This window comes from Meles meles, chromosome 8 (genome assembly GCF_922984935.1).
Source record: "Meles meles chromosome 8, mMelMel3.1 paternal haplotype, whole genome shotgun sequence".
In the NCBI taxonomy this organism is placed as follows: domain Eukaryota; kingdom Metazoa; phylum Chordata; class Mammalia; order Carnivora; family Mustelidae; genus Meles; species Meles meles.
In genome coordinates this window covers 79,379,542-79,522,889 of record NC_060073.1, presented here as the reverse complement: position 1 = coordinate 79,522,889, position 143,348 = coordinate 79,379,542, and the positions used below count along the sequence as shown (strand labels likewise).

The 143,348-nt window shown below is 46.3% G+C and overlaps 2 protein-coding genes across 8 annotated transcripts; both read left to right on the top strand.

The window, feature by feature from the left end:
* Positions 1-29,851: 29,851 nt before the first annotated feature.
* Positions 29,852-31,312, top strand: LOC123948803 (BUD13 homolog). Its single transcript, XM_046015947.1, has one exon. It carries the CDS (start codon positions 29,852-29,854, stop codon positions 31,067-31,069), a length of 1,218 nt encoding a protein of 405 aa, XP_045871903.1. The 3' UTR covers positions 31,070-31,312.
* A 30,716-nt stretch (positions 31,313-62,028) lies between these two features.
* SMCO4 (single-pass membrane protein with coiled-coil domains 4) lies at positions 62,029-120,997 on the top strand. Of its 7 annotated transcripts, XM_046016971.1 has the most exons (4): positions 75,221-75,279; positions 77,519-77,565; positions 101,039-101,115; positions 120,223-120,997. In XM_046016971.1, exons 1-4 carry the CDS (start codon positions 75,236-75,238, stop codon positions 120,484-120,486), a joined length of 432 nt encoding a protein of 143 aa, XP_045872927.1. In that variant the 5' UTR covers positions 75,221-75,235; the 3' UTR covers positions 120,487-120,997. The 7 variants fall into 7 exon arrangements, with proteins under 7 accessions (XP_045872932.1, XP_045872931.1, XP_045872933.1 ...); XM_046016976.1 differs by lacking the exons at positions 75,221-75,279; positions 77,519-77,565 and adding an exon at positions 62,029-62,181; XM_046016975.1 differs by lacking the exons at positions 75,221-75,279; positions 77,519-77,565 and adding an exon at positions 62,029-62,208.
* The last annotated feature ends 22,351 nt before the right edge of the window (positions 120,998-143,348 follow it).

Sequence of the window (143,348 nt, the reverse complement as noted above, 5' to 3'; positions counted from 1 at the left end):
GTGATCGCCATCCCTAGGTGGACCATACCCCTCTCAGGGAACCCATTCTTCTTCAAAGCTCCCAAGTCATAAAACCATCACCCTTTGGGAAATCCTACTCTCTCCCCTTACGGAATACATTGCTTTGCTAGACTCCCATAGCCAGGTACTACACCAGGGTGGCTTACGTAGCAGACGTTTCCATTCTGTAATTCTGGAATCAAGTGTCAGCAAGGTTGTTTTTTTTGTTTGTTTGTTTTTTGTTTTTCCCTGAGACCTCTCTCCTTGCCTGTACATGGCGGTCTTCTCCCTGTGTCTTCATATGGTCTTCCTTCCATATCTGTGTCCTAATTTCTTCTCACAAAGACAGCAGCCATATTGGATCATTTGAATGACGTCGTTTTAACTTATCTCTTTAAAGACCCCATCTCCAGATACAGTCGCATTCTGAGGTTCTGGGGGTTAGGACTTCAACGTATAAATTCTGGGGTGTGGGAGGAGACACAATTTTGCTCCTACCAGGGGACAGTATTAAATTCTTGAGTTGGATATTTTTCCGGGTGCCTCTGAAATCAGCAGCAGGAGGTTGTCATCCCGGTCCTGGTGACCCCCCAGGGCAGAGAGGGATGAGAAAGGGGGCAGAATCGCTCTGGTGTCTTCGCGAACAGCCAGTTCATCCTACCCAGGGCCAGTGAGGGGGACTAATCCTTATTCTCACCGGCGACATATTGCCGAATGCCCGTTCTCCAAGAATGCCAGAAGATTCCCCGTGACCTCTAACATCAATTTCAACTTGGATAATGAGTTTTCCTCCCCCTGTCTTTCTCGCTGAAACAATGTTCTGCATACAATGACTCCTTAATGGCAAGCCTTGAGTAGAACATATCGTGATAAGGCTTTGGAATCAAGGGGACCGGAACTGGTGTGGAGGTCCCACCCCTTACTACCTGTGTACCTGTGGGCAATCAGCTCAGTCCATTCCATAAACATTTAGCAAGCGCAGACCATAGACCAGGCACTGTGCTAAATTTGAGATGCGGAGATGAGTAAGATCAAATTCCTCTCTCCAGGAGTGTAGTAGAGGCTGGCAGAGATGTAAACAAATAATTACCACAGAGCGAATAATAAGGGCTTTAATAGTGTTAAATGCAGGCTGCTGTAGAGTTCAGAGCCTAGGGGAGGGGACGTGGTGGAGGAGATGGTAATGGTTGAGCCCGTCCTAAAGGATGAATATAACCAGTTGAAGGGAACTTGGCTGATTAAGGACAAGGGTGTTTCTGGTCAAAGGGAGGTCACCACTCCCAGCATGGGGGCTAGGAACACCTAACTCCCAGGGCTGTTGTAAAAATCCATGGCGAAGGGTATGAGTTTAAAGGGTCTAGCACAGACCATAACAGGTGCTGCCAAATACAGCAGTGGGGGCCCCTCCCCCAACTCGTCCCTGCCACTCTCTGCTACTTTCCTCTCTGGCAACTCTGAGCTTGGGATTTAGCAAGCCTCCCCACGTCCGTGTGAGGTTCAGGTCTGGCAAAGATCCTACTTTCTTCGCTACTGTCAAAACTGCTTGTATTCTGTGCATCTTAATTTAGAGGTTGCAGGGGTATTTGGCCACCTTCGCAACTTCTCCCCGCAGCACATAAATTAAAGGTCCAGAAATGCAAATAGAAGCACAATGGGAAGGTTTGAGTGTGCTGGTGCATGCACCAAATTATTCTCCGCATGATAATTTCTATCACTGCAATTAGACTCTGTAATTAAGAATCATTGATGTTTCATGACAGCCTGCAATTGGATTTGGGGCAGAAAGGAGAGGGTTGGGGTGTGCTGGTTATGGGTGAGGACACTGCACACAGGGTTTAATCGGGGCTGGGAAGGGCGGCATTCGTCGTCCTTTAGGGCCATTCACTAATAAAAGGTGTTCTCATTTATATATGGAAATAATGAGGCAAAGGAGCAGATTTAAAACAAAGAAGAAAAGAAGAAGAAGAAGAAGAAGAAGAAGAAGAAGAAGAAGAAGAAGAAGAAGAAGAAGAAGAAGAAGAAGAGGAAGAAGAAGAAGAAGAAGAAGAAGAAGAAGAAGAAGAAGAAGAGGAAGAGGAAGAAGAAGAAGAAGAAGAAGAAGAAGAAGAAGAAGAAGAAGAAGAAGAAGAAGAAGAAGAAGAAGAAGAAGGCGGCAGAAAGAGAAGATAAGCAACAAACATACAGATCACTTAGAAAGCCACAGTAATTTACCTGCTTGCTTTCCTTTTCTGGAAGATTTTTATCTCTGGCTGGCATTGTCATAAATTACTTAGTAAAGCTGAAGTCAAAATTGGTTTTCAGTGAGTTCCACCTCCATTTGACCCCTGTGTAAACAAGAAACCACACTGGATTTTCTCACATGTTTAGCTGTGTAACAGCTCCCAAGAAACCAGGATTTCTGTTTCCAGTTGACCACGACTCCAGGACTCACAGGTCAAGGATGGCAGAGAATCAAATGTAGGCTCCTGGCCTCTGGGTGGTGGTGGGGGATCCTCCCTGCCACCTGCTGGGGGTTAAACAGGGCCTGTCCTTGGCATCCCTCCCACGTGCAGAGGAGACAGAAGGAAGGGAACCTCTGAGGAAATCTAGCTCCCTTCTCACCCTGGTCGGGAAGGGATTTTTTTCCTCCGGCCTCTGAGAAGGTCTTCGTCCTGTGAAAGTAAATTAGGTAGAAAATTACTTTTTGACAAACTTGACTGAAGCTGTGAAAGTCATTCTGCCTAAGTTTGAAAAGTGATTGGAACTGAAGGTTTTTTTTTTTTTGTTTTTTTTTTAAAGATTCGCTCTTCTTTTCTTTTTAAAAAAGCAGATCGCCCTCGGGTAATGAATAGGAATTCAGACAGATGGTGAACACTTTTCTTCTCCTTTGCCTGATTCTGATGGGGAGCTCTTGTCTCCATTAGCATGTCAATACCGAGTGCCTCTTGAATTTTCTAGTCGTTCCGGGTCAGTCTGTAGAATTTTCTATTCTTTCTCATTCTGAAGTGGGTCCTGTTTCAGGATTAAATGGGTTTTCTGGCTAGTTTGGGGGGGAATACAATGGCGTATTTAAGTGGTTGTGTCTATGATTGTTTGTTGTCTAAGGCTGGGTAACAAAACATCCCAAACCTTCGTGTTTTAAGACAACAGTGATTCCTTATTTTCCTTCTGTGGGCTGCCTGGGCTGTTCTTCCGGCCAGCCGGCAGAAGAACGAAGCTAGAGGGTCCACACAGGCCCCTCTCACATGCCTGGGGTTTGGGTGTTGTCAGCCAGGGTGCCTCTGTTCTCCGTGTAGGCGGTCTCTCCACACACCCCAAAGATGGGCCCAGAAATATCATTTCTACCACAGGCTGTTGGCCAAAACAAGAGACAAAGCCACTCAAGGATGTGGGGACACTGAAGGGAAAAGGAGACTGACTCCACCTCTTGGTGTGAGAAGCAGTTTGCACAGTTAGGGTGGGAAAGGAGTGCTGGTAGCCATCTTTGGAGACAACGGCTGCCATGGTAAAATTCATAGTCAGCTGATGCTTGAAAACTTCTTCCAGGAAATGGAGGATTGTCAGTCTTACTGAGTGGACCCTGGATAAGCTGATGAGAATGAAGAAGGATGACAAGTGTCGTTATTATGCCTTGCACACCTCCGTAATGTGCCCTGAGCATGGTGTAAAGTGCTTTGCCTTCACCTTCTAGAAAACAGCTCTGAAGGGGTAGTGTTGTTATACCTGCTTTACGTATGGGGAAACTGAGGCTTGGAGACCCTGTAATACAGGGGTTCATTGCAGTCAGCTGTGAAGGATGCTGAAGGGGAGCTTGCTGCCTCTCTATGCCCCCTGCTTCCCGGAGTGTCCCCAGCTCTCCACAGTACCCCACCTCAGCTCTACACCTGTCTGGGCCGTGCCAGCCAGACCCCTGTCACCATTCCCCATCTGAAGTCCTCCTACACCGAGACTTTTTCTAAGCCTGTTTTTTGTTCAGTGACAAGAAGTACTGATAGGTTTTTAGTTAAACTTATCCCATCAAATATGTTATCCTTTAAGTTATCAGCCTTGGCTCACCCAGTTAAAATTTTTTCTTTCTTTTCTGTCTTTTTTTAAAAAAATATTTTATTTATTTACTTGACAGAGAGAGACACAGTGAGAGAAGGAACACAAGCAGGGGGAGTTGGAGAGGGAGAAGCAGGCTTCTTGCTAAGCAGGGAGCCCAGTGTGTGTCTCGATCCCAGGATCCTGGAATCCTGACCTGAGCTGAAGGCAGATAGATGTGTAATGATTGAGCCACCCAGGTGCCCCTAAAATTTTTTCTTAAGAAGCATTTGGCTGGGAGCCTGGGTGGCATAGTTGGTTAAGCTTCAGTCTCTTTTTTTCTTTTTTTAATTATTTTTATTAACATATAATGTATTATTTGCCCCAGGGGTACAGGACTGTGAATCATCAGGCTTACACATTTCATAGCACTCCCATAGCACATAACCTCCCCAGTGGCCATAACCCAATCACCCTCTCCCTATCACCCCCACTCCCAAGCAACCCTCAGTTTGTTTTGTGAGATTAAGTCTCTTATGGTTCCCTCCCGATCCCATTTTGTTTCATTTTTTCCTTCCCTACCCCCTGCAACACCCCTGCCCCTATCCTACCTCTCAAATTCCTCAAATCAGAGAGATCACATGATAATTGTCTTTCTCTGATTGACTTATTTCGCTAGCATAATACCCTCTAGTTCTATCTGCATCTTTGCAAATGGTGAGATTTCATTTCTTTTGATAAGCCTCCGACTCTTGATTTTTGGCTCAGGTCATGGTCTCAGGGTCATGAAATCGAGCCACATGTTGGGCTCTCTGCTGAGTGTGGAGTCTAAGATTCTCTCTCTCTGCCTTTCCTTCCCTCTATCCCTGCTCCCGCAACACACTCTCTCTCAAAAAAAAAAAAAAAAAAAAAACAAAAAAAAAAACAGAAAAGAAAAGGCATTTGGCCCAGACATCCAAGAGAATATTGAAAAATTTAGAAGGGAACTGGTTATGTAGCTATTAAGACTTATTATAAAGCTACATTAATTTGAAAATGTTGTATTAATGCCAGGGAAGACAAGTGGAAGAGAGTAAGGAACTCAAGGTTAGTTCCACCCATACAGAAGAATGGTTACACACAGGATAAAGTACAAATCCCTGGAGGGAGAACGGAAACTTCCAAGAATGGCTCTGGACAGCCAGTCATTCATATGGAAAAGTACAAAATGAGATTTTTGACTCCCTATCGAACACAAAAATAAATTCCAAGTGGATTAGTGGCCTAAATGGAAACAGGGGGCAAAAACAGATGATTATTTCCAAGACTGTAAGTATTGAGGAGGATGTCTTAAATAAGACACTAAAGTTCAAACCTTCCTAAGGAAAATGATTAATTTAAGTGGCCTTAACAGTCCACGTCTGTGAGGTTTAAGACACACATACTTATAACCCAGCAATTTGGGTTACGGGCAGGTCTTGAGAAACTCTCATGCATAGGCATGAGGAGGAACGCAAAGTTTGCTCACTGACACATTGGTTATGATATAAAAGATTAGAAACAGCTCATTGTTCCTCAGCAGGGGAGTAGGAAAAATAAACCCTGGAATACAATAATATTTAGCAGTTGATAGGAGCAAAGTAGACTTCTGTGTGGCAACACGGATAAATCTCAAAATCATGGGGAGTTAAAAAAAAAGTGCAGGACAGTTCATACAGGAGGATGCTTTTTATGTTTTTTTTTCTTTTTAAAGATTTTATTTATTTATTTGACACAGAGAGATCACAAGTAGACAGAGAGGCAGGCAGAGAGAGAGAGGGAAGCAGGCTCGCCGCTGAGCAGAGAGCCCGATGTGGAACTCGATCCTAGGACCCTGAGATCATGACCTGAGCTGAAGGCAGCGGCCCAACCCACTGAGCCACCCAAGCGCCCCTTTTTATGGTTTTTAATGTAGAAATGACACTGAACTTTTTTTTTAAGATTTCATTTTTAAGTAATCTCTATACCCCATGTGGGGCTCTAACGACAGCCCTGAGATCAAGAGTCACTTGCTTGGGGCCCCTGGGTGGCTCAGTTAAGCATCCCTGATTTTGATTCAGGTCATAGTCTCGGGGTCCTGAGACTGAGTTCAGCGCTGGGTATGGGCCCTGTTTAAGACTCTCTTCTTCTCCCTCTGCCCCTCCCCCCTTGTGCATGTGCTTTCTCTCATAAATTAATTAATTAAAGTGTTGCATGTTCTACCGAATAAGTCAGCCAGCTGCCCTGACACAACATTTTTTTTTTTTTTAAATATAGCTATCTACATTTCGAGGAAAGCTTCAAAACATGCAAGGAGGATACACACAATCTTCAAAATAATGGCAAGGAGGAAGGAAAATGCAATTTCATATATGTAGGGAGCTTCAATTGAAATTTTTTTTGCAGTGTTTCTTAAAAACAATCAGGATTGGGATGCCTGGGTGACTCAGTCCGTGAAGTGTCTGCCTTCCGCTCAGGTCATGATCCCAGGGTCTTGGGACTGAGTTCTGCATCGGCTCCTTGCTCATCAGGGAGCATGCTTTTCCCTCTGCCTATTTCTCCCTCTGCCTGCCCCTCCCTCTCTCTCTGATAAAGAAATAAATAAAATCTTTAAAAAAAATCTTAATTAAAGAGAGCGAAATATTAATGTGTGCTAAATTTGGGTAGAGACAGCATGTGCTTTTATTAAATTACTTACAATATGTTTCTTTCTTCTTTCTTTTTTTTTTTTACAGAGGGAGGGACAGAGGCAGAGGGAGAGAATCTCAAGCAGGCTGCACTCCCAGCACAGAGCCTGACTTGGGGCTCGATCTCAAGACCCTGAGATCATGACCTGAGCTGAAATCAAGAGTTGGGATGCTTAACCGACTGAGCCACCCAGGAACCCCAGTATATTTTTTTATATTTTAAAAAGATAATGCTCTTAGAATCTCTAAAGAATGATGGCATGGCCGTGAGGTCCTGGTCAGTATGAAAGATAGAGTACGGAGGATGCAGATTGCCTTCAAAGTCACAGTTTAACGTGCCTGGGAGCATACCTGGTGGCCTGTCAGCCTTCCAACACAGGACCCTTTCTCTCAGGCTCAGCTCTGGTCCAGCTGCTCTCTCCCTTTCTCCTGACCTGCTCTGCTTCTGGGGACAACTCCAAGCAGAAAAGCTGTTAAGCCCCTGCTTGTCTCGACTTCCTGATTCCAGCTACCCAAGCTCATTCCTAGTCTCCCTTTCATCCTCAGACACTGGAAAGCCAGAGATGAATGATTGAATGATGATGATGCTGTGGAAGAAGGAGAGGAAGTCTGGGAGGCCCTACTCCTTGGAAATCTTTGTTTTTCAAGGCTGTGTCATCTTGTCATCTCCATTATCTCAGCAGCTTTTCCTTTTTTTTTTTTTTAGCAGCTTTTCTTATCAAGTTTGCAGAAAGAGGTGTTTTATGATAAAGAAACGGAGTCACTGAAGAGCTAAATGACTTGGCAAGGGCACCCAAATGATTAGTGAGATGTCTGAAATTAGAGCCTGGTCCAAAGTCCCAGTTTAAAGCTCCTTCTAAAATAATGAGTTGAGGGCCCTATGTGGTACAGTAATACTGTGGGCCCCAGGGGGAGCAAGAGGAGGGAGTCTATTACTGTACTGGGTTGAACTGTGTTTCCTATGAATGCAACCCTATCTGGAAATAGGGTCTTCGCAGATGTGAAGGGTGGGCCCTATATCCAAGGACTGGTCTCCTTATAGGAAGAGGAGAAGAGACAGAGAAGCACACACAGGAAAGAAGAGCATGTGAACACAGGCAGAGATTAGAGCCATCCAGTCATAGCTAAGGAACACCGAGGATTGCTGGGGAATAGCCAGAAGTTACGAGAAGCACACAAGGGATAGTTCCTCCTTCAGAGCCTCTTGAAAAATCAATCAGCTCCATTGACACTTTGTGGACTTCAGGCCTCTAGAACGAAGAGAGAATAAATTTACATGGGTTTAAGCCAGTCTGTGGCCATTTGTTTTGGCTGCCCCAGGAAACAAAACTATTCACCAGGCTTGGTGGTGATTCCAAAGGATATGTTGCCTTAGTTGAGGACACTTAGCTGAGGCTAGTGTAGAGAGAGTGCTGGCAATGAGTTCAGCCACAAATAACAGAAAACCCATTCAACTTGGCTTAAACAAATAGGGTTCGTTTATTTTCATATAACAAAAGATCCAAAGATCAGCAGTCCCTGGCTTGTGTAGTTGCTCAATGCCATGAGTGACCCAGGCCCTTCCCATATTTCTACTCTGCAGGTCTCTAGCGTGTCGGCATCTTTGTTCTCATGCTTGTGGCCCTGTGATCTCCAGATGGGTACTGAGCCACTGGGCCACACATCTGCATTCCAGGCAGAAAGAGGAAGGAAGCAAAAGGGAGAGCCTTTTTCAAAAAATTACCAGCAGACTTATTGGATTTCAATGACCAGCACTAGCCTACATTTCATATGGCTTTCCTAGCTGCAAGGAAGGCAGGTAGGTATTTATATCTTTAGGTTTCAAGCCTTTGCAATACAAGGACACAAATAAGAAGCTGATCACAGGGGTTGAGTAAGTCATTCTACAATATTTCTAAAATACTGTCATTTTAGATCAAGTTTTAGGTCTGGCAGCATGTAATGAGAAAACCATAAGATTCTGGATGTAGACGATCTAAGGTTGATACAGAGGATCTCCAATCATCAAGAGAGCAGATTCTTTCTTTCTCTTCCTTCATCCTTAGTGTTAGTTACCATTCTCATTGTGGAGCCATAAGCCAAAGTGGCTGCTGAAGTCCCAGACATCACAGTTTCATTCCAGAAAGCAGGAAGGATGAAGGTGGAAGGCAAAATAGCACCCCCCAGCAGATGTCCTTCTGAGGAGTCTTCCAATCACTATCTCCCATTATATTTCATTGACTATTGTTGATCTAGTATTGACTAGTATTGATGGAGAAGGTGAAAAATGTTGCTTTATTGAATAAAAGCATGGCTGATGCAGGAAGAAAGAAGACAGTTAGATATTGCATAGGCAATAAACAGCTTTTTCCTCACAGGGCAAGTAAATTTCATCTCAAGTGGCAATTTTGAGTTATTTGGAGTAATTTCCTAGAGCACTGTGTTAAAAAAGATCCCGGGGCAGTAATCTGGGCTCAGTGGGTAGAGAGCAACCATTGATTAGGGATCTTGGTCATGGTCATGAGAGTCAGGGTGTAATGATACGTATGGGTTCCTCTTCCCTTGGAAAGAATGGGAGAAACTTGTTTGCTGGTGGAAGACATATCTGTTTGCTAGGGCTTCCATAATGAAGTACCACACACGGGGTGGCTTCCTAGGAGAAATGTATCTTCTCGTGGTTCTGGGGGCTCAAAGTCTGAGATCAAGATGTCAGTAAGGTTGGTTCCTATTGAGGGCCGTGAAGGAAGGATCCATTCCAGGCTTTTCTCCTTGGCCTGTGTCCAAATTCTCCTCTTCTAATAAGGACACTGGTCGGATTAGAATAGGACCTATCCTAGTGAACTGATTTAAACTGAATGACCTCCTCAAAGGCCCTGTCTCCTCAGATAAGCACATTCTGAGGTACGGGGGTCAGGGTGTTGTCAAGAAGATGTTTATTTCCTCTGACTGAGTCCTGCTCTATCTGAGGTCAAAGACCACTGCAGAATAGGAATGTCTGCAGCGGGGTGGCCACAGTGTGTGTGTGTGTGTGTGTGTGTGTGTGTGTGTGTATGTGTGTACGGAGGGAAGGCAATGGATACAACCTGGGGGACTGGGGTGGGGGGTAATACCTCACAATTTCTTTAATGGTTGAGGCCGTGGCTACAGCGATGTCATCCTCCTTCACCATGACTTATTTACTTGTTGTTAAATAAACAGACCTTCCCCTACTAATCACGGGAATATTATGAGCTATAGCAGTTATAATCTACCATTATAATCATTATAATATCTGTTATAATCTACCATTCCCCTGTTCACTTAGATTGATCCAGACATAGTCACGGAGCTCAAACCAAGCCCTTTCCTGGAAGTTTTCAACAACATCCAGGAGAGAGAGAAATTCTCCTTCCTTTAGGGTCATTAACCTAGGGCATTAGGCCCAGGGCAACCTGGGTCTTGTCCCTTGCCTTGTGGAGAAATTCCACGGGCAATAAAAATGAATGAAGCCAAAATGCAGAAAGGAGCAGAGACAGGGAGTAGAGATGGAGTCCCCAGGGCGTCTGAGTTCCTGAACATGGGCATCCCTAAGATCAGCTCCATCCCTATCCTCTTCATGACTATGTAATCCAAAACATCCCCTAGCTTGGGTGGTGAAGTTGTGAACCCGTCACTGGCGACCAGAGAATCCAGATAATTCTGCAATCGATGTATTATAAACACTTTCACCGTGGGAAAATTTCTGTCTCATCTGTGGGATCATAAGCCACAGACCAGAAGCTTAAATATCTACGTTTGTTTCTTGGGAATCCTTTTTTTTTTTAAGATTTTATTTATTTATTTGACAGAGAGAGGGACAGAGAGAGAGGGAACACAAGCAGGGAAAGTGGGAGAGGGAGAAGCAGGCTTCCTGCTGAGCAGAGAGCCTGATGTGGGGCTCAATCCCAGGACTCCAGTATCAGGACCTGAGCTGAAGGCAGATGCTTAATGACTGAGCCACCCAGGTGGCCCTTGGGAACCCTTTTAATAAATTTGTGGTTCCCTAATTTTTAGTGAGCTTGTCTCCAGCAGTAGCTAGCTTATAGATGTGGGCAGGCAGTTCTCATAGGAAAATACTATACCTTTCATTGGAAAGATGTTTTAGGGAACAGAAAATGGGGTCGTATCAATATTAATTCACACGGGAAAATTATGTGAGTGCCATTTAAATATTTCTCTTTAAAGTAACCTGATAGCTTGGAACCTTTCTTCTTTACAGATGCAGAATTTCTTTAATGGGCGCTTTTAATGGTGTCCAGCTCATAACTTCATAATTTCCTTTGTTGTTGTTGTTGTTGTTTTTTCCAACTCTACGATGTTTAATACAATTAAAAAAGCATTTCCATTTGAGTGCTGGTTATTAGAGATGACGGCCAAATTATAATTTAGACGAAGCATCCAGCCTAATCAGCGCACTTACATCTCTGCTCCCAAAAATATTTATAAGAAAACTTCATATTGTGGCCAAACATGCAGATTCCATTCCGGGGAGGAATGACATCGCTAATAGCAGAGAACAGCGGCCTGACAAGTCTCTTTTCTCACAGGAGCTCTGCAGAAACACTTGCCATTGAAGTTTAGTTTGCCCTTTAAGTTAATGAATTGCATGGTCTAATAATAACTAACTGTACCTTTCCACTGTCATAAAGCCCTTAAAGCATTTCACAATCAATTAGCAGTTCAGGGACGTCATTATTATTGGCCATTTTGCAATATGGCTGTATTCAGAGTTAATACAGAGCGGATTTTACTTCTCGGCCGCTCTCTGCTCATGGTGGAATGAGGTGGCGAGCGGAACGAGTTGGCTTTGAAAGGCTTTGAAACTTTCTAAAGAAAGTTTTCAAAGTCTCACCAGCTTCCTGACCAGGTTTTTCGGTTCCTTGCCTTTATTTTTCATGTATCGCCTTTCTCAGTACTAATGCCCTGTCCATTAAACTCAACGCTGAGCTCCGGTGTTCTTTTCCAAGCATGCCTTGCTGCAGGGCTGCTCCTGATTGAGTAAGCTCAATGTGTGCACCCAGCCGGTGCAAAGGCCAACACTGCGTCGTTATCCAGATCTGGTTGGCCCAGGCCAGCGAGTGAGCAGGGTGAATTAAGTCAGAATGGATTTTAGGTTGAGGGCGTGCTAGACTCCATTCAAGACTCGGGGACCCCATATAAGCATAAAAATGCCACGAGCCTTTTGAACAAGCCCCTCGAAAGTCTGTTGAATTCCCATACAGTTAACCATTTGCTCATAACAAGGGGTTGCCTGAAAGATGATGGAAGGATGTGGTCTGCTTTCCCTCGAATCTTCCGATGCGGACACTGCCTGGGAGAGTGACACGGTTTGTCTGTTTGAATCAAACTTAGGCAGAATTCAAATAGCTCTTTATGGATCCACCTGAAGGGGGCTTTAAGGGAGCTTGAGAAAACTTCCTGTAATTTACTTCTTTTATTTAGAAGCTCTCAACCTGACAGGAAGCTGAGTATCTTGTCTTCTTGGACTGTTTAAATCAGAAACGGCCCTGGGAGCATGAAATGTTCTATGAAGTGTCTCAAGCTGGGATATTCAACTCAGCTTTCTTCTCTTGGCCAATCCCTGCCTTTAAGTGACAGTAAGGTCATGTTTTAGCAATCAGGAACAGTGTGGTAGGCCGAGGAATAGCCCCCCAAAAGATAATATTATCAATAGTAGACCTTATGAATGTTTCTTATATGGCAAAAAATTTTAAAAAAAAATTAAAAAGTGAAGATGGGGTTAGATGAAGAATCCTGAGAGGGGGAGATCCCGGATTATTTGAGCGGGCATTAAATGCAATCATCTGCATCCTTGTAGGAGGGAGGTAGAGGGAGATTGGACACAAATAAGACTAGAAGGCAAGGTGGCCACAGGGCCAGAGCTTATGGTGATACATACACAAGCCACGGAAGGCCAGCAGCCTCTAGAAGCTGGAGAGGCAAGGACCAGATCCTTCCTGAGCCTCTGGAGGGAGCATGGGCCCTGCCAGCACCTTGATTTTGGACACCTAGCCTCTAGAACGGCAAGTGAATGAATTTCTGATGTTTTGAGTTGCCTTTTGTGGTAATTGGGGGTAGCAGCCCTAGGAAACTAATACAAACTGGGCAGTGAAATGATGTGAGGGGACAGAGAAGGGACCCACAGCTGGGCTAGGATCAGACTCATCGGCCGTCCACAGCTGGGCTCCACAAGACCATCCCAGACCAACTGCTTGGTTAATTGCTGAAGAACTTAAGTTCGAGACTAATGGTAGAAGTTTTGGGACTCCCTCAAACCCTGAATTATGCCCAGTGGGCAGACGGTATCATCTCTCAGATCTGCTGTTGCGCGTGTACAAAAATGTTGGATGCTAAGGGTCTGGGGAGGCATATGGATTTTATTCGACTTTCTTTTATCTCTGCATTGCCTTTAACTTCATTCTGGGCATTGTTTTCTCGGTTTCACTTAGCTCTCTTTTTGGTAGGAGACTTTTTTTTTTCTTTTTTTGCACGATGGCTTCTCGCATGGTGCAGGTGAATCAGGTAAGCCTTTGTTGAGACCCAGCGTCTTGGTGGTCCTTTGAGGCAAAGAGGGAAGTCTAGTATTCTAGGGGCTCTGCGAGCTGGGAGTGGACGGTGTCCCTGTCGTCCGGGAGGTGTCGGTGCCGGTGAGGCAGCTGGAAGGGTGAGTCGGGGCTGCGGTGAGAAGCACTGCTTGGCTCTCCCAGGGCTACGCAAGTTTTGATGTGAAATAACACGTCTATGGCGCAGGGGCTCTCACTTCCGACAAGAAGCCCCCAGGGGCCGTGTCAGATGTGCCGCTCACTGTTAGGGGCTGGAGGAAATTCAGCCAAACAGAACAAAGTGATTCTGAGGACAAAATGGCTCAATCAAGCGAAAAGTGATTTCAGAACTGACATCAGCCTGACATTAGCAACCAGGTTCTTCTCTCTTATCTGCCTTTGAACCTCAGGAGGAGAACTTGTCTACCTTTGATACTGTAAGCACGATGCTTCCTGGTTAAAGATGAAAGCAGCTTTCTGGCTTGTTAGGAAAAAATCACATGGGAATGGGTTTCGCAGTCAGAAGCTGGCCTCCCTCAAAAGGATGTCACCCTGAAGGGACGCCATCGCCCCTTCCGTGAATATTAAAAAATCCCGCGATTAATTCTTTCCATTAGGAGCCCCATTTCCCACTACTGTTATGCATAGGTTTGAAACAACATAGTCTGAATACCATTGTGTCCCTTGAGGCTTAGATTATAAGTGCAAAATGTGAGATGTAAGAGGGTTGTGGTTTTTTTTTTTTGCCTTTTTTTTTTTTTTAAACATCTTGTCACTCCAGATGAGAATATACCTTGGAATTAGAAACAATGCACCGGTAATTAAAGACTGGCGTCTTCTCTGAGACCAAAACACAGCCCACGGTGCCAAGCTTTTGATTGGCAGTATGTAATTAAAAGTTGCTTTAAATGGTTGCTAAATATAACTAGTCACAGAAGGGTGGCAGAGATGAACAGTTTCGATACAGGAAGTTTTTAAACGCGAGACACATTTGGAGTATGTGTAAAACATCTGATTAAACATTTAAAGTTAAATCCCCAGGGTGCGCTGAAAGGGTTATACTTCACAGTGTTTGCTTTTTTTGTTTACATAAAGCAATAATTCACTGTACGCTGTATTTACCAAAAGTTACTGGTGAATATGTATAAATTTTGAGGGACGAGGGGGAGCCCGGAGACCACTATGATTTCTCAGAAGATAAAATCTGAGACGCCTGGATTTATCCCTTTTGTTGTTGTATTTCTTTAATAGAATTAAACTAATTTAAAAACATCAATTATTGGGACATCTGGGTGGCTCAGCTGTTAAGCGTCTGCCTATGGCTCAGGTCGATGATCTCAGGGTCCTGGGATGGAGCCCAGCATAGGGCTCCCTGCTCAGCAGGAAGGCTGCTTCTCCCTCTTCCACGCTCCCTGCTTGTGTTCCCTCTCTTGCTGGGTCTCTCTCTGTCAAATAAATAATAAAACAAAATAAATCTTTTTTAAAAAGTCAATTATTGGGCGCCTGGGTGGCTCAGTAGGTTAAACCCTCTGCCTTCATCTCAGGTCATGATCCCAGGGTCCTGGGATTGAGTCCCGCATCGGGCTTTCTGCTCAGCAGGGAGCTTGCTTTCCCCCCTCTCTCTCTCTGCCTGCCTCTCTGCCTACTTGTGACCTCTGTCTGTCAAATAAATAAATAAAATCTTTAAAAAAAAAGTCAATTATTGGTTTTGCTGTATATAAATTATACCTCAAGGAAAAATTTTAATTGTTGGTCAACTTGAGGATGATATTTTGGTGGGCAGGAGGAAGCAGCTAAGAGAGGGCAAAATGCTTCTCATCCTCCCTGGGCAACAGTTACGAGAAGGCCCATTTATTTACAAAAGCATGCCAGGTGCTAAAATTAACAAGTCAGGAAATGACAGATGCTGGCGAGGATGCGGAGAAAGGGGAACCCTCCTCCACTGTTGGTGGGAATACAAGCTGGTGCAACCACTCTGGAAAACAGCATGGAGGTTCCTCAAAATGTTGAAAATAGAACTACCCTATGACCCAGCAATTGCACTACTGGGTATTTACCCTAAAGATACAAACATAGTGATCCGAAGGGGCACGTGTACCCGAATGTTTATAGCAGCAATGTCTACAATAGCCAAACTATGGAAAGAACCTAGATGTCCATCAACAGATGAATGGATAAAGAAGACGTGGAATATATACACAATGGAATACTATGCAGCCATCAAAAGAAATGAAATCTTGCCATTTGTGACGACGTGGATGGAACTAGAGCGTATCATGCTTAGTGAAATAAGTCAATCGGAGAAAGACAACTCTCATATGATCTCCCTGATATGAGGACATGGAGAAGCAACATGGAGGGTTAGGGGGATAGGAGAAGAATAAATGAAACAAGATGGGATTGGAAGGGAGACAAACCATAAATGACTCTTAATCTCACAAAACAAACTGGGGGTTGCTGGGGGGAGGTGGGATTGGGAGAGGGGGAGAGGGCTATGGACATTGGGGAGGGTATGTGCTATCATGAGTGCTGTGAAGTGTGTAAACTTGGCGATTCACAGACCTGTACCCCTGGGGATAAAAATACATTATATGTTTATTAAAAAAAAAAATTTGGAAGGGGAGGCGAACCATAAGAGACTATGGACTCTGAAAAACAACCTGAGGGTTTTGAAGGGTCAGGGGTGGGAGGTTGGGGGAACAGGTGGTGGGTAATAGAGAGGGCACGTTTTGCATGGAGCACTGGGTGTTGTGCAAAAACAATGAATACTGTTACGCTGAAAAAATAAATAAAATGGAAAAAAAAAGCATGCCAGGTGCAATGTCACTAGGGAGTTACCAAAATGCAGAGGAAAGCATTTTAAAAATTGAAAACAAGTTAGTTAATTTAATATATGTATTTACGAGTTTAGAATAGTTCACATGCTATGTTAATGGGAGTTTGTTTTTTTTTCCCTGGAAATCCTAGCCTTGATGGTCAAGTGTAAGGCCCCCTGGGTGCCCATATCCAGGCCCACAAACTGGACAAAGCACTGTTGGCATCAGAGAGCCCTTTCCTGTCCCCCGGGCACCGGTGGTCTTACAAGGACACTTACAGCACAGCAGACTCCGTTAGTTATTCAGGTAACCAACTCTGAGCTTTCTTCTTTGTGACTTCTAGAACTTACCATAGAAATGGGACTGAACTAACATCAGGTAAGCAGGCATAGACACTCCTGATGGGCATGTTAGTCTTCTCTCAAAAGAAACACCACAGGAACCTTTAAAATATCAGGCTGAGAGTGTGGCAAATCTGAACAGCCCAAGAGAAAAACGTTACTTAATGAATCCACGGCCAGCCCCTCACACTCCCTTTCTGTTATAAATTGCTTTGTGACAACAGGGAGAGGTGAAGATCTTTGTTCCCACTGGAGCAACGGAGGCTCTTTGTCAGGACTTGGTTCCCTCTTGACTCTCAGATCAACTATGGTGACAATTCAGATTATCATCTGAGAGGGACTCGCTGTCTTTTTCAGCATTACCAATACATTCTGTTGTCTCATCAAGCAGCACACTTGCCCATGAAAAGGTTAGTACCTCCTGCAGGTGTGATGGGAGGCAAAAGGAGTGATTTGGGGCTCGATGGTGGGGCTCAATGGTGGGGCTCAATGGTGGGCTCAAACCGGGGGCCCAATGGCGGACTTGGGGATCATGACCTGAGCCCAAGGCAGATGCTTAACCGACTGAGCCACCCAGGCATCCCTGAATTCTTAGCATTTTAAGAACCAACATTTAGGGGCACCTGGGTGGCTCAGGGGGTTAAGCCTCTGCCTTCGGCTCAGGTCATGATCTCAGAGTCCTGGGATCGAGCCCCACATTGGGCTCTCTGCTCCGTGGGGAGCCTGCTTCCCCCCCCCTTCTCTGTCTGCCTCTCTGCCTACTTGTGATCTCTCTTTGTCAAAGAAATAAATAAAATATTTTTTAAAAAAAGAACCAACATTTAGGGGCACCTGGGTGGCTCAGTGGGTTAAAGCCTCTGCCTTCAGCTCAGGTCATGATCTCAGGGTCCTGGGATCGAGCCCTACATTGGGCTCTCTGCTCGGCAGGGAGACTGCTTCCTCCTCTCTCTGCCTGCCTCTCTGCCTACTTGTGATCTCTGTCAAATAAATAAATAAAATCTTAAAAAAATTATTAAAAAAAAGAACCAACATTTAATACCTAGTAATGAGGATTCAGAACATTATACCACCAATAATATCTGAATCCCTATTTCGCTCATAATAAAACAAACAAGAGTATTTCCCTTAAAAAACTCTTCTTATAATCACGTTCTCATCCTTATTGCTTGTAAAGGTGGTGAAGTAACAGTCTTCCCGTACCCACAAAGTCTCGAGTTTCTGAGGAGAGAAATGAAAAAGAGTTTCCACTTCTCTGTGGAACCAGGAAGAAGAGGGCAGAGCCCAGGAGCGGTTGCCTGTAATTACACAGCATCGCAAGTGCCTGTTCGCTAACTTCAGTTTTCTCCTTTAGTGTTTCCCTAACTTTGTGAATGTGAAAGGAGCTGAGCCCCCAGCAGATCCGGAAGAAAAACAGGGGAGCCACAGACTGACCTGACAGCATTGGATGAAAATGCAATTCCTTAAGATATTTTCTGGAAATCATTTCAAATTTATAGAAAAGTGGCAAGAAGAGTACAAAGAACTTCCATAGAGCCTTTACCCCAGTCCCCATTCCCTAACTCCCTGACATGGTGTTAATATTTCACCATATTTGCCCTGATGCTCTCTCTTTCCATTTAAATTTGTACGTGCAGGGTTTTTGGAAACTTTGAATGATAAGCTGCAGATAGGATTCTTCCTTATTCCCCCATTCTTCAACGTCGATATCCTAAAAACAAGGACATTCTCCTACTTAACCACAGGACTTTCCTCAAAATCAAAATCAAGAAATAAACCCTGATACAAGACTGCCTTCTAATTCCCAAGGCTCATTTCAATGTCTCTGGGAGTCCCCAACGTGTCCTGTAGAGTCGGGAGCAAGCCTGGGTTTTGCGGTCAAGGTTCCTGCGTCTTCTCAGATGCTGCACAGACCCAGTGATGTGTTGCTACACTGGCACAAGGGGAGAAAAAAGAACCCCTGACTTGTAGTGGCTCCCAGTTTTCATGGTGTCTCCAACTTGATGTCACGGCCACTGAAGTGCTGAGTTAGGAAGAGGGGCACACGACTGATTTTCTAGAGGGGCGTCTGAGCCCATATGTCGGCTGGGTCTTCTACCCGAAGGACTTCCCCTGCCTTTCCTTGCATTCTGTGACTATGATGGAATGTTTTTCAAGAGTACAGGCCGGGCACTCTGTCCTTCATTTGGGGGCTCGACTGGTACTTCCTCGTGTCTCCATTCAGTTTAGGAATTTGTGATGGGAATGCCACAGAAGCGATGCTGTGTTCTTCTCAGTGTGTCATGTCAATGTCACTTAGCCCCATTACCCCCATTCTTCCACCACGCGGTGAGATGGTGTCTGACCTGGCGTCTCCGCTGTAAAGATAAACAGTATTTTATACCGATTTGATAAGTAATTAATAAGCATTTCATGGAGAGAGACTTTTCTAAATTGAAGTATAGTTTGCTACAGGAAGATATTTTGAGACTGCCTAAATACCTCATTCCTCCTTAAAGCTTTACTAGTTAATTTTAGCATGCATTGATGAGTCGCGCCTGGATTATTCCTGTTAGATTGCCAAATGGTGATTCTCCAATCCCATCAATCCTTTTTAATTATTGGTAGTTGTCATTCTATTTTAAGCAGATCTGTCCATTTCTCTTGATTTCTTTATATTAGTATGGACTCATGGATCTTTATTTTATTCAGTGGGTTATAATTTGTTGCTGCCATTATTTATTTTGATGCTGAAATATTGCACATTTGGCCAGGTTGAGTCTCTTCAAGATGGTGCCTAGGTTCTGTTGACAGGTTCTCATCATTCTTGGATCAGTCTTTACATTATGGTACAAACTGTCCCTGGAGCCTCTTGTACCTTTCCTGCATCAGCTTTGGAAATAGCCATTTTCTAAGGAGTCTTGGTTCCTTAGAGCAGAGAATGGTATTTAGTGGCCAAGATCTGGGTGCTGGATGTGATCATCTTACTGGGGTTTTATTGCTTTTAGACCTTCTCAGACACATGTAGGAGACATCTCTCTCTCTCTCTCTCTCTCTTTCTCTCTCTCACACACACACGCATTGTGATGGATATGAAAATTTTCCATTCAGGTCCCTCTTCAAGGAAAGGCTTGTTGTCCCACCTTTCCGGGGGCAGCCAGCACTCATGTAGCGACTGATCAAAGGAAGGGGAGAAAGCTTGGTCATTTTGGGACAGGGAGGAACTCTGATAGGAACCCTGACAGAGTGACATAGGCCCACACTGCAGTTCAATGTTTCCTTCTGACCAATCTGTTTCCTTCAACATGTTTTGATCCCTAATAAATATCCTACACTCAGAACTTCATCCCAGTGTCTGCTTCCAGAGAACACAATCTTCAGTGAGCCTGTGCATACACACAGACATCCACATCAATACTTAAAAATATGTGAATTCACAAGGTTACTTCTACTTCCGATACCGTCTAATCCCCATGGCTTGATTCCAATCTTCTCCTTTCCCATTACCATTACTGTATTTACTTATTTGCTCCATCCCTCCATACGTGAGCACTCTCCTGACCATGCGGGGTGTCTTTCCACCCCCAGCCCCATCACCCCGGCCATCCTAGCCTCATCCTTGGCCCTTTGGTGGCTGTGCTAGCTGAATCCTCAGCACTGAACACAAGGAAGGGGAGTCCAACTCACTTTATGAGATAGGGGGTTATAAAACTTCCTGTGAGTAATATACTTTATTTGGCTTGAATATAAATTTCAACAGCGTGTGATGCTTGTTTCCTTTTTATTAAGGCTTATGAAATTCATATTATAGTTTCATCTTATGTCAAATAGAGAAGGAGTTTTCAGAATCCATATGATATGCATATGATAGAAGAGAAATGTCAAGAGAAGCCCCTAATTGCTTTAAGAAGTTGCTCCATAAAAAATAGCAATCATTTCCAGCTGAGATAGAAAAGTCTTTGCAGAGGAGCTGGGGTTGGGCTGACTTCTTTAGAATGTATTAGACTTGAATAAATGGATCAGAAGTGGATCAGGGAAAGAGAAGGATGGGACATGGAGCCTAATAAAAAGTAGAGTGGGTAAGAACAAGGAATATCAGGGGAACGTGCATAGATTGGGCAGAGAAAGAATCATGTAGGGAGAATGAGGAACCTAAACTGGAAAGTTAGCTTGTGGAGAATCTTGTCCATGTTTCAGATTTTATTGTGCAGGAAATGGAGAGCTACTCTTTATCCTTTGAGTGTAGTTGTAAAGATTAGTCTAGCAGCACTGGTCAAGATATATTGCTGGGAGAGAGAGCAGTTAGGCCATCATTTCAGTGGTTTGAGTATTGATTCTAAAGACACTCGTAGGGCTGTTGGGCCAGTCAAGGTCCTGTCCCACTATGAGTACTCATTGTAGGAAGAGACCTTATGCTATTGTGTGAGAAACTATGGAAGTAAGGGTCTGGAAGGGAGATTTGCAGGTCAGAGAAAAGACACTAACTAGTCCTTCTGGAGCAGTGGCATGAGTGGAAAAGTTGGAACTTCTTAGGGAATCTGAGGGCTAGATCTGTCTAGCTTCCAGAGTGAGGAGGTAGAAATATTTATGGAAAATCGTCACTTCTGTGTAGCTCCTGTTTTTATAGGCCTGTAGCCAAGCATCTGGGAATGGGCAAGGACTACTGTTAGGCCCAGCAGTTAAGAAGGAGAGCTAAATGTCAAGTAGTGGAGAGCAAGAACATTCTGGAACACACCTTCCCCTGTGCATCTGTCTGTCACCAATTCTAACCATGATAACCTTCAGAGAGTATGGCTGCTCATCCAATCCATCTTCCAAATCTTACATACAATTGTTGTGTGGCTCTAGGTCCTCTGGGAATCAGAAGCCAATATGGGACTAACTAGAAAGAGACTTTTTAAGGGAAACATCTGTGAAGGAAAATGGAGAGAGAAACAGGGTAGCAGGGAGGCTGAAATAGCCATCAGACCACAGTGCAGGTCTGATCCTGGGTGAAGGGAAAAGGGAAGAAAGGAAGATTGGGTGGATCATTACAACCCTAAGAGAGTTTTCCAAGGCTACTGAGGAGTCCCCAAGACAAAGTTGCCTATCTGAGGAATGTCCCATCTCCTGGGTATAAGCCTATCTCCATATTTCCGCTACAGTCAGTCACTGGCTGGGTGGTTCATGGAAATTGTGGCCAGGTGCCTACATGGTGATAGATATCAGAGAGGAGCAGTTGGGACCAGTCAGTTCACTCCCTGCATTTGGAGGTGGGAATATATTGGATATTTGGAAATAATTCTCATGGCTGCCATATTTGTCTCTTCACCAATACTTACCTAGAGCCATATGGGGAAATGGATTAAGTTCTGACTTAACCAAATCAGCATAGCATAGACAGCTGCTGTCAGCAATAGGGGGAAGAGCTGAAGACTTGAGAAATTCCTTCTGAAGGTACAAAGTGGCAGGAGGTGGTGACTACAAGGATGAAGGGGCAAAAGAGAAAAATGAGGTCAATGAATCTCTGAGGCTGAATCAAGAGAAAGAAAGAAGAAAGTTAGAAGCAAGGGTTGCTCTGGAGGACAGCTGAGAAATCCAGTTTAAGACACGTTGAGTCCAAGGTCCTGGAGGGACATGCAAGCGGAGCTTTCCGCCAATAGCTGGGAATACAACCTTTGCGCTGAGGAGAAAGCGCAGGAAGAAATGGTGGATGTCCATGCAGATGGTAGGATGTGTGGGAACCACAAGAGTGGGTGGATTCTGAGAGACTGTGGGCGGAGAAGAGGATTTAATCCAGGATTATGCCCATACTCGAAGAGCAAAGGGATAGAGGGATCACTCAGAGATAGAAGGAGCCTTGAGGACCATGATCACAGTCCCACCAACACTGAGGGTGGAAGAAGAAGAGTCCCAACAAGGGAAACACCAGAAGAATCAACACCCCAGAGAGGCTAAGACATTGTCATTCGATTTGGGATCACAAGGTCATTTGTGTTTTTGCATAGTATAATTTCCAATAAAAGGCAGAGGTGAAGGCACGTCTCTGGGTTTTAAGAAATGAGTGGCAAGTTTAAAAAAATGACAGGTGCACGGGTAGGCTAGTGGACCAATTTGCTCAGCATCGAGGACAAGTGAAAGGTTTTCAAGAGTAGAATTATATACCCCAAAGGAGAAGCCAATGGAAAGAGGAGAGATTGACATTATTAAAAAGAACAAAATCCGGCAAGAGGCCAAAAGAGGTTGAATCAAGAACTCAGGAGGAGGGTTAGTGTTAGAAAAAAAGACCAACGGGGCACATGGGTGGCTCAGTGGGTTAAGTCTCTGCCTTCAGCTCAGGTCATGGTCTCAGGGTCCTGGGATCGAGCCCCGCATCGGGCTCTCTGCTCAGCAGGGAGCCTGCTTCTGCCTCTCTCTGCGTGCCTCTCTGCCTACTTGTGATCTCTCTCTCTCTGTCAAATAAATAAACAAAATCTTAAAAAAAAAAGAAAAAAAGACCCTCATATTCTTTTCACAAATACCCTTCTTCCTCTCCCCTGCACCCAGCAGAGGAAATCCTGGATCATCTCTGGAGGTCCCACACATTATCCTTCGACTGATGAGCGCCATTCATTTTTTACTACAAACAATATCTCATAAGCCAATCATGTATTTGCAAACTACAGAAAAGCTTTTTAAACAGTTTTGCTTATTAAAACTAATATTTATTTATTTATTTTTATATTTTATTTATTTGACAGAGAGAAATCACAACTAGGCAGAGAGGCAGGCAGAGAGAGAGGAGGAAGCAGACTCCCTGCTGAGCAGAGAGCCCGATGCGGGGCTCGATCCCAGGACCCTGGAATCATGACCTGAGCTGAAGGCAGAGGCTTTAATCCACTGAGCCACCCAGGCGCCCCTTAAAACTAATATTTATTAATAAAGAGAAATAGTCTTGCAACTCACCAGAGAAGAGTCACCCACAGATGTCGGGATTCTGGTATTTTATCCCTACATTAAATTGAAGGCAGAAGGGCTTGTTAAACTGGCTTTTTATCTGGGGGAACTGTGGAGTTAGCACATTCGGAGTGTCTCCAGCAAGATAATTTAGGTAAGAAAGTTTGGGTGTATCTTTCAGTGCAGGTGATAACATTCCAATGAAGTATTTCACAGAGTGCAGAACACAGTCATTAATAACACAGCATCCTCAACAGTCATGCGTATTTCTTTTTTACAACAAGCATCTTGTTTGGTAATGGCAGGACAGCAGAGTGAATATCCTGTCACATTGAAATTCATGAAGTACAATCCATTTTATGAAATGCACATATAAAGACTTTCTGCTCTACTCTTTCTAAATTGCTGTCTCTATCCTTATAACTTAGGGATTTGGGAAATTCTCTCCTGGTAATAATACGCTAAAATGCATCTTTCCTGTAGTACACCCATTATGTCGATTGAACTACATAAAAAAAAAATTCTTAAAATATAGCCTGCCTCTTATCTGTAGAAGGATAATTGTCTGTGAAGGAACTCAGGCTTAGAAGAAGCAGGGGGAAAGGACGGATGGCTTGAATGGAGGACTGTCCTGGGACCCAGCATCTTCGTAAGAGCGGCTAAGAGTACATGCTGTCAAAATACATTAGGCAAATCAAAAGGTTAGAGTCCCTTTCCTTTTGTAAGATGAAAGGGGAAAATGAATAAATGCATAGTCTGCATTGTTCCGATTCAATTCCTTTCTCTAGGCTGCCCTGCCAAACCTTGTTTATTGAGACTAACTAGGGAGAAGCAATGTCTCATTTAGGGAATGGTTCCAAAGAAGTGCACTTTAGATACTTCTCAATGCAAATAGTAGCTCAGACCAGGTGCAGAGATTGCCAGGTGGGCCTTTTGGGAGGGCCAGCGTTGTGACCCGAGCTGACTGCGATTTGTTACTGGTTCAGTGACTCTGTGCAGTAAGTTGATGCTTCTAAATTGCGGTCTTCCGGGGCTGCCTGGGTGGCTTAGTGGGTTAAGCATCTGACGCTTGGTTTCGGCTCAGGTCATGATCTCAGGGTGGTGGGATGAAGCCCCGCACCAGGCTCTGCGCTCAGTGTGGCATCTGCTTGAGGTTCTCTCCCTCCCCCTCTCCAGCTCTACCCCCCACTCCTCCCACATGCACGCTCACAGGCACACATGCTCGCTCTCTTAAATAATTAAATATATTTAAAGCGTGGTCTTTCAGCACAGTTTTTTCTTTTCAATCTTCAATAATCTTCTTATCACTTAGTTTACCCTAGTAAGTAATCTTCCAGAAATAAAGTTCGGTCATGTCCCTGTTTCATGAAATCAAATTTCCTGGGACCTCCTTTGGGTAGGATTTGTTTCTATGTGTGTGTATTTGTATGTGGGTCTTAAGCCATTTTTATTTTTAACCCAGGAGGTAGAAAAAGAAACGTTCAGTTATAGGCCATGGTGTAGAAGTTCCCAGAGTGGTTTCAAGGGAAGTGAATTTTACCTTTTTTTTTTTTTTAATATGTACCATGTTCCAGACACTGGATTAGGTGATTTCATATTAGAACACAGGATTTCTAAATCCCCCTCCCGGAATCCTTGTGGACTGATCATCTAAAATCATCTAATATTTCTCTCTCTCTCTCTCTCTCTTTTTTTTTAAAGGTTTTACTTATTTATTTGAGAGCAAGAGCAAGAGAGAGTGAGAAAGAGAACATGAGCATGGGGCAGAAACAGAGGGAGAGGGGAAGCAGACTCCTCACTGAGCAGGGAACCCCATATGGGACTCAATCCCTGGACCCTGGGGTCATGGCCTGAGCTGAAGGCAAAGGCTTAACTGACTGAGCCACCCAGACACCCTAAAATCATCTAATTCTTATACCAAAAAAATACACTTCCTTAAAAGAAACAGAGAGGCTGGGACCAGCCCTAGGGATAGAAGAGGAATCAGGGTCACTTAGGTGGCAGCCTCCACTAGCTGAAAGAAAGTAGATGACCCAGAGTCCAGGCAAAAAATTGACCAGGAAGACCACAAAAAACTCCAAAGCAGAATCAAATAGTGAGCAGGGAAAACAGACAGCCTCAAATAAGCCAACGCAAGCTCGTGTACTTTTCTTACAATAGAGTTCCATGACTTTTCACTCAGAATCGATTTACTCTTATATTGGGCACAATTTTAACTTGCTTGAATGACTGGCTTCTCAGCCAGCCGCAGATTAGAAGCAACCTGTTCCATTAGGGTGCTGGTAGTGGCAGCTGTAATTGCTCATAGAAGGAGGAGATAGAGTCCATCCCATCTAGCAGACGCCCAAAGTCGATGCCTGCAGGCATACGATAGAGTGTTCCAATAATCCCCAAGTCTATTTCCACACTGTAGCACAGAGAAATATGCCTCTGACTAGCCAAGCAAAGATGAATTTCTGTCCAATGGGCTCATGTTAAGGTGGGGAAAATATCTAAAACATCAAAATATTTGGGAGTAGTTTCCACTACCTTTAGGTTTTATTAATAAGGATCATTTTACTTGAGGCAGAGCCCGAAAAAGCACTGTTTTCCTCTTCTTTTATTTCATTCTTTTTCTCAGTCACCTACTTATTCATTATTAGTACCCATCCAACAAAATTTGATGTGGCTGAGGGGTTACAATATTAAGACATCGAGGAAATACCGCCATTTTAGATGGCCTGATTTCTTGTTGATTTTAACTTATTTATACAGGTCTAGCAAATCTCAAGACCCAACTGAGATCAGGGGAAACGCTTCTCTGATGAGAGGGAAATGAAGGGCTTCAGCGTGTCCATGAGAACTGAACACAACCCAACGCAGTTCTTTGGAGAAATGTTGGATTGTGAGTGACTCAATGCTTCTTGTCCTTAATACAGCTCTTGTGCCTATAAACAGGAGGGAATATTATTGATTCAAGAGAATAAGAAGGAAAATGGAACAAGGAGGAAATACAGAAGAATGAAAAGAAAAGAAATAGATTAGAACAGGAGGATGCGGCTCCTGTCAGAGCCTTGCAAGGATTTACCAACTCCTCCTAAGCTCAGGATAAAGTCAACTCTTCAAATGACCAGAATAATACACCAGCCCAAGAAGCGTGGACGACTAGCCTGAACTCCCTTATAAAGTTCACTTCCATGGGACGCCTGGGTGGCTCAGTAGGTTAATCCACTGCCTTCGGCTCAGGTCATGACCCCAGAATCCTGGGATCGAGTCCCACACGGGGCTCCTTGCTTGGCCGGGAGCCTGCTTCTCCCTCTGCCTGCTCTGCCTGCCTCTCCCCCTGCATGTGCTCACTTTCTCTCTCTCTCTGACAAACAAATGAAATCTTAAAAAAAAAAAATAAAGCTCACTTCCGCAAACATATTCAGTTCTGTTCAGCTAGTTTACCAGACATTTATTGAGCCCTACAATAGGGCAAGCCTACTCAATCTATGCGATCTATTAGAACTATCCCTACTAATTAGTTCCAAAACTCTTTGGACACACACACACACGTTTTCATTACTTTTAGATAACATCAATCAAGTGTACCATTTCCTCTGATCACTCTCTTTTCTCTTCCTGCACAACTGGAAACCAGAGAAGTCAAGTCTTGCACAAACAGCCAAGGGTTATAACAAAACTGTGAAGGTGGCTGACCTGATCTCCTTTGCCTTCACGAGGGGCCTTTTCTACAGCAGCATCATTTAATTTCCACATTTATTAAGCACTTACTCTCTTTCAGACACTAAAAAACTTCCTTTCAGACAGTATTTTGGCATTGCTTATTTATTCGTTTTCTTTTTTTTTTTTTAAAGATTTTATTTGACAGACAGAGATCACAAGTAGGCAGAGAAGCAGGCAGAGAGAGAGAGGAGGAAGCAGGCTCCCTGCCGAGCAGAGAGCCCAATGCGGGGCTCGATCTCAGGACCCTGGGATCATGACCTGAGCCGAAGGCAGAGGCTTTAACCCACTGAGCCACCCAGGCGCCCCTATTTGTTAATTTTCAAATGAATATACATATTCTTTAAAGTGCCAGGCTAGGTGTTGGTATTTCACCAATTAAATATACATATATGTATATATATATGTATGTATATGTATATATATGTGTGTTTTATAGTCCAAAAGTACAGTCTGTAAGTCAACGCGTTGCCTTCCGCAGAGTATCTGCTTTTAAATTTTCACAGCTTGCAGAATAAAAGGCTTCGAATTGAGGGGAGGAAAAAAAATCAATTCTTCTGCTTTCTTAAGTTCCATAGTGGGGGACTGTCAATTAAACTGACAAAAGAGAAATTAACAGGAGAAAAGGAATACACATTTTTATTTGATGTTAATATTTTATTTTTTATGTGTGCAGACAGCATCATAGAAAAGAAATAAAGACCCAGAGAGACATTAAAGACCTGGGGGCTCATATGCCATCTTAACAAGGATAACACATTTGAAGAGAAGTAGCAGGACAAAGGAAAAAGCCTGCTGGGGGCAGTGCATTGAGGGGAGGTAAATATAAGCTTAAATATAATGGAAGACAGGGATTATTTTAGTCGGTTTGTGCAGACTCATCCTGGTGCCGACTTTCTGTCTCTAGGCATAAGGATTGTTCTCCTGGTATGGGAGACAGGAGGGAGAACGCCTTCACAAAAGGAAGTGCTTATCCGTTTTTAGGTAGACAGGGGGAGAGCAAAGAGCTCTTGTGTGTTTGCTGCTTCTTAATTGTCTTCAGTTCAAAATACTCTTTATGCTAAAGTGGCATCATTCTGGGGTGGCATATTCAGGTCCGCGTCAGTACTTCACTGAAGGAGTCTGAGACAGCCGTTTCTATAGCTGGGGGTGGGGGTGCTTTGGGGGGAGCACCGAGACCGGATTGATGTGGACTAATTTCCCAGCAGGATGAGGGAGTTAGGAAGGCAGAGGCGTTGGAGGGCGGCCTTCCTGGAACAAGTTCCTGGTGGTCGTCTGCACAGCGTACCCCTCGGGTGACCCTTTCGTGATGGTTTCCCATGGGCCAGTGAACGTGCCTTCTTCTTTTGGGCTTTCCTTTGGGCTCTTATTCTCGGAACTACAGTGGTTCCGCGGCCAGAGTTAGGCTCCTCCCTGTTCCCACCCCACCCCCTTCCATCTCTGCTCCAGCCTTGGACCCCATGCGGCCAATTTCCTCCGAGACTGCACTCCTCGGTTCATATCTCGTGCCCCTGGCCGAGTGACCTCATCTTCTCAACTTCAGTTTCTTCAGCTGTCAAGTGGGGCCTGTACCATTTGCTCCAAGCGTCTCCGGAAATTGTACGGATGTGAAACTTGCACGTGGTAACAACGAACGTTCACTGAGCACTTGGGGAAGGCCAGGCGCTTCGCTCAACCCCCGATGCGGTTATCGCAGGAAATCGTTGAAAACAGATGTACAAGGAGGAGCCATGACTCCCCGCCTCCTTATAGAAAGGAGGGAAGGGGAAGGAGGGGAGGCAGGGGTGCCAGAGGTCAGTGTTAATTTAGTGCCAGAGTTGGGTGGAGGATGCCGGCTGTCTCCAGAGCTCGCGTTGGTCACCAGCGCCCCCAGGTCCGTTAGCTTGTCTTTCCTTGGAGAGCTCTCTATCGCCCCCTCCCGGCCGCTGCTTCCTGCCGGCAGTTTCTCTGGTGGCCCCTACTGGAAGCCAACGTGATAGCACCAGCGGCTATTGGCCAAGCGGAGGGCTCCCTCGCGTGAGAGCTTGTGACTCTTGTGGGGTGGGGGTGGGGAGGAACCCGCAGGAACCCTGTCCTCAGGGGTTTCCCCTCGCTCTGCCCCATCGCACCCCAGCAATCCTTACCAGTTCCTGCTGCGGGTCTGACCATCTGGAGAAAGGCCCTTTGAGTCTCTGCAAAGCAAAAACCAAAGTGCACAGTGGACTGGCTTTGAAACCCTTCTCTTCCAGTTGGACTGAACCCACAGCTTAGTCACCTTATACACCCGGGGGGAGTGGGGGGGGGCGTGGGAACTGGAATGGGAGTGATTTCCAGGGTCCGGGTCTGTTATCCCTTCTGAGAGCGTTTGCAGCTGTTTGACGGTGCTTACTCTGTATAGCCCAGAGGGAAGAAACCACCCGACCCTCAATATAAGGAAGGATTTTTTTTTTTAAAGATTTTATTTACTTATTTGCGAGAGAGAGCATAAGCAGGGGGAGCAACAGAGGGAGAGGGAGAAGCAGGGTCCCTGCTTGCGGAGCCCCAAGTGGGGCTCGATTCCAGGATCCCAGGATCATGACCTGAGCCAAGGGCAGATACTTAATCGACTGAGCCACCCAGGTGCCCTACCCCCTTTTTAAAAATAAAACTTGTGGGGCGCCTGGGTGGCTCAGTCGGTTAAGCATCTGCTTGGGCTCAGGTCATGGGCTCAGGCCCCGCATTGGGTTCCCTGTTCAGTGGGGAGCCTGCTTATACTCTCTCTTGCAAATAAATAAATAAAATCTTTTAAAAAACAATAAAACTTGTTACCATCTGTAGAATAGGGCACTCAGAAGGATGAATTCTGTCTGTGAACGTGTGCAGGCTCCAGGAGTCTTCTCGTCAAGGGTGCTGGAATGTCTCCATTAACAGTAATTCCCAGAAGGGGCCGAAATAGCTCCCCTGACACATCTCAACCGAGAAGGACTCTTGACTCCGTAGACACATCGCAGCTCACGAGGGCCCACCATGACTCCCCTGATTTGGCTGCTAATGCAAGAACCAAAAGCAGTAAAGCCCCAGAAAGAGCCTCCAGCAAAACTTCTCCACATTGGAAGGGGCCGGGACCATCTCATACATCACTCCCAAAGAAAAGCAAGTATGAGTATGACTCCAACATCTCTCCTCCACGAAAAAAGCAAGCAAAATCTCATAAGCATGATTCTAAAGACTCTTCCCCCAGCCATAGGAAGTATCACACAAGCTCTTCACCTAGGATACATCCGAGTCACGTGTTGGATTCTTCCTCCTATGCAAGTGATCGTCGGAAAGCCTCAGATTCAGATCTTTCTCCTCCTCGACATAAGCAAAGTTCAGGGCACAGGGATTCTGACTCCGATCTGTCACCTCCACGGAACAGACCTACACGTCGGAGCTCTGATTCTGACCTGTCTCCACCAAGGAGGAAACAGAGGGTCCAATCTTCTGATTCTGATCTGTCTCCACCTCGAAGGAGTCAGCCTCTAGAAAAGAAGGCTGCATACGTGTATTCTGGGGCTAAAACTGGGTTGGTGTCCGCTGACGTGCACCGAGAGGAGCAGGAGCTCAAGAAACGGGAAACCCTGGCGTTTGAAGCTGAATCCCAGTATGCTGAAACTGTATTTCGAGACAAATCTGGTCGTAAGAGGAATTTGAAACTGGAACGTTTAGAGCAAAGGAGAAAAGCAGAGAAAGACTCGGAGAGGGATGAGCTGTACGCTCAGTGGGGAAAAGGGCTAGCCCAGAGCCGGCAGCAGCAACAAAACGTGGAGGACGCAGTGAAGGAAATGCAGAAGCCTCTGGCCCGCTATATTGATGATGAAGATCTGGATCGGATGCTGAGAGAACAGGAGAGAGAGGGGGACCCCATGGCTAGCTTTATCAAGAAGAGTAAAGCCAAGGAGAGTAAGAATAAGAAAGTGAGACCTCGATACAGTGGTCCAGCACCTCCTCCCAACAGATTCAATATCTGGCCTGGATATCGCTGGGATGGAGTGGACAGATCCAATGGATTTGAACAGAAGCGCTTTGCCAGGCTTGCCAGCAAGAAGGCGGTGGAGGAACTTGCCTACAAGTGGAGTGTTGAGGATATGTAATTTTTCTGAGGCTGTGGGGTGGCTGTGGGTTGTGGTAGTGGATATAGGGCAGCCAGACATCCAGCTGTAATGGTTGGTTGTCTATGCTAATAATCAGGGTTCACACAGACCAGCAACTTGAATGCCAGTTTCGACTGCAGAAGAATATGTTCGGACTAAGGCACCTGGCCTTCTCAGGTGTTCCAACACTGGCTATTGTTGGCCTTCAGAGAAAGCGTTGATTTTTCAGTGTCCCAGGGTTTGTTCTTGATTAGGGTTTTTGTTTTTTTTAATAAACATGCATTTATTTTTTCAAAAAAAAAAAAAACGGATTTTGAAATCAAACTGAGTTTGGATCCAGCAATACCACATGCTGACAGTATGCGTTGGACAAGTCCTGTCCTCTTGCTGACTTTCCTCGTGTACGAAGCGGAGTAAGGGTCTGGGAGAGGGTTAAACATTGAGAAGCCTGTGCAGCAGTTCCATTGGTGCCTGCATCAACAAATGGGGTTTATTTCTTTAACTGACACTCATATGGGCCTTCTTATGTGTCAGACACTATTCCAAGGGCTTTGCAAATATGAACCTGTTAATTCCCACTACAGTCTTATGAGGTAGTGTTCTTATTATATCTGTGTGGATTATTGGATGCAGGGTGATTTCTAGACCCGCTTCCAACCTGGGATTCAATAACCAGGCTCCTGGGATGGCCCTGCTAGTAACAGAGCTAGCCAGGCAGCTCTTGGTGAACAGAAACTGATGCCTGATGGACTGTCTGACTGTATTAGCTACTAGCTTTCTTGATCCTAAGGATTTAGGATTTAGGTGGTACACTCTTCAAGTCTCATGCAGCTTAGAGCCCCTGAAAATACCCTTCATCAAGCATTTTCTCCTGCACAGACACATCCATTAACAAATTCTCCCATTAACCTTGTGAGCATGTTTTGGCTGCCTGGAAAATTCTCTTCTTCCCTCTCAACCTTCCTCTCCTTCTTCTTGTATTTGATTGCTACTATGTATTTAATGCTTACCCATGCCGGGATCCAGATTTGAGCCCATGCAGGCTCAACCGTGTGTTTGTTTGAGCGGGAGAGTGACAGCATCCAGTTATATTTTGGTAAATCATTAAATATAGACCCTGCCTGGTCCCGTTCACACCCTTTCTTATTTACATAGGTCGCTTTAATGTGCCTGGGATCTATTCCCGTCCCTGAAGGTTCCCTTCCTCCCCATCTGCAGGCCCCTGTGACAGCTAAGTAAATAGCAGAACTGAGGTTTTCCATGACAACAATTTCCCATTATTTAAAAGGAAAAAGAAAGTGCTTTATAATGAAAGGTGAGAAAAATAAGATTGAGGTAAAAGACAAGGCAATCAGAAGTTAGAAATGAACATGGCATCTAAAGAATCAGAGAAGGTCAGGAGACAGCAGGTCAGTACCAGCTGGTAATGACGTGTTAAGACGGACACCACGTAGCTGCATTTTTCAAAAGCTAACGTGCATGACAGATTTTTCTGTGAGTACATGCTTGAGTCCTTTTCTGTTCTTACAGATTTTTTTTTTTTGGACCATGGAAACTCATAACCTACATGGGAGGAGGGAAAAAAGGAGAATCATTCCTTTATTTATTCATTTACTTATTTAATAACACTATATTAAATTTTTATTATGGCTAGTTTGGGGTCCCACACTATAGACAGCATTTGAAAAGCTATTAAAACAAGCAAATTGATAGAAGGGTAGAGAAACGGGCTTTGCTTAAGAGCCAGAAAAGTCGGTTGTTTGCTCAAGGAAAAAAAAATGGAACTGTATCAGTCCTACGTTTAATTATATGGGGGTTATTATAAATGATAGTTCTTCTTTGCCAGGCAAAAACAAACAAACAAACAAACAAAAAACTAGTTTTCACCCACAGCAAGAATAGTTTAGAGGCTAGAATGGAAGCTCATTACTGAATAATTAAATGTCCACTTGACTGGGGTGTCTTAGCAAAGAGCATGGCCTGGGCAGGGCTTAGAGATAAGGGAGCTGGAGGCCTTCCGTCACACTATACCCTTATCCGCTCCATCTCAGTTTCAGTGAATCAGGTTACTGGAGCCTGATCAGCATTGCTGGGAAATCTTTACTCCGGGAGTCTAGATTTGATTGGCAACAGCACACTTCCCAGGCCCCTGCTAGGCCAGAGTTTTCCAGTTTCAGTGTGGATGAGAACCTATACAATTTACTATTATTGTTGTTGCTATCATTATTATTATTATTATCATTATTATTATTATTATTATTTAGAGAGGGACTTGTTTAAAATCCAGTTCTCTATTCCCTTCTCTACATAAATTTGTATTTAATTAGCCTGTAGTGGGGCACAGGACCCAAGATTCTGTTTCTTAGTTAAGTGTTCGATATGAGTGATCCCAGGCTAGTGTATCAGTCAGCTTGGGCTGCCAGAACCAAATCACGCAGGCTGGGTGGCTTACATAAGAGACTCATCTTCTCAAAGTTCTGTAGTGTAGAAGTTCAAGATCACAGTGTTGGGAAGCTTGGTCTCTCTTCAGACCTCTCTACTTGGCTTTCAAATGGCTACCCTCTCATTGTGTCTTCACCAGGCCCTTCTTCTGGTTGGGCATCCCCATGGGCTGTCCCTGATAGCAAGACTCATTTAAACAGAGAGAGCCTGAGGCATGCAGTCACTGTGTGTCCTAGCTCTCAGAAGGACACCAGGCAGATTGGATCGGCACCCACCCTGAGATCCTCATTTTAACTTAATCGCTCCTCTAAAGGTCCCTGTCTCTGAATACTGTCACATTCTGAGGTCCTGAGGTTTAGGGAGACATATGGATTCCAGAAGCCAACATATGGATTCTGGGATGGGATACAATTTAGCTCCTAACAGCTAATAATCTCTAAATTTCGGTGATCTCTAAATTCTGTGCCCCCACGAAAGCTGGATTGTACCTCTTTCCAGGCCCAGGTTCCTCTTTGAAGCTTCTTATACAAAGAAGTAGCTTGGGGTGCCTGGGTGGATCAGTGGGTTAAGCCTCTGCCTTCAGCTCAGGTCACGATCTCAGGGTCCTGGGATTGGGCCCCACATCAGGCTCTCTGCTCAGCAGGGAGCCTGCTTACCCCCCGCCCCCCCTCCTGCCTTTCTGTCCACTTGTGATCTCTGTCTGTCAAATAAATAAATAAAATCTTTATAAAAAAAAAAAAGAAGTACCTTGGGGGTTGGGATAGGGGTTTGGTGCCTGGGTGGCTCAGTCGGTTAAGTGTTTGCCTTCAGCTCAAGTCATGGTCCCAGGGGTCTGGGATCAAGCTCCACATCGGGTTCCGTGCTTAGTGAGGAGCCTGCTTCTTCTTCTTCCTCTGCCTCCCCCTTCTTTGGTTCTCTCGTTCTTATAAATAAATAAAACCTTTTAAAAAATTAAAAGAAAAAGTACTGTGGGGTAGCTGAACTCTTATTTTTATAGTCTCTTCACTTCTCTAGCCAAAGTTTTCAGCCTTAATGTGGTGACATCTGAACCCTAATCTCCAGGCCCTAACTGGTTTTACCACCCTCTCTCAGGTGCCTGCCACTTCGACCGCCCCCACCCGCTACACTGGTTTCAGCTATGTTATTGGCTCATCTCCTTATTTGTCCCCTTATTTCCTGCCCTTCTCCCCTGCTAGACCGTACATTACATCGCTGAGCTGAACTACAGAGTACATTTTGTTCGCAGCACCATACACAGTGCCTGGCATACAGTAGGCGCTCATTAGTTATTGATGCGTGAATGGAGATGAGTTGAGATGACCTTTAAGGTTCATCCCAACTCTCAGATTCAATCAGCCTTTCCCTTTTTTTCCTTAATAAATTTTACTTATTTATTTGACAGAGAGAGAGAGAGAGAGAGATAGCAAGAGAGAGATCACAAGCAAGGGGTGTGGGAGAGGGAGAAGCAAGCACCCCTCTGGGCAGGGAGCCCGATGCAGAGCTCGATCCCAGGATCCTGGAATCAAGACCTGAGCCAAAGGCAGACGCTTAACGACTGAGCCACCCAGGCATCCCAGCTTTTCCCTCTTTATCCATCCATTGGGATGGTGTGTAAGTGGCTTCTTCCCAGCTAGAGGGGATGAATAAATTGTGTGCAGTACTAACCCCAGCGATAGATACCTAGACTCCTGGAAGAAGTAAGAAGTAGGCTCACTTTTCATCCCACCAAAGTCTTAGTAGTACCCTGAATGTCGAGGGTCTGGACTGTACCGCCCAGAGGTAGGTCACGGACAGAGGGCGGCAGTTAACCAAGAGCAAGTGTCACACACCACCCATGACGTCGGACGCCCTGCACACGAGTCCACCTGCGCCCACAATTAGAGTCTGAGTGTGATCGTCAGGCTTCTTGCAGATGGTCAAAAACACTTACTTATCTACATTGGGCCCAAGACATTCGCTGGGACAACACAAACAGTTAAGCTTTTTAACTTCTTCTTTTAGGTTGATGGAAAGAAAGATGCTGGAATGTGTTCAATAAAAGCAACAGTAAAAATGCAATATAACTAATAATAATAAAGGAAAAAATTAAAATATCAAAAGTAATTTAAACAGAGAGAGTCTGAGGTGCAGGGGCTAATTATAATCTCTGATTGGATTGTATATGGATCTCCATATATGAAATCTTAAGGCTACAGAAGGCAATATTTTTAGAGAGCTCTCATGTACTTCTTTATTGAAGGCCTCAACTCCATGCTGAATTGATTGCTTTTTTCCATATACTTATTAAATCTGAGAGCATGTATTTGTTTCTATGTCTGTTCCCTCTACTATAATGTGGTTCATCGAGAACAGTGATCACATCTTATTTATTTCTGCATCTCTTGCACCTGCTACTGGCCCGGGAAAACTATTTACTGAATGAATGACTAACCAGGAGATTTAAATATTATTGACTAATAGGTATTGCCAAAATGTTTTATGGCAAATTAGACTGAGACTCATTAATTCTGCTGTGATCATTTGGATGTGCACTACTCTCAGTGATTTTGTTTACAGAATTTTAAAAACTGGTTTTTAGTCTAAAGTCAGAATATCTTAGAACAAGGAATGCTCAGCATGTTTGGGGGAGGAAAGGATGAGGGAGAAGGATGTCTACATGGCCCAGTTCTAGGAATACAAGATGATTTTCAAACAATCTCAGGTCACACATAATCAAGAAAGTAACTGTGTTGAAGGGGAGTCAAATACCTGTAACACAATGCGGAGCATTAAAAAAAAAATTGTCTTGTGCTCCAGATTATACACATTGTTGCTCCACTCAATAGTGTATATAATAGCAAATTGACTTTAATTATTAATCCCAATAATCCCATTCACTGAAAAATCAGTTTATAATAAAGCTGTTACTTTGCTCCCAAGCTCTGGAGACCATAGCCAGGCACCTGCCAGAGAGGCAGTCAGGGGGGATTATTATTAATTATCTGTCCAATTATTCCTCTCTCCCCTAGGAACAGCAACATTATACGCTCCACATCAAATGAGGGCAGGAAGGATCCACTCGTTCCCACCTCGCTATCTCAGGGTCCTTCGGACAGAGAGATCGGCCCAGCGTGCACCACAGGCTGCTCAGGGAGTAACAGCTGTCCTTCCAAGGTCCACAGAAATTTATGCCACTTGGGGAGACAGATACAAGTTTTCTGCCCTAGAGAAGTTGTTTCCCTTTTCCTTAATCACTTTCCCTTTTCCTGGCTCCCCTCTACCTACCCCCCCAACTGCCCCCCAAAGAAACCTTCCTTCAGCTCTACTCTCTTCTTGAGCTAATCTTTTTATCATGCTGGTTTTTGGGGGGACAGCTTGGGGAGACGGAGAAAGGGCTGTGAAGCATCTTTAAATTGAACAAGGCTTTTTTTTTTTTTTAAGATCTATTTATTCATTTTAGGTGGAGGGGAGGCAGAGTAAGAGAATCCTCAAGCAGACTTCCCACTGAGCTCAGAGCCCGAGGTGGGGCTCGATCTCATGACCCAAGAGATCATGACCTGAATCAAAATCAAGAGTCTGACCCTTAAGCGACTGAGCCACCCAGGTACCCCCCCTTTTTTTACTGTGGTAAAATATACATTTTATTATTTATACATTTTTTACTGTGGCAAAATTATACATATACATGTACATTTAATACAAAATATACAATTAAATGGCATTTTGTACATTCATAATGTTGTACAAACACCACCACCGTCTAGTTTCAGAACATTTTATCACCCCAAAAGGAAACCCCACACCCATGAAGCAGTCACTCCTTATTCCCTCTTCCCTCCAGCCCCTGGCCACCATTAACCTATGTGTTGCCACTAATCTACATGTCCATTATGAATATTTCCTATTCAGTCTGTGGCCTTGGTGACTAGCTTCTTTCACTTAGCTAGGTTCATCCGGTTCATATCAGCACCCCCATTCTTTTTTATGACTGAGTGATACTTCATTGTGTGGATTTACCACATTTGGCACATTAATCAACATTTGGGTTGTTTTTTTCAAGCAAACTTTAAAAAAGGATTTTATTTATTTATTTGAGAGAGAGAGCAAGAGAAAGAGAGAGAGCGCACAGGTGGGGTAGGGAGAGGGACAAGGAGACTTCCCACGGAGCTCAGAGCCCCGCATGGGGGCTCGAACCCAGAACCCTGAGATCATGACCTGAGCCGAAATCAAGAGTCAGACGCCTAACCAACTGAGCCACCCAGGCACCCCTCCACCAAGCTTTTTAGGGATATCCATGCATGATCCCCATTTCCTTAATCTAATGGGGGACTTGGCTTCTCCCCTAACAAGAATAACAACCACTAATGACAGCAGTCAATGGTTAGAAAGAGCTCACCTGTTCCAGGCATTGTGCACAATGTTTTACAAACATAATCCCATTTAATCCTCGTGGGGCTGGGGGCTCAAACCCAGCCAGGATCTACTGCCTGTTCCCATCTTGAGGGAGCAGTACAGGGCTCCGCTGTGCACAAATGCAGCCTTATCGGGATGCCTGGGTGGCTCAGTGGGTTAAGACTCTGCCTTTGGCTCAGGTCATGATCTCAGGGTCCTGGGATCGAGCCCCGCATCAGGCTTTCTGCTCGGTGGGGAGCCTGCTTCCCCCCCTCTCTCTGCCTGCCTCTCTGCCTACTTGTGATCTCTCTCTCTCAAATAAATAAATAAATAAATAAATTTTTTAAAAAGCAGCCTTATCAACAGCACTTTGGGGTAAATATTCTCATGCTTCCAAATCTAATTTAAGGAAAATGAGAATTAAAGAATTTCCATCATGTATTCGAGATTATACATCTAACAAGGAGGAAGAGACCAGATGAACCCAGATCTGACTAGGTCCGTATCCTCGGCCACTACTGCCTACTCGGTTCACATTGGCAAGGACATCTGTGGCTTCCTTTCTTCTTCAAAGATTTTCTTTTCCATAATCCAAAGTGAAAGCTCTATTTTACACTCCACCCCAGTCTGTCATGCACACGTATAACAAAACAGTTTCATGAAACGACACTTAACCTTAGTACCTGCAATCCACTTTCTTGTTCTATCTCATGTTCTTTTTTAAGAGAAAGGGTAAAGCTCCACTAAATTGATTTCTAACAGATTGTCACCCACAGTTAAAGAAAAAAAAAAAAAACAAAACCCATGGCTGAAATCTGACATCCATTTTTTTTTCCAGTCTTTACTCAACCTTTTTGTGATATTTGATGCTGTCGGATAGGTCTTTACTTCTCGAAACTCAGCATGTTTTTGGATCGCTCTCCTTTAGGCTTGAGAATGAGATTTCTGGCTCTCTTCCTGAATCTCAACCTAAATGTTTTCTCTGTGCTTTCACTGTAGGGGCTCAAAGCCAACCTCCTTGTTCCTGCGTTCCTCTCCACCATTTCAAAACTATTGTTTCTTTTTTCCCCCCCTCTACTCCCTGCCTTAGTTAATGTTTGCTCCGTCTTTCTCAAGACAGGTAAAGAACTCATAATCAGGGGTGCCTGGGTGGCTCAGTGGGTTAAAGCCTCTGCCTTCAGCTTGGGTCGTGATCCCAGGATCCTGGGATCAAGCCCCGCATCAGGCTCTCTGCTTGGCAGGGAGCCTGCTTCCTCATCTCTCTCTGTCTGCCTCTCTGCCTGCTTGTGATCTCTGTCTGTCAAATAAATAAATAAAAATCTTTAAAAAAAAAAAAGAACTCATAACCAAAAGGTTGAAAAGACATGGAAAAGAATATATGCAAATGGCCAAGGACATGAAAATACGCTTAACATCATCAGGGATCAGATAAATGCAAACCAACACTGCCAGAACCCATTACATACCCACAAAAATGTCTAAAATGCAAAAGTTTGACAATGCAAGTGTTGGCAAGGATGTGGAGTGACATCCATTGCTAGTGTGGCTATAAAAGGATATAACCACTTCGGGGAGAGCTTGGCAGGGTCTTGTAAAGTTAAGTTTACATTTTCCACATCGTCTAGCAATTCCGCCCCAGCTACTTCCACCATGAGAAATAAAAACACAATCCACAGGGAGACATGCACATAAACGTTCAGAACAGTTTTCTTTGCAATAGCCCCAACTTGAAGCCAACTCAAACATCCATCAATAGGAGGTAAAATAAATAAAATGTGGTACGTTCATGCAATATACAGTACTCTGCCAAACAAAGGCACAGACCACTAATAGAGACGACATCCTTGCGGATTTCGAAATTAATATGCCAACTAAAAGCCACCAGACAAAAAAGAGTGTATATGGTAGGATTCTATTTATATGACATTCTAGAAAAAGAAAAGCTACTTTATTGGGACAGAAGGCATGTAAGTGGTTACCCGGGTTGGGCAGGGTGGGGGAGTTGTTTCCGGACTGCGGAAGGATCAGACAACTTTTTGGATGATGGAAATACTCTGTCTTGTTTGTGGCTACATTTGGTTGTGGGTGTATACATTTGTCAAAACTTATCAAACTGTATACTTCAAATAGACACATTTTTATTTTGTGAAAAGTGTATCTTTAGAAAGTTGATTCAACCAGCCTATGGGAATTAAAAAAAAGGGGGGGTTCCACCTCTTCCTTTCTGTTACCTCCTACAACAAATAAGTTACTGGATTCTCCTGACTCAGACTTTAAATATTTCTCCCAAATAACACTCTTCTCTCTCAGCTCTAGTGCTCAGTCTTACTTCCGGTCACAGGAGTTCTCCCCCACAACCCCCACCCCCCGACCAGTGTGAGAACTTCCTGTCTTTCTCCACCCTGGCTGGCTCCCCTCAACTCCAGCCAACCATTTCCCTTCATACCATTCCTCCTCATATCCCTCTGCTCCCTTGACAGCATGCTGCCATCAGCTGCTTTTTGTCTATAGGTCGACATACAGATCGGTCCCCCCTCCCTCCTGCAAAAATTTACTGGGAAGAGGCAGGCCTTCAGCCCTCCTTGCAGAGCCATTGATACACGGGTCCCTCTCCAGGCTCATTTGCAGTCATGCTGAGTTTTTACAACTTTACACCTTTGTATATTCTGCACCTGCCGCCTCTCTTGCCCTTCCTTTTCTCCCTTCCTGTGTATTTCTATTTCTTAGAGGTTTTCTTCTCTGTGAAGCTTTTCCCCACGTATCCAGGCAGACGTAGGTATCTGAGAACCTATTGCTCAACCCTAACACAGCACTGGCTGGTTATCACTTGGTTGTGTCTGTGAAGTCTGTTCCCTTTCTGGGCTGTGTACACTTTGATGTTATGGGCTATGCATAGTCACACCTGGGCCTCTAAGAGTAAAGTACCAGGCATACACATTGCCCACGTTTCTACTGATGAGTAAGTTGGCAGCATAAATTCTCCTGCTAGAATCAATTTTTTTCCTTTCCAGTCCTCCCATAATCTTTTATCAATGTCTTTCTTGTAACACTTCTTGTTTCCCCAGTAGACTGTGCACTTTAAACAAATTTGCAATATTTTAAGCACCTAGAAATCTTTGCTTTAATTTTAAGCAATCTTGTTGAATCTTAGCAGGCTTGCTGTGTTTGCTTCAGATGTTTTAAAAAAATAAATATGACATTTATAGATAACAGTGGAAGGCTCCCAAGTATCCCTTCCCAAAGCCATTCCTTTTTCTCCCTTTCAAAGGCAATCGTTCTCTTAAATTTGGTGTTTATCATCTCTTTGCATATCCTTAAACCATGTATGTATGAATTCATAAATAATTCATAGTATTGTTTTACATATTTTAAAACTTTACACAAATAATATACTACTACACACATTCTGAAAGTTGTTTTCTGTTTTGTTCGACATTATATTTTGACATTGATGTATGATGATACATGTAACTCTAATTTAAATGGGTGACTTCAGGACTACGCCTGCAAAAACGTTCAACTAAATGCGGTCCAACTCTGGGTAAGCAGAGAACACGTTCCGAAAATATGTATGTGTCTTATATATCAAATTTTTCTCTCCAAACTTCACTGTGGAAGCTGAGTCAGGCACCATCTTTAAAACCTCCTTCTCTCTCACGCTTATATCTGATCGCATTTACCTGATGTATCTGTTCTCCTCGCCCTCCACTGCTCCTATCCCAGGCCACGGTCCCATCAGGTCTTGCTTGGCAGGACCACCAGGACAGTCTCCCAGTTGGCCTTCCTACTTAATTGACAACCTCCCACCCTTCTCTTCTTCACACAGCTGTTGGGGCAGCTTTCCTAAAGGCATGTCTAAGCACATCAGATATGACCTTGACCTTAGCCCCTTTGGAAACATCTATTATTCTTGAGATAGGGATCAAATTCCGAACTCCGCCAGCTCTCTGCCCCTCACCCAGCTGCCCCTGCTCTCCACTTTCCCCACCCCTCCTGTGTCCTCGCCTTCTCCTGAAATCTCCTCCTCACCCTCCTTGCACCTCACTCCTCAGTCAAAGTCAGCTTCCCTTATTATTCACTCTTGAAGAGCCTACTTCTCCTCCTGAGTCTATTAATTCCAATCCGCATTACGCATTCACACGTGGGATTAATGTGATTGATTGGCTGGCTTTCAGCTGGACTCTAAGCTTCATGCAGGATTGAACCGTGTAGGTCTACGTTTGCACTTCCACGCATCTGGACCTTTCTTACAGCAAGGCCTTCAATAAATATTTGTTAAAGAGTGACTGAACCCCTGGGAAATTGATGTAAAGAAATAGACCTATCAGATGATGCAAGCAAGCCTAGCCTCTAAGTGTTGGGTTAGATAATCATTTACTTCGAATGAACAAGAGTCAAGGACAGTGTGAATTGTGGAGACTTGTAGCCAGAGAACGTAGCCCTTCCTGAAGGCTGAGACTTGGCAATTCCCAATACCCTGTGTCAGAAGCCAGCTGGCTGCCCACACCTTTGAAAGCACGGTGATACATTAACCTCCAAGGCGAAGTCCAAGGGCACGACTTTGCTGTGGGGCTGTCTGCCTGACTGCAGCTTCAATAGCCTGTTCTCTAAATGTGCACTGACGTCAGTGGAAGTTTCTTGTGCTCAGTGTGCCTGCATCAGCCTCCGCAGCCAGGTTCCAGAAAAGAATCTGGCCTAAGGACATTTCACCTGCTACCTCTTTGGGGATTAAAGTGGAGTTCAGCCTTGATACTTTTTCTTTTCTTTTTTGGCCCTAATGCAATTTAACCTTCAGCTGCTATTGGTATTTCCTCCCATTTTACTATGTATAAACTATTAGGTAAGAATATGAATGGGGTGCTGGAGTGGGCCGAGGGGTGGTGGGGTGGGGGGAGGTCGGAGGAGAACAATCAAGTTCTCCATCTTTTGTAGGAGAAACGTTCTGGCACTTCAGGATCCAATAGAGGCTTCAGAATTTAAAGCGTTTTATGTCTTTTGTATTATTAAAAATGGTTTTCAATCTTTAAAATGTGTTAGCCTCTAGGATGTCAGAAAATCCTCACCAAATGACTACTCGGAGGCTCACGCTATATATAATACAAGAAATATGCTCTTAATGGAAAAGATTTCCTGCCAAGTGTTCATTAAAAGTAGAGACACGGAACCCTAAGTTTCATATAGGGTTCTTTAAAATACGGTATGGCAAGATACTACAATATTGTCTGAAACGTCCATCAAAATAAACTTCTCGGTCCCTAGTGCTCTCAGAGTATCCCAGACACAGCTAGTATGGGGCTTCTCAGAGAGCATCGTAACTTGACTATCTCCTCACTCAGACTGTGAGCCCCTTGAGGCCCGAGCACATTTTTTAGCTGTTATTGATAGACCTAGCTTCCATCAGGGTTTCTGGTCCATGGTAGGTGCAAAAGAAAAATGAACTGGGATCATTGAAGTATGCTCCAATTCTGTGTTTGCGTTTTCAGACTCCAGGGCCTTGGCAAATACCTAACCTCCTCGATTCTGTTATCCTATAAAACGGGGAATCATACCTCCTCACAGGGTAGCTCCGAGAATGAAGTGAGGTATGTGTCCTGCAGGTAGTCATCAAGAATTTAAGAGCCAGGATGTTGGGGTCACCTGTTGGGGGCTGTGTGACCTTGGGCAAGTACACAACCTGAGTCTTGGCTTCTCATCTGTAAAATGGGAATGATATTATCTTCCCATCAGATTTGTGATGAGGAACAGATTTCAGACTGTTGGATTGAGTGGACCCAAACCAAAGTCTAGTGGCTAACACAGTCCTTTATTTTTCCAAGCAGGAATGTTCCAGAAAAGAAACTATCATCTACCCTCACCATAAAAGAAAGAGTATTTTAAGACCAAGAAAAGTGAGAAGCGTTAATTTCTTCAAATGAACATATATTTAAGAAAAAATGCTTTCCGCTGTCTTGACTTCAGACTGATGACAAGTTTACTCTTGTGCCAGCAGGAGCCCATGTCCAACCTTTGGAAACTGGTAATTAGATTAAATGAGGTGATACGTGTAAATAGCTGAGCAGAGAGCCCAGCACATGGGAAACTCTAAGTAAATATTAACTGCTATTTCATAGTTTTCTTTCATCATAAATTAAAATACTTAATTCCATTAAAAAGTCTGGTGAAGGAACCAAATGTGTATTATGTTTGTAATGAGTGGAGCTAACAAAGGAAAGACGTAATGACACGAGTTACTGACCAGAGACTTGGGGAATAGCAAGATTAACAGCAAACACTCATTGAGGGAGGGTTTCCTTGTGTTTCAGCTGCTCCTTCAACTATTTTGCATGCGTGATCTCATTTGTGCTTCATGGACACCCCATTTTTCCACATCAGGCAACTGAGGCACGGAGAGGTCATGGTCACCTGCTAGCAGGCAGGGAGGCTGACCGTCCAACCCAGGCAGTCAGTCAGACTCCCTCGCTGTGATCTCCTGCCTCCCTACAATAAAGATCAAATATACGATAAATTCCAATGTAAATGAATATACTGTATAAATAGAAGAAGCAAAAGATAATGGAGAGGAAGAGCAACAGACTGTGTCATTGAACTAGATATGGGGCAGCAAGGAGAGAAACATTCAAAGATAAGCTGATAGCCCCATAATCACATCCGGTCTTATGTAAAAATGTCATGCTCTAGAAATGTGTCAGATACCGTTTTAAGTGCAGTTGAAGAATTTGATGTGTCAAGGGCTTGGCACATCACCTTTATTTTCCGCTGGGCTTCTCCTGTTGGGTTTTCTGAAGTGTGACATGCCTTTGATAGTGATGGTTGGGTGGGGGGAGGCGCGAGCAAGGGGGGAGAAGAGCCGTTTGGCTCCGAGTCTTGTTCCCAGCATTTTAAATCCACGCCATTGCCAAGGAGGCAGGGGAAAGTGCTAGGAGGGCACGCGTTCCAGCTGGAGAGGGCTGAGCAGCCAGGTGGGCAGCGGGGACCTGCCTGCCACTCAGCCACCTGCAAAGAACCCAGGCTCATGAATCAATCTCCCTTCCCTGCAAAAACGCCCCCGCTTCATTGCTCTGTACCAGCTCCCCTGCGGGGGCCAAAAGCCAGCTCTGGAAGTGGGCCTGGGCAGAATATAATAAAACAAGAGGTCACATTTTCCCAGAGCCTCACTGCCAGCCCGTGGCCAGCACTCCACTGAAATTGGCAGTAGTGGGCTCCCAAACCTCCCTCCAGCCCAGAGTGGACTTGCGGGCTTCTTGGAGACGGTTCAGCTGCAGCATGCCCTGGAATATTCCCAAGCTGACACTCCACAGCAGGGACCCGCGGAGGACCAAGCCAAGGTCCTGGGGTCACGGAGGGGGCTGCCAACGAGAGTTGCTCTTTTGAAGACAGGAGACCTTTCTGTTGGGTTGAGGCGAAGCCTCTGAGGTTCATGGGATGTCAAGGCACACAGGCTTTCCATCATCTCATTATTAATCTTGTTTCTTATTAACCCAAACAGACACTGTAGCCCTACCCTGGTGCTACTCAGCACAGGAATTATATCCTCTTCAGGGTTCAGATTGATGGCATTTGCTGCATTCCAGGCTCTGCTCTAAGTCCTTTATGTGGATTATCTACTTCTCACAACTGCCCTTCGCAGAAAATGATGGGAAAGAGGAGGAGAGCAGTAACGCACTGAGGGACACACAGTGTGTTTCCAGCCACATATCAGCAGCTTTATCTCACGAGGATTACGAAAATAATTATTAAGAGTTCGTGTCTCTTTCCTTCCCAGATGCATTACAGGCACTGAGGGTTAGGATTCGAACCAGTGAATTGGGGAGAAGGCACAAATATTCAGTCCAGAACACAGATTTCATTCACTCGTTTGGGAAACATTTATTGAACACCTATTAAGTGCCGAGGACCGTGCTAAGTATTTGCCTATACAAACGCACACAAAAGTCACCCAGCCTGTTCTTTGGGAATGATTCCCATTAGGAATGGGCTTTGAGGGTAACGCACAGGAAAGTCAATGGGTTATTACAAAATGACAAGGTCTACCTGGCATGACATTTGCCATTCAGGAAGATCTTAACTGTTAGTCATGTTTATGTTGCCCTCCCGAGAATGCCACTGGAAGTTAACCTATTTTATTGATTTATCCACATATTTTATTTTAGATGCAATAAACAAGAGTGTCCTTCTCAGATAAAACACTTGAATTAGTCCAGTGGTGGGTGTGGCATCATTACAAATATACGTATTTGGTCTTTGTCCTTGGTTCCTGACACAGAGATCCTAAGTCCTTGGAATTTCTTGAGTGTGAGGGACACTAGGGATGTTTGTTGTGAAGAGGTCACTCGGGGCAGGCCCTCAGATAGCTTCAGAATGGGGGCATGTAGCTAGAAAGACCAACCTTTGATTAGAAGCCTGGAACTTTCAGCCCCTCTCCCCTCAGCCTGTGGGGAGGTAGGAGAGGCCTGGGGGTTGAGTGGAACAGGTCATTCAGAGAACCCGTGGTTGGCTGTGGAAAACAGGCTGCGGCATTCTTGAAGGAGCAACATCAGTTCGTCCATCATTCGGCACGGACATCAGAAGATACACCCATCTTCTGTCAAAAGTGTAGCACTGACTCAAAAAGCACAATTTCATTTTTATGAATTGTATGAAGAGAAAAGATAAGTGTTTAAACATTTCATAGGATGTTCCTGTCCCAATTATTATTATTATTATTGTTGTTGTTGTTGTTGTTTTTAACTTAAATTTTGTTAGCTGACAGACAGTGCAATATTGGTTTCTGGAGTAGAATTCAGTGATTCATCCCTTATATACAATACCCAGTGCTATCACAACAAGTGCCCTCTTTAATACCCATCCCCGACCACCCTCCCTCAACCCTCTGTTTGTTCTTTATCGTTGAGTCACTTATGACTTGTTTCCCTGTCTCCTTTTTTTCTTTTCTCCCTTCCCATATGTCCATCTGGATTTTTTTCTTAAATTCCCCATATGAGTGAGATCATATGGTATTTATCTTTTTCTGACTCACTTATTTTGCTTAGCGTGATACACTTTAGCTCCGTCCACTTTGTTGCAAATGGCACGATTTCATTCTTTTTGACAGCTGAATAATATTCTATTGTATACACATACTATTTCTTTATCATTCATCGGTTGATGACATTTGGGCTCTTCCCATATTTGGCTATTGTTGATAATGCTGCTATAAATACCAAGGTGCATGTACCCCTTCGAATCTGTATTTTTGTATCTTTGGGTAAATACCTATTAGTGCAACTGCAGGGTCATAGAGCAGCTCTTTTTTCAGCTTTTTGGGGAACCTCCATGTTGTTTTCCAGAGTGACTGCACCAGCTCGCACTCCCACCAACAGTGCAAGAGGGTTCCTCTTTCTCCACATCCTTGCATACACCTATTGTCTCTTATGCTGTTAATTCCAGCCATTTTGGTTCCTGTCCCAATTATTATAAAGGCCTCCTAGTTCCTCCCCTGCTTCTGTTCTTGTCCTGCTCTGCCCACCCCCTCTCCCCTGAGCAGCCAGGGGAACAGTGCTAAGAGCCCATCAATGACTCGCAATTGTTTTTAGGTTAAAACCCAGATTTCTTACCACGGCTGCAGTGACCTACGTCATCTATCTTCTATCCTTCCAGGCTCCTAGGACGATTTTGACGATTGGTACACAGCTAGCATTTACTGAGCATCCACTCACACTCCACATACCCTACTTCTCTCTTCTTGAACTTTCTCAGCAGTCACACCCTGCTCCTTTCCCTTCCAAATACTCACAGAGCCCTTTTCCACCTCTGGACTTTTGCATTTGCTGTCCCCTTGGCTCAGGATGCTGTGGCTTCAGCTCTTCTTATGGCTGGCCCACATCCCTTCATCAGGTGTCAGTGTAAACACGGCCTCTGTGCAGAGGCTGTCCTTGACCCCTCCCTCCAAGCAGCTCCCCACAATTACATCCTTTCCTGCTAAGGGATCCTTGCTGATGAGCACTTGCTCGAGCCTGTCAAGGTCATGTTTATTCTTTTCTTATGCCCATCTGTTTTCCCATCTAGAATGTTCCGTAAGCTCCATGGTAGTGGTTTGCTAACCGCTGCCTTGCTCACTGCTCTAGCACCAGTGCCTAATGTGCGCACAGAATGGGGGAGGTGCTCAGTATGTAGTTAGTGAATGAACTGATGAATGTATCTTAGGAATATTATGCAAAATGTTAAAAAAAAAGTCCCTACACATTTATTTGTAAGTCGTGACATCTTAACCCGTGTCAATGTTTATAGATTAACAGGCCAGGTTTTCATATGGTCACTAGATGTGTGTGCACTTGTTGGCTGGCTGATCACATGAAAAGCAGCCCAGATGAGCCTTGGGGAAACAGACCTAAGTGTTTCAGATACAGCCGGATGACTGGTGTTGTCCTGCCACTCAGTTAAGAGCAGAGAGCTGCAGGAAGGAGTGAGTTTGGGGCTGTCCCAGAAGCAGCAGGTGCACATGCTTTGCATGGGGAATGGTTTAGTGTGGGCTGGAACTTGGGGTAGATGGGGTGAAGGTGGAGGGGTGACGAGTGGCAGGAGATGGTGTGAGGGCTAAAGCACAAAGGATGGAGAAAGTTGCTGAATGCCATGCCAAAGAGCACAGGCTTTATGCAGTGGCTGGCCATGGGAATGAGGGAGAACCCAGGAAATCAGGGGGATTAGATTAACACCCCACACAAGGCAGGGCAAATACTGAAGAAAGCAGGGGCTGCAGGTAGGACACGAGGCTCTCTGTCTGTGATGGCCATACAGTCAGAATGGAGAGGAGGTTGTGCACTGATTTAATGTTCAACACCTTGGCTCAGTAAATACCAGATATACCAATATGCACGTTGAAATATACCACACACCATATAAACTGGTTAAAGACAATTCAAGTCTTAGGATAGAGAGGTATATGCTTTCTTAAACCCCACTCTGATTGCTAATGTAGACGTAACCATCGCATGTCCTTAAATGAAGTACCGTAGATTTAATAGGTATTAGATTGCAGGATTAAGGGCTGAAAGGACCTGCAGGGTAGACCAGTGTCCTTAGCCTTCATTTCCACTGTATGGCCTTGATCTTTTCTCCGGGGCTTCTTCATGTCCCTGACCATGCCACACACTTGGCCATCCCGAGTTTGGCTCTAGCTCACAGCTTTCTGTTTCTTTCTCCCACCCCCGCCAAGTGAGATCCTACTCATTCTTCTTGGCCAAGGTACGCAGTCACGTCTGATGCCTTCTGTAACTTTGTTCAGGTAAACTCAGTTGCTGGGCTCTATGCTCCTGTGTCATTTGCATGGATTCCTATCATGTAAATTACACATGGGGGCACAGTCGCGTGGGGATCAACAGGGCAGGCTCTAAAGTCAGATTGCCTGGGTGTGTTGTTGACCAGCCATGTGAATGACTAGACTGTTCTGAGCTTTAAGTTTTCTTATCAGTGAAATGAAGATAAGAATAGCATCGCTAATAACACCATCCATCAACTACGGGTTTTGAAAGGATCTGATGGGGTAATACATGTGAAATGCACAACAGTCCCCCTGGCTCACAGTAAGGGGTTAAGTTTATTAGCTATTTTCCTGCTTGATTGTGGGTTTCTGGGCAGAAGGAGTGTAGGTCTTATTCATCTCTGTAACCTCGGAGCCTGGCACAGTGCCGGGCACCTGGTGGTCCTTGGGTTATGCTGCTGAATCAGTGGATTGCTCAGACGAGGAAACTGAGGCTCAGAGCAGTTAAGGGACATGTCCATGGCCTCACTAGGCCATGCACTCTGAACCTTGTGAGCCTCTGGCCAGTGCTCTCAGGTTTGGGCCTTAAATTGGTCACCTCTGAATGCGGAATCAGCTATTCTACCTGTGTGCCTTTAGCAAGGAAGACTCAGTGCATTTAAACTCACTTTTCAGGTTGCCTTTTATGATGACTTCGAGAGAGACATTTACAGTTACAGAACGTAAAAAAAAAAAAGAATGTAAGTGTAAACTTAGGAAATTACTGTGATTTAGGGAATGATAGGTGTTATTTTTTCACAAGTTTTATAACATGTGAGTGCATGCTATGGAATATTTGGAACAAAAGTTGTAGATAAACCTGAAGAGAGCTTATTTTTAAGATCAGGCTGGATGGCAGCGCATGCATTCTCTTTCAGACTTTTGCAAAATGGGTGGTATATGTAACAAGTGAAATGTGAGCTATTTCCTCACAGTATTTATTGGGCTCACACACTGTGAAACGGTGGTGTACTCATGCTCTGGGGCCCTGATGTAGAGCCTCAGTTCCCTGAATGTGGGTGTCAGGGAGAAGGGGAGGGCAAGGAAGTGTCCAGTTTCCTGCCCTCAGAACTGAGACGTCTTGTTCTCTACCTGCCATGACTCTGAGCCTGCTTCTGATTTGAGCAGGGAATTTGGGGATCCCGAATCCACTGCAGACTGGTTCTGCTAATGGGCCCGCTTTGACCTGGGTCCCCATTTAAGGAAAGGAAACCAATTTGTTGATTTCCCTCTCTGTGTCATGCTTTCATGTGCTTTATCTCATTCAGTCCTTGTGAGAATTTCACATGTGATGAAAGAGATGTCCAGAGAGACTCGGTGACTTAATCAGGATTCAAAACGTGGTGCACGGTGGAAATAACCCAAATGCCCATCGACTGGCAAATGGATTCACAGAAATGCAGCATATCCATACAAGAGAATATTACTCAGCCATTAAAAGGAATGAAGGGCTGATGCAAGTTACGTATTAGCCAGGCATCTTCAGAAAAAGCAGAAGTAATAGAAAATATGCACATATATCTCTCATATAGTAATATTACCTATTAATAAATATAAATACAGTCTATATTAGTATATGCCATGCATTAATATTACATTGTATATAATACTTCATTATGTCCCATGACTATGGAGGCCGACAAGTCCCAAGACTGTGGTCTGCAGGCTGGAAACTCAGGAGAGATAATGATGTAGGTTCTAGTCTAGATCTGAGTCCAAAGGCAGGAAAGGACTGATGCTCCAGCTTGAAAACAGTCAGGCAGAGAGAGAGAGAGAACATATTCTCCCTTACTCAGCCTTTTCATTCCTTTCAGCCCTTCATTGAATTGGGTGAGGCCCACCCACGCTGGGAAGAGCAATCTCCTTTTCTCAGTCTATCCACTCAAATGTTAATCTCAACCAGAAATACCCTTCCAGACATACCCAGAATGTCTGACCAGATATTGAGGCACCCTATGACTCTGTCAAGTGGACACAGAAAATTCACCATCACATGCTCTATGACATAGATGCACTTCAAAAACATGCTACATGAAAGAAGGCAGACACGAAAGGTTACAGGTTGTATGGCTCCATTTACACAAAACACCCAGAATAGGCAAATCCATGGAAACGGAAAGCAACTGTGGTTGCCAGGAGCTGGGGTGGGGGGGGCTGCGGGGGGGGGGGGAATGGGGAGTGACTGCTTAATGGGTATGGGGTTTTCATTTGGGGTGATAAAAATATTCTGGAACCAGACAGCAGTCATGGTCGCACAGCACTGTGAATGTACGTAATGTAATGCTGCTGAATTACAGTCTAAATTGGTTAAAATGGTACATCTTCTCTTGTGTTTTTTGGCCACAAAAATAATAATTTTTAAAACTCTGGTGCCTCTGTCTTTGAAGACCTTGTTCTCGCACAGCTCGATGTGCTTCTGCCTTGTTCCTAATTCTCAGGCCCTACCTTCCACCTGGCTCTCCCGTGAAGAAATGGCTCAGTCCGTCAGTCCCTCTGTGGCAGGGGCTGCTGGCTTTTCAAGGCCATCCTTCCACTTCCCTTCACCTCCCCCAAATATTGGACTGGGCCTTTGTCCTACAGCAGGAAGCTATGATGTCACTCATTCCAACTTCCTGCCTGCTTGTGCTCTTGGCTGACTCCTCCTCCATCTCTCTGTGGCTCCACCTGGTCCCAGCTGCTTCTCTGAATTCTCATTTTCAGCCTGTCATTGTAGGGACTGGAGTTCATGGGCTGCGGCCAGGCCAGCCTAGGCTTGTCTGTCTCAGGGAACCGGTCAGGCTGAGCTGTGTCAAGGGCTTTCAGTGTCCTCCCCACTCACCATCAGTCCTTTCCCTCTGCAGACTCTCCTACCCTATTCTTGACTCCTTGTCCTGCATTCCTGATACCCTGTACCTGTCAAAGTGTCCCCAAAGTGACAATTAGCCCTCTGCAGAAATGGAGTGAAGGCTATTGGTTCTGGCCTACGTTGCCCTTCCCTAGCTGGGCCCATATTCCCGGAAAATGTGGGTATTATCCACCCCCCTTTACCACCACCCCTCCGAGTTAACTTTCCTGACCTGTACCTCTAGAAGAGATGGTACATCAGGAAAAGAGCCACATAATCCACAACAGAGAAGAACTGAAACGCTAGGAATTTTGAATGCAAAAGGAAAGAAGAAACCATAACAAGCTCAGAGGAACGTGATTGGGGACCCTTGGGGGCCTTCCAACATCACTGAAATCACATGTTGTAGGCAGCTGTGTCTCCCCTCCATGTCCCTGGACCCAAGGCCCCTGTTCTGTCCTGTAGGTGCTTGATTCCATTACACCTCATCTTCCTGCCAATATGAGCCACATACCGCACTCCTTCCCAACCCCCAGCAGCCTTCAGACACCTGGAGACAGGGCACAACCTGCTCATTCTCTGAATAAGTGGCCATACTTCATTTGCTATGAATTTCCCAAAGTCCCTGCCTGAAAGGGATGATGTCATTTGACATGTAATGGGGAAAAAGAGCCCTTTTCATCTTCCAGCTACAAGGGGAAGCAGACTGCATCTGGGAGAGACGGTATAGCAGGGAAAGAGCTCTGAGTGAGGCCTGGCTCACCTGTGCAAGGCAGGCAGGAGAGAAGGATTCAGAGCCCCATCAGACTTCTGATGGGGTCCGACTTCCGGAGCGGTCCGACATTTACGTTTTTGTTATAAGCTATTTAAAACCAACAAGAAGACTTGATACTCAGAAAGTCAACAGGTTTTTTAATGACTAACTTTTAAAAGCCCCAGCAACAAGGACGCCGTGCACGCCAAGGGAGCCATCGCAGCTTGTCCGCGGCGGCCCGGGACAGGGCGGGTTTTCTCCAGAGTCTATTTTTTCAGCGACGAGGACCCAGGCTTCCTTTTTTTTTTTTTTTTTTTTGAAATTAGGATGTTTATAAAATTCCATTATACCTAGTTCCTTTCTTCAGTGTATGGGGATGATAAAAGTTGACAAACACAGATGCGTTACGACGGCAGGGGACTGCAGAAATTTGCCGTGTGGCCTTGACTACCGGTCACTCTGGGACAGTGAGGGGGCTGCAGAGATGAGCCCGGGGAGAGGCTCCCCAGGGCAGTGGGCTCCCCCTTCAGTCTACATCAGAATCACGTGGAGCTCTTGTTCAACCGTAGATGCTGGGTCTCATCCCCAAGTTTCTGATTTGGGAGCTCTGCAGTGGGGCCCGAGAGTTTGCATCCTGAACAAGTTCCCAGGTGAAGCGGATGCTGTTGAGTCAGGAACCACACCCGGAGAGCCACGGTCTAGGGATGTTAGCCTGGTCCCGGTCCAGGCTCTGCCCCTCCGTGGCTTTGTCCTTGGGCAGTTTCCTGCCTCTGGGGGGCAGAGGGAAGAGACACACAGGAGCTAGGACAGAGGCGTAGGGCTCTGGCCTAAAAAAGCAAATTTCTTGCTGATTCAGAGAATCAAGCAGTTTCTATCCTACTGGGTACTGCAGTAAAAGCAAAGAGGAGGAAGACACAGTCCCTGCCCTCAGGGTGGGGAGTAGAGGAGCCTGGCGGAATAGCCTGAAACAGCAGAGTAAAAAAGGTTGGGAAGAAGAGTGGCAGGGAAACCTGGCGCAGGCTAGACCAGTGTGACTCTAACTGACACTGCGCCTAGTTTCCTCAGCCCCTGAATGGTCATGAAGAAACAGTGGTGCTCTTCCCAAAATAAAATGAGATACCTGATGTGAAGCCCTAACCCGGCACTGGGCACTGTCTGTGCCTTACAAAATGTCAGTTCTGGTTTTCCCTTTCTGAGCTGAGCTGCCTGGGCATCCTCCTGCAGGCTGTGGGCAGCCACAGAGGTCGGTGAGCAGGAAAGGAATTTCAGAATCCTGGCAGAGAGGGAATTGGGAAGGCTATGAGAGGGGCTTGTGGAAAGTTAATTCAATCCTGTTCTGACCACATCCTGGCAAAGACCAAAAGCTCAAATGGGATACACTGAGGTCCCGGGGCTGGGTAAGTTACTGGAATGGGAAGGCTTGCGGTGATCCCCCTCAGGCCTTGCTTGAGGCAATAATATCATGTCTGAAATCTCTTCTGGAAAGCTCTCTAGAGCTCTCAAGCAGTGGGGGCTGCCAATCCCTGGTCCCCCAAGCGGAAGCAGAATGTGTGGGATAGAGAGGGAGGGACTGTACCCTCCCTTATCAATCATCGTTGCCAGCCATATTTCACTCCAGCTAAAATTTAGTAGGTATATTAAAATGCATCCAGGCACAATAAAACCTTGTTTGAAGTTTAAAATATAGCTTGTCAGAGGAGGATTTAGTGGTGTGTTTTAATATGCAGAAGTGCAAACCAGAATTTAATGTGTAGGCTAAAGCACACATTAGCAATTTCATAAGTGATCAGAAATTGCAGTGTACATGAGCAACTTGGGGGGAGGGCGGGATGGGGGAAAGAGGGAAACAAAAGATCATAAAACCTTGGGATCCATTTTCTCTTTTCCTTATTCCCCTAAGTAGGACCTTGAATTCCCAGGTGAATTTATAATGGCATTTTCTCTTATTTATTTATTACTTTATGTTATGTTTTATTGAGATGGAATTCACATAACAAAAAATTAACCCTTTTACTCTGTATAATTCAATGGCGTTTAGTACACTTGCAGTACTGTGCTAAGTAACGTCACCTCTGTGGACTCCCCTAACAGTCCCATCACCCCCAAAGGAAACCCTGATCCATTAGGCAGTCATGTTCCCCCTTAAGCAATCCCTCTTCATGTCACCTCCCTCCAGCCCCTGGCCATGACTAATCAGCTTTCTGTCTCTATGGATTTGCCATTCTGGATCTCTCTCATCTCTCTCTCTCCTTCTCTTCCTCTAAAAAATGTATTTATTTATTTATTTATTTATTTATTTGATTTGTTTCTTTCCTATGACACATAGGAGCTTGTGTGTTTCTCTGGGCCACCAGCAATGCCTGCTGCCTTGGAAGAATTCAGAGGTTGTGGTGCTGGGAGCCAGTTTGTCAATTTGTAGAAAGGAAAGGGACTGCAGAATAGAGCCTAGCTTTCTTGAATCACCATATATGTAGGGCTAGGAGACTGACCTACTAGATTTTTCCTAAGGGGGCTGTTAAACTTTTTGTATTACTGACCCCTTGGCAGGATCTCTTCTCAGACCAATGATCTGAATAAAATAAAGCATATGGGATTGCAAAGGGAACCAATTATATTGAGATGCAGTTATAAAATACTGAAGTATTTGATGGTCGAGTAATATACATGCTTCTTTATTAACACATTCAATAGCAAGATCTAGCTGTGAGTCTAATAACACTGTAATTTTAAAGTAGGAAGAGGTGTAAATTATGTTTTGAGATGTCTGCAACACTGTAATGTGATACGAAGATATCGGATTTCTACGGGTGGCAAAGTCACAGGTATTGCTAATAATACTGTAGCTTGTTGCTTGTGTTCATAATTAAACAGAACAAGAATGTATGTATGTGAAAACAAAGACATAGTTTTCCCCCCATCCCGTTCACTCACAGGCCTTAGTTAAGAACCCTTGTTCTAGGATTGATGGTTTTGAATCTGTTTTCAGCCAGGGGTCCCTCTGAGAATCTAACAAAAACTGTCTGCAGAACTTCTCACAAAAAAAAAACAAAAAAAGAAAGAAAAAGAAAAAAGCATTTGTCTACAGGCACAAGAATTATATCATGTTTGTGGACCCCCTCGTGCCCATCCATGGACGGTTTCCAAGCCACTGGACCCCAGGTTAAAAACTCCAGTTCCAGATGTACCAATGGTCAAGGGCACTGAATCATTTAGGATTCTTTGGCTATAAATACAGAAATTAACTCTGGAACCGGGCAGTTTTAAAGGGCCTTTGTGGGAGAAGTTTCTGGACAGTCTTATCTGCATCTCACATCCAGGATGAGTAAGCTCCATCCGTGGCCAGGCTTTCTACTCTCTGATCATTGTTCCACGTTCTATTCATGTCTGAGTGGCCTGAGTTGGGCCGGGTGCCCTTCCCTTCACTAAGGGAAGGCTAGTTCCCTTGATGAAATACTTCAGCAGACTGTATCTAAAGAGGATGAATAATTTGTCAGAGGCAATCTAAGACACTATTGTGAAAAATAATTGTTTTTAAAGAGAAAGAAAAAGAAAAGATAAGGGTGCGGACAGGAGGCAGGCAAAAGAAAAGTTCACTTTGCATCCCATGAAAATAAGTGATGAGTTCTGACACTGTTTTAAAGACTGTATTTATATAGTTGAGAGAGAGCAATCAAGCATGGGTGGCAGGAGGGCCAGAGGGAGAGGGAAAAGCAGGTTCCCCGATGAGTGGTGAGCCAGATGTGGGGCTCAATCCCAGGATCCTGAGATCGTGACCTGAACTGAAAGCAGATGCTTCACCAACGGAGTCACCAAGGCACCCCTGATTTTTTTCCCCCCTTAATTCTAAGACATACCTTCTGGGAACATTCTGATGCTTTTGAAATCATAACATGGCTCTCAGTCTGTACATATGTTGAAAGCAGCCCTGCCTTCCTCCCCACTCTCAGGAAGGTGAACTGTTGTTAAATCCGGGTTGCATCCTACTGTGGAGGAGTCTTAGAACTGGAGGAAGTATGGCCAGAAGGAGTCAAAGCCATTCACGCTGATGCCTCAAAGCGTCAGGGAGCACATCCTCACCTATGCACTCCAGGCCAGCTTCTTTTCATCTTTACTGACACATACTTTACTTGATTCGGCTGTGATTTCAAATCAGATGTTTGTGGCACTACTGACTGCGGAGCTAGAACTCAATCCCACTGAATGGGTGTTCACGGAGCTGGAGCTACAAGTCAAGCTCTCTTCCAGGTACTGCGAGCGTTACAACAGGAGGTGAACCCAGAGCCTTCTGCTCTCCGAGAGCTTACAGCTAGGATGTCGAGACTGCATACACATGCCTGCACTGCTAACCTATGTCATATTCACTTGGAAGGCCTACCTTAGTGCTGCGAAGGGAAACCAGGAGTTCAGAGAGCTGAGTGGAGGAGGCAGATCCTGGGGATGTCCGTGCTCTGAACTTGTGTGGAGAGAGGGCTCCTAGGACCCCTCTTGGAGGGGAAGAAGGCTCTGAGAAGTTGCATACCTCATCTTGGTCATTATCTAAGAGATACAGAAGCCTTGGGTGAAGAGAGCCATGGACACAATGGGCTTCTCATAAGGCCAATACCCATTCACCTCTCAAGTCTCAGTTTAATGGTCACTTCCAGAAAGATCTTCCCAGACCCTTCAATTTAAAACTAGGTCTCGCTACCAAACTGAGAGTTCCTTGTTCTCCTTCCAAACTCTTAGCAGAATTTGTAATTCTATGCTTACTTTTCTCTCCACTGGTCTGTGAGCTTCTCTAGGGAGGGGAAGGACTGTGTCTTTTTGCTTGCCTCCGTACCCACAAGGTTCAGTATACGGCCTGCACATACAAGGTGCTCAGTGATTATGTGTGGACTGGTTGAAAAGTTAAGTACCTGCTAGAAACCATACCAGGGCTTTCTGTTAATGGGGAAGCGTGACTGGGGACAAGGACGCAGTTTTCCGGAAACACCTTTTGGTGTCAGAAGTGTGCCAGAAAAAAAGGACGGCTGTTACAGAAGTCATTGATGAAGATCTGGAGATTATGGATCTGAGAGCTAAGATGATTAACAAGTGCTGCTTTTCTGGGTGGAATTTAAACCCGAAGTAGATTATTTCCAACCTATGGAACAAAGGTGGAGCTTCCATCCTACCCACGTGGGCTGTTCTGTCTTTAATGGGACTGGGGCGGGGGAGGGAACAGTGTTGTTAGTGTGGTCCTTTTTTCCCAAGCCAAACCCACAACAAAACAAACCAAAATATAAAAAAATGAAACTCTAAAGGACTCAGAGAAGCCTGAAGACAGGCAAGTTAATGAAGCTCTTATTTCTCTTTGAAATAGAAATTTAACATTTGCCAGCAGGGAGAAAGTTGTGAAGAAATTGAATTGAAAGAATCCACTGGGGTTCTTGGCTTGAGAGTTTGCTTTGGTTGCTGGCAGCAGGGAAGGCATAGGGATTCCTTTCCCCTCCTTTAGCTGCAGACTTAAATTTCACAGAACCAGAGGCAGTGAGCGTGAAGATCTTGGTTGAACTTTCCATGCGTGCTTCGGTGCCTCCGTACGAATGAAAGCACAGATCTTTAAATGTTTCCTTCGATAGGATTTTATATCTTTCTGGAAGTGGGAAAGGCTACCTTTACCATAGAATTAAGTATAATTGTGTTCAAAGTCTCTGTTTAAAAAAAAATACATTTGACATTACTACCAGTAAGAAAAAGACATTTTTATTGTAATACTCGATACTTACACAGTAGTTTTCTCTGGGGAATTCAAATTCTAGCTAAGTGGTTGGAATCGGTAGGCTAGTTTCTGGTGGAAATACAAATGTCTGGGGACTTAATGCCCTCCTACCCCTCAAGTATATAAAGTTGCGTATTTTCCCCTTGAGGATTAGGGAAGATAAATGTCACCCCTTGCCTAGTTCTAAAAAAAAGTCCTTCTATAAAGTCAGGCTTCTGGGAATTTGTATCAGATTGAAGTTCAGCTTCAACTGAAGGGGTTAATTGTTTGACCTCTGTATTCAGCTCTGCCTGACTTAAATGTTTGAGATGTTTGTTAACAGGGACTAAAAACAGTACCTCTTCTTAGGGTTAAGTGGCTTCCCTTTGGTAGAACAGTGTTTGGTGACCTAGGAAAGACTCGTCCTGATACACATGTGCATGTGAGTGTGAGGACAGACACGCGTGCACGTACATGCACATACGGTCACTGCCTAGACCTCGAACCCAGGGTTTCATTCCCAGCAGGACATCTCCAGAACCTCGGGCACAGATGTAGTCCTGGGAGTGAAGCCTCGCTAGCTCCGTGTTCTGACCAGGGGAGCTATATGAATGCCAAGTTGACGTGAGGCAGAAAGGGAAACAGAGGCTGTTGGGTGCTCTAGACTAAACAATAGTGGACTGAGTGATACGCTAACCGAGTCAGCTGAGAACTTGCAGGGCTTTGTCCAGGGGCCCAAGATGGAGCATGGGTCATTTCTGAGGCTTTCAGTTTGCATGGACCAGTACGGATACAAAAAATGGTTGGGGGGAAACTGAGGCTGCCAACTTCTCATTTCGCCAAAAAAAAAAAAAAAAAAAAAGACTAAAATCAACCCCCTCCAACTATCAACTATCACAAATACAATATTCACTTATACAAGAAAGGAAAACATTTAGCTTCGCATTGCTCTTATGACTCTCAGGTTGCCCCTGAATGGCCAAAACCGCTCCACAGACCAGCTGCCCCCACAGGACCAAGGATAAGCCTGGGACCCCTGTAGAGACCGCTCGGCAGGCATGCACAGGGGCCCAGGGAGCACGTTTATGAACACACGCTGCCAACCTCTGCCCCTGGCAGCTGAACCCAATTTCAGGTCTCAGGGTTCTTACTTCTGCAAATGCTCTGAGGCACTTAGACTTCCCCATTGGAGACCTCTCCCTCTTGTTTTGCTGCTGATAAAATTCATCCCCAGCCCAGCATAGCACAACAAGGTGCATCCCTGATGCACCAGGCAGTTTTTTTTCTCATTTATCCTGAGTGTGAGTCCTTGTCCCGTTCCCAGTGTCACACACTGACCCAGCATGGCATGTCTTCTACAGATCTCTGTCTTCACTTCCTTCATGACATTCCAGGACAGCGAGCCCATGGCACAAGTGCTCATCAGTCCTCTCTGCTTTTTCCATGTTTGCTTACGTCCCACTGGCCCACGAACGTCACGTAACCTAGTCCCAAGTCAGCGTGGGAGGGGGCTGCAGCAAGGCCACGGACAGTGAGCATGATTCCTTAGAGGTCATTAGTGCAACAATGTGTGAACTTCCCTTCTTCGACATGCATTGCAAGATACAGAGTCTTAACTTATAAATTATGATGCTTTCACAAAGACGCAATAGAGATATTATTACCAGTATAAGGAAGCATTTGGAGTCACCTTATTAACGGACTGAATCCTACATCAAATGGCTCTGCTTGCCTCATAAAATTATTCATTAATTTTTAGCAGTGGCCTTGGGAAGTTATGTACATAATATTTAGAGGAAAATGGCATTTACAATTATAATGAATTCAAGCAAGCCACACGGTAATACCACTGCCCCAGTTTGGAACTTGAGGCTTGCTAATTTCATATTTAATGGCACACATGTCCCCCTCCCCCATTCCTCCCCCCTAGTATGTGTGGCTGAACAAACGTGTCTGTCTCATCTCTTAGATCTCAAACTCCTTGGAAGGCAGGCATCTCACCTCCTCCACGCTTATTTTCCTCACCTATACCACTCAGTAGACGCTCCCTAAATGCTTGTTCAAATGATCAATCATTGCCTTTTACTAAACACTTCTGTGTTCCAGGGACCTCACTCAGAGACTGGGTCACCAATTCTCTCTCAATACCACAGATAAGGGTCATTCTCTACAATTCACCCCTGAGGGGACTGAGGTGCCCAAGCCCAAGGGGGATGGGCTGAACTGCCCAGTCCCACCTGATGGCAGGACACTTTCCTCACAGCTCCCTTAAGTGAGGAGCAGGAAGCAGACAGTCAAAAGTGAAAAGATGGCCTCCAGTGTGGAGAGAGGGGCCAAGAGAAGAGGAAGAGGGAGTAGATTTCCATGACCCTCAAACTGTTCACTGCCTTTGCAATAAAATAAACACTTGTTAATGAAGCGAAAGGCTGCTTGAAAACTCTGTAGGTGAGCCAGCTCTTGGGCTCTTTAAACAATCAACACTAGAGAGTTCTTGGTGGTGAGGAGAGGAGGAACTGGAGAGGCCTCTTGGGCTGGTGACAGTCCCACAGGTACAGGGTATTAAGGCGGTCCTCAGGTGAAAGGTAGCCCCCCCTTTTTTTTTTTTTAGCGTTTAGTCTATAGTTTTTATTACCTACTAGATCAGTAATAATAGTAAAAATCGCGACCATTTTAGACACTACTGTTACGTGGGGTGTGGGTGTGTGTGTGTGTGTGTGTGGCAGGGCAGCTGGGCAAAGAGCTTTGCATACAACCCATGATCTCATCTAATCCTCACAACAGTGCGTTGGACATAGATTTTATTATTCTTAATTTATAGATGAGGTAACTGTGCCCAGGGAGACCGGCTTCCCGGAGATTTCCTGGCTTTTGAGTGGTAGAGCCAAAACCCTCAGTCTGTTTGACTAAATGCCCCGTATAACATTTAGCTGTGGGCTTTGCACGGCTTTCGTGCTGGTCTGAGGTGGGAAATTGGAAATCCCATTTATTCAAGCTAAGCTGCACACGTGTCTGTGTAATTTACAAAAACAAATCCAGGCCAAGATATCCGTCCGCTGGAGGTTTAAAAGCCTCCTGTGGCGAGCTGCAGAAATCTCTACTCATTCACTCTTTCGTTCCCTCAGCAAGTTATTTATTGCGCACTTCGGTATTCCAGGCAGGGCGCAAACGTAGCTCTAGCGGAGAGAATGGCGAGCGCAAGAGACGTGGTGTTTGGCTCCCCTACACCCACGCCCGTCCGCCCCCTCTCCGACTGTAGTACCTCGTGGGCGACGCAGTCGGAGAAGCAGGAAATGTGTCACCCCGAGGATGACCTGTACCGGCGGCGCCGAGCGGCTGGGTGGTCAGGGCAGCCTCCCTGGAGGCGGCGGCGGCCCAGGCCTGGCACGCGGCACTGGTCCGGCGGCCCTGCGGAACCCGCTCAGAGGCAAGCGTCTGGGCCGGGCCGGGCCGGGGGGCGGGGCGGGGAAAGACGGGGGCCGGGGGGCGGGGGTGAAGGCGGGTTGCTGGGGCCCAGGTCCGGGCGGGGGGCGGCCGGTGAGTTAGGGTTAGGGCGAGAGGATTTGGCTTCCTGGCGGCAGAGGGCGCCTGGCTCTGCGGTCCGGCGCGCCGGAGCCGCCCGCGCGGGCGCCGAGAGGAGAGGCGAGGCGAGGCGGGGAGCGCGAGCGGCGGCGGCCACTGCCACGTATTCCCGGCAGTGGCGGCGGCGGCGGCGGCGGCGCGGGAGGAGGTGAGTGGCGCCGGCGCCCGCGGGCAGGTGGGCAGGGAGCGGCGCGGCGGCGCAGCGGGCGGGCGCAGGAATCCGGCGCCGGGCACGGGGCGGGGGTGCCCGCGGCGGGACACCGCGGTTCCCGCCACGCCGGCTCCGCCTCCGCGCCGGGTTGCCGGCCGAGGCCCGGGCGCCGAGCCGGTCCCGAGCGCAACTCGTGCCGGCGGGGCGGGCGGGAGCCGGGGGCCGAGGGGCCGCGAGCCCGCCCGCCAGTCGCGTCTCCGGATGGGAATCCCCGCCGCTGCGGGAACGGGGCCGCGGCCGGAAAAGTTGGGGCGGACCGCTAGCCCGCGTGGGCCAGGCGGGAAGTGCGGGTGCGGGGCGGACCCCGGGGGGCGCAGGGACTCGGTGAGGGGGAGGTCCCGGGCCGGAGGCGCGGCGGCCGGGAGGGCCCCGTTTGGGAAGGCGGGAGCCGCCGGGCTCCTCCGCTGGCGGGGAAGGAGGTGCGCGCTGGCTCTCCGGGCTGCAGTGGGCAAGTGTCCGGCCGCGGGGAGGGGGGGGGGGGTCCCTCCCTGCGGGTGAGGAGGGAGGGAGAGAGGCCCTCCATGGGGGACGAGCACGGGGTGGGGGGTGGGGGGCAGAGGCGAGCCGGTGGCGGGGTAGAGCGATGAGGAGTGGGCTTTCCCTATACTTTCCGCCTCCGTTGGGGCCGACCCCGAGACAGGGTTCAGGCTCAGAGAGTTGGGGACACCTCTGGCGTCTGAAGACCGGATGGGGAGTTCTTTTAAGGGGTGCGAGAGGGAGCTGAGCGTTGTTTCCTCCTGTGCTTGGGGCAGCTGTCTGTCAGGTTCATCTCCCCCACCGCAGTGCTTTTGTCCGGGGGAAGTTGAGGAGGGATCCCCAAGTGGGCGAGGTATTTAGGGTTCCAAGGTGAGCAGGATTGGACTGTGTGAAATCCTGACTACCGCAGCGCGCTGTCTGAAAGCACAACTCCGACTTCCACCCATACCCATCCACCTCGTTCCCTCTGCATAAGAAATGTCAGGGATTCCCGGGGCTGGACGGACCAACAGGTCCGTAAAGCCCAGCGGCTCCGCTGCTCACGGGGTCCGGGGCATCCTTCAGGGGACTAAGACATGGCCCTTGATTTCCTGACTGAGGCTTGTTATTTCAGAAACAAGTGGTTCTGGAGATGCTGGATGCCTTATTAGAACAGCCTGTGTGGTGCCCCTTGACAACAGCGATGACTCATGTCGCTTTTCTCTCTCTCTCTTTGTTTTCAAATAAACTTGGTATTCAGGACACAAGTATGCCAGGTCATTTGTGACTTGGATAGAACTGGAGATCCACACCTTAGGCCTTCTGAACCCTAGTTATAGTCCTAGATCTGTCAGCAAGGAGGATGACCTTGGATGGGTCCTCTCTGAACCTGTTTCCTTTTCTCTGAAAACAGAACTAGACAGGAGTCAGCTTCTGAGGGAGACTGAAATCTTTTTCCTTGTGAGACTAGATCAGACGCACGACCTCAGCATCAGCAGATGATAAGGATACCAGGAGGCACTTACAACAGATAAGATGCAAGAAAGACCGCAAACAGCAAAACAAAATAAACAACTAATAATAATTGATACAAGATTTATAGAATGAATACTGTTCTCATGCAGGCCATTAGCCTGCATACGTGGCTGTCCAGCTGTTTTGACTCTACAGTTGTTAAAAATACTTTGAAAAAACTATGTCTATCTTATCTGTGGACCTGAATTTTTTTTCTTTCCTTTTAACCTTCAAGCCTGCAGTGGAGACTCAGTTGGGTTGGTCTTGGTGCAGCCTTACTCGGAGAACACCCCGAGGATCTCTCATTGCCATTGTACTAAAGATTTCCTTCTGTCTCACTGATACTGGGATCCTTGTACCAACACACTTCCATCGTCTTTTTCACTGTGGTTTGAGAAGTCGTGTGCCAATTCCTGTTTCATCTGGCATTTCTTCCCTGGTCTCCTTTCAAGTGAGTGTCATTCACCTGCAAACAGTTCATTAGATGCAGCATGTTAAAAATAACTTGAAGTCATAATGTGTCCACTCCACTTACCCCCCAGACCCCAGACCCGCTGGTCAACCTCGGACTAGAACTTCTAGGTCATCTGCTGGCTCTCCTGTTTGGGTACTGAGGGGCACCCCAGAGTTGAAATGACATGGCCGGGCCAAATGGCAATTAATGAGGAAGCCATGACGCTGGAAGGGGAGGAGGAATTTTTTTTTTCTGTATTTTATCACAACTTGAATGCTCCTATCCTTTTGTTCTCTTCCATTAGCTTTCAAAATCTGTATTGGGTTTGACCACATCATTTTCAGTAATCCTTTTTTTGTCAGTTTCTTGGAGGCTGAAGTTAGTGGTTATCTCTGAGTCTGAAGTGGTAAAATTTAGTCCTCTCCCAATATGTAAATGTGTAACTAATTAGATTGAATCTTTAGAATATCTATAGTGTTTATATATGTGTGCTTATCTGTGTGTGTAAGTTTTATTTTCACTTAGGGCTATAAAATTAGTGAAAATTATGAAGCTAATAATAGTTACTATTTGAGGCTCTACCACTTACTAGATACCGAAGAAACAAACTGTAAGTGTTATAGCCGGCTTGTGCAACTTACTGATGATCTTTGAAACCAGATAGCCTTTGTATAATAGTGGAAAAAGAATTCTTAGCTCTCTTACAGAGTGGTGGTAGGAAATGACATAATGTATATGAAAAGCAATGTGTAAGCTGTAAAGTATCTTGTAGCCTAGGCAATATTTTATTTTATTTATTTATTTATTTTTTTAATATTTTATCTATTTATTTGACAGAGAGAGAGGTCACAAGTAGGCAGAGAGGCAGGCAGAAAGAGAGGGAGAAACAGGCTCCCCACTGAGCAGAGAAACAGGCTCCCCACTGAGCAGAGAGCCCGATGTGGGGCTCGATCCCAGGACCCTGAGATCACGACCTGAGCCGAAGGCAGAGACTTAAACCACTGAGCCACCCAGGCGCCCTTAGGCAATATTTTAATGTAAGCACTTGGGGGTCCTGGAAGCTCGAGTCTGTGAGTCTGGTAGGCCTCAGTGTACCTCCTGAGCCCATCCCCTGACCTCTGAGCCTGTTCTCATACATAAAATCAAGATCACTGCCTTATATCAACTGATATCTACAGTGTGTGCTCAGTGAAGGTTGGCGTTCACCCCTTTCTCTCCCCTTGCCCACAGGCCCTCGGGAAAATGGGATTGATGAAGTCTTCCTATAGGAATTGTCCTCAAGGGGAAAAAAGGCTTTGGGGTACATCTTTGTACTTATGAATAATTCTTCCAGCTCTTGCCCTCCTGCCCCAATGCTCAGTGCACACGGTAAATATTCTAGGCTCTGCCATCATCTAAAAGGAGGGAGAGCAAAACCAGGAGCTAGAAAGGATAGCCTTTATAGAAAGTTGAAGATGGGTGAGACTGGTTTCCCTTTGCGCATTTGGCGCCCTGTCTCCTTTTCATTCGATTTGTTGGGCAGGGAGAAAGATACTGAGTTTGGGAGCATTTCTAGCTGGAAGGAGGCAGTGGAAGAGCCACGGTGTAAGGTGGGAGGGCAGGGTGGGCTGAGGGCTGGGCAGGAGATGGAAGAGTGGAATCTGACGGTCCAAGCCAGAAAGGTCAGTGTGAGGAAATCTTGGTTAGGTGTAGGATCTGGCTGAGTTTGGGGCCAGTTTCCATCCCATCCTATAAGGCTCTCTTATGGGGCTTTGAAGTTTTTGTGCTCCAGGCAGATTTTGACTGGTTGTGGTGGCATCATAAATGAGTTTCCATAGTAAGTTGTATGCTGGAAAGGAAATTAAATTCCAAGAGGGTGTTTGTTGTGACTGATGCCAGAATTTCTCAGAGAGTTTTATTAAGATTCCGTCAGCCTATAAAAGTACTTCTTAGTTCTCTGAAGATATTAATTAAGAAAGAGTTTTCAAAAAAATAGAAGTGTCTCCTTTGGGAGCTTTTGAAATGTAATCTTCCTAATCTTTGGAACAAATAAAGTCCAGAAAATCATAGAGCTATATGTTTTAGAAACATTTCCTCCCCAGAGTAATGTTTTCCTTCTTTTCCAATTCCTTCCCTCTTCTTGCATTGTTTTGATAGTTAATTTTGGTTTCTTTCCCATTTTGGTAGCTTAATTTTTAGGTCAGTGACCTTTCGTGTGTAGATCTCTAATGAGCCTTCTTTGCCCTTGAGTTCATGGCTAGTCATTCATTATGAAGAGGTGGCAAAGCAGGACCCAGGTTGGGGACAGGTAGAGTCATCTCCATCATGGTTCTTGAGGAGCAAGGCTGTCTACAGCTTGGATGTAATCCTGCCAGCAGCGCTGGTTGGTCATGCTGTCCTCGATGCACGGCTGCGGATGTGGGCACCTGAACACGTGTGCGTCCACGTAGCCAGCCAGAGGTTAGTCTGAGGGTCCACTGTGACCCGTGAGACTCCAGTACCCACACAGGTAGAGACCTTGCCTGCTCTGTGGGGGCTAGACTCTGTCCTGTAGGCTGGGGGGTCTTCATTAGGGAGAGGGGGTCAGGTCTCTGTTTTAGAATGGGCGGAGTGGGATAGGAAGTTGGGACTGGAAAATGAGTCCATTGGAGTTCCTGGCACCGTGAAAGGGTGATGAGGGCTTGAACCGGAGATACTGACCGTGGCAGTGGTGATGGTGAATGGGGACATGTCAGGATGGATGGCGCTTTGTCCTTTTGGATGTGGGAGCTGAGAGAAGGAGGAACAAAATCCAGCCCATGCTTGTCTCTCCCCACCCCTCCCACTGTAGCTCTGATCTCCATGCAGACTCTTGGTAGACCGAAATTGCCCCTTTGGTTTCTTTCAATGGCTAGAGAAAGGTGCCCAAGTACAACCTGAGAGTGCCTTCCCCTCTCTTTGCCCGTCTCCTAGCCTTACCCTTTCTACTTTTCCAGGAGCATCTCATGGGATGGAATTCAGGTTCCTCCAAGCTCGTTTTCAGAAATGCTGGTTCAAGCATTGAGATCGAGGGAGAAGCGTCAAAGGGAAAAGGTCCCCAGAGAAGGAAGCCTCCCTGGGTTGGAGTCTGTACTCCACTGTTCCTGGTAGACTCAGTGGACCCACCACGGGGGTATGGTCCTCAGTTCTGGTTCTTCCCCAAGAGGTGATCTGTCTCTAGGTTGGGGTGACTTGTGGCCCCCAGTATGCAGGGGGTGGGGGTAGGGTTGGTTGGGAAATGGAAGTGGTGGTGGGTGAGCTTACAGAACCTGCCCTGGGAGGAGATGGGACCTCCCTCTTGTGAAGGGTGCAGACTCCGCGCGGGGCAGTGGGGGAGGGACGGGACACCAGACTCAGGTGAAGCAGAGTCAGGGCCAGGGGACGCAGTCAGTCCTGGTGGCTGGGATGTCCACATGTCCCCATCATAGGATGCTCTGTCGCCACCTCAGGGCTCTGTTGGCCTCATGCCCTCTCCCTCCTTCAGTGCTGGCCTCTGTAATAAACTTGTCTGGGCTTCCGTCTTCTGTCTTCCAGACTGCATAATACCCATGCCCTTTAGATGGTTTCTCCTCGCTCGGCTGAGCCGGTTGATCAGGTTCCGGCTTTATGTGGGCTTTATCCTCATCTCGAGGCCCTTTATCGGACAGTATGCTTCCCGCCTTCTGCAGTCAGCTGTCTCTGCTGCAAGTCACTGCAGAAGACTCCGCGCCCCCACTTTCTGCATTCTTACATTCCAAAATGTAAGCACTTTTAAGTGCCCTAAGAGCAACTTTCAGCCTCGCCCTCACTGTGGACACATATGCCGTCGAGTTTGGCGGCTGCACTAACAGGGTGCCTGGTTCCTGTGAACACATTGGTGCCTGGGGGGTTATTGTCTCGCCTGCTTCTCAAATGTTATGCCCTAAGCCAAGCTCGTCTGTTGGTTCTCCCTTTGCTTCGTGTTTAGCGGTGTGTGTATGTTTGTTTTAATTATTACTCGGAAGCAAACAAGATATCTATCAAATATTTGAATCTACAGAAGAGCTGCTGCTGGCAAGCAGAAGGAAGAAATATATATTTAGGCAGGCTACCATTGATTTCTCGCTCCTTTTCCCACGTGGTCGCTGCTTTGTTGGCAGAACATTTGATTTGTATACTGGTTCAGTCTGGATTTCAGTCGCAAGCGAGAAAAGATGCTCGGGCCCTCTGCCTAAGTGGAGGGGCTCCAGGAAATGGGCCTGGGGCTGCGGCAGCGAGGGGGTGGTCTTACCCTCCCTGCACCCCCATCATCCCCCCCCTCCCCCGGGAGCCTGGTGCCTGGGACCTTTGTGGGGAGGCTGGAGCTTGGCCAGGCCGCTGCTTTGGGTTCCCTGGGAGCAGCTCTGCTGGCCTCCACTCTGCTGTTGGAAGAAGGGAGTTCTCTCAAATTTGGGTTTTCTGTTATTTTCTCGTCCTGTGGTGCTGACGGGGAGGAAGGCGTGAGTGTAGTGAAGTTTGGGGCCCAGCAGGTTCGGCGTGAGTTCAGCTTCCACAGAACTTTCACAGTTTTTCTTGGCTCCCTGCCTCCCAACATTGCCCTTCTTCCCTGCCCTGCTCCCAATTCAGTCTGTCCTCGGTGACTTCGAAATTGAACTTGGGGAGCCCTTGGAGTGTGGCACCAACACTTGTGCAGATGGGCGGCAGCTGCTGCTATTGTATTAGGAGTTCAGTTGCTTTTCTCCGAAAGAGTATAGGTAATAAGTGAGTATATGAAGCTGCTGTACTCCACCCTCCTGTTCAAGCAGCATGGAAGATCCTCTTTCTCTCAGCACCCCTACTCCACCCGCCGCAGCCCTGCTGGGGCCTCTGAAGGAACCAGTTTTTGCAGTTTGTTGCCTAGCCTGCAACGGTCCGTCAGCCCATCCAGATGCAGATATGTGTCATTTTGTTTCTTTTTGTTTCTTTCGTAAGCAGAAACTGATTCCACCCCATGTCCCTGTTCACGGTTTGTCTTTTTGCCCAATATATTTTATAGAACTTTTTGTGCATGTAGCTCTTCTCTCTTAATTTGTCTCTTATTTGGCTACAAAGTATTTTCTGGGATAGATCATAATTTACGAGTTGGCCTGCTTTTCGCTTTTCATAGACACATAAACCAACTCATTGGTTTTGCTGTCATGTTTTCGTACATGGACATGGCTATGCACGCATGCATGTGGATCTCTAGGAGTGGACCTGCCGTGTCAGAGGTGCGACATATACGTACGTACATTCATTCATTCATTCATTCATTCATTTGACAGAGAGGGAGAGAATCTTAAGGCAGGCTCCATGCTGAGTGCGGAACCCGGGGCTCGATCTCACAACTGTGAGAGCATGACCTGAGCTGAAATCAAGAGTCGGACGCTTAACCAATGGAGCAGCCTAGGCACCCCAGGGTGCTACATGTTTCAGCTGTTTCAGGGGCATCCCTGCCATGTGCTCGCAAGGACCATACTGGTTTAAATGACCAGTGGTGTATGAGGCTGCCCATTGTTCCATGGATTCGCATTCTTCTGGTGAAAGAAGTGAGTAGGATTAGTAAGCATTTGATTGATTATTGGGTGAGGCCTTGAGACTCATCATTTAGTGTCTGGATCTCAGTGGCCAAGTTCGTCGTAATCTTGGAGGGTGAAGGAGACAAGCTCTTGAGGACCGAGACTCTGCTCCAGGCGGCGTGAGGGTCCTGCTACCAGGGGTGTCAGTGTGTCACTGGAAGCAGAGGCCTGTGGTTTCACATTCTCCCTGCTTTTCCCCAGAGGCTAGATACTGTAATAGAACACTTGAATTTTGGCGTAACCTGCCAGAGTATTTCTGTGAACCTCTCCCTGAGGAGGCAAGCATGTGTAAGCAGCCTCTGGAGACTGGTGGGTCCTGGATTGTCAACGCAGGGATTCGAGGCTGGACTGCTAAACTGGGAGGACATTTAAAGATGGTGGGCTGGAAAAATCAGACCTTCTTGTGTCTGGAAGAGCCTCCAGGAATATGGTAAAGCAAGATTCTTTTCCTCCAGTGGTGTGGAGGTCTCCCTCCGTCCTGGCTTGTTGTGGGACTATTATGACGGGTTGTCTCTTAGCTGGGTGCCTTGGGGAGAAGCCATGGTTTCTTAGAAGGTGTTCCAGGAGGCTGACCTGGTAGAGGAGGCTTCTAGAGGGCCCCATGGTTGGGCTCACCTGGGCCGACTCTGCCGGCTGAACAGTCCAGTGGGCTTTGAGTAGCTCTGGATTCCTGCCCGACGGTGTTCTTTACCTGCCAGAGGGTAAATGGGGCCAGAGAAGAGTGATGGAGGAGTCAGCCCGGGTTGGTGTGGAAGCTGTAGGGACAGGCCAAGCCGGATTCCAGCCTGCGCTTAGCCATTTATGGCTGTGGACTTAAGCAAAGTTCTGTTTTCTGCCTGGGCCTCAGGTTCCTCATCTGTAAACTGGGGATCATATCAGTACCTACCTCACATGGTTGTTGTTAGGATATGGACAGTAATGTTTGTAAAGCTCTTGGCATAATACCCAGTAAGTACTTGGTAAGTATGCTCTGGGTCCCTTTTCCTTAATAAATGTTTATAAATCCATAGTGTGTATTACATGGGCTAAATATCAAAATGCAAATAGTGTGGTGACTAAAGAGGGGCATCAGGAGATCAGTAGGTGACTAGAGCCAGCTTGGGATCAGTTGGGGTTGTGGGACTAAAGAAGGGGTGAAGGCAGGCAGTTTTGGTGGGGAACATTTGCAGGGACAGGGGAGCAGGTGTTATGTTCTCTGCTCTCACCAGACCTCCTGCTGTGAAACCCCAAAGCCCCCATGATGCCAAGAAATTTTCCTTTTTTGGTTTTTTTTTTTTTTTAGATCGAGTGTTAGGGGATCCTTAGTACAACTTCTCCCCTTTGTTTCTGGGGAGGCTGAGTGAGGGCCTGAGAGGTGAAGTGTCTTCCCCGCGCCATGTGGCTGGCTGTTTCAGAGGGGAGGTGGATGGGGTCCAGCTCTCCTCCTCCATGGGGTTGAGACTCTTCTCCGCCCCGCCCCCTCCCCACATGCCACATACTGCCTGTTTCTAGGTGTGGGAAAAGAGAACCTCAGAGTATTGGTGCTCTGCCAGTGGCCCCTCCTGAAGCCCTAGTGAGGTGAGATCACTGACATTCAGAGAGATAAAGTCAGGTACCGGTCAAGATGAGGCAGTGCTGGGATTCTGACTCGGGTGGGCCTGGCTGTAGTGCTTGTGCTTTGACCTGCCTGGTGACGTTGCTGGTGGCACTGGCCCCCGCTGATGTCTGTGCTGGTTTGTACCCCTGCTCACCTGTCATCGCACTGCCCTTGTGTGATGTCCACACGCGTGTGTGCACGTGTTCTTGTGAGTATGGCAAGTTCATCTGAAGTCCCTCATTTGTTTGCTGTTGGTTGGTTCCGCAAACTGGAGGTCTGCCGACCGCAGGTTGATCATGAAGAAAGCTACACCTGTGCCCTCCAAAGCAGGCTAGGCCTCTGAGGTCCAGAGGGGTAAGGGCAACTTTACTCGTGGGAGCCAAGCTTTGTGCGTGAGCTTGTCTGGGGGCCTGTCAGGAACAGAACCAGCCAGCAGGGACGTGGATGGGACCTGGGCAGAAGGCGTGGATTGTGGAGCTCAGGATACAGAGCCCTGTGACAAGGGGCTAAATCATGTGTGTGAAAATGAACTCTGTGAACAAGAGGTGGCCTGTGGTGGGAGGGATTTCAAAGTAGTGTGTGGTAGGTGCCAAATGTCTGGCCCCAAATGTAGAGGCAGCAGAATGGAGATTTCCTCTGGGCTCTGCAGGTCTGAGAAGTAGCACAAATGAAAACAAGGCTTACCTACCACTTAGAGAGCTGGTAGGCCTGTCTTCTATCCCTTCAGGTTTCCGGTGAGGACACTGAGACCTGGAGTGATAGTCCTCACTGGGGGCCAGCTGAGCCAGGGGCCCACCCTTCCTGTCCCTCCACCCACACATGCCAGTGGTGATCACTGCATGTGACCCGAGGGCTAGCATAACACTTCGCACCTGGAGGAGCTCACTGTCATTTGTCAAATGAACAAACAAGGTCCCAATGCAGTTCTCACCCTGGTTTCTCTGTCTCTGAGCAAAGTTAGAGCATTTGCCTCTCAGTTTTGCCCTCTGCAGGGTGGGTACAATACTCCAGCTTCCCTTCTAAGCTTATCTTCATTCACTCAGCATGGGCCAGACACTTTTCTGTGTCTAGACATTTGGCACTGAACCAAAGAAGCTAAAATCCTATTCTTCCGGGGTTTATTCTCTAGTGGGGGATGGGGCAGAGAATCAGTAGTTACAATTCATGGTCCATCCATGTATGAGTTTCCTGGGCCTGCTGTAACAAGCACCACAGCCTGGCTGGCTGATGGTTCTGGAAGCTCTGAGGGGCGGTAGGAGCCCTTGGTGGCTGCGGGCAGGCCTTGGTGTCCTTTGTTGATGGCAGCATAGCTCTGCTCTCTGCCTCGGTCCCCACGTGGCCTTCTCCCAGTGTCTGTGTCTCCTGTGTTCTTATAAGAGCACCAAAGTCATTGCCCTAAGGGCTCCCATCCTCCAGTTTCCAACTGTGGTCATGTTCTGAGGTCCCAGGTGGACATGGATTTTTGGGGGGACACTGTTTAGCCCGGAACAGTATGCTGGGTGGTGATGACTGCTGAAAAGCAGGGGGTGTGCGGAGGACAGAAGGTAGGGTGGGGAGGTGTGGATCAGGCAGGCCTTGTTGAGAAGGCAGGGTTTGAGCCTCCCTGTGGAGAAGTGTGGGGCAGGGGCTGTGGCATGGAGGGGCAGCAGAGGCTTTGAGGTGGGTGTGTGCTCCTTCCAGGATAGCGTGGGGCCCGTGTGGCTGAAGTCTTGTACGCGCATGTGCATGTGAGATCAGGAGAGCATGAGGGCTGGGAGGTAAGTGAGGGCATCTGGGATGGCCTGGTAGCTCTTTGCTTTATATGCTCTAGCCTTTATGAGGACTCTGGACTTTTGCTTTGTTGGGGTGGGAGCCGCTGTCGTGGCTGTGAGCACGAACCGAAGCAGGTCTGGCAGTGCCCCGCACAGCTTGGGATCTTTCCAGATTCAGATGGCCATCGCAGGACAGTGTGTGCGCACCCAGAGAGGAGCCCCTCTTTCTCTGTGCTTTCTTTTGAAGTGTGAGTGTTCTGGTGACCCTTGATCCACTGCCCTTTCCTGTCCTCTGTCCTTTGAGATGTCTCGATCCACTCACTTCCCCACACTGAAACCACAAGCATATTAGAAGAGAAAGTAGCCAGACCAGGCTCGGGGTGGCTGGGAGTGCCAGGAAACTCGTGTGTGTCAGGCCTGCTGGGAGCTGCTTTTTCTCCTCTAGCCCGAGGCCTGCCTGGTGCGTGCTAGGCCTCCGTGAAGGTGTTTATCACCTCGCAGATTTAGAAAATGCTGAGGTCAGTGTGTGAGCTCAGTGTGTTTAGCTCCCCCAATCCTTCCATGGATAAAGTCACTATGCTGTGAAAAGAGTCGAGTCAGCTCCCTTGGGCAGCAGGCCGCATTTGGCCTTGAAAATACAGGGTAGGGAGGCATGCCCAGAAGGACCTGTGGAGAGCCCAAGGGAGCTATGCCCTTGCCAGGGGCCTGGGGCCGGCAGTTTCCGCTGCCTGCGCTGTGACTGGCCTGCAGAGTTTTCCACGCTGTTCTTTTTGCCCTAGAACCAGTGAGGCCTGCCATCTGAGTATCACTGAAGAGGAACTCCAGGCAGTGGCGCGTCTTCAACACGCCCAGCCTGAGGGCCCGAGGCCTGTGCCGAATCTGTTTGCTGGGTGGCTGGGGGAATCATACTTCGGATTCTTGGCGTCAGAGCTGAAGGGAAATCTCTTTATCTGGCTGACATTTAATTTCCTCTTTGGGCCTCAGGAGGAAAGGGTCAGGCGTGTTTGTGATTAGGGCCCCAGACTAGTGGGCTGTGGGTGGGCTTGCTGTCTGGCCCTCCTCCCTGCCTCCACCTGGTTGGGGAGTGCCAAAGTGGCCCACTCAGGGAGGTTATCTGGGAGGCCGCCGGACCCGTCACCCCCTGGGAAAGCAGCACTTGTGATGAGAATTCTGTGTGAGCAGAGATGGAAATAGAATCCCCCAGGGCCGGGAGCAGCTGCTCTCCTGGAGGATTCCAGAAGTTGTCTTTGGGCACCACTCATGCGTTTCCCCTGTCATTCCCCCACCTCAACAAAACGTACACCCAGACGCAGCCAAAGTTGTGAGGTCTATTCTTGGCCAGAAAATGAACACTAACAAGGTGTTTGCTGAGATTATAATTCTTTCTCCAGAGTTATTTCTGGGGGAGCTTCCCCCTCACACATCAAAAGCACTTCCTGAGAGGAGCTGCCTTTTAAATGGTGCAGCCGTCTCTGCCAGACGCTACGGGAAGTTTTGACTCAGGTAGCACCCCCAGAGAGTCTGGAGTCTGGCCTTGTGAGAGGCAGAAGCCTTGCCTGAGAGTGGGAGCCACACAGGCTGCTCCCACGGAATAGCTCCCTTGTCCTGTGGCCCTGGGCTGGGGGTGTGGGGGGGCTTTATCTCGGCGCTGACTTGTGTCAAGTATGCAGTCAATAAATATTTGTTGACGGGCAGGATCTACCGGATACAGGCGCTGACCTCTTTTGCTGGGCCCTGAGCAGGCAGCAGCAGTGCTGTGAGTTTGCCCCCGGCCCTGAGAGCTCGGTCTCTTAGGACTGGTCTCCTTGCTGTGGACTTGGGGACATCACTGGCTTCCTTGGGCCTCACTTGTCTCATCTTTTGCCTGACCATTGGATGAAATGGTTGGAATGAGTGTCTCCCTTCTTGGTTCTCCTCCCCGGATGCCTTCCCACCTCGCCTGCCCCCTGGGATGCAGGGGTCCTGGGGCAATTGGCCTGCACCATCTCTCCTGGTCACAGTAAGAGCTCCTTGGGGACACCAAGAACAGGAGCTCTTTGTCCCTCAGAGCCTAACACGTGCGGGCCTTCCACAGAGCTCCTGCGTGGCCTTCGGGCTGCTTGGCCAGCACCTTGCCCCCCCGAGTGTGGACTTTCTGGGTGAACTTTGATGGAGAGAGGAAGAACAGGTGGCAGGGGATTTGGCATAAATGTCTCTCCTGGCTCTGGAAGAAGGCGTCTCCAGTCATTCAATGTGAGTTCCTCGTTCCTGTCTCAAGTTTCATGCAACTTTGCAGCCCTGCCTTGAACAAAACCCCTTTATTTCTGGATATCGTGGTGAGAATTATTTTTGTGATTACTGATAAGGCAGAAAAGAATGGGTCCTGACTATAGAATTCTGTAAATTTTACCTTCCAAATTTAAGAAATGTCCATGCATAGGAGAAATACTATAAAGAACTTTATCTTGGAGATTATCACTGGAGTTCGGAATAACTGAAAAATTTTTGAATGTATTGTCTTTATAATAGAAACCATTAAAATTACTGTAAATAATAAATAGACTAGGATTTAATATATGATAGACACTGTAAGAAGTTCCCACTCTATCTTATTTAATCCTCACTAGGAATCTATAAGATCCTTTTTTAAAAAAACAAATGTTAACCTATTTTTTAAATTGTGGTAGAATATATATAACATGAAATTTACCTTTCTACCAACTTTTAAATATATAGTCCTGCAGTGTTAAGTACACTCTCTGTGGGATCCCTTTTTTTAGCTCCTCAATTTTATAAATGAGGAAGCTAAAACTAGAAAAACAAAGTTGCTTGCCTCAAATCACAGAGACTGAGTAGTTCCAGAGACAGGATTTGAATTTAGGACCTGGAGACCCAGTGCTCTGGGATTTCTGGCTAGTGCTTGTTGGGATCTGTGGTCACTTACTTACCCTGCCCCATGCTCACCACTTGACTGCAGAAGGCCGGCTCACTCACGTGGGTCTCTCTGGAAGTCCTAGGGTTGAGTTCTGTGTGTCCGTCATGGAAGTGGCTGGTCAGCTTGGCTCAGCATACATGTGGCTGATGCAGGTGCCAGGGTTGAAGGCTGAAGCATGTGGACCACTGTATCGGGTAGGGCTGGGTGTTAGACTTCTTCCAGAAGGTGCGCAGAGTGGGATGCTCTGGAAAGAGCAGTGGCTTGGGGCTCAGCTGCCTGGTTCATCCAGTCTGCACTTGGAGTTCGAAGGTCTGTGCCTTAGGACTAACCACCCTGTGGTCGACATGCCTTGACCTCAGTTTTCTCATTTCTAAGTGGGTAGTAAAAATGGTTGTTCTGCTTGTCTTCCACAATTGTCAATGGTGACAGGTTGGGATGTGGGGAAAGTGCTACGTCAAGTAGAGCACTATCAGGCAAGTTTCGAGGGTGGGAATTTTGGTCGTGCTGTGGCAGAGAGGGGTGGCTGGGGCTGACCCTGGAGATCTGAGGAGGATGGACATGAAGGTGAAGAGTAGCGGGTTTCGCTTTGACCATCACCTTGTTTCCTCCACTATGGCTTAGCTGGTGAAGAATCATGTTCCATTGTTGGCCTAGTACTGTAGGTTGGGATGCTCTGAGAGTTTCTAGAATGTTTGTCTCTCTCAAGGTCCTCGGATTCGCCCTCCCCAAGACTCACATCTCCCTGCAATGAACTGTCCTGCTGGAGATCATGTAGCCATGTGATCGTTGAAAGTACACAGCAGCTTTCTCTGGGCTTGTCTGTCATCCTTGTCTTTATAGCAGACACTGAGTCTGTGACCTTGAGCGGCCCAGCATATGAGCAGGCTGCGATCCCGAGGCCGCATTGGTGGTGAAGGGGAAGGAGCTCACCTTCTCATGGTGGATGGAATGCTTGTTCTCCCCACGCGAAGACCCTGTGTGGGACCCTGGGCACAATCTCAAGATAAAGCAGGTGGGGACTTACTCCCCCAAAAGCCCCTGTTTATGGGAAAGATGCACATAGTCAGGACAGTTATGAGGGCAAGGATATGTGGCTTGACAAGTGACTGTTCGGAGAAGTGTAGCCTTTGGTCTAAATGAATGAAAATGCATTGCTGGTGCGGGCCAGAGGTGAGGAGATGTTAGTGGGACGTCTTGACTAGCATTTCTGTCTCGTCACCCCCCAGGTAGTCTTTTGAGCCATTGCCCTTTCCGTGCACATTTCATGTGACAGAAAAGCCAGGGGGCTTTGCAGGGTCTGCTAAGTCAGTGGCCCTGTCTCTCCCTCCACTTGTTTCTGGCTTTGAGGACGGTACTCGAAGACTAAGTAGGTCATGGGTATCTATTTTGAACCGTGCGTGGCTGGGCTGTATGGCCATTTAATTTCCGGATCAAATCCTGTTGGACTTGTTTGTCCAGGAGGTTGGCAGCGAGCGCTCTCTGGTTGGTCGTGTGGTGTATTTATAACGTGTGAAGAGTCTGTAGGTAACGAGATCTTCCACTTCTCTATTCCTGCAGGAGAGCCGTCGGTGAAGAGGTTTCAAAAACCTTCAGAGGCCGCGGGCGTGCGGTTGTTTTCCACCCTGCTTCTTTGAATTTTCTGAAAATCGTTGATCCTCACTAACTTCATGTAAACCTTTTTCTTTTAAGAAATCCAATTTAATTGGGGGTGCGTGGGTGGGTGAAGCAGCTGCCTTCGGCTTAGGTCATGATCTCAGGGTCCTGGGATCGAGCCCTGCGTCGGGCTCCCTGCTCAGGGAGGAGCCTGCTTCTCCCTCTGCCTCTGCCCCTCCCCCTGCTTGTGCTCTCCTTCTTTCTTTCTCTCTCACACACAAATAAATAAAATCTTTTAAAAAAATCCAAAATAATTTTTACCCAGTGTTAGTCGGCTTCTGCTTATGTTACTAATGGCAGCCAGTTGCCAATTTAATTTGTGCTGAGCCTTTGGCGTACATTTACCTCATTGAATCTTCACCACCACCTTGAAAAATGGACATTATTTTGTCCCTTCCCCAGGTGAAGGAAGAATCAAAGCGACGCTGTAATCTGCTCACAGCCCAAGGATATAAGTAGCAAGGCCAGAGACTTGCCCTCCGTGTCTCCTGACCAGAGTCCGGCCCTTGGTACCACACCACCCTGGTCTCGGGAGTCCTGTGGCCAGAAGACATCCCCGACTGGGGGCGAGGGGGCAGGTTCCGGGCCTGTTCGGAGGTGAGGTGTGCCCTCCCAGCTGTGGATGTTGGGGACACAGACCCTCCCCAACCCAAAACCACTTCCATGCAGAACTGGAGTTCTGTGTTAGGTTGTCACTTGGATGTCACTGGACCCCAGAATTCTCGGATTTTACTCTTCATTGTTCCCGTTTCCCTCTTTTTCTCTGGGTGTTCTTGCCTGAGGCCTTGGGTGAGTATGGCGAGATGGTGAGCTCCACTAGGTCACGCAGGTGATAACGGAGTCTTCTAACCTCCTCGTCTATGTGTCTCAGCTGTGGACTCGAATATTTCTCCATATCCCACACTTTCTCTATTTTCTGGAGGAGTAAACACAAGGTTTTGGAGGGAGTATTTGCTGTGACTTTCTCTCTGGTGTCTTCCCCTCTAAGCTCCTCGCAGAGTCCTGGCAATAATGCTGCTGCCCATGGCCGTTTCTCTTTGCCGCATGTAAATATATATGTTTAGGTGCTTTGCAGAGGCATCGCCTCCCTGAGTATCCCCAGCAAGACATCGTCCCCCCACTTTGTGGACAGGGATTCTCAAGGGATGCCACAGACCTGAGACTTTCAGGCAGCACACCCCATAGCTTCCTCTGAAAGTTTCTTAGAAAATGTCAGAGGAGGTCTTTATTTAAAATCAGGTGTGGGGGTGCCTGGGTGGCTCCATCGTTAAGCATCTGCCTTCAGCCCAGGTCATGATCCCAGCGTCTTGGAATTGAGCCCCACATCAGGCTCCCTGCTTGGCAGGAAGCCTGCTTCTCCCTCTCCCACTCCTGCTTGTGTTCCCACTCTTGCTGTATCTCTCTCTGTCAAATAAATACATAAAATCTTTAAAAAAAAATAAATAAAATCAGATGTGTTTGGAAAGTGAGAGAATCTCCTCTTGCAGTGCTGTCCCTGCAAGCTGGTTCCCAGTGGGTCTCCCTGTCAGGAGTGTCTGGACCCATCCTAGTGTCCCTCCCAGCCTTTCCCTGGATTTTCACTTAATCTGAGTCTGTATCCTAGAAATCGGGGTGGACTGACTCCAAAAAGATGTAAATGAGACAATGTACATAAAAATCCCTTGGGACTCAGTGAATGGATTATTACTTTCTGTTTTTAACCCACTGTGATGGGGAGCCGCCACAGATCCCAGCTGGAAGCAGAGGCCTGAGAAACTCCCCCCCACCACCTCAGAGCTTTAGTAATTGACCTTTCCTGCAAGCACCCGCCCCCCAAAAGTGAGGAGAGGACGAAGCACAAAGAACGATAAGGAACCCTTATTTTTTTTAATCTTTCCAAGATTCCCCCCCCCCTTTTTTTTTTGTTTTGGGGAATGGTAGTGGCGTGTGGTTCATTTTCTGAGAACCAGAGCTCTGGGAAGTCCATATTAACTACAGAGCCACTCTCAAGTGCCCAGGTGCATGTAAAAAAATGAAGAAGTGCGGAAACAGGATTTTAGAAACAAGTATTTTAGCTGTGCACGTTGCACACATCAGTACTTTTAGTATACACGCATACAGTGACTATATGATTATTTAAATTTGACGCCTTCTGGCCTTGCCTCTTAGAAAGCCTACATAGGCACCTAGCGGATTCAGCCTTAACCTTTCTGAAGACCTCATGGGAGGCCTTCCATCCTCCCCATCCACTCCTTGTGTGAGTCTAGGCAAGTATAGGGCAAATTCCAGAAGAACCAGGCAGGCGACTCGTGATTTTCCAGCTTTGGGGATTCTAATTCTGCGTATTCGCCGTGTGACGTGGAGCAGTTCACCTGCCTTCCAGCCTCTGGGAGCTGCAGTCCCGGAGTCCTTGTGGTCCTAGCATTGCTGTGCATGCCCAAGAGGACGCTTGGGCCTTTGATTTTGCAGAGTTGGCTCTGAACCACCAGGGGGCGCTGGGAGCCGCGAGGGCGCTCAAAGTCCTGGATAGGCGCTTTGTAATAAGCCCCGTGTGAGTGGTGTTCTCTCCTGAGCCCAAGATCTGGAAGAGTCACCCAGCTAACAGGCAGGCAAGTCAGCCCAGGTTCCTGGCCCATCACTAATCTGAGACAAGGCCACCTCTGCCCAATGACATAGCCAGCCATACAAACTTAATTAACCTGACAACCCTAGAGACTTAAATTAGATCTAAGGAAGAACTTCCTCACTTTTTTTTTTTTTTAAATTAGAGCTAAAATGGGGCATTCTAGAACAGGGCTTTTCAAGCTGTCATCCATGATCCTTAGTCTCACAATCAATTTTGTGGGTTGACACATAAAAGGAAAGGGACAGAGTAAAAACTATCAGTACATCACAGATGGTAAGGCTGATAATGCGTGTTTGCCCTAGATCACAATGGAAATACATTTCTGCCTGTGGGTCATGGTCAAAAATGTCCTAGAAACACAGGGATTATAGTTTAGATCATTATAGGTTAGATTGCAAGGTGCTAGGGGGCAGGGGTCTGTTTTCCCTTTCTATGTTCCCTGCATCTTTTTTTTTTTTTTTTTAAGATTTTATTTATTTGTTTGACAGCACAAGTAGGGGGAGCAGCAGACGGAGAGGGAGAAGTGAGTCCTCGCTGAGCAGGGAGCCCAACGTGGGACTTGATCCCAGCACGCTGGGATTATGACCTGAGCCAAAGGCAGCCTGTTAACGGACTGAGCCACCCAGGTGCCCATGTTCCCTGTATCCTTAACCCAGTGCTGAGTATGTGGTTGATCCATCAGTCCGTCTGAGAGCACTTACTGTATTTCTCCCTCCTTCTTCAGACTGGAAGAAGTCAGAACCCACCCTGCACTGTCCTCGCCAGGAGACGAGGGAGGTGGTATTTCTCTTGTGCTTTGCATGTGAAGAATAAGGCAGACACCAGGCATGGGATAGTTGAGAGCTTGACTCTGAAGTCTGAGGAAGCTGGGTTTGCATTCTGGGTGTGCAGTGTCCAGGCGCATGACTTTGGACAACTTCTTTAACCCTCCTTAGCGTCACTGTTTCCATCTTTAAGCTTGGCGTGATCAGGGCACCTGCCTCCAAGGTCTCGTGAAGATGAGGCGAGAGAACGCGAGTTCGCCTCTAACACAGGGCCTCTAACACAGGGCTTGACATCTGATAAGCGGTTTGGAAGCATTGTCACTGCTCTTGTTCTTACAGTGACTGTTAAGAGAGACAGAGTGACTCACATTGGGTCCACAGTGGGAAGCCGCTGCTGGAGCTGCAGTTCTGTGATGGCTGTAGATCTTGAACTGCACTGGAAGGCTGAGCCTGTGGCTGGTCGTGTGGGGAAGGAAAGTAGCTGGTGCAGGGCGAGCTGGTGTCTGAGCACAGGGAGATGGTTTGGTTTCGTGATTTAGAGAAAACAGAGCATCTTCCAGGTGCAACGAGCTAGGCCTATCCCTGTGGCATCTGAGAATGGAAATGGCATTGCTTAGAAAAAGCTGGGTGCTTTTTATTTAATCAGCAACAGTTTCAATTTAATGTCACAGGTCTTTGTTGCTGTTTGTTGTAACTATGTGTACGCTGCGTGCTCCCACACATACACATGCACACACACACAGAAGGAACTATTCTCTGCAGTGGAACATGTATAGGATTAAATTGGTGCTCTTGTGTCTAGTAGTCATGACACTTTTCAGTGAAAGCACCAAGATCTGGTAAATCCTGATTTCTGAAACCACCAACAGGGCCCAGCAGTTCCACTGCCCAGTCAGAATTAACTGTAGGAAAGGAAATACGTGATGTTTTGAAGACACTGGGCAGAACCCCAGGGGGCCTTGGTTGGAGCATTAGCCCTGCTTTTCAAGTCCAAGTCTGTTCACTACCGCGTAGCCTGGGGAGTTGTGACCTGTCTTTCTGCCCCAGAGCTAAAACATTTTTGTCCTTTGTATCTCTTAGTGCTGATTTTGAATCTTGGGAGGGAAGGGTAGTAGACGCTAAGTATTATTCAACGATAGGAAGCTTTAGGTGTATATTTTAGTCAGAAGTGTGACTTTCTCCCTGGTTTGGAGACAGTGAAGTACATAGTTAAGAGCACAGACTTCATTCAGCTAGACCTACATCTCCAGCCACGCTTTGCTGCTCTTCCCCTCCTTTATTTTTCCCAGCTTTATTGAGATAGAATTAACAAATCAAGAACGTGTCTCTCAGGAATCCAGTGTGTTGATTGCACTACATTGTGAAGTGATTACCACAGTCCAGTTAAGTAGCACCCATCGGCTCACCCGTAATTACTACTTTTTGTCTGTGTGGTGAGAACACTTACGAGCCACTCTTGGCAGATTTCAACTATACTATACAGTATTATTAACTATAGTCCCTGGGCTGTACTTTAGACCCCTAGAATGATTCGTCTTAAAACTTAAAACTGTTCTCTTTCACCATCATCTCCCCATTCAGCCTGCCCCACAAGTCCTGGCCAGCACCATTCTATCCTGCGCTTTCTATGAGTTTGACTTTTTTAGATCCCACATGTAAGTGAGATCGTACGGTATGTCTTTCTCTGTGTCTGGCTTCTTTCACTTGGTATAATACCCTCCAGCTTCATGCCTGTTGTCCCAGATCTGCCTGTGCTGTGTGACTTCAGGCAGGTAGCTTCACCTGTCTGCATTCCATCTGTGAAATGGGCTAATAACAGTGCCAGTGCCTGCAAGTCTGTGGAATGTTTGCGTGTGAACTCTGAAGCACGTGGGAACCATCGTTGTGGACACGAGCACTAATATTATCAGTGGAAGGTCTTCCAGGAGGCCTGGCTTGGCCAGTTTTAATAACTGGTCTTGGGTATGTTGCCAAACCTAAGTATTATTTTCTCTGAAACAAGGGAGAGGCCCAGATGCTTTAGACTCCTCCTAGCTCGACTGCTCTGCATTGTGTGTTACATGTTCTCTTTCTTCTGAGAACAGGACATGTGTTGTTGGCTGTCAGAGGTCCAGGAAGGGGGGCGCAGGGGTCACGGTGGTGGGGAGATCCCACCTTCTGTTAAGGACCTGTAGCCCTCGGCCCAATCGCTGTTGGTTGTCGTAACCTTTGTTTTTCTTTCTTTGATTTTATTTTCTCCGTGGACCTCCCTTTCCCTAGCCTCTGCCAAACAACTCCAGGCTTTTCTATGCTCCTTCTGGTGGACTCAGAGCAGAGGTTTGCCTGGTGGGCCGGAGTGAAGTCTCAGCTCGGCAGAGTCTCACACGCAGGGGAGGCTACAAATAAGGGTGATCCCTTCCCTTCGCCATTGGTTTTGAAGTCTGTGCTTGTCCTTTCCACATTCCCCAACCCACGCACTGGGGCTGCCTGTGTCTGAGGTTGACCAGGAAACGCTGCTTGTGACAAAAAGGGATGACTTTTTTTTTTGTCATAAACTGTTTGCTCGCTTGGTTTCCTGTCTGGTCTTCGGCTTCCGCGGGAATTTTAAAGGGCTTACTGGAGCTAATCTCAGGGTAATTTTATATTTTGCACGTGCATCTTTGCCAGCAAAATGTGGAGCTTCATAGTTCATCTCTGGCCTGCCACTGGTATTTGAGGTTTGTCTCCTTGTCTCCGGGACAGGCATGCACAATGAATTAATTGAGCTGTTTTCAGCCCACTTCCTGCCTAATTGAACACTTGCACAGCAAACACTGCCAGCGCGCCTTCCTGGTACCTGAGCTGCTAGCCGCCCCCTTCCTGGTGGCGTCTTGCTTGTATCAGAAGATTCGCTTTTGTCATTTGCAGTTAGCGGACTCTGTCCTTCAGAGAACTGCCTTCTTCTTCACTTAATTTAAAGGTGCCAAAGTGTCCTCGATGGGTACAGTCCCTCTGCATTCCCGTCTTGCCACTGTCCTCCCAGTTAACGTCACTGCTGATTTCCCGCCTCATGAAAGCTGCTCAAAGACCAGATGCGGGGAGAGGGGACGTGTGTGGCCTCGGTTGATTCTCATGCTCACCTCGCCCTACCTTGGGCCCCGGATGAAGTTTCCAGTGAGTCATTCTTAATGTAGTGCTCCTGGTTTAGAGCTGATGAGAAATATTCTTTGAAGGGAAGGGACCTGGTTTCTTTTTCAATTAAGACTTTGCTTTTTTAGAGCAGTGTTAGGTCGCAGCAATATCGAGCTGAAGGTGCAGAGATTCCCCGCACACCCCCTGCTCCCCCGGCCCCCATGCATGGCCTCCTTCATTATCAGCGCCCCCCACCGGAGTGGTACACTTGTTACAACTGGTGAACATACATTGATATATCATCATCACTGTAGTTTATCTTAATATATGCACTATTGGTGTTGTACATTCTCAGGATTTGGACAATGCATAATGACTTACATTCAACCAGTGACCTGTACCTAGTATTTTCACTGTCCTAAAAATCTTCTGTGCCCTGCCCGTTCATCTCACCACTCTCCACCTCGCAACCACTGATCTTTTTACTATCTCTATAGATTTGCCTTTTCCGCAGTGTCCTAGAGTTGTAATTACAGCATGAGGCCTTCTCAGATTGACTTCTTTCATGTAGTAATATGCATTTAAAGTCCCTCCATGTCTTTCCATAGCTTGATAGGTCGTTTCTTTGTAGTGCTGAATACTAGTCCATGGCTCGGATATCCCACTGTTTCTTTATCCATTCACCTTCTGAAGGACGTCTTGGTTGCTTCCAAGTTCTGGCAATTATGAATAAAGCTGCTGTAACTATCCATGTGCTGGCTTTTGTGTGGATGTAAGTTTTCATATCTTTTGGATAAATACTAAGGAGTGTTACGGCTGTATCATATGGTGAAAGTATGTTTAGTTTTGTAGGAAACTGTCAAACTGTCTTCTGTCTTCCAGTGCCAAACGATTTCGCATCCTCACTGGCCGTGAGCGTGAGTCCCTGTTGTTCCACATCCTTGCCAGCATTTGGTATTGTCAGTGGTCTGGATTTTGGTCGTTTTAATGGGTGTGTAGTAATGTCTTGTTGTTGCTCTAATTTACATTGTCCCAAAGACCTGTGATGTGGCAAGACTTTTTTTTAAAGAATGCTGACTTTTTGCCACGAGGGGCTTATGTCTTGACAAAGAGAAAAGTAGTTTTACTAAAAATGAGGGCCAGAACAGAGAATCCAGTCTTCCCCGATAACAGAAAGCCTTCCTGGTTCTTGGCCTGTGTTGGGTCTTCTCAGCTGTTCTCTTTGGTTCAAAAATGTCATAACCAGCAACATGGTTTTTCAGTGGAGCCCTGGTTTGGGTGTGCTTTTTCTGTTAAAAATATTGTGGAGAAAGGGCGACCCTTATTAATTACATGATAGAATTGTATATCTTAATTATCTCCTCCTAGTATTCTTGGGCTTTCAAAAGGAAGTATACTGTTGGGGTTCCTTCTGCCCAGGTTTGAACTTATTAAACAAAGGGGTTGAGACTAGAAAAACATTTATCTTTCAGATTCTTTGATCTCACTGTGGTTTTGCATTTGCTTTCAGTTTCCTTTTGGTGTTCCTTTGTAGAATTTCATATTTTACAAATATTTTAGAGGGTTCTTCAAAAAGTTACATGTGGAATTACTGTAGGAGCCAGCAATTCCACCATAGGTAAATTTGTGAATTGAAAACAGTGACTAGGTCTTTACAAGTCTTCATAGCAGCACTGTTCATAGTACCCAAATGGAAACAACCCAAATGTTCATTAACAGATAAATGGATAAACAAAGTGTGGATATTCATGTAGTGGAATATTATTCAGCCAAAGGAAGGAATGGATTATAGATACGCTACAATGTGAGGAGACCTCAAAAGCATTATGCTCTAGGTCAAAGAAACCAAATAATAAATGGACTCATTTATGTGAAATATCTAGAGTAGCAACTCCGTAGAGATAACAGGTGGGTGTTGCCAGTGGGTGGGGGAAGGGAACAGGGGGATCGACCACCTAGGGTATGGGTTTTCTTTGGGGTGATGAAAATATTTTGGAACTAGGTAGAGGCAAGTGTTCAGCATTATCAATGTCCTAAATGCCCCTGAATTGAATGCTTTTCCATAAGTGGTGAATTTATGTTATGTAAATTTTGCCTCAAGTAAAAAAAAAAAAGTGTTTGGAGGGGCATCCTCTGTGTGTTTTTGCCAAGGGTGGGTTTTCTAGTGACACCACACAAGAGGGGCACTCCAGTGAGGCCTTTAGCAAGGGCCAGAGCAGGGTGGCACTGTCCCATGTCGCCGTAGTGTCCCAGCTGCCAGTCTGGTGACCTGCTGGGACAGAGGCCCCGAGGGTTTCCTCCTCTCTCTTGGCTTCTTCCCTTTTCTATAAAGCAGGCTGAAAAGCAGGCCTCACCTCATAGGATCACTACGAGAGGGAATATAAGGGACGGAAAGTGCTTGGCACACAGTCAGCTCTTAATAGGTAGGAACTCTTCATTAATTTAATTAACGTCAGACTTGGGGCCTGAAGAGCAGTTTCTGTGGAAGGAGAGAATGACGTGGACTCAGGGAGAGACGGAAAATGCTGGAAGCAGAGAAATGAGAGTTGACTCAAGCCGTCTAGGTTTCAGTTCAATTTTTGAGCAAAGGAAGGTTAAAAATCCCGTTTCCTGGATTCCTTTTAGGAGTCCCCATAAGCCCTTGCGAAGTTGGTGAAGGTTCACCTCCACCAGCTGAAACAAGGAGTGTTTGTGACGCACTTGGAAGAGCACCTGGCCAGCCCCAACTGGGGAAGTACCCGCTGCCCACTTCTCTTCCCGCCCCTGCTTCCTCAGACGTGAGCACTCGCTCACCTCCAGTCTCCGCAGAGCACCGGGCCACTGGGCGCATCTTTATTAGCCAGGGTTTGTGTTTCTGAGTACTGCTTTTTTCCTCAGAAGAAGGGACTTTACACATCACCTGGGCCCGGATGAACCGTCCAGCAGCGCAGAGGGGCAAGGATACCCGGACCTAAGGGGAGGCTCTCATCACTCAGCTGTAAGGGGCAGAGGGAACTGGGCGGACGGGGCGGGGGAGCTGGTCTTTCACCAATGAAGAAATACAGTTTTCAGCTCTCCTAGCATGAAACTGTGGCATGGAGAGCTCTAATTTTAGGCTGTTACTCGATGGAAATGGGTACGTTGATCTCTCTCTAAATCTGTTTGCACTGAACATCTTTTCTACACAATTAGCACTTTGTTATGTAGTGTTCTTTTCTGTTGTCACTTTACAGTTTAGTAGCCAAATACTGTCAGCCCTGGTGTAGAAGTGGCTTATTAGCAGCCAGCTTACAGGATTTCGAATTAGTTTTAATATTTAATCTGTTTAACTCTCTTCTTTTGGAAGCGGCACCTCTCCCTCCTGTGCCCACCCCTCCCCACCCCTCGTGGAGAACTGCTTCACCTCTCTCCACCTTGGGGCCTGCGAGTGTCCTTCCTGGTTGGTCCCCTGTGCTGTTGGTGGACCGTTGACTGACCTGACTAGGCCAGTCAGGCTCTCTTGGAATCTTTTTTTTTTAAAGGGCAGAATTTTATTTCGAAGCCGAGGTCTCAGAGACGCCCAAGACAGTCATTGCATCCATGTTATAGGATGTTAAAAGGGGGCTTTTCAGAATCCCCAAGACAGGGGTATCCTATACCAAAGTGAATACAAGGCATCCTCTGTGGCAAATACAAAGGAAAACCATAGAACTGGGTTTAGCACTCTGGGACCCTTCAGCCAGATTAAAGATATTGGGGGCTGGGAGTCAGACTATGGAGCAAGGAGAGGATTTAGTGGAGAGATGTCTTTGGAGAAGCTGCTGTCTCTCCCTTTGTACCCACCACCTGGTGGAGGGCTAGGACGGCAGAGAGGCCTTGACCTGCCTTAGCTGTTCGTAGGCAGCAAGTAAATGGGTCTTGATAAGTTAGGGCCTTTTCAAGCCCATGTCCCAGAAGTTTGGAACTGGAGGCCCAAGGGCCTTTCCCCTCTGAGGTGATGAGACTAGAATGGGGTTCTGGAACTCTGGTGGCCCTGGTTTCCTGCCCGGAGGGGAAAGCTGGCCTGCCAGGGGGTAGGAGGAAGCCGCAGGCAGAGAGAAGTGGAGAGAGGGTCTGTGTTCGGGAGCCCACGGCTGCCCGACCGCCCTTCCTGTGGTGAAGTTTCTCTTTTGCCGGGGCTCATGGGAGGTGCTTTGCTTAGTTGCTTACAATCAGGGGTCCCACATAATAGAATTGTGGTCCTCAGCAACCACTGAACTTCTCTTAGCTCAGCTTTTTTCTCATGTATGATGGTAACAAGAGTAACACTTACTGGAATGCTCAGATGAAATAACACATCTGTGAAAACTTTTGGGGGGGGTCATAACATGGGCAGGGAGACTGTGACAAGCTTTGTGGATTTTTTTTAACTATTTGACACCAATGAGTTGATTGCTCTGAATGCTGTTTGTTTCTTCATTTAACCTAAACATTCTTTTAGAAACATAAACGCCGATAGCCTGTTCCATTTTTTTTTTTTTTAAGATTTATTTATTTATTTGAGACAGTGTGAGCACTAGTGGGGGTTGGGGGCAGAGGGAGAAGGAAAGAGAGAATCTTGAGCAGACTGCACGCCCAGCACAGGGCTTAACCTCACAACCCTGAGATCATGACCCGGGATGAAACCAAGTGTCAGACACTCAACTGACTTCACCAGGTGCCCACATGTTCCTTTTTGTAAATCACAGAATTAAAACAACCTTGACCTGACTTAGCTATTCGTAGGCAGCAAGTGAATGGGTCTTGATAAGTTAGGGCCTTTTCAAGCCTAAAAAAAGCTTTCTCTGAGGTGAGCTCTAATTATGTTTTGGTGAGCACTGAGCATGGACTGTGTATCAGATGGCTTGTTCCCGTGCTTCTGTGCCAGAGAAACCTGTGCTGAAATTCTAGAATGATTACCCATTTACCTGGCTTTGAAGTTAAATAGCCTCGGGTTTGAATCCCCATGTTGCCACTTATTAGCCTATGTTTTTGTCTTTGAGCCTCAGTCTTGTCATCTGTAGAATGGGAATATAATCCCAACCCTGCAGATTGAGAATTATAGGAGATGATGTATTTAAAGTCCTCAACCGTGTCTTGTATGTGGTAGGTGCTGAGTAAATGCGGCTGTTACTATTAAAAATGATAGTAAGAGTGGCAACCGAAGGGCGTGGGACTAGAAAATACGAATCTGATTTTGGCATTTAGTGATAAAATCAAATAATCAGTATAAAAATCAATTTATCAACCACTGCTAGGTTGCTTGTCTGTGCCAGGGGCAGGGGTGTGGTGGATCAGGATATATGTACCACCGTTCCTGTCTCTTGGGGAAGAAATCATGAACATGTAGAAAAAAACCAGGTAGCATGCAAGGTGTTGGGCTGTGGAAGATTGGAAACAGGGAGGCATCACCAGAAGGTCTAGAGCTGATGGAAAGAACAAACATTTTCGGTGATCTTTGGAAGAGGCCAAATGATACATACACACAATGTCTCCTTTTCCGTTTTCTTTTTCCTTTGTCTTTGTGATTCGATCCCAGACCTGGTTCTCTGTTTCTGGTCATGATGACGAAGATCCATATCGATAGCACATTCCAGAGTTTAACTTTCTTGAAGACTCATTTTTTCTGTGAACAGTTGGCTTTTTGTTGGCCTACACCCTTCCCTGATCAGAATTCTCCTAGCAGAGTCTGCCTGCCCTCCACCCCCACCCCGTTTGCTTTGCCTTCTTGGGAATTTTATCCTATGGAATCATGGGCGTTCATTCAGCAGATGTTTGCTGAACACCTACTACAGGCAGCAGGCGGAGCAATATGCCAGGAGGCCTGGGGAGGAGAAAGATGGATGAGACGGGGTGGTCCCTTGCCGCGAGGTGGCTCGCTTGGTAGAGAAAACAGATGGACAGATGGACACTAATTAAATGTGATTAGTGTTTTATGTTGGTCAGATAAGGAAAGACATTTGGCAGGAACCCCAAGTCTCCCAAGTCCTCTGTCCGCTGCTAGCTGCTATGCTGGAATCACGAAGCCTGTCCACCTCCCTGAGCACAGTCTGCAGAAATGCCTTCTTTATCAGCATCTGTAGTCCTGATGTGAAATTTCTTGGCATGGGTCCCTGCTCTGCGAAGTGTTTCAGTGAAGGTTCCTTTGGTCACCCACACCCAAATCCTCCTCCAGGCACAGAAAAGTCTACATGGGAAGAGAACATCTAGACTCATGAGTCTGATCTCTTCCTGTCCCCCACATACTTATACCTGCAACCCCCCCACTCCCTGCCCCCAGGCTTCCCTGTCTCAAAAATGCCATCATCATCAACCTTGAGGCCTGAGAGTCCCTGTGCCACCTCCCTGTGTCTCACCCCTCTGTCTGGTTAGTCGCCAAATCCCCTTGGTTCTGTCTCCTCCTCGATTTCCACCATCCTAGCCCCAGCCACCAACTGGGGCTCATGACTCCGGTTACTGGGTTCTGAAAGTGATTTAGAGTTCTTTACCAGCCTTGAAATAAAGAAGGAAAGGGAAAGAAAAAAGAAAGAAAGAAAGAAAAAAAGAAAAGAAAGAGAGGAAGAAAGAAAAAAGAAAAAGGAAAAAAAAGAAGGAAGGGAGGAAAAAGAAAGGAAGGAAGGAGAATGGAAACCATTAGAGTGGAGTGCATGTAGTAAGGTTGAGTTTTATTTTGTGAGACATGCATAATAATAGGTGTACAGAAGAATATGACAAAAGTTGCTAAGAATTTTACGTATATTGATTAGTTTATCTCTCACAACAACCTGTGCCACTGGCATCATTATTATTATTCCTGTTTTCCTGTTTTTCGGATAAGGAAACGGGCTCAGGAAATTTGAGAAACTGGCGGAGGGTGGCCGAGAATGTCAGGGCTCCAGCCCAGACTGGCCTGCCTTGTATAGCCCGCGCGTGTGTGTGTATGTGTGCGCGAGTGTATGTGTGCGCATGCACACGTGTGCCCTGGGTTGCAGAGTAAAGTGTCTTATTCTGTAAGTTATGATAAAAAAGAAGTTGGAAAGTTTCTGTTTGACAAACATCTGTACTTTCACTCTGAGCTGCAGCCACAATAAATAACTTTTTATGATGCAAATTGGTTGATGCTTCTCTCTAGCCGTGTGTGTGGCCTGGTTCCTGCTGGCCTTTTGAGCCTTATAGCTCTTTCTGTCTCGTGGGATTTGAGACCCCTTGGGGCTTCTCTGTGTGCTCCCCTGATCTCTCAGACTCAGTCAGGCCCTTCATGACCTGCCCCCTGGCTCCGTGATGGCAAGTTCACAGCACTTCCTGTGTTCATAAAGAAACAGTTCCTTGTTTGCTAGGTATCTCTCTGGCGCAGGGTCACCTAAGACTGATTCACGTCCCCAGTCCCGAGGGTAGGGTCTGGCATGTCAGTTGGTGGATGCCTACTGGGTATTCTATTAACTATGGATGGTAGAGAAAGCCAGGGCTCTCATTTTTTGCTGCATTGACTGTATCTATCAAAATATTCCTTATTCTCGGGGCACCTGGGTGACTCAGTAAGTTAAAGCTTCTGCCTTAGGTTCAGGTCATGATCTCAGTGTCCTGGGATTGAGTCCTGCATTGGGCTCTCTGTTCAGCAGGAAGCCTGCTTCTCCTGCCACGTACCCCCCTCCACCTCTCTGCCTACTTGTGATCTCTGTCTGTCAATTAAGTAAATAAAATTTATAAAAAAGAAAGAATAAGGAATTTTTATATATATGTGTGTGTGTGTGTATATATATAAAATTCCTTATTCTCTTTATATCTACCCTTTCTAGAAAGCATTTTTTTCTTTCTCTCTCTTCCTTCCTTCCTTTCTTTCTTTCCTTCCTGCCTTCCAAGATTTTATTTATTTGAGAGAGAGAGCGTGAGCGAGCGAGCACAAGTAGAGTGGCAGGCAGAAGGAGAAGTAGGCTCCCTGCTGAGCAGTGAGCCTCAATGCAGAGCTTGATCCCAGGCCCCTGGGATCATGATCTGAGCTTAACTGACTGAGCCTCCCAGGTGCCCTTAACCTTTTAATCTAGTGGATTCCCAATGTTCAGTTCTAACTGAATGAAGAGCTGCTGGCTCATATCTGTGGGGCAGGCCCTCTAACCCCTGTGGGGGATGGGCAGTGTGGTCTTATGAAAGTTCTAGACCCCCAGGTCAAGAGCTAGAAGCCTTGGCTACACCTTTCTTTGCAATCCAGCCATGGGACTGCTCCCTGGTTCATACAATGCAGGTGATGACAGTATACCCATGTCCAGCCGGGCTGGTTGTGCTGGTCAGGGGAGAGAGACTGTGTGGAAGGTACATGACACAGCAGGGCTGGCTATTCTGGAAGGTGGGTTTTTGGGGTTTTTTTCCCCCCTCCCTTCTTACTTGGATCTCCTTATGTTTGACAATGTTCCTCTGTTACTGGAGGGACCCTGCGGGCCCAGTGGTATGAGCCCAACCCGGGTCAAGGGCAGTTCTCTGATCTGTTGAGTGAGTGCAGCCTGGGCCAAAGCCATTCCGATTCTTTCTCTGTGTTTATATACTGGTGATTTTTTGAAACCTTGATATTTGACCTTGGGGACTTTGTGGCCAGCTGAGTGTAATGGCAGGTCTGTATTCCCCTTTGGCCCTGATATCATAACCACAGTGTTAATAATTACAGCTTTTGCTGAGTGAGTATCTACCATATGTCAGATGTGTGCTTCCACAGCGCCTGTGATGTGTTGCTTCTCTCCCCCACTTTGGGGAGTAGGCGGCAGACCCCTCATTTTGCAAAAGAGGAAACTGAGGTCCCCTGAGTTCAAGAAACTTGCCCAGATCTTCTAGTTGGAGTTCTGTGTAGGACACTGTCCTCATCTTAGCTCCTTGAGAGCAACTTGGTCTAGCTATGTTCTGTCTGTTTTCTACGGTCTCTGCTTTGGATTGGTGTCCCCCAGGTTTTCCTGGGTGAGCTACTTGCTCAAGATGCCTGGCTGTCCAGGCCAGCCTCCCCATCCCTATGGTGGGTGCTGCAGGGCCCTGATTTTCTCTGGAGATGCTTCCTGCACCCCAGTCCCCCCTGGTGGAGTGCACACTCCAGAAATAGGAGCTGGTTTCCCCTCTTGCCTACTTCTTTTTATGTCTAAACGCTTCTCTTTGTCTTCTCTGGGCTGCATTCATTTCCCTCTTTACTGCTGCAGTTTATTGCTCTTTGCTGGCTGCTTTATTTTTATTTTCTAAACTTGCCTGAAATGCATCTTGATTTTGGCATCTTTAGATGTTTAGAGCCTTGCACTTTGTTACTGATGATTTCCCTCATTTTGCGCAATTCCATTTGGTTGCAAGTCTGTTTTGCAAGACTCTGTTTCTTTCCTCTCCATCATTAAATTTTGATATTTTTTCTGTTCCTGCTCGCTTATAGAAACTTGTCTTTTGTTTTTGAGATTGTCATCATGGACCTTCAGTGTGCTATCATTTGACCTTCCATCAGAATGACGTGGTTTGGAATTGTGTGTTTATGGAGTAGAGGGCCCCTTTATGGTGTCCCTGCTCTTTCTGAAGGGTAGATCTGTCCAGATCATGTTGGGGGTTCTGCACTGTTCATTGGCTCTTGTAAGATCAGTTTGAAACACCTCATCACTGTGCGGGACACCCTTCATGTCCTTCCCCGCTGCCTCTTCACCTGCACTGTACCTGCCACGCCTCCCTGCTTCCCCTACACGAGACCAGTAGTTCTCAAACTTTTTGTTTCAGAGTGCCTTTACAAATTCTTTTTTTTTTTTTTTTTTTAAGATTTTTATTTACTTGAGAGGGAGAGTGAGAGAAAGAGAGAGAGCACAGAGGGAGAGGAAGAAGCAGACTCTTCACTGAGCAGGGAGCCCAATATGGGGCTCGATCCCAGGACCCTTGGATCATGACCAGAGCCGAAGACAGACCCTTAAACAAATGAGCCACCCAGGTGCCTTTGTCTTTAAAAATTCTTAAAAATTAATGAGTTCCCCAAAGAACTTTCAATAATGTGGATTATATTTAGCAATCTTTACTGTATTCGAAATTGAAATGGAAAAGGTTTAAAAATACTTATTAGTTTACCTATAGCAGTAATAAACCCATTACATGATAAAATAACATTTCTAATGAAAAATAACAGTTTCTAAGAGAAAAACATTTAATGGGAAGAGTGACTTTGTTTCACATTTGTCCAGATCTTTGATGTCTGCATTCACTGCAGACAGATGGATTCTCATAAACGCTTCTGCATTCATTCTGTTGCAATATGTTGAGTTGGTTGAACTGTAAGAAGACAATGCAGCCTCACCCAGATATGTAGTTAGGGAAGGGAGGAGTATTTTAATAACCTTTTCAGTTAATTGTGGGTAGTCTTTGAAACTACAACAGAGCTTGACAAGTGGTAGGTTTTTTTTTTTTTAAGATTATTTATTTTTTTTATTTGATAGAGGGAGAGAGAAAGCACAAGCAGGGGAAGCAGGGAAGGGAGAGGGAGAAGCAGGCTCCCCAGTGGAGGGGGGCTCCATCCTAGGACCCTAAGATCATGACCATAGCCACTGGCAGACCCTTAACCCACTGAGCCACCCAGGCACCCCCAAGTGGTAGTTTTCTAAAGGTTTGTTGTAGCGGAGAATCTGAAACCCCATGAGTGGACTTTTCATACTTTGTTCCATTAAAATCTGTTGGTCCACCTTGCACTTTGGAAAGCTCTCCCATGCATTTTGAAACATCACACGTGAGCCATTTGGAAAACAGCACTTTTGTTAAGGGCACTATACCACTGTCGTCTGGAAAGTCCAAGTATGGGGAAGACCCACAGCTCACCATGGCTCAGCCAAGTTTTTCCACAATTTTAGTTTTTGCTTGAAAGCTCACACTTTTTTTTTTTTTTTAGCAACAGATATAATCAGTTTTTCTTGACATCACCAGCTTCCTTTATTCACTTTTGAGAAAATTTCCACAAATACCCAAGTCTGAATAACCCACAGTTTTTCTGCCATCCTTTCAAGTAGAAATGATGGCCCCTGAAGGGCGGCTGATGCAGCTCGCTGCCTCGTCACACAAGTGCTCCTCCCCACAGCCCACGCACTTCGCCTGGCCCCGGTAGTGCTTTCTGAGGGCTTCCGGTTTCTTCAACTGGGATATTGAAAAGATGTGTACTTCAGGGTCGATATGTAATACAATGAATACTTTCTTATTGCTTCATCAAAGATGTTCTTAGGTGAAATTGACTTTTTTTTTTTTTAATGGTGAGTACGTGGCCATGGGGAATACAGGGGCAACTAATAGAGTCACATGCCACTCCTGGATTGCTGCGAAGGCACCAGCAATTTTACCCAGTGTTGCTTTTGCAGAGTCTGGCCGGTGCCAACCCAGGTGAAGGTAGCTTTGACCTTGCAGCAAACACCAAGAGGGTCTGGGAACATACTTTGAAAACTATGTTGTCTTCATTCATCCGCACTCACCGGACTGCCTTGCTTTAAATCTGCTGGGAACACTTGTCCTCACCAGCTCTCCATCTTTGTATGCAAATGTGTACAAACACACACACACACACGTGTTTTTATATATACTGCTTTTACTGATCATGTGTTCTCAAGTCTCTTCCAGTGGACTGTAGACCATGAGCCACGTTTCATACTTATCTTGGTGGCAGTAGCCCAGGAGCAATCTGCCTATTAAATGCTAACTTGTTAGTGTTGGCTCTTTTCATCATCGTCATATCATTATTGCAAGGGCTTCATACATGTTTTTTGAACCAATGAAGAGTTTGAGTTAGCATTTTTCAGAATTTCCTTATGACAGTTGTTCTCCGTGATGCCAGTAAGTGTAAGCAGCAGGGGCGTCTGTGCTTAACTGGATTTGAGGATGGTCAGCAGGTTTTGAATGGAAGGATTTCTCAGATCCTTCATTGTATAATGTGCATTGTGAATCCTGAAGGGAGATGGGAGGCTATAGGATGTGGTATTTCCAAAGTTAAATAGCGTGGGAATCTCCTCTTCTTGGCATATCTCATAGAATTAGGGTTCTTGGAAGGATTTCCCTTGGGAAATAATTGTGTAGCCTGGCTTTTCTACTTTTACAGATGAGGAAACATTACATGTGTTCCTTTGTGTATGGATTTATATTTGAGCTATTTTATGAGTCCCTCCTAAGGTTAGGTGCTAGTAGATTTAGGCATGTAATGCAAGCGGAAAACAACAACAGCAACAACAAAGGATTTGGAGAAAATGCTAATAAACCATTTGTATAGAGTAGATAGTCAAGTGGGAGATTCAAGTGTGCATCAACTGATCACCCAAAATTACAAGCGGTATATAGGAAGGTACACAGTGCTAAGCCATCTGCTTTCTGTTTTTCCCATTTTCAAGGCTCTGTGTGGTCTGTTTAGGTATTCCTCACAACACTTTGCCACTGCCTTTATTCTTATGATCCAAACAACTGATGAAGATCATTAAGATGTGGGCTGTTTGCCCAGTCATTTCTTCTGCGAGGGTTGTGTGGCAGAGATAAGATCTTTCAGAATGTGAGCCAACTTCGACTTAGTGCCTGGCACATAGTAGGTGTGTGTCTGTATCGCTTGGCTGAGTAAAGAATGAAAAAGCATACTCTGAAAAATCTGAGGCTAAAGAACAGACTCCACATGGTGGTCTCCAGTCAGCCCAGTGCCTGAACTCGCTGCACTCTACAGGGTGGGCTGAATAAAACCTAATTACATGCTTTTCACGCCCCACTGCTCTGACCTCGCGCGTTCTGGAGAGGACCAGTGACCTTCCCTTCTCTTTCACTCAAAACAAAACACAACACATCCTACCTTCTATTTTGATCTGGTAGCACTTGTACGTGGCGGGGGGTGGGGAATGTTAATACACTCTTTACATGAATCAAAGGACATGATGTTGATATGGTAAAATTGGCCTTTGGTCTTCTGCCGGTCTGTACAGATGACAGCAGGAGGGTTTTGTATTGGAATAGCCTTGGAGTCAGGACTTCACTAAGAAGATTAACCTAGTGTTTAATTTGATGTTTCAGTCTGTGAAGTCACCTAGAGAGAAATCAAACATTTACATGTTTATTAACCAGTGCTTTTGGTTCTTGGCATGTGACCCAAACCTCTTTGGGCCGGATGAGCTCCGGGAGTATGCAGAAATCTCCCACGGCCCCTCTCCCCGCACCCCCTCATATGGATAGACAAACAGGAAAACATTTACCGGCTTCAATTATCCTTTTGTTTCAAAGCCTGAAACTTTTTTAGCCACTTCATGTTCCTGCCAGAGTCTGAAAATTAATAGGCTTTAGAGAGGCCGAGGGTTGAGTGGAGTCACTTTGAGAACAGCGTGCATCTAGATGCCTGATTTTTCAGGTGTTGCTCTGAGACTGAATTAAGAAGTCTTGTTCTCAGGGAGTTTGGGCCCTCTTGATTTCTAATTTTTGTGATTGAGTTAGAGTTTCAGGAATAACATGATTTAGCTAATTTTTTTTAAAAAATAATTTTCTTCCCTTTGTAAAAGTAATACACACTAATTGTAGAAACTTGGAAACATATCAAAATGTATAATGCTGAAAATTACCCATAATTCTATACTCAGAGATAATCACTGCAAACCATTTTGTTGTATTTGCATGCATTTGTGTACGCATAATTAAGATCATTGTGTTTAAATTTCGATTTCTACTTTTCCTATTTCGCATAAGAATATTTTCTCTTGCATTGAGAGCTATGCACCGGGGGAGTTTGTGTTAGTTTCTGGGGGCTGCTGTAACAGATTCCCACACATGGGGAGGCTTAAAACAACAGAAATGGATTCTTTCCACATTCTGGAGGCCGGAAGGTAGAGAAAGTGCTGTGATGCCTCTGGAGGATCTGGGGAGAAGCCATTGCTTTTCCCACCCAGTTTCCAGGGGCTGCTGGCATTCCTTGGGATGTGGCCTCATCTCTCCCATGTCTGCCTTTGTTCTCATGAGTGCACGCACATGTGTGTGTGTGTGTGTGTGTGTGTGTGTGTGTGTGTGTGTGTAATCTCTGCCTCTGGAGATAGGCCTCTAGGGTCCACCCAGATAATCAAGGATATCTGTTCATCCTAAGGTGCTTATCTTTTTTATTTTTAAGTTTTGTTTTGTTTAAGATTTATTTATGTATTTGAGAGAGCATGTGTACATGCAGGGAGGAGGGGTAGAGAGTCTTAAGCAGACTCTGCACTAGGCCCAGAGCCCCATGTGGGGTTGGAACTCACCTCCCTGAGATCACGACTGGAACCAAGACCAAGAGTTGGAAGCTTAGCCGACTATACCACCTAAGCGCTCTTAAGATGCTTAAGACATCCTAATCACATCTGCAGAGACCCCTTTTCTGTATAAAGTAACACGGATAGGTCCCAGGGTTGGGTCATAATGTCTTTGGGGCCAGTTTTTAGCCCCATAAGCCATAGGACTTAAGAGTGGACTTTTGGAGCCAGACTGCATGGGCTCAAACCCCCGTTCTGTCTCCTACTAGCAGGATGATTTTGGGCAAGTGTCTTAATTCTTGCTCCCTCCATTTTCTGCTCTATAACGTGGGAATACTAAGTTTAGTATAGCACCTGGCCCTTGTAAGGATTAGTTGTTATTATTGGAATTATTATTTTCATGAGAAATTCTTTGTAAAATGTTATTTTAGTGGCCGCATAAAACCATATTTGTGAATGTACCATAATTTATCACATTGCATCACTTCCTTTTGTGGGCTATGAAGTTTATTCCAGTTTTTTATCTCATGTATAATACTGCCACAGATACCTTTGAGCATTAAGTTTTGTCCCCACTTCTGATTCATTCTCTAATATAAGGTTCTGAAAATGGAATTATAGTGTCAAAGGGTATGTGTGAGTTAAGCCACTTAATAAGAATTTGTCAAATTGCTTTCCAGAAAGATTGTGCCTATTATATAACTCCTACTAGTAGCTGAATGATGAGAGTGCCCATTTTACTGTGGCCATACCTGCATCGAGTGTTATCATTTTAAACATTCTCAGCTACTTTTAACATCATCTGCCCTTTTAAGATTGACATATTACATAGCAAAACGACTCAATGTAGTGGTTCCTTTAGCAAAGAGTCTCACAAGGCAAGAAGACTTCAAATGAAGTGATATCCTTGCTTTTTCAAGAGATCAAGTGCTTTCTCCATTTTGTTATGAAGCCTGAGCATTTTCGAGGTTACCAGGGAGGGGTGTTGGGGAGAGGACGTATGAGTGCCAGGACAGTGCTATGTGTACAAGCATTTTAGTAAATCAGTTTTATTTCTGTTCTCAAGCTTATCTGTTGAAACTCTGAAAATTGAAAACTGTGAAAACACTTGAACAGAAAACAGGTCAATTTAACTACTTTTCTTTTTTCAATTTAACTACTTTTCAACTAAAACTGCTTGAGGCACAGAAGGGTGGGGTAAGGAAGGGACAGCTCCTCTACTGGCTGCCAAAGATGGTGGGAGAGCAGCTTGGGAAGGGCGGAGGGAGAGTTTGCACCTGTTCCTTACCTGTTAACCTTTCCTTTCCTGGGGGTGCTAATTGCAATCTGATCCTGTCCAGTCCAGGCTCCACTGGTGCAGAGGAAAAGCAGGGGTCCTAGCTGTGTGAAAGACAGGGTGATGGTCTTTCTCCCCCCGGTGGTGCTCTGATATGGATGTACGATGTGTACCGGTACAACTGGTCACACACAAATTGGGCAATACCCGTATCAGTTATTGTGGGCTCAATGGTCGCCCCAAAGATGTTTCCCAATAATGTTGCCCTGTTTAGAGAAAGGGTCTTTTAGATGTGACTAAGATAAGGATTTTGAGAGGAGATCATCTCGGATTATCCAGGTGGGCCTTCAGTGCCATCCCAAGTGTCATTAGAAGAGAGGGGAAGAGGGCGATGTCACACGCACAGAGAAGGCAGTGAAGCAGAAGAGAGATGTGGCCACAAGCAAAGGAGTGCTGATAGCTGGAAAAGGAAAGGTGCACCTTCTCCAGAGCCCCTGCAGGGATCGCGGCCCTTACCTACACTATGATTTCAGCCTTCTGGACCCGAGAACTGTGAGAGAATAGATTGGTGTTGTGTCCTGCCATCTAGCTTGCGATAACTTGTTACGGCAGCTGCAGGAGACTTACCTATGCTTCGTTCAACAAGACTGTTCTGCTGATCGCATGTTGGGCTGTGTGACAATCTTACATGCTGTAACAGCTTCTCAGCTTCTCTTGATTTCTGTGCTTGTCTTCTCATGAACCAGCAGTAAAGAGTTCAGTGGGTAACCTTTGAGTACCAGTGGTCTAGTCTCCCACCCTTATTTTATGGATGAGAAGACTGAGGTCCAGAGAGGAGGTGGTAGGACTGAGCTTAGAGCACAGGTGGCTCTCCTGGTCAGAGTGCAGAGACGGGGGGGGCAGGTCTGGAGACCCAGGTCTGGAGTGAGCAGACTGGAGCGCTGCCCGTTAGCCTGTCTTGCAGGTCAGCTGGTGTCCTGGGGCTATTCTGTGACCTGCTGAGTGAAAGCCCCTGGAGCACGGGGCTGCTTAGAAGGCCCAGAAGCCAGAGGAATCTTGTAAATCCTTTGCTTCTGATAGCCAGCAGTAGGCAAGTCATCCTGTCAAGGGTGAAGGTCCTGGCTTGCTCTTGACTTCAGTCTCTGTGGTATGACCCAACCACAGAGCCTACGGAGAGCTAGAGTGGGAAGGCCCTTTAATTCAGGGCCTGCATGGTGCATGGTAGGCGCGCGCGCGCACACACACACACACACACACACACACACACACCCTTGTGTGTGCGTTTGTATGTGTGTGTGTGTGTGTCTTTCTCTGAATAAGGACCCACCGCTGCTTGCCTAAATTTACACATCTTCATCCTCAAATGGGGGAGGGAGGCAGCATCCATCTCCAAGCTAATCAGTCCGGGGAGGGAAGCCATGGGCCTGCCTGCTCAGCCTGGACTGTGGGGCCTGTCCCAAAAAAGGAGGTCTGTGAAGGGGTAGTTCCCCCAAACCTATTACACCTCTTTTTCTGATTTCTCAACAGGAATAACTCAAGTTACCTTTACTGGAAGTCAGTTTGCTGGAAGTACTGAAACTGCAGTTCTTAAAGTTGAAGAAAAAGTAAGTGGAAGTAAATTTGTACCTACTAAAATTCCCTTATCAGGGAAACCAGTGTTTGGGGCAAGGTTTCTGTTCCTGGCATTCCTCAAACATTCCCAGTCCTGTGTGTGCTCTTTCCCCTCCTCTTGGCCTGGCTAGGTTCCTCTTGATCCCTGAAGGTCTTTACTTCCCTGGAAATCAAGCCTTTTATGTACGTATTTTTTAAAGATTTAATTTATTTAGATAGCGCGAGGGGTTGGCGGGCAGAGGCCGGGTGAGAGAGCACTTTAGGTAGATTCCCCGCTGAGTGTGGAGCCAGACCCGGGGCTTGGCTCCATCTCAGGACCCCTGAGACTGCTGAGGCTTCTTGTCTCATGGACTCGAGAGACGAATCTCGGGGGCAAAACAGTGAAGTGAAGTGAAAGTTGATTAAGTGAAGATGAGAACAGAAAGGAAGGGAAAGGAGCTCTCTAAGAGTGACAGGGGTCCAAAGTGGTTGGCCACTGAGGGCTTTTATGGTGGGTCTTTTCTAGAAAACTGACCAGGGAACTTGGTAAATATTTTGTCTGTGACCTTTAAGACAAACAAAGGTGGATTTGTAAATATTAGGAAAACGTCTCCTCTATATTTAGAACAAACAAGGCGGATTTGTTAATGTTCCCTTCTCTCTGGTTAGTATCTTGCCTATAACATTTTTCCACATCTGGGATTGCCGTGAGCCTGGTCATGTAGCCCCCCACCCGTCTCTCCTACCTCGCCTCGCCTACCCCTCACTCAAGACCATGACCAGAGCCGAAATCAAGAGTCAGATGCTTCACTGACTGAGCCACCCAGACATCCTGGAAATCCAGCCTTTTTATTCCCTTCTGGCTGGTAGTGAGTTTTCCTGCTTTGGAACCCCTGTCATACTATCTCCTTCTCACTGATGTATATCGTAATGGGCTTGACATGCCTGTTCGTGCCCCCCACCCCGGCCGCTCTTCTGCCAATTCTCCTTCTCCATGAGCCTTCCCCCACCACGCTCCTGGTATTTCCACACTTGATTGTAGTAGCCTGTTTGCACCTTGTCTGTTATAAGCTCCTTGAGGGCATATCTGAATGTGCTGGGACATGCTCGATAAACATACATGTATTGGATGAACAGGGTATCAGGCTTCCCGACTAGACAGTCAGCTCCTGGAGGGTCCACTTTGTCCCTCTACTGCTGTCATTCTCAAATCGATTCTGTTTTCGAGCATTCTTCAGAAATTGCTGATCTCTAGATGTCTTTTGTTTTGGGGCTATTGGTGAAATGGAGTGAATAGGAAGGCTTTTCTATCTGACTTTTTATTTTTGAGGGGCAGTATGGGCCCATGTTAAGAGCAATAGCCCAGCAACGGAAAGGGAAGGGAGTTGACAGGCAAGTCAGAACAGCAGTGACTGGGAGCGTGGCTTTCCCCTGGCCGGTGTTGAATGGAGGTTGCCGGAAGTGGGGTTTTGGTCATGCTGTGATTGGGGGTCCTCCTGTCTGATGGTCAGCAGACCCCCTCCTCCGTCCATCTGCATGATCTTCTGAGCTGCTCCCATCAACAGACAGTGGCGTCTTCACCACCTCCCTGCTCCAAACCCTTTTGCTTTAAATGAATGAGTGCTCAGGTTCCTTTTCTCAAGCTGTGTACTGCACTGCTAAATGTCTCAAAGAAGTTTCTTATTGATCTTCCCAGTTTTGTAGGTCTCCATCGACTGAGAGTCCTTGCCTTAACCCTTCCTACCTCCCAGTAACCAGTAGTTGTCTCTTACCTTTGCATTACAGGGTGCTTCTGCACACATCCCCAGCTTGCATTCACCTGCCAGTCCCAGGAGATGGGCAGTCGGGCTCAGAGAAGTTAGATGTTTTCCATGAGGTCATGTGACCAATGTGAATGGAGTTCAGCTTTTCTCCCTGCCGCACCGTTTTGATCCTTCCCCTTGGAAGCCACTGCTGCCATCACAAAACCTGGGGCCCTCTCTCCTACCCACCCCCTGTGTTCCCTCTGGAGAGAGGACCCTTGACCTTAACCATCTGTTAAGAGATGCAGTTTGGGTACGCCTGGGTGGCTCCACCGGTTAAGCATCTGTCTTTGGCTCAGGTCATGATCCCAGGTTCCTGGGATCGAGTCCCTTGTCAGGGACTCCCTGCAGGGCAAGGAGCCTCCTTCTCCTTCTGCCTGCCACTCCCCCTGCTTGTGCTCTTGCGCTCTCTCACGCTCGCTCTCTCTGTCAAATGAATAAATAAAACCTTTTTAAAAAAAAAGAAGGGGGATGCAGCCTGACCATGGTGTTACCCCCCACCCCAGCTTTCTTGACAAAGTAGTTCTCTTCCTTCCAGGGCCCTCCAGTCAATCCCCTAAGTTTTCTTTTTGTTAGGGCTTATTTTAAATGCAGGAAATTTAATTAGTTTACATTAATAGTGCGCTGTCTTACTCTATGAGTAAACTGAAAGACACTAACGGGGGTTTAATCTAGCTGTTTCTAATGATGGTTTTTCTCTCCCTTCTCCTTTAAATAACTGCAAATGCTTCTATTAATCAGGGCCGTAGAGCACAGTGCTTTATTGCCATGTGGAATTGTGTAGTTAAATGTGATTTCTAAAAAATGGCTCACATTTTAATTAGAAAGCAGATTGTTAAATGGCATTTTGATTTGTCCTTTAATGGGGAATTGGAAGTAGACCCATCACGGTAGGAAACCAGGTTCTAGTCCAGAAGGAGGCATATTAACTTAAGAGCAGAGTGTGATTTCAGTGAGTCATTGTTTTCCTAAAATAGGCTGTCTTCTCTGGTCTTCTGGTGTGGGAGAGAGACCTTCCCCTGCATCTGATGCCACCTTAGATTGGCATTTCCCCTGGAGACAGTCCTACTTGGAATCCCCCGTGCAGGCTGGTGCTCCCAGTGGTCTGATCGTCAGGGCACAAGACTAGGTACCCAGGCCCTTCTGCTGGGACTCCTTGAAAACATCAATATTGAGAAATCAACAAACCTATTATGATGCCTGTAACTGAAGAAGATGTTGGGCTCCATATTTCCCACTGTGCCATGATGCAAGTATCATTTTATTGCTAAAATGACTGCCTTCCTGGCCCCAAAGCTGGTGTCCGCATCACTACTGAGGGTTGTCATTGAAGCAGCCTGTGTATGGTTGGCCAAGTCTGTCCCCATACGCTCCTTCTGTGGTGCCCCCACCTTGAGGTGGCCCAGTGGCAGGACATCCAAGCACCCCAGGAGGAAGGTGGGAAGGGTCACTGGTGAGAAGATTCAGGCATTTGTCATTCCACGTGACTTCTCTGTGCTTTATAGGACATTTTATACCTATTATAGTAGCTAGCAAACTTGAATGTCTTGCAGGTGCTTCACAGTCACGGGGTCCAGTTTTTATCTCTTGGTTTCTTTCTACCACAGCCCCCTTGCACACCTCCCTCCATCTCATTAGGTTGTGCAGCTCTTAACTTACTTTTTCCAACCAGAAACTGGGAAGTCATCTTTTAAACACTCACCTTTGTCTTCCTCCAGATCCCCTGGTCCTTGCAATGCTCCTAAAGTAGATCTTGAATTCATCTGCCGCCCTCCCATATCCATCCCCCAAGTCCAATGACACCAGTAGCTGCTGGGTTCCTGTAAAGGCTTTTGAACTGCTTGCCCTATTTCCACCCCACCCCACTCTGCTCATCACTTTGGGCTCAGGGTGACCTTTAAAACACTTGTCATGTCATTTCACTCCTCGCCCACACCTGTCCGTGACCTCTTTCTGTGCTTGGATGAATCAGCATGGCCCACGGGGAGGACTGCATGGCCTGGGCTCCAGACCTGGCTAGAGGTCTCACAGAACTCTTGACGTCATGTTCAAGTGGCTTGTGAAACACTTTAACCTTTCACTCTTGACTTCCTTGGCAGGCTGCAATGACATTGATTTTCCAAGGACAATAAAATCACTGTCATCCTGGTAAAGATGTACTTAGAATGGATGTCCTGTTCTGGAAATGGTATGGCGGGGGGGGGGGAGGGCGTGGGATTTGTTCTTCTAAACTCCAGAAATCAACTCGTAGGACACAGAGGGGGACCACTATTTCGTGTGGAACTTTAATAAGCAATTAACCAATATGTAACCTGCTAAAATGTTAATACCCCTGCTGCTCTCCAAGTAGCCTCCCTTCCAGATATTTCAGTGTAAGAACATGCATAGCCTTTAGCTCCAGAAATCGTGACTGAAGCTTGGTTCCAGGTCAGTACAAGACAAGACTGACATTCTACAGGGAAAAAAAGAAACACACTAAACATTAGCGCACAGCTTTCCTTTTTAAACCCATTTCTCCTACCCTGAAGCCCACTTGTGCTCCTCACCTTAACCTTGAGCTTTCCTCTTGTGTGTCTGTGGCACCACACAGACCAACACTTGAGCAGGGAAATCTGGCTCAGCAGAGTGACACTCTCTGTTCTTCTTGGGCCTTCAGCTCAAGGTTGGGATGGTCTCAAAGGTGGAGTTTGCCAAGCAGGGGAGGAGTGACTAGGAGAAAAGAGGTGGAAAAGGGCATTTCAGATAGCTGCATGGACGGAGGCCTGGGAGGTCAGCAAGGGCGTGGCACACCCTGAGAGCTATGTGGGGTGGTTGCGGCCGCTGCAAGTGAAGGCGTGGGCTGGGGACTGACCGGTGGGCTCGGGGCCCAATCATGTCATAGAGTGTCCCCATGGGATTCTATGCAGGGGGTTCCTGGGTCAGATTTGTTTTTTTGCAGCAGGGATTCTGCAGGCTTGGCCTCTTTTCAAGACTTCTTAATGGCATTGACCCAATTCAGACACACAGGGCCTCTTATTAGGTTTTGTGGGCATGGGACTCAAAACGCCAGACTTCCGAGTTTAAGGTACATCCATAGGCTGTCTACCAAGAATCCCAGAGACATTTTAGAAGTCACTGAACTGCAGTTGGTGTTAAATTACTACCCTGCTGGAGTTTATGAATGACTCCATTCCTGTTCCGTTGGGGTTTGGCTGCCTTGCCGTGTTTGGAAGTGGTGTGTTTGAGGCTCCCGTGAAGTGCAGACCTATAGGCTGTTGGACTTCCTGTGGATGTTGGAGATGGTGCTGTAACCATGCCATGGCAAGGCCATCTTGAATTCGTGGTAATTTGTAATTTCTCAGAATCTAGATGTTGAATTATCGATTACTGTTAGCTTAGCTTTCTCACTGTTAGTCTAGCATGATTTGGTTGGCGGTTAACCGTAACATACCAAATAATGCATATTTATGCCGGGAATGTGTTTTGGCTCACGAGTTACCCACAATGAGAGTTTAAAACCTATATGAGGTTTAAATGAGTCTGTCAGGGGCAGCTGGGGGGCTCTGTGGGTTAAGTGTCTGCCTTTGACTCAGGTCATAATCTTGGCATCCTGGAGTCGAGCTCCGTGTGGGGCTCCCTACTCAGTGGGGAGCCTGCTTCTCCCTCTGCCCCTGCACCCCGTCATGCTGTCTCTCTCTCTCTCTCTCAGATAAATAAATAAAATCTTTAAAAATACATAAATGAATGAGTCCTCCGTATGTCTTTGCCAAAGAGGATGCACACCTCTCTTGCATGTGGGGATGGGCAAGTCGTAGTGTCCTTTGCCCACAGCCACAGGCAGTGATCTTAGAAGGATTTAGAAATGTTTGCACTCTTTAGGGCTCAAGCAGGCAGGAAGTTCAGGCAGGGAAACTCAAGTTTGGAGGCTGTTGTGGAACTCCTCACGAGCAAGGGTGAGGGCCTGACCTGGTGGTAGTGGGGATGGAGGAGTGGGGAGACGTTTGAGAGATGTCTAGCATGAGGTACTGGTAATACTTCGGGGAGAATGTGATACAGGAATAGGGGAGAAGGCATGTGTCCTGGAAAACCTCAAACCTCTGATCTTGTACCATAAGTAAGAGGAGCAGGCTTCTATCATCAGCAAATACTTAGTAAACCTCTGGTGGGAGAGGGGAGGTGGACAGAGAATTACTAACTCTTTGAAGAGGCAGAGCGAAAGAAGGGCCACTTTATGTATTTATTTATTGAAGATTTATTTATTTCAGAGAGAGAAAGCAAGCGCACAAGCACACGGCGGGGCGGGGGCGGGGGCGGGGGCGGGGGTGGCAGAAGGAGAGAAAGTCTCAGGCAGACTCCATACTGAGCACAGAGTCCCACGCAGGGCTCGATCTCATGCCCCTGAGATCAGACCTGAGCTGAAACTAAGAGCTAGATACTCAGCTGACTGCCACCCAGGCGCCCCAGGAAGGGCCATTTTAAAGGCATAAGAGTAGGCAAAAGGTAACTGATTTTGCTAGGGGATCGAGGATGTTTTCTCAGCGGCAAGAGCATTACATGCAGCGGGCCAAGATGAAGAGCCCTGGGACTAGGCATGTGTTGGCCTGTTCTGCCTCTGCATTCAGAGGGACAGGAGTATGACTGCTCTATGTAATGTGGGGAACAGGCTTGGGCTCAGCACCTGGGGCCTGGAACGCCAGGCCAAATCTACACTGTGCTTTGTTGGCCCCGGGGGCTGCTTCAGGCTTCGTAGCTAGAGGACTAAGATCGGAGCTGGGATTAAGTGAAATTGTCCTGTCCGGAGACTGAGGAACCAGGGGCCGGAGGCAGGCACTTTGCTGGCCGGGGGAACCTCATGGCTTCTGCAGACAGGCCGCTGGCATATCAGTCAGCCTCATCCTCGGCACTTGAAAGCCTCTGGTCCTGTGGCCTTTGCCCGGACCATCCCCCTGACTGTTCAGTTTGGCAAAACAGCTTAAGGTACAGCAAGAAAAGGTGGCATTTAAACTAAAGACCAAATATTGATTGCTTTGTTAGTGACAGACTGCACTTCAGCAGCCCAAGGTCGCTGTCTGATGGGATCATTCTCCTTCTCCTACCCCCGAAATTGACCCTCCTGGAGACTCCTGGGAAGGCAGACATGCCACCGTGTCAGTATTTGAGAGCAACTTAGCATGCGGACTCCCTTCTGCAGAGTATTTGAATTTGGGCAGCAGCAATCAGGGCCTGCAGCAGAGCACAAATAATAGGCTTTGAGACATTCGCCGGGGGGTTGTAGAGTCCTTTCTGGATTGATCTCGCCCCTCGTCTCTCGCTCATGCTCCGCGGACCTCTGCTCCCACACACCTTTCAGGTAGGCTCCTGCCTCCAGGCCTCTGCCCTCCTGTTCCCTGCCCGGCCCCTTCCTCCCCTCCTTGTGCTCAAGGCTGGCTGCACTTTTTCTCTTCAGGCTTCTGCTGTCTGCTCAGACGTGGTCCCTTGTAACACTCCTGCGTTACCGCACGTCCCCGGCTCTGTCACACACATCTTCTCTCCTCCGTCTCCTCCTGTCAGAGCGCACGCTTTGTCTTGCTCGTCGCTCCGTCCCCACTGCCAAGTGCGTGCCTGGCACGTGGACGTGGCCTTATGTCTGGGGTATTGGTGGCCGATCACTCAGCGCATATAAACCGTGCCAGGCATATGGTAGGTGCTCAGGAAGTGTGTGAGTGAATGAATGGGGGGGGGTGAGCCACTCTGCGTGTGATTAGCTAGTCCCCTGCGCCTCGCTGCCCAGCATGGGTGTGTTGAATAAATGAATGGATCTGAGGCCGACTCCCTTGATGGTGCGAGCCCTCAGTCTTCCCCCCCAGGGAAGGCCCCGACGTGACCTGCCGTCCCGGGGCACATGTGAGTGCGGTTGCCGTTTGCACTTGAAAATCCAGTCCCTACCTCGCTCTCTCTCAGTTTGTCTGCCATCAGCCAGGCTCTGTAATTAACTTGTTGTAATTTAGCTTCGAGATGAATTTTTCATTTTAAAGAGGCCACAAACAACCGGCACTTCTGATGTCTCGGTTGTTAATGAAGTTCCCGGCTACCAGATCGTGAGGAGTGTAGCGCGCTGAGGGCTGTTGGTTAGCTCACTCCTGCCTGTAGGAGCCAGGGGACAAGCCAACGAGTCCCAGCAGGTTGTGGTCCTGTGTTCCTGGGGTGCTGCAGAGTATGCCAGTGTGCGGGCAGAGCCCGGGGGGGGGGGGGCATGTGGGACGTCTTCCTTGGGGTCACGCTTCACCCAAAGATGTGGGGGAAATAACATTTAAAGAACATTGAGAGGTGCCTGAGTGACTCACTCGGTCAAGTGTCTGGCTCTTGGTTTTTGCTTAGTTCCTGATCTCCTGGGTCACGAGATTGAGCCCTGTGTCGGGCTCTGTATTCAGTGGGAGACTACTTGGGTATTTTCTCCCTTTGCCCCTTCTCCCGCTCTCTCTTTCTTCCTCTCTGTCTCTTTCTCTGTAAAATAAATAAATAAATCCTTAAAGAAAAAAACAGATACCGAAACGAATATGGACATCTGCTGGAGGAGAATTCAGAATGGCATGGCTTAGTGGGTAAGAGCAGGGCTCTGGAACCTGACTGTCGGGGTTTGAATCTGTCCCACCACTTAATTGCTTTGTGGTCCTGGGCAAGGGACATACCGGCCCCAGATCTCAGTTCCCGCCTCTCAGGTGGGAGGCTGTGACACAGTAGAACCTCGGTCGTGGGGACACAGTCAGCATTCAGTGACAGCCACCGCAGGCTCCGGCCCAGCCCTGGCCTCCGCAGACCAGTGTTCACTTGCCTCTGTCGTATTTGAGATGCACGTATTTGAGAGCGAAGCGCTGCCTTAAAAAAACCAAAACCCAAACCAAAGAAACGGTGCATACAACTGCATGTTTCATGAATTTCCCCCCAACCTTGCCTGAGTCTTGCACCGTCAGAGAGTTGAACTCTCATTAACAAAGGGCGAAATTAGCAACGCTTACTGCTAGTACCTGCTGGCTTCCAGTACCTAAGTGAGCAGCAGATGAAGTGGGGAGCCTACAGGTTTGGACATGGAACTGCCATTTAAGGAGTGACGTTCTCCGAGGAGCCGCAGCCTTACTGAGTGCTCGCAGACATGACCTGTGGCTTACCTTTCATTCCCCAACAGCCTGGGTCTCATCAAGGTTGGAGAAGACTCGTAGCAGCAGAACCCAGGTCCATCTCTTCCATCTGATTTCTGAATCCCGTCCCATTCTTCTCTTGGATCCCCCTAGAGACAGAGAGCTTCCTCTTCCCAAAGTAGGAGGCTTCTGCCATCCGTTCAGGCTCTGCCTTCCAGAGCACAACTGAACCAGGATTTTTCAGTGCACAGCTTAGGGTCTTTGACCTCTGGACCCCGTGTTGGCACAACTCCACTGGGAAACGTGATTTAACTGTTTAGTGGCCCTTACTGTTGGGGAGGTCTTCTCAAACCAGTGTTTATCAGCTGTGGCTCACAGCCAGTAAACTGACTGGGAGATTAGTGGATCTCAGTGGACGTCTTTTCTCATGACATGAAACAAGATGGCTACTCATCGTAAGCCTCCGTGTTCCCTTGTAGAACTTCGGTCTCAGGCTGTGTGGTGTGCACTGCTGTTAACGAGGTTGCTTTCTCTGCACTCAAAAGCCACTGTTCTCAACCCTCTTGCAGGAATTTCAAATTACTTCTTTTCGCTTGAGTAGTAGTTGTTGTTGTCTTGTCCTCTCTGTGATTGGCTTTGCTTCAGGTCAGCTGGTTTTAAACCAAGCTGCTGTGCTGGAACACAGTTGCTGGTCACTGTGCATGTCTCTCTGACTCCCCAGTAAGGAAGGACAGTGGGCTGTCCCCAGTGAGATGACAGGAGCCATCAAAGGCCCTGCCTCGCGTCTGGCTGCCTCTGTGGGCTGTGTGAGAAGGGCCCAGTCTCGGAGCTGGTAGAGCCTCTTCTGTCACTGGTTCTTGGGAAGAGCCTGTGGGGCCGGCCTGCCTGCCTTCATGGGGGCATCTTTTCTTCCCTGGAGGCCAGCAGGAGAGGTCTCATCTTGTCACATGTTGTCCTGAGAAACGTGACCATCACTTGAACAGAAAAGAGGGACACGGCTGCAAAGATGGAATGGAGTAGAGCATCCACAGGGCCCCCAGAACCTCAGCTGTGTGTGTGTTGGGGACGGAGGGGAGGCGGGCATGGCAGGGGGGATGCATGTGAGCCCCCTGAGCAGCAGCGGGGTTTGGGATGCCGGGGCCGATGCCAAGCGCTTTGCTTTTGTGATCTCATGTGAAGGCAGTTGCTCAACCAACTGAGCCACCCCGGCGCCCCAGACTCTTCTTGCTTTAAGGTCTGTGACCTGTGGCTACAGGTGTGCTAGGTATGCTCTGTGCTGCTGCGGTCTCACAATAGTCCTCTGTGCCCTTTGTCCCCCTTGGGGACAACTGTGTCATAGCTTCTCACTCACCTCCGCCTTCCTGCCTCCTAAGGTGATGACCTTTTTCCTGTTTCACGCACACTCAGTGGTGGATGCGTGAGAACTTAGACTTGCTCCCAGGACCATGCTGGTGGCTCCGGACCCGCTCTGTCTGCCCCGAGGGCTACTTCTTCTTTTTTCTTCCTTGTCCTGGTGTGCTTCTCCCGTGATACGACCATTCTGTAGCTGCCTTAACTACCTAACACATAGAGCAAAACTCTTGTCCTCATAGCCCCGAATTCTGACCCTCTTTTAATAATACAGAGTGGTGTTGCTGGCGCTTCTAACCTTCTGTAGTATGTAAGCATGTACCAGTCATTATTCTCCTCAGTTCATGGGGTAGGATTTTTATCCCCATTTCTCAGATGAGAAATCAGAGGCCCGGGAAGATGGAGCACCTTGCCCGAGGTCCCATGCTTGGCCCCCGAGCCCTGTCCTGAGAAGAGTTGCCTACATCCTCTCTGCCCCTTTCCCCTCTGGGACATACTCCTATCACTGCCCCTTCCTCACCTCTCCCCCAAAACCTACTCGTAACCAAATTTTGGAGCACTTTCTGCACTTGCTTCCCAGGACACCTTACTCTTCCTGGTCTTCCTCCTTTCACACATTTCCAGTCTGTCTTGCTGGTTCCTCTACTGTCCTCCCAGATCTCAGCATTATATCACCCCAGGGCTGTGGCCCTGGCTTGTGTCCCTGTCTGTGCTCAGTAGCCAACCTCATGGCTTTCAGTGCCGACAGCTCCATGTTCCTGCCCCAGCCCGGCTTGCACCCCTGCCAGCCTCCTCCATCCCACTGCCTGCTCGCTGACTCCACTAGGATCTCCAGCGTGATGCATCCCAGCTTCCCACACCCCCACTCAGCCCTCCTGGCCTCGTCCCCACATGTCTCAGCGGCCCCTCCATTCTTCCACATCCTTGGGCTTTAGTTTGTTTCTTTTTTCACACTCCAGTTCCAGTGTGCTGCTAAATCACACAGACTCTGCCTTCCCAGTGCACTCAGGGTCTGACCATTTTTCACCACATCTGCCCCCTCCCTGGACCATGCCACCACATCTCACCTGAATGACGCCCAAGCACCTTCACCAGTCTCCTTGCCTCAGCCCTGTCCCTGCAGCCAGTTGTCCAGTGGTGCTCTTTTTAATTCTTGGCCAAGCCCCCATTTCACCCTCTCCCGGCTCCCTCTCTGGCCTCACCTGTGCACACTCTCTTCTGCCCTCTCCAGCCCTGCCGGCCACTGTGCTGCCTCTCAGACACGCTGGTAGTGGGGTGGGAGCTACCCTTGGGCCTTTGCACATGCCCTGCCCTGTCTGGAATGTCTTCCCGAGAATCTGCAGGGATCACTTCTGCACTTCCTAGAGTCTCTGGTCCAAAGTCACCTTCTCAGGAAGCCTTCCTTGTCGGATTACTCTCAGTGTGCTGCCTCTGTACCACCCCTCCCCTTTCTCTTCTCTACAACACATAGCATCATCTGACCCAGATTCTGTTCATCTGTTGGTTGCCTGTCTCCCCGTGTCCTCATCAACTACCCAGAGGCAGCATTCTGCCTGTCTTGTTCCTAGCTGTATCCCCGTTCTATCCCCTGACATACACTAGGTGCTCAAAACATATTTGAATGACAGGTACTTTTATCCCTGGTTTATAGATAGAATAATTGGAAGTCTGGGAGTTACTTGCCCAGGGCCACAGACCCTAGAAGTGCCAGGACAAGGGAGGAAATGCTGACATGAGCTTCACTGCTCCATCCGCTCCTTCTCCTTGTTAAATAAGGACCATAACATGTAAAGTGCACAGTTACCGTGGGGATGACATGGGTCATGCACAGGAAGGCACTTGTAAACCCCAGTGTGCTGGAGGGACAGGGCTTAGCTAGTTGAGCAAGAACTAGCTTTTCATATCTGTGTTATTTAGCAAGCTGCCCGAAGGCTCTTTTGCCTTCTTGGGTTTTTGTTCAGGAATAGCCAATATTATCTCCACCAGATTACCTACCTCCTCCCTTCTGCACCTGGTGAGAGAACTACGTGCATGTGTGTGTGTGTGTGTGTGTGTGTGTGTGTGTGTGTCCATTGGCTTCTGTCTGTCAGTAGCTCTGATCTCCCCCTCCACCCTGTATCAGGTGGAAAGCTCCCCCTCCGACCTCTGTGGCCTGTCAGCAGCTGGGGGGCAGGCGGGAGGGGACAGCTGGAGCACATGGGCCCATGGCTGTCACTGTGTGTTCATGTCTGTGTTCCCGGGGAAGATGCTCACGTTATCAGCAGGTGCTTAGCGGGTGTCAGGAGGCCCATCTTGCACAATTCTCCTGGCAGCCTGCCCACCCCCTGCCCCCATTCTGCGGCAGACTTGAGTGAAGTAATCACAGGCCCGTTATGGCTAAATACCAGGGGCATAAAATGAAGCAGGCAGACTTGAACCACAGAGCTGAGGCTCTCAGGCACACAATTTGTGATTCCCCGAACCCAGGACAGCTTTCCTGGTCTCAGAGCATGGGGCACGAAGTGGGTCAGCCCTCCTAGTGCCTCCTGTTAGGGTAATGATGCAGCCACAGGGAGAGGGTGGTAGACATCCCCCTACAAACGCCCTTCAAACGTGTTGTTCATTCATCGGCATGCCTGGTTTTCAAGGAGGACAAAGATGCAGCCATTTACTCCGCGATCATCTGACGGGGCTACCTTTTCCAGAGAAGGAAGGCCGTGGCACCGGAGAAAAGGCGACCAGAGTGGAAACTAGGCTGGTGGTCTTCCTGGGGGAGCCGTCTCTCGTGGGGAGCACTGCCAGGGCCCGGTTTTCCTACTCCCCTTGATTGTGCGGGGATGTGTGGGTATCATTGACACAGTTTGAAGCTACTTAACGCTGTCACCAGGCCAGGCCATGCTGTCCGAGCTGAGGCTCAGACCTGGTTTCCTGCCCTGGTTCTTACCTCTGCTCCCGGCTGTTTCTCTATTAGGGATCAACGCTATATGTATACTATGTGTTCTAACCTGAGAAGGATACCCATTAAGAACTTAATAAGCATGTATCCACAGGAGTATATGCACACACACACACACACACACACACACACACACACACAGATATGTAACAATCACTGGAAGGCTATCCCCAGAGAAACGATTCTGTACAAAAGGGCTGTGTCCCCACCCCTTGCTGTCTGCCTCCCTGCCTCCCACCCAGACACTGGGAACCAGTCGGAATGTTGCAGTGCTGACCAGTTGCCAGGGACTGGCCTTGGTGGGGGAGGGGCAAAGCAGGTGGAGTTTCATTAGAACCGGGCGGGACTCAAGTGTTTGTGAAGTCTTCCGTTTCCCGGGTTAGGGGAGCTGGAGCCAGCAGGGGGGACCAGGTGGCAGTCGCAGTGGTAAGGCTGGAACGGCTCTAGTGGCTTCTCCTTCCTGCCTGCGTGACTTGCTGGGAAGAAGCCAGACGGCGCAGTGCGAGCTTTGTCTTCGGTTTCCTCTCTGTGAGGGGCTGGTAAGTGACGATGTGACCCCAGAGTGGGGAGTGGGTCAGGGAGATGGGGGGCGGGGGGCACAGGGGGACAGCGACTGTTCAGCCTTTGGAGTCAGACGCAGGATTGACCTTGGACTCTGCCACTCACAGAGACAGGACTTTGGACTCGTCGTGGCTGAAGCTGGAACAGTTACTACAAGCCAGGGCTCTTTCTGCTGGAAGCTAGCACAGGGAAAATAGGTATTGACAACCAGAAGGTGGAAACATGCCAGTGTCCTGGAAGGATGAGAGCCTTGTAGCGCGGGGCCGTAGAGGGACTCCATGAGAAGGACAGAAGCACAGTCCCCCCTGCCTCCGTCTGCTCTCCCCAGCCCGGCTTTCTCTGGTGTCTTCTGCACGTGGCATCAGATGGCTCCCCAGGCATCAGACATCTGTGCGATTGTCCAACTTCAGTGTCTCTTAATGTTTCTTAGCATAGATTTCTGAGCTAGAGGCTGGTTGACCCAGCTCTTTTTTTTTTTTTTTTTTTTTTGAGGCAAGCCACACACTTCAGAGGTCCTGGCCAAGCCTGGGTGCCACAGCCACAGCCGTGCCCTGTGGGCCACCTCACCTGCTCCAGTGAGCTGAGGCCAGAGCACGTGGTGAGGTAGTCGTCAGATGGTTCAGAAGGAGGCAGGGCCCAGACATGAAGTATATACGAACTTCAGCCAGAAGGGCTCATGTGTTTCTGCTAAGTTGGCTTTTCTAACCGCCACCCCCACAAATGGTTATTTCATGCCTGCTCTTTCCTCAAGCTTACCGCCCAGCTTCACAGACTTTCCTGTTTCCTGGACAAAGTCCAAGCCTCTCATTCCTACCACATGGCACAGACGTGCCTCCACCTGTCCCTGTCTTCCTTGCTTGCCTCCTGTTGGATTTGAAGTTGTGCCTTGGCATCTCTCAAGGGCCACGCAGCCCTTCAGGGCCCTCAGCTTGCTCCCACAGGTGTCCCCAGGTTTTCGGCACTGGGGTTCTCCCCGATCTGCTGGAGCCCTCCAGTGCCTGTCCTGGCTGCACACATGCTTCCCGCAGGACCTCAGACCCCAGCTGTCGGGACGCATGCTGGTCAAGGTGCTGGCGTGGGAAACAGTAATCACGAGTCGGTCCAGGATTTGGGAGCTTGCTCCAGAATGCCCGTCTGCTGGGCATGATGCCTGATTTAGTCCCACTGACTTTTTTTCATGCCAAAACTTTGTCAATGAAGGAAGCATAGTGTTCATTTGCAGCCGGGCACAGACTCCTCTCTTCTCAGATGAGCAACTGTTTGTGGACGACGCTGTAGTTGCCCTGGTCTGAACCCTCCCCTCTCGCTTCACCGAAGTCACTTGTCAGATCTTCATGTTATCACGGGTGTTCAGAAGCAGTGCCCTTCTTGACTGTCATGGTCCCCAGAACTTTCTATTCTGTTTCTCCCCTTCACTTGCCTCTCCCAGGCTTCTTTGCTTGATCTTCCCTGTCCTCTCTGCCCTCTGACTGGTGCTGCGGGGTCCCAGGCTGGGCCCGTTCCTCCATCTGCCTTGCCTGCAGTGAGCTCACCTTGTCCGATAGCTGATCACTTCTGAATATAGATCTGCAGCCCAGACCCAGCTCCTGACTCATGTCTCCAGCTGCCTCCTTGGGATTTCCAGGACAATGTCCAGCAGGCATCCTCGCCCTGGGTAGGTGTAAACAGAGCACCTACTGTTCTTTCTCAAATCCACCCCTTCCCCTAGCCCTGCGCCTTCTACCTCAGCAGGATCTCCACTCAGCCAGTTGCTCAAGCTCCAAACTTTAGTTTCACCTGTGATTTTACCCCCTTTTCCTCTCAGGTGACATCCAGTGTATAAGTAGGGCCTGACAATTGTGCCCCCAAAGTATGGCCTGACTCCACCCGCCTCGCTGTCGCCACTCTGTCCCCCAGGTAGAGCCATCCCCCTCCATCCTGGTCCATTCCGGGGGCTTCCCTATTTATTTATTTATTTATTTATTTATTTATGTTACTTAGAATGTAAATAAATACTTTTATTTATATAAATATATAAAAATAAATTTATGTTATTTATTATTTATCATAGACCAGCCAGAGGGAGCTTTTTAAAAGCCTGTACCTCCCTGTGTGAGGCCCTTCAGGGCCTTGTGCTGCTCTTGGGATGAAAACGTGGCTCCTTACCGTGGCCTGTGAGCCCTCGGATGACCAGGCCTCGGCTGCCTTCTCCTGGTCTGTCTGCCACTCTCCTCCCTGTTCCTTCCACTCCTTCTGCTATCGTACCCCACTTTCGACCTGGCTGGTCCCCTTCCCTCTCCTCTGGTGTCATCTCAGAGATGTTTTCCCTGATTCCTGGCCCCAGAATGAGCATGGGGCTGTGGTTTGACGCCCACGGCATCAGTGAGTGATATCAGGGAGGCTGCCTGCTGGAGAGCCCAGAGTCCAGACCTGCGTGTTTGTCCTTAAAATCCTGACTGGACCATACTGTCCCCGGCACCTTGAGGCCTTTTCTCTAAGCCTCCAGGAACTGCTGAATGCTTCTCACAGATGTCAAGAGCCGGTCACCATGGAGGCTGCTGTCTGTGAATGCTGACGTGGGGGGGGCGCAGACAGCCGCTGATGGAGGAGGACCAAAGTGAGGGCCCGTGCCGTCAGTCAGAGCAGCCAGGGCCCTTGTGAACACTGGGCTCCTGGAGCTGCCTGCCCGCGGCCCGGCCCAGGAAGGGTCCTGTGAGCAGCAACCAGGTCCTTCGTTTCTCATTGACCTGACAGCCCATTGACTCCACGGGGGAAAAGCTGCGCATCGGAGGGCTGCTAATGGCGTGTGTCTTTTTAAACAGTTCCATGAGGCCAGGATGAGGAGGGAGCAACTACGGTTTCCCAGCCGATGGGGGAGGCTGCCCCCGATGATGCTGTTCCCACAAACTGGGCGACCAGTGACAGCACAGTTTTTCTCTTGCTCCTTGGTCTCCTCACCTCTCGAACAGGACACTGAGCCTGTTCCATCTGACTCCCAGGCTATTGGGGTCAGCCCTAGTCCCCTCAGCTAATGGGCATCGAGTGCCTTCTCCACGCCACGCACCCTGTTACAGGTTTTTGTCTTGTCCTCGCTAGGCCCTGTGAGGGCACACCACCATTCTTAGCCTCTCCTTGGGGTGGTGAGGGTAGTGGGGACTTAGAGACACTCAGGAAGGCCGCTCGGGGTGGCAGGTAGGTGAGTAGTGGGGAGAGGAAGCTGCTCCATCTGGCTCATGGCCCGTTTTGTGCCTCTTTGGGTGGCCAGAACACCATGGTCATGTGCCTTTTCTGGTCCTCACGGTCAGAAGCTGCTCAGATTGTTCAGCCCGTGACAGTGAGGCCCAATGAGGCGAAGGGACTTGCCTGCAGCTGTTCATACAGTCAGTGGTATGTCCCGTGTTTGACCCTAGGTCTGTCTGAATGTTCTGGAAAAGACTTAAAAAGGAGAACTGGTAAAGACAGGGGTTCCTACGCTTGTCAGGTGTTCAAAGAGTACTAGTGAGTATTTTTAGAAGCCTAATGAAAATTGTATACTTGCCAAATTGGGCTGCTCCGAACTTTAATATTTGCCATTGGCTGGCCTTATGCCATCCCAGTGCATGAAAATTAGTCACCTCGGGGCTCTTGGGTGGCTCAGTGGGTTAAAGCCTCTGCCTTTGACTCAGGTCATGATCCCAGGGTCCTGGGATCGAGCCCCGCATCGGACTCTCTGCTCAGCAGGGAGCCTGCTTCCTCCTCTCTCTCTGCCTGCCTCTCTGCCTGCTTGTGATCTCTCTCTGTCAAATAAATTAAAAAAATTAAAAAAAAATTAGTCACCTTGCACTATAAGAAACTCTGCCCAATGTGGGTAATCCAGACAAAAATCCCAGGGCCCATATGTGATGAGAAGAGTGGTAGGACACGAGGATCCCTCTGCCAACAGTTAGGTCTCCCTATGAGACCTCTTCTGTCTCAGGATTCCCCTTCCAGATTCTGCCATTTAACATGGTCACTTAGGTGTAAGTGCCATCTTCCTCGTCAGCATGGTGACAGACCACCCACTGCCCTGGGACAAAACCGCACACACGAGATCGTGTCACAGAAGTCCCTTTGTCAGAGGAGTCATGGCAGGAACCTCCCTTCTGCCTCCAAGAGCCTCTAACCATGCTAGTCCCAGGATACTGCGATGGACAGATGTCTCCTTTGGTGCCCAGCCTCTACCTCTTTGTGGAGTTTAGAGAACATTCCACCTACTGTAGAGACTCAAAGGCTGGGCTGGGGGCCTATTGGGCCTCAGCTTGGTGAGAGTGATGTGCCGGGGAGCTGGTGGTACAGAGAAGCCACACGCCGGACAGTTCACCTGGACAGTGACAGCGGCTCTGCCTGGTCTCCAGGGACAGCGGCGGTGGCCTCAGCACCTCTTGCTCCAGTGATGGTGCCCGAGTGGTGACCCGGTGTGAGCTGGCCTCTGGTTATGGCCGCACCGGCTCCCTTGTCCTGCTCATTTCCTGAGCCTGGTGCCCTGGCCTTTCTGGGGACCCTGAGAGGTGCCAGCCATCTTCGCGATCTCGTCTGCAGCCAAAGGATTGCTGTTGCTCGAAGCTAAGAATCCAACTTGTCTGAAGCTGTTGCTCTTTAGTTCCTCACCGGTTTGTAATTCATTCCCAGGCCCCTGATAGCACGGCTTCGTTCCCCTGAGCACCTCCTCGGGGCATGGAATGTACCAGAATCCCAGTGTGAGTGGGCAGCCGGCCTGCAGGCTCACCCGGCCTCTGTTGTCTGTCTGACCCGTATCTCCACTCTGTCTGCAAGCCGTGGGGCACCCCCAGACCATGCACGCCATGAGGGTGCAACAGGGTGGTCCACCTTGTCCGCAGCTCCTCGAGCAGTCGCCCGCACAGAGGAGGTACTCAGGAAGGTGATAGATGGATGAGCCAGGCCAGAGATGGAGAAGCCTGTGCCTCTGGGCTCACTGCAGCTGCCAGGAGGCTGAGCTGGCCTATGATCAGGCCCGGGGCTTGGGCAGGAGGGAGCCACGTGCCTGGAGTCCGCAGGTGGCCAGCAGCTTGCCACTAAAGCTTGGCTGGGGAGGCTGTGGTCCTTGGAACAGTGAGGAAAGCAGGTGCTCCCTCTCCTCTGAGTGGAGACCGCATGCTTTCCAGGCCTCCCATGTCACACGTGTGCAGAGCCCTGTATGAGTAGGCGGGAGACCCACTCTGCATTTGCCCAGGGGCCTGGGACCCCAGGGTACATCCAGCTCACCCCCACACCTGCTATGCAGAGGGGCTGACTACTGTCGCGTGAGTCCTCCTGTTCCTCCCAACCTTGTCTTCTGAGCTGCAGGCTAGCAGTTGCCTTTCCCTTTATAGTTTCTTTTCCCTCCCCCCCCCCATTCATTTATAATCATTGTTCTCTCCCCAGGAGGTTCAGTGCCTTGACCAGAGGAGCGTGGCCCTTCCTTCCAAAGCCTCTCCAGACACACCCTGCCAACATTGCCCAGGAAAGATGCGGCAGCTCAAAGGGAAGCCCAAGAAGGAGACGTCCAAGGACAAGAAGGAGCGGAAGCAGGCCATGCAGGAGGCCCGGCAGCAGATCACCACAGTGGTGCTGCCCACGCTGGCCGTGGTCGTGCTCCTGATCGTGGTGTTCGTGTACGTGGCCACGCGTCCCACCATCACTGAGTGAGCGCATGGAGTGAACTCCCCCAGCAGGGAGCCGAAGCCCGGGAGGGGGAAAGCAAAAGAGAAGTGTCTTTCGTATTCAGAGGTTTTCCTGATGCTGAGCTCTAAGCTGGAGCACCCTGTCTTCTCTGGTCTTTGACTTGATTAAAGTTTCTCCAATTTCCCTGGGAGGGAATAGGGAACGTCTTATCAGTGAGCGTGCCATACACCTTATGGTCCACTTCATGTGCCTTTCAGACTTCAAAGCAGTGTGTGTGTGTGTGTGTGTGTGTGTGTGTTTCTTTCTCGCTCCTGAAATCGATGTGTAGCTCAACCTGGTGAGAGGAGGAATCTTCTGGGTCATGAATCAGTTGGAATCAGTGCTTACCCCATCCCCATTGTTTAGAACATGACTCTTCCCCTACACGTGTTCACAATTTCCAAAGGGACTGTATTTCTTCTCTGTGCTTAATGTGATTTGAAATATGTCGACTCAAAAGTGAAATATTTATTTTTTGAATAAAGGAGATAATAGCCTTAAACTGGATGTTTATCTTGCTTTGCCAGGAGGTGGCCTTGCTCTCAGGGAAGGGCCAGGAGGTGCTGTGTGTCTCCAGAGGGCACGCTCTCTGGGAGGCACTGTCCTTCCTCGCCCCTCACCCCTCGCCCCCAGCCTTCACCTCCCCACCACTCCCTGCTTGAATCACTTCCAGGATGGCTTTTGCTTTTTGTCTGGATCGGTTGAAGATCGAGAGACTCTTGAGAGGGGGCAGACAGGGTGCCATTAATTGGTCTGTTTGAGCAAAGGAAGATTTCTAATTGGCATATGACTACAAGTGCTTTTTATACCGGTTAGCAACAGCGACGGGAAAGTGGACCTGGAGGGAAAGGTCAGACTCCGTTCTGTTCCCGCCGAAAGGATGCAAATTGTTTGCAGTCCAGCTGAGTTTTTGATGCAAATTGGCCCTGCTAGAAAGGTTCTGCATTGTATTCTGAGGGCATTGTGCACCCAGACCTGTTCCCGATAGAGTGACCCCTTTTTGGAAGTCAGATTCGTGATGACTATTGTAAGGGTGTCGGGCCGCCCATCGTTGCTGATTACAGAGTGGTTTGTGGGGAGAGAAGTGCTTTTCTAATCACGGTGGCTACATGACTTGCTCACTGATGGCTCAGGCGGTTACTGGGGACTTGGGGCCCCTTGGAGTGAGTTTCTCAGGAAGACGAGACAGCCACTGAAAGGAAGGACCCCAGCTGATGTCCCGTTTTCCTGGGCCTCAGTGGGGCTGACAGAGAGCTGGCCTCAGGGGGAGATGCTGCGTGTCCTGGGGCCCGCTCAGGTGCCCATGGCCCTGGGAAGAGATTTACTGAAATATTTATCAGATGCAGAGGTGGCTAGCCTATAGCGTTTCTTCGGTTTCTATTTTTCTCTCCCTTGTTTGGTTCTCTTCCGAGCCCCAGTGCTTGTGGTCTGGGAAAGACTGAAGGCCAGAGCCTAGGGTCCTGCTCATTCAGGTGCACGGGAAAGAGGAGGCCTCCTTGGGGCGCATGGGTGGCTTAGTGGGTTAAGCCTCTGCCTTCGGCTCAGGTCATGATCTCAGGGTCTGGGGATTGAGCCCCACATCGGGCTCTCTGCTCACTGAGGAGGCTGCTTCCCCCCCTCCCCCGTCTGCTTCTCTGCCTACTTGCAATCTTTCCCTCTCTGTCAAATAAATAAATTTTTAAAATCTATAAAGAAAAAAAAAAAAGGAAGCATCCTTGTTTCTCACAGTGGCCACAGAGCCATGGAGACGTAGAGCTGTGCCCGTTCCTGCCCCAAGAGTGGGTGTGGAGGCTGCTGCAAGGATAGCCCACCCACTCTGCTAGAAAGAGCCTGGGCCATGTGTCACATGATTGCCTGGTCTGTGTTTAGTCCCAGCCTATGCTCAGAACACAGGAAGCCTACCAAGTCTCAGTTTCCCTGTCTTTAAATAACTGGTCAAGTCACTTCTCAGAATGTGGGCTGTCTGGCAGAAAACAAGGCTTATCCAGCAAACCTGGGTCTTTATGCAGGTTTTATTGTCAGAACCCTCTGAGTCCACTTCCTCTTGTGAAAGTGGAGGTTATCTTGCCTCGTGGGGTGGATGGGAGGAATCAGTTGGAAATAGTAAATTTTTAAGGCCAGGTCTGGCCCCTAGGGCGTAGTGGTTCCTCTATAAATAGTAACAGTAGCTCAGCATTTTACATGCATTAACTCTTATTTCTCATACAGCCCTAGAAGGCAGGGACATCAGTACCCAATTTTACAGATGAATAAACTGAGGCAGGCCAAGAAACTTGTCAGTGTCTGACAACAAGTAGGTGGAGAAGCCTGGGTGTGTTTGTTTTTATGCTTTAGTTATGGGCTGTTTCCAACATACACAAAAATGGAATAATCCACGCACCTCATGAAGCTATTGGCCAGTTTCGGCTCGCCAGCAAATGGCCACCCTCACCCATCCGTCTCTGCCATGCCCACGCCAGCCACCCTCTCGGGCGCACACACTGGGTCATTTTGCGGCAAGACAGCACATGAGTTGTCCCAGACAGTCCAGCTCCAGTGACTGTGCACTTCGTCATTAAGATCCATTGCCTCTTAATAAATACTGATTTCCTTCTTGCCACTCTCCCCGTCTAAAGAAACCTTTCCTGCCCAGGTGTGTGTGAACAGCCCTTATCAGTAACGTTGTCATGAACATCTTCGGACGCCATCTTTAGACCAACAGGCCGTGAGATCAGCTTTGTCCACTGCGTATCTAACAGCCCGCTCAGTCTCTCGTCTGTTGCTTGCCCGGCTAGGACCCTCAACCCCGGAGCAATCCAGGGGAAACATCTGTCTTGTGGGTCCCTGATCACAACATTTTGGCATTCTTGCCTAGGACATTTGGGGGTATGGTGTGAGAAGGGCACACGCTCTGGGAATGCCTCACTCAGCCACTTTCTCACCAGATGACCTCAGTCAGCTCCCATAACCTGAGGTGCAGGTGACCCACGATCAAGTCGATTAAGGAGGGTTCATTTTGCTATGTGGAGGATGTTGGGAGGATAAATAGGAAAAGGGCACGCCATCGCGCCTGGAACGTTGTAGATGCTCAGTAAGTGATCATTCCCTTCCTCCCCATCAGACCTCACAGAACGTACATCGAGGCCTGCCTCCCAAGGCTCTCCACGCCAGCTGACACCCCACCAGCCACCACATAACAGATCCTTTAGGTGCAACTGGCTCTCATTTCCACTCACTGTTTTCCTCTTTATTGTCTGTCAGGGGGCCTAGTGGATTTGATCTGGATTTTCAAGAGAAGGCAATTACCAGACAGGCTTGGTGAAAGCAGGCTGAAAATGGACTTTTTAAAAGTTAACACAACTTTGATGTGAACAACCTCCTGGCCGGGAGGAGACGCCAATGTACGGCGGCTGGGATTTAACGATTCCCAGGGTAAACACCACTCCCGGGTGGGTGGCCGGTAATGATTTGAGACACCAGCTTTCACATTATTCCAAGTTATTCAGCAGCTTCAAGGCAAAACTGAATGATTTATTAGGAGTTTCACAGAAAGTCGTGCTGGGGCTGTGCAACAGGATCTGGGCTCCTGGCTCTCAGGGCCCTCATTACCCGCCTACTGTTTCTTGAAGAGCAAATTCCCAAAGAGGAATCGGGGTAGAAATGGGAATAGAAATGAAACCATTGTCATTGGTTTAAATGGTGTCACTCGATGTGGTTTAAAAAATCATGATACCAAGATGTATTTGTGTGTCTCCTGGTTCTGAAGCTACCAGCTTTCCTTCCTAGCCTGACAGTTCCAAACCGAGCAGCCCACGCCCACCTTTCCTCTGTGCGTCCTTCAGGAAATATGAAGTGTGTGGTAAGACTCACCTGTACTTTGGAGCTGGGGACCCTGCCTCAGGGTTGTTAGGAAGATGGGGAAGGGATGATCATCCTTCCCTTCCCCCCCACAAAGGACCTCATATCATTACTTACCTGTTGGAGGTAGAAGGAGAAGGAAATCGCTTGAAAACAGTGGCTCTTAGATTTCTTTTTGGAAGTCTACCATCATACTATATGTGCGTGTGTGTGTGTGTGTGTGTGTGTGTGTTCCTTTATAACCTCATACTGAAAATGTCCCACATGGCCTGTCTGCCTGAAGATGTCTGCCTTACTTTGAATGCAATCCACCCCCCTCACCCCAGAGCCATCTCTAATTCTATGTTCTCTACAGTACTTGCCACAGACTTGGGGAAGCATGATAAAAGAGATACAAAATCTTAAGATCAAGGAAATATATGAGTAGTTTCCTTCTGACCCTTTCAGAATATCTATACTCGAACTGGCTGAGGGTTTGCCCGTCCTCTGGATTCTTGTCCCATTATCCCCAGGCTTCCAAGATCAAGGAAGAGCACTTATGTATGTGGGATTTGCTTCACCCACTATGTGGGATTTGCTTCACCCACTGCGTCAGGCCTAATTTTTCTTAGGGGGCTCTGTGCAGATTAGTATCCAGTGTGTCCTCTTCTATTCTGAGCATTTTCTCATTATTCCACAAGGAAAATGTCTCCAACTTCAGTGTATTTGGATTGGGTCATCTGTATTATCTCCTGGCCTGCCAGTTCTCTGGAAAGGAGCCAGTCTTTTCAAAAAGCTTTTAATCCCTTAAGCTCTTGAGTAATAACTTAAGGAAAGTAGACCAGAGTGAGCGTTGGGATGCTCAGTATTGCCATGGGTAAGGATCTCTCTCCTTCCCTCGCTGTGGACTTCCCCATTGTTGTATGAAGCTATCTATCTTTGAACCTTCCTAGGAAGGACACGTGTCTCTACCTGGGAATATTCCTTTTCCAAATGAAACAAAGCACAGCTGCCTACATGCTGATCACCTCTTTGAGAAAGCATGTTAAGCCTTTTGGGATTAGGCCTGACTCACAAGTCATCAGCTCACGTGGACTGGAGTGAATGCACAAAGCCATTGTGGACTCCTTCTGCAAGCCCTGGCACCTTGAAATACCACTGCTTCAAACTGCATTACAGGCTCAGCTGAAGTTCTTCCCACCGAATCATCCACCCAGATTTTCTAGAAACATTGAAATTCTCTGCCTCACTCAGTCCTCTCAGACTGGCCGTGGCAATAATTTTAACATCAGCAAAACAATTATAAAATGAGCGTGCCATAAGGGGCAAAGGATGACATATACTAGTATCATAAATGATGATATTTTGATCATAGATATGTATGTTCCTAGCAATATAGCTTCAAAATAGATAAAGCAAGTGACCATGGACATACTAGAAATAGATCAAAAGTTTTCATGGGAGATTTTAAGAGACACCTTTCAGGAAGGGCTAAATCAGCTGCAAAGAGCAGAGATAGAAGATGTGAATGATAAAATTAATCAACTTGATCTAGTAGATAAATACACATCTTTTCACTCAACAGAGAATGAATATTTTTTAAGAGCACACATGGAACATTAATAAAAATTGGCTTAAAATTTTTCAAATTTGATGAAAAATATAAACCCACAGATTCAAGAAGGTCAATAATTCCAAGCAATACACACACACACACACACACACACACACACACACACACACACACACAAACCACACCTAGGCACCTCAAGGTCAGATTGCTGAGAACTAAAAGTAAATTGTTACGGAGGTGGAAATCAGAACTCAGATGTCTCCTCTTTTGCATTTAGCACTAGAAGATTGATGCTGACAAAATTCTCAAGAGGAAAAAGCCCAACCCAAGACCACTTTTGTGTTTTTCCTTTGTATATCCATTTAACAAAATTTATGGTGCAACTAGGTGCTGGGTACTGTTGTGGGCATTGAAATATACCAATGAACGAAACAGACACATTCCTGACCAGCCTCCATTCCAGTAAAGGAATGTATCAATCCGACTACCACTTCTGTGTGAATGTAATGCACACAAACATGGGAAAATTAAGGAATAGATCTCTCATGAGCGTTTTGTGAAGAAGCTACAAGAGGATAAAGTCCAAACAGGAGATTAAATGGAGGAACTAAGAGCAGAATTTGCTCTAAGACGAAGAAGGATCGAGGGTGGAAGTTACAGATACAAACGTTCTGTAACAGAAGTTGGAGGGAGGAGGAGAAGGTAAGAAGTGGCCTAAGAGTTCTAATTTCCTGCTGTCATTATTACGAGTAAAAATTATTTTAAGTTTATAATTTAAGGTATAAGGGTAAGTACTGAAAGATTAAGTAGAAATAATACAACCAGCTAATTTAATGGAAGGGAGAGTGTGAAGAAGTAAAAGCATACTATTATTTTGTCATTCATTTTTTTACTTTTTTGAGAGAGAGAGAAGCATGAGCAGGCAAGGGGCAGCAGGAGAGGGAGAGAGAGTCTCAAGCAGGCCCCAGAGACAGCACGGAACCTGACCCAGGGCTCGATCTCATGACCCGGAGATGGTGACTTTAGTCAAAATCAAGAGTCAGATGCCTAACCAACTGAGCCACCCAGGTGCCCTGTCATTTTTTTTTTTTTTTTTTTTTTTAAGATTTTATTTATTTGACAGACAGAGATCACAAGTAGGCAGAGAGGCAGGCAGAGAGAGAGAGGAAGAGAAGCGGGTCTCCGGCTGAGCAGAGAGCCCGATGTGGGGCTCGATCCCAGGACCCTGGGACCATGACCTGAGCCGAAAGCAGAGGCTTTAACCCACTGAGCCACCCAGGTGCCCCTGTCATTGTTTTTATATGGTGTTATTAGATAAACACTAATGAAAAGGAAATTAATAAGGTAATTAAGGTAACCCCTTAAGGTAAGACAAAATAAAAACCTTTAAAACAATCAGAACACCTACATGAGCAAAGGAAGTAAGTCACATATTGGAAATTATTTTAAAGCGATGGAATATAAAATGGATCGATGGGATCGATGGAAATAAAAAGTGTAAAATGATGGCAGAAACAAAACCAAAGAGCTGTCTTTTCTGTAAATGTAAGGGGCCTGGATATACTTATTTAAAGAAATAGCCTCAGGTAGGATTATAAGGAAAACCCAAGTACATATCATATATAGAAGATACATTTTAAAGTGATTTGAGACCACTGAAAGTAAAAGGATGGGCAAAGGTAGATCAGTGATACAGGCAGAAAATGACAGTACGGTTAACAGTGCTGGGAGGAGTTATAGCCTTAAATATTTGTATCGAGAAATAGAATATGAAATTGGCAAACAAGAAGAAAGCAGTATTCACAACCTCACTGTTAAGCTGAATGGGAACAAAAAACATAAAAAAGATAATGATAGAGTATATAATTCAAGATGGAGATGTAAAAATTATGAATATGTATGAAATGATTAAATTTTTCTTATAACAATTTCAATATATGTGTGTATATGTGTATATGTATATGTGTGTGTATGTGTGTGTATATATACATATTTATATAGTATGTTTTAAAATTGTAGTTAGCATACAGTGTAATATTAGTTCCAGGGGTACAATTTAGTGATTCATCCCTTCCATACATCACAGGTGCTCATGTAAGTACTCGACTTAACACCCATCCCCATCTATAGCCCCTCCCCCTCTACCTCCCTCCATCCATAAACCCTCAGTTTGTTTTCCATCAGACACAGTCTCATGGTTTGCCTCCCTCTCTTTTTCCCCTTTCCTCTATGTTCATCTGTTTTGTTTCTTAAACTCCACATATGAGTGAAATCATATGGTATTTGTCTTTCTCTGACTGATTTTGCTTCACGTAATACCCTCTAGTTCCATCCACGTCTTTGTGAATGGCAAGATTTCATTCTTTTTGATGGCTGCATAGTATTCCATTGTATCTATACACACCACTTCTTCTTTATCCACTCATCAGCGGATGGACATTTGGGTTCTTTCCATAGTTTGGCCATGGGTGATAATGTTGCCAGAAAAATCAGGGTGCATGTACCCCTTCGAATCAGTATTTTTGTATCCCTTGGATAAATAGCTATTAGTGCAATTGCTGGGTCATATGGTAGTTCTGTTTTTAACTTTTTGAGAACCTCCATACTATCTTCCACAATGCCTGCACCAGAATCAAGTTTTTCTTAACAGAAATTACAGGAAGTACCAGGGGTGACAGAGAGAAACATACTAGTAAGTGGAGATTTTTTTTTTCCACCATTTTCAGCCCAGGACAGAGCAAGTGAATAAAAGATAAAGGTTTAGAAGACCCACATAATAAAATAACTTGACTCTTCTATATCAAATTCTTGGCTTTTTTTAAGTTTCAGAAACATTTGCCAAAATTATGTTACTTACTCACTTATTTAATGTTTGTCTACTTCCACTAAATCATGAGCTCAACGAAATGGGAAAGGAACTTGTCTTGTTAACCCTATTTTCTCAGGAATTAACAGAGGTGACCAGTAAATATTTTCAAATAGGTGAGAGAACACTTGATTCACAAAAGAAAATACAAATGTCTAGCAAGTCCATGGAGAGGAAAAGCACAGCTTTATAAACAAAGGTATTTCTGTTTCAGTAACATTAGAATCCCATCTTACCTTGTCAAATTGGCAAAACTTAAAAAACATGCTGTAAGTCCTTGCTTCATTTATAAATGCATACCTCAATAATGTGTCAATCCTGCAAAATGTCAAGCAGAATAGATAACACAAAGTAGTTCTTTGTAGTTCCTAATCCCGTCGTTCGAACATCCAAGGTAAGTCGTGACCTTGAGGAAATGTACTACTCCTGTAAGGGTGTAAGGTCGTATCCCAACTTTTCCCTTATTTCAGTGGGTGGCCTGGCCTGAGGCAGGATGCATATCGTCCTGACAGGCCCCAAACAGAGGCCGAGCCACTCCCGAACAGCCCCCGGGAGCTCTGTGCTTAGCTGTCCTTGCCCCCTCACTGTCAGTCTGCCCCATCTGAAGCTCTCCCTCCAAGGAGCATCTCCCCAGGCTGGTGTTTGTCTTGTTGCTGACATTCAAATTTGCTACCTGGAACTCAGAGGACATTTCCATAAAACTATAAATGTGCATATTTCTAGAAAGGTCTACAGGGGTTACTGGTTCACTCTCCTACCTCTTCCTGCAGCACAGCACCCTCATAGATTCTGATTAAGTGGCTGAGAAGGACTCCAGCCTGCACCTGGGGATGGGCCCCAAATGTTGGTATTAGCAAAACAGAACAAAAAACAGGAGAAAAAGGATTTTGAAGAAAATTCCACATCCAAATAAGGATATCTTACTGTACTTCCTCCTTCAAGTTCAGCTGGGGATTTGACCCCCTCTGCCTTCTAGTCTAACCACCTGCAATAATGATAAGAGCTCATCTAAGCTACATCCAGTGGGACGATTTAAGTCCCCGCCCATGAAGGAACCACGGGTTGGGCATATGCCCACATCCCAGTTCTTCACTGGGTAAGAATGATGTCAAGGCCAGATGTCATGCTAAAACCCTTACAACTGCATGTGTTGCTGATGTGTGGGCTCACACTATGATTATTTGAGTAAAATCCTCTGGTTAATGACAGTGAGCTGAGCACATGCTCCCTCCTAACAGTGAAACCATGAACCAGGACGAAGAGAAAGTGAGCGGAATTAAGAGGAAGGACATCTGGGAAGATGGGGAAGCAAACAGATGCATGGTAACTGGCTTAGCAGACCGGAGCTCAGGATGCTGATAGGAAAGCAAGAACAGAGGCTTTTGAAGACCAAGTCCAGAGGAGGTTACAGACCCGTGGTTTGTATCCCTTTCAAGTCAGGAGTGTGAATGGACATCTCCCTCTAGAAAACCACTACAGTAAGTATAACAACTGACAGCATATAGCATCTCAAACACCATTAAATGAACGCATAGTGTTTCTAGGTGTTTGCATTAAACTCAATAAATTACTACAGCCTGTGGGTCAAATCCAGCCTGCCATCTGTTTTTGAACAGATGGAGAGCTCAGAATAGCTACCTTTTTTTTTTTTTAAATTAGACTTTCTATTGTGAGATAATTGTAGATTCAAATGCGGTTGTAATACAGAGAGATCCTGTGTACACTTTGCCTAGTTCCCCCAACATTAACTTTTCCAGACCTGTCCTGCAGCCTCCTAGGACACCCAGGATGTTGACGTTGACACAGTCAAGGTACAGGTCATCACCAGGATGATCGTGGGCTCCGTTTGTGGCCACACTCACCCCGCTTCTACCCTTGATCCCTCCTTGTCCCAGGGCAACCTCTAATCTGGTTTTGTCATTTCAAGAAAGTTTTGCTGTATAACAAAGTATAACTATTTGGGATTGGCTTTTTTTCCCTCAGCATAATTCCCTGGAGGGTCCTCTAGGTTTTGTATGAATTGGTTGGTTTATTTTATTGCTGACTGCTATTCAATGGTTTGGATGTACCTGTTTTCTTTAGAATTGTTTTTAATAGTGTTTAGTCACATGATTTATAGCAGCATAGGTTTATAGAAGATGCTTAAGATTGCTTGGTAACTTAGTCTTGGATTTTCTTTTAAAATTGAGAATAGAAGAAACAGTTACGAGTTAATATTTCAGGGGGCATCTGGGTGGCTCAGTCGGTTAAGCATCTGCCTTCAGTTCAGGTCATGATCCTGGGGTCCTGAGATTGAGTCCCTGTATTGGGCTCCCTGCTCAGTGGGGAGCCTGCTTCTCCCTCTCCCTGCCTGCTGCTCCCCCTGCTCTTGCTCTCTGTCAAATACATGAATAAAATCTTTTTTAAAAAATATTTTGGGATAACTCAGAAGCTACACTGATACCAATTCTATAAACAGCAAATGTGAATGTAACTTATTTAAGCCTATTCACATTTTGAAAAAGCACCGTCATTTTTTAAAGATGAGTACTATAAATGGTTCTTGAAAGTCTATAGTGGATGTGATATGCTGAGTCCAACTAGTGGGGCTTTAAGGTGAGTTTATGTGACCATCCAATTTTAGAGTTAAAAATCAAACTGTGTTTACAAAAAGAGTTACAGGGGGCACCTGGGTGACTCAGTCAGTTAAGTGTCTGCCTTCAGTTCAGGTCATGATGTCCGGGTCCTGGGATCGTCCCTAATCTGACTCTGCTCAGCAGAGAGTCTACTTTTCCCACTCCCTCTGCTAGTCCCCTTGCTTGGGCGCACGCGCTCTCTCAAATAAATAAAATCTTAAACAATGGCAACAACAACACAGTTACAGTCACGGGTAGCATCATCGGTTCCTCAGAGAACCCAACTCCCAAAGCTCTCATCATCCCATTATCCTCCCGTTCTGCTTTCACTTACACATACCTTTCTTTGAAAGAAGCACAAAATACAAAAGTTCACCAAAATTCTGAAAAGTCTTTTGACTTTCACTGTCTACCAAAAGACTTTTGACTTGCAGAAAGCACTGAATGATAGGAGCCTTGACATTTGACATTACAAAGTCACTTTTCAGTAGCTTACTTTCCCACTCCATGTCCAGGCGAGGGAAAACCGGAAGAATAAGACGCCCATCCAGTCTGGAGTTGCGAGGTGCCCCAGACTAGGGTGAGCGTGCGCTCTGCTGCCGAGCGCCCTCCGGGATGTCCTTATTAAGAGAGGCTCTCCGGAGTGCAATGCCCACTCTGCTCCAGATGTCGTGTTGAAGATGGGCTCTGCATTAGCGACTGTCTTTCCTCTCCGCCCAGTTCTGCCAAGACCCGTTAGTAATTTTCTTTGTCCCGTGCTGCAAAGGTTCTGACTCTGGTTTTGCTTTGAAAATCTCTTCCAGCTTCTAGAAGCTGCCTGAGTTCCTGGGCTCTGTGGTCACCTCTTCTCCACCTTCTCAGCCAACGACACGCATCTCTCCGATCCTGCTGCAGTGACCATTTCTCTCTCTGAACTTTGTTTTGTGCTTATTCTTGTAATCACTCACCGGGGAAGGACATCTGTGTTGTTTCCAGTTTGGGGCTATTATGAATAAAGCTGCTATGAACATTCATGGCTAGGTTTGTGTGTGTGTGTGTGAACATAAGTCTCCACTTCTCTGGGATGGATGCCAGCGAGTGCAATTGCTACATCGAATACGGTAGCTGCCAAACTGTTTTCCAAAGCAGCGGCACACTTTACATTCCTACCAGCCGTGTGATCCAATTTCTCTGCGTTCTTGCCAGCATTTCGTGTTGTCACTATTTTTTAATTTTTAGCTATTCTGATAGATGTGTAGTGATACCTTACTGTGGTTTTTAATTTGCATTTCCCTGATGGCCAGCAATGTTGAACATCTTTTTATGTGCCTATTTGCAGTCTGCATATTCTCTTCACTGAAATGTGTCTTCATGTCTTTTACCCATATTCTAATTGTATTTTTTTTTTTTGCTGTTGAGTTTGGAGAACTTTCCATACATCCTAGATGCTAGTTTTTTTTTTCAGATAGGTGGTTTGCAAATATTTTCTCCCAGTAGTTTTTTTTTCCTTTTCTTTAAAGATTTATTTGTTTTATTTAGAGAGTGAGAGTGTGTGAGCAGAGGGAGGGGCAGAGGGAGAGGGAGAGGAGCAGACTCCCCTCTGAGCACCAAGCCCCAAGCAGGGCTCAGTTATATGACCCTGAGATCATAACCTGAGCCCAAAACAAGAATAGGTCGCTTAACCCACTGAGCCACCCAGGGCTCCAGCATTTTTTTTTTTCCCCCTTAACAGGACCTTTAGCAGCACAAATGTTTTTAGTTCTAATGACTTCTAATTTATCAATTTTTCCTTCTATAGACAGTTTTCCCTTCATGTGAAAAAACTCTCATAGGTCCCATAAATTTTCTCCTGTTTTTGTCCTAAAAATTTTATAGTTTTGCATTTAAGCCCATCATCCATTTTTGTATAATTTTACAATTTGATGATTTCTAAAAAAGTTGATTTTTAAAATAAAGTATGAAATTTAACATGTCTTATGTCTTGCTTATTTTCCCTATATATTTAGTCTTCAAATTGGGTAGACTGAATCTTCTTTACTCTTTTTCAAAATTCCTTACTTCTTCCAGTTCCTTTGCCTTTCTATATAAAGTTTAGAATAATTTTGTCTATGTCTACCAAAAAAATCTTGTTGAAGTTTGGATAGGAATTGTGTAAACCTATATATTGATTTTGGGAAAACTGAAATCTTTCCTATGAGTCCTCCAACCCTTCATTATCACTTATTTAAATATTCTTTCACTTCTTTCTCAGTGTTCCAGTGTGCAAGTGCTACATGTGTTTTGTTAGGTTTGTACCTACTTTCATTTATTTGAATGATTGTAAATGATAATATATTTTTAACTTCAATGTCCAGGTGTTCATTGCTGGTATATAGAAATACGATGGATTTCAGTATGTTTCTATTGTGTTCTGTAAGCTTGCTGGCCTCACCTCTTACTTCTATGACTTCCTTTGTAAATTTCTTGGGACTTTCTACAGACAATCATGTCATCTGCAAATAGAGTGTTTTATTTCTTCGTTTCTGATCTGGGTAACTTTTTTTCTTTTCTTCACTTAATCACACTGGCTAGAACTTCCAGCACTGTGTTTGTAAAAATGGTGGGAATGGACATACTTGCTGTGGACCTGAACATTCTTTCACTTTTAAGTAAAATATTATCCACAGGTTTTTTGTAAATGTTATTTATTGAGTTGAGAAAGTTTCCTTTTATTACTATTTTTCTGAGTTTTTAAAATCATGAAATGGTGTTTAATTTTGCCAATGTTATTTCTTCATTAGTCAATATGAGCATATGATTTTTCTTTTTTAGTCTTCGCGTCTTTAGGCAGATTACATTGATTGATATTTGCATATTGAAACAACCTTGAGTCCCTGGTATAAATCTTAATCGTGGTATATAATTGCTTTTATAGATTACTGAATTCTATTTGCTAATCTTTTGTTTTGGATTTTTACATCTATATTCTCAAGGGATACTGGTCTGCACTTTCTTGGGACTGTCTTTGTCTAGCTTGGGGATCATGGTAATGTTAGCTTAAGAAATAAATTAGGAAGTCTTCTATTTTCTTGTAAAGATTGTGCAGAATTCATGTTAATTCTTATTCAAGCTTTAGAAAAAATTTTCTAGTGAAAATACATGGGCCTGGAGATTTCTTTTTTGATAGTTTTAAAATTATGAGTTCACTTTCCTCAATAGTTTTAAGGTTGTTCAAGTGATCTACTTGATATTGGTGGGTTGTGGCAATTTGTGTTTTTCAAGAACTTGGTCCATTTCAACTAAGTTGTCACATAAATATTTGTGTTCACAGCATTCATAATAGTGTTGTTCACAGCATTCCCTTATTTATCCTTTTAATTTCTGCAGAGTTTCAGTAATGTCCCCTGTTGCATTACTGATAGGTAATTTGTGTCTTCTTCCTTTTTTTTTTTTTCCTTTGTCAGCCTTGCTAGAGATCTGTCAGTTTTATAGATTTAAAAAAAAAAAAAAAAGAATCAGCTTTTTGTTTCCCTGATTTTATCTATTGTTTTTCTGCTTTCATTTTATTGATTTATGCTCTTATCATTTTTATTTCCTTCCTTCTGCCTCCTTTGGATTTAGTGTGTTCTTTTTGTTCTAGACGCTTGAGAGAGGAGCTTACATGATTGATTTAAGACTTTTTCTCTTTTCTAATGTGTTCATTTAGTCTATAAAGTTCCCTTTTGTCATTGCTTTAGCTGTTTGTCACAAATTTTATGTTGCGTTTCATTTCCATTCAGTTCAGTATATTTTAAAATTTCCCTTGAAACTTCCCTTTTGACCCATTGATTATTTAGAATGTTGTTTAGTTTTCAACTGTTTGGAGATTTTCCTTTTATTGATTTTTAGTTCTTTCTTTCCTATTGTTCATTTTCTAGTTTCTTTCTGTTATTAATATCTAGTTTGATTCTGGTGATAGAATATACTATTAATTAGTTTCTTATAAATTTGTTGAGGTTTGTTTGATGACTCATGTTGTGACCTTGACATACATTCTGAGGGCACTTCGGAAGAATGTGTATTCTGCTTGGTGGTATCTTTCATCCATCCATCCATCCATCCATTTATTCAGTTAGTTAGTTGGTTTCTAGAACTTCCTTAATTCCTTTAGGGTAGATCTAATAATGACCAATTCTCTTAGTTTTCCTACATCTGAGAATGACTTGACTTCCTCTTCATTCCTGGATATTTTCACTGGGTATAATATTATGAGTTAATTGTTCTTTCTTTCAGCACTTGAAAATATTATGTCATTTACTTCTGGTTTGATGTTTTCTGATGAGAAATCTGCTTACTTAAAATTGTTTTCCTTTTATAGACATGGTCTTGTTTCTTTCTTCCTGCTTCCAATATTTTTTCTTTGTTTTTAGTTTTTGGAGGTTTGACCATACCATGTCATAGTGTAGATTTCCTCGGGTTTATCTTATTTGGGGTTGGTTCAGTTTTGGTGGAGTTTTCAGGCATTATCTCTATGAGTACTTTTTTAGCCCTGCCTTTTCTTCCTCTTTCAAGGTCCCAGAGATACAACTGTTAGGTCCTTTGTTATAGTTTTACATATTTCTGAGATTTTTTTTTTCTGTTGATTTTTTTCCATTCTGTTTTCTTTCTGTTGTTCAAATTGGGTGATTCCTGTTGTTTGTTGATTCTTTCCTCTGTCTCCTCCATTCTACTTTAGGGCCCATCTGCCATGTTTTTATTTGATACTGTATTTCTCAGTTCTAAGATCTCAATTTGGTTTCACTTCATATCTTCCATTTCTTTGTTGAAATTTCCTATATATTCATTTTTCTAAGCATGTTTCTAGTTGCTTCCTGAGTCATTTTATGATGGCTACTTTAAATCTTTGCCAGATCAGTCTAACATCTATGCCATCTTACTGTTGTCCTCTATTGATTGTCTTTTCTCAAGTTGAGGTCTTTCTGATTCTTGATACAAGTGAGTTTTGATTGAAACTTATATATTGGGGCACTACATTGTGAGACTCTGGATTTTATTTAAATGCTATGTTTTGGTAGGCCTGTTCTCACAATTTTGGAGCAGGGAATTGGGGTATAGCCTCATTACTGCCAGGTGGTAGTGAAAGTCGAGGTGTTGACTCAGCTTCTGTTAATACAAAGGGAGAGGGCTTCCTCATCACTGCTGAGTAGGGTAGGAGTTCTGGCTCCCCAGTAGTCTTTTGCTGATACTACTCTGGTTGGATGGGGCAAGGGAGCCTCATTACTGACTCTTAAATGGAGTCCAGTGACACTGTTGGGAGAGAGTGACCTCATCACCACTGAGCCATGGTGAGTATCCTGACTTTCCATGTCCTCCACTGATATCACTGTACTGGAGAGGACTAGGGTTGCCTTGTTACTGCTTCATAGGGGCTCCCTATGTAGTTGCCACTGAAACTGCTGAGGGGGAATGCCTCATCACCTCCTGATGGGGATGAGAGTTCTGCCACCCAACTCAACCTTCTCCGATACTCTGGTAGGGAGTTTGGGACAAGGCTGGAAATCTAGGCTCTCTGTCTACTTTTGTTTGTGGGGGTGAGAGGAGACTACAGTCCTTTCTGGGGTGTTTGGCTGAATTAGAGTGATTGTTATTTTTTTTTAAGATTTTATTTATTCATTTGAGAGAGATTGAGATTACAAGCAAGGGGAGCAGTGGTGGGAAAGGGAGAAGCAGACTCCCTGCAGAGCAGGGAGCCTGATGCAGGGTCTTGATCCCAGCTGGGATCGTGACCTGAGCCAAAGGTAGACGCTTAACTGACTGAGTCAGCCAGGTGCCCCAGCGTGATTATTGTGTAAAAGTTTTCTGCCCTGCTAGGCTGCCCCTTCTCTTTTATTTAGAGAGAGCCGGCTTTGCTGGAGCTTTTTTGTTTGTGTTTCTTGCCATTTCAAGATTGTCAGTTTTCTCAGCTCTAAGTTTGGGATATACGAGTGTTATTAGTTTGCTAAGGGTCATATAGCAAAATACTATAAACTGATTGGCTTTAACAACAGACTCAAAATTTTGGTGCCTTATCCAGATAGCATAATATCTTCAATGAAATAAATGCATATTTTCCAAAATGAAGCAATTATGTTGGGCCATTAAATCCTCTATTTTCTTAAGTACTCATATTTTTAGTATTAAAAATAGTGACATAACTATGTGTATATTTCCTAAGCTCTGAGATGTTCCTGACTCATGTTTGTTTTTTTAAACCACCGTGTTGAGATATGATTGACATACAAAGTGCTGTACATATTTAATGTCTATAATCTGATGAATTTGAAGATAAGTATATGTCCATGAAACCACCATCACAACCTATATCATAAGCATATTTGCTTCCAAAAGTTTTCTCCTATCTCATTTTTGTTATTTTCAGAGCTTCATGTGTGTATATATATGTGTGTGTATACTTCATGTGTGTGTATATATATGTGTGTGTATACACGGCATACATGTACTTATATACACACACATACACACACACATATATATATATATTCCCAAAATTCTTGGGTTCAACTCTTGCTAATATAAAAACCTTTGGTTATAAATTTAACTTTGTATGTAGCAAACTTTGAAGCCAAAGAGCTGTTTTAGCTTGGTTACTCACAATTTTATCCATCAAAATCATTTGGGAATGACCCATCAAATAATTTATCTCAGCCAAGAGATATGTTTGGATTGGAAATAGTTTGAGCTCAAACAGTACTGACTTTTGGAAAATTTTCCACAAGCTGGTGAAAATGAAGAATTTCAAAGCTTGTAATATTCTTGTTTTTAGAAACAAACAAAAACCCGAAAGAGACCATACCAAATGGGGAGAATGTTAACTCCATTCTTTTATAGTTTATCATTTTAAAGTATAAAATTCTCTGATGAAGACAGATCTATTGTGCATACCTCAAGTACAACATAACATAGTCTTAGTATTGGCCCTTTAGCCTCATCTTCTATAATAATTTTTTAGGCAGTTCATATCTTTTAGGTAGTTCACCATAAAAGACATATTTTTTAAAAGATTTATTTATTTATTTGAGAGACGAGAGAGAGCGAGAGAGAGAGAGAGAGAGAGTGAGCATGAGTCAGGGGGAGGGGTAAAGGGAAGGAGAGAATCCTCAAGCAGATTCCCCACCAACCGTGGAGCCTGACATGGGGCTCAATCTCAGGACCCAGAGACCATGACCTGAGCCAAAATCAAGAGTTGTCTGCTTAACCAACTGAGCCAGGCATCCCCATCACAAAAGACATATTGATGAAATAAAATGAAAACTTATTTTCATTTGTGTGAAACACGCAGAGTTTGAGTTGAAACTCTGTGTGTTTCATGCAAAGCCAATAAGTTTTATCTCTGATAGATTCTTCCCTATCAATTCTACGTGAGTGAATGGTGTTTAGGAAGTCACACCTCAGGGTCTTGTGACCCAGCGGAGATCTTAGTGATCAGTATCGACTGTCAGTGTCCAAATAAGTATGGTTTCCTCTAACCACTTAGGTCCTAGGGGATTTTATTTTCCCCCTCCTTGGCGGGCAAGGGAGGAAGAGATTCTGTTTAAATTGTCAATTTTGTAGCATCTATCCTAGGGTGCCTTCCCAAGAGTGTTTCCCTATGAGCTTCATCCTGGGACTCCTAAGACAGCAATTCTCTTATGAAGATGGTAATTCTCACCAAGTTGAGATTCAGTATAGATTAATTTGGAGAGAATTGTCATTTTAACCCCTATCAAAATCCCAGCAGTTCTGTTTTTGCAACATCAGGAACCTGACAAATTAGTCCTAAAACTTATGTGGAAATACAAAGGACCCAAAACAACCAAAATAAACTTGTAGGGGCACCTGAGTGTCTCCATCGGTTAAGCGTCTGCCTTCAGCTTAGGTCATGATCTCAGGGTCCTGGGATAAAGTCCCACATTGGGCTCCCTGCTCAATGCCGAGCCTGTTTCTCCCTTTCCATCTGCCCCCACCGCCCATGTACTTTCTCTTTCTATCCCCCTCCACCACGGAATAAATAAAGTCTTAAAAAAAAAAAAGGAATCCTGTAAGTTGGAGGATTTACACTTTTCAATATCAAAACTTAGTACAAAGCCACAAGAATTAAGACTATATAGCACAGGCCTAAGGATAGACAATGGGTAGATTCCAAAATAGATCAATGGAACAGAATTAAGAGTCCAGAGTATATATATTCTGTGTGTGTGTGTATATATATATATATCTTTATATTTATAGTTAACTGAGTTTTCAACAAAAGTACCAAGACAATTTGATGGGGGAAAGAATTTTTTCAACAAATCCTTCTGGGACAATGGCAGCCATATTTGAAAAGCTGAATCTGGACTCCTACACCACACAATACAAAAACACTAACTCAAAATGGATCACAAACCTGATGTAAAACTTAAAATTATAAAACTTTCAGAAGAAAATATTTGTGATCTTGGGTTGGGCAATTATTTCTCAGATACAATGCCAAAAGCACAATCCATACAAGAAAAAAAATGAATTGTACTACCTCAAAATAAAAAACTTACGCACTTCAAAAGACACCATTAGGAAAATGAAAAGTAAGCCACAGACTCGGAGAAAATCTATGCAAATCTGATATCTCATAAAGGACTTAAATCCAAACTATATGAAGAATTCTTATCATTCAATAAGAAGAGAAATAATTATAAGATGGACAAAAGATTTGAATAGACACGTCATGAAAAAATATGGTTAATAAGCCCACAAAAAGATGCTCAATGTGATTAGTCATTAGGGAAATGTAAATCAAAACTAGAATGCGCTTCACACACACTGAAACGACTATAATCAAAGAGAGAGGAACAAGTATGGGAGGGGATATGGAGACTTGGAATTGCCAGCGGAAATGTAAAATGGTATAGCTACTTAGGAAAACAGTTTGACAGTTTCTCTTAGAAGTTAAAAATGAATATACCATGTGACTCAAATTCTCCTCCCAGCAATTGTCTCAATGGAAATGAAAACATATCCACACACAGACTTGTAGGTAGATGCTCATAACAGCTTTATTTAGAATAGCCCCAAACTGGAAACAATAAATGTCCATCAACGGGTGAAATGGATAAACAAAATATGGTTTATTTGTACAACCAAATAGCAGGCAGCAAAAAAAAAAAAAAAAAAAAAAGATGCATCCTAAAATACAAACCACCAAAAATTACTAAATGAGAGAAGCCAGATGCAAACATCGACATATTATATGAATCCATTTGTAGGAAATGTTCAGGTAAATGTCAGAGACAGCAGGTCGGTCGCTGCCTGGGGTTGGGCATGAGGAGAGGGGGTGACCGCAGATGGGCACAGAGATCTTTTTGGGATGAGAGAAATGTTCTCAAATTGAGTTGTGGTAGTCATTGCCCAACTTTGTAAATTTAGTGAAGTATCATTGAATTATACCCTTGGAAGTGAGTGAAATTTATGGCATGTAAATTATTTCTTAATAAAACTGCTAATGATGAAATAGGTTTACTTTATATTATAGTGCCTAGCACGTGGCCTTGAATAAATGATGGCATTGTTCTTTGAGGATATATTTTGTTTTCTGAGCTCAGACCTGTTGCCTCAGAGGACAAGGATGGCAATAAGGGCTAACAGCTAGCATTTCCTGAGTACTGGCTCTGTTCCAGACTCTTAACTGTTTTCTGTATATTACCTCTTTCAACCCTCAACAATTTTTGGACACAGTAGTATTATGACTGATCACAGATAAGGAAATGGAATCTTTCTGGAGGTCAAGGGGCCAAGCTATGGGGAGTCATTTGCCTCCAACAGATCTAAGCTGTCCTAACCATCAAGAACCTTTAAGACCTAAGAATTTCTAGTCTGGTCATGGGGCTAGCTAATGGCTCTGGGCACCTCCTCCACTCTACATGTGGCCCTGCTGAAGACTTCCCTGTTTGAAACCTCGTGATTCTGGATTACCTGGCAGTGCTGCTCTGTGATGAGATTGTCGGTCGCCATGACACTAATGGCCTGCCTGACTCCGACTCATGTTTATCCTTGTTATAGGACTGACCCTCTTGACCCATGTTGGAGGATGGTGATGAGTGGCAGCTTCTGAATGCTGCCAGGTTGACTTCTGTGACTCGTGCTGATATTCTGGCCTCACCTCTGCCCTGAGAGTTCCCTGGAGGTCACGAAAACCTTCCCTCAGGATTTGCCCTCAGCCAGGACTCAGTAGGCCCATAGTCCATTCACTGTCATCCCTGGGCCATGGGGCAACCTCATTAGAGGAGGGAAGAAACTCCTATCAGTTTAAATATTTTATCCTTTGGAGTTTAGCTCCTGGTGACACTCTAGGCTACAGAGTTGGAAGTGTCGGGCACAGTTTCAGTTGCTAACTGGGCTTTAAGTCCTTGGGCCCACATCCCTCATACACTTTCTACCATATTGTTCAAGTCCTAGGATTCTCAGGGTTTCATTTGCTCCGACCATGAAGCACCGTGGCAAATGTTCTGTATCAGAGTCCTATTAGACATAGTTGAAACATAAAAAGGACACAGACAGTCCTGTGTGAGCTCAAGGAAGAGTGAAGGTCCCCTTCACATCCATCAGCTTTCAGACAAACTTATAGTCTGTTCATTCTTGTGCAGCTGACAATTTCATATATCTTATGTTTTGTCATTTCCATAAACTGCCTCAAATTTGCTCTACTCGTTTTCTTTGCTGAAGGTATCCCCCCTCCCCCACTGCCTTGTCTGGATTCAATCCTCCCATCAATCACTACTTACCAAACACCTCCCATGACCAGGACCTGTGCTAGGAGCACAGGGGAGGCAGGGGAGCCTAAGAGGAGCATAAAAGGACTCCTTGCTTCTAGGATCTTTTGGGCCCATGGAGAGAGAGGAGGCACATAGATGGAGAGAAAATTGATATTAGCGGAGATAGTGGAATGGGGAAGAGATAACCCCATATCACTGTTGAAACTCTGATTCTAGATTGCTTGGGCCAGGGTAATCATGCTTGGGGCCTAGCAGGGACCTGGACAAACTCACTGCCACGGAGGCCACTCTAATGAGGCAGCCTCTAGGATGCTTGGCTCTGGTGGGTTTCCCAAAGTGGGAGGAGACAGTCAGAGCCTGGCTGGGGCTGCCTCTCAGGAGGCTGGTAAGTGGGTGACTCCAAGCTCCACGAAGCCAGAGCAGCTCTGTCAACAGAAAATTCAGAGCTCTCTATTGTCTTGACTGACATAGGGGGTTACCTCTGATTATCCAGCAGCCCACCTTCCCTCCCCCAAATTTGCTGAATTCCCAGGCCAGTTAATATGCTCCTGAGTAACTGAGAAGTTAAAGTATATATTGAAGCCATTATGAGGCAAAAGTTAACTCAGTTCTCACTTCTTCCTTGAGCCAAATTCCAGTGTTAGATGGCCTCCTGGGTCTTTCACCGTTTTCTTTCCTTCTCCTCCTTCCGTCATGTTATAGCTAAATCATGGGCTAATATGGCTTTTGGAGAAGGGAGAGGGCTATAACTGGTATCCTTTGGTCTCTGGAGGGTGGGAGTGGCCAAGCAGGAGCCAGTGAGTGCGGGGGAGGTGGGGGTCTGGGGGGTGGCCTAGCTCCTTCCCTGTTCTCAGCATGCAAACAGAGCTGGCTTGCTTTTTATCTTGATTATATCTATGCTAGGCTTTAGCATTTGATTCCTTTTGAACAATGAATCCCGCTGTTAAGCAAAAAAAATACTGAAAACTACTGTTTTAAGAAAGCCCGTATTAAGTGCAATGCTGAACTAGTGATTTAAAAGAAGTTTGCTTAGGGACTTGAAATAATAATCCAGAGGAGCAAATTCCCTGTTAGTCCTGGACGTGCTCCAAGTTCATGCTCTCTTGACTCTGCGAAGTTCTATGAACACTGTAGCTAGATCTTTATTTCAGCACACAGTTTTTAATCATGTCTCCAGCCTGAGAAGAATGAAGTGGCATTCAGATTTAGGGGATTATAAAGATACATGTATTTAAGCTTTTGCATTGTTTGCA

Bases quoted from the DNA above. Each gene is read 5' to 3' on its own strand.
- LOC123948803 (XM_046015947.1), top strand. From the start codon at position 29,852: ATGTCTCCATTAACAGTAATTCCCAGAAGGGGCCGAAATAGCTCCCCT.
- SMCO4 (XM_046016971.1), top strand. From the start codon at position 75,236: ATGTCTCTCCTGGCTCTGGAAGAAGGCGTCTCCAGTCATTCAAT. The intron at 75,280-77,518 runs GTGAGTTCCTCG...CTATTCCTGCAG, and splicing joins GGCGTCTCCAGTCATTCAAT to GAGAGCCGTCGGTGAAGAGG. The intron at 77,566-101,038 runs GTGCGGTTGTTT...ATTTCTCAACAG, and splicing joins AACCTTCAGAGGCCGCGGGC to GAATAACTCAAGTTACCTTT.